The sequence below is a fragment of the Eschrichtius robustus genome, chromosome 16, assembly GCF_028021215.1.
Source record: "Eschrichtius robustus isolate mEscRob2 chromosome 16, mEscRob2.pri, whole genome shotgun sequence".
Lineage (NCBI taxonomy): Eukaryota > Metazoa > Chordata > Mammalia > Artiodactyla > Eschrichtiidae > Eschrichtius > Eschrichtius robustus.
In genome coordinates this window covers 71,837,647-71,981,825 of record NC_090839.1, presented here as the reverse complement: position 1 = coordinate 71,981,825, position 144,179 = coordinate 71,837,647, and the positions used below count along the sequence as shown (strand labels likewise).

At 44.4% G+C, this 144,179-nt stretch overlaps 1 protein-coding gene and 1 non-coding gene across 2 annotated transcripts; one reads left to right on the top strand and one right to left on the bottom strand.

The window, feature by feature from the left end:
- Window positions 1-50,186: 50,186 nt before the first annotated feature.
- On the bottom strand, window positions 50,187-140,446 carry HS3ST2 (heparan sulfate-glucosamine 3-sulfotransferase 2). The gene is made up of 2 exons (XM_068524307.1): window positions 139,962-140,446; window positions 50,187-50,805 (listed from the first exon to the last, which is right to left on the bottom strand). The coding sequence occupies exons 1-2, from the start codon at window positions 140,444-140,446 to the stop codon at window positions 50,187-50,189; spliced, it is 1,104 nt and encodes a 367-aa protein (XP_068380408.1).
- Window positions 71,168-71,240, top strand: TRNAE-CUC (transfer RNA glutamic acid (anticodon CUC)). The gene has a single exon. It is a non-coding gene; the product is annotated as a tRNA-Glu (tRNA).
- Window positions 140,447-144,179: the final 3,733 nt, after the last annotated feature.

Sequence of the window (144,179 nt, the reverse complement as noted above, 5' to 3'; positions counted from 1 at the left end):
CACCAAGGGCATAGACCTTTGAGGGTCCTGGCCTTATTTTTCCACCATGGGTAGGTCTAGGACTTTGGTCCTTTGTCCCCTTGTAACAGTTAAAATCTATAAAACTGTAAAAACCTCTTGGTCACTGAGGTTGGCAGATATTCTCAAGCCCTTAACAGTCTCAATGTCAATTTGTCACTCTGATTTTTAGCCCTCACTTCATATTTTGGCATCTGGGATTTCTGCTATTTCAATCCTAGCTCATTCACTAACTGAATCCTAGTCTATTCACTAACTGAAAAGATTTTTACATGCTTTGTGTCAGGGATTTTTTCAGGATGTCAGTTCATTAGATTACTAGAATTGCAAATCCTATGTTGTTTTATTTCATTTTTTCCTTAATAATATAAAATGAACATATTTGGTGTCAATAAATATTCATTTAAAACATAATTTTTATGAATGAAAGAATGTACCTATTTGCATATTTCTTTGTACATTTCCATAAGAGGTCTTTATTTCATTAAAAATATTTTTTACACAAATTTAAACATATGGGTTGATTTCTCTATTTTGAAAGTCAGCTTTTATTTTTTTTGTAGGGCAAATAGACAATTACATTCTTATTGTTGCTGCATCTTAATGATAACTTAAGATACTCCCTTGAACTTTTGTCCTAGATGTGGGTTTTTTGTTTCTTACATGTGCAGACATTTTTTTCCTCTCTTTGGCTAACTGTCTCAGACATCATTATCATTGTACATGCTTGCCAGTGCTATTTATAAATGCAAAAAAATCCAGAATGGTGTGTGTGTGTGTGTGTGTGTGTGTGTGTGTGTGTGTGTGTGAGAGAGAGAGAGAGAGAGTGTCACAGAGAGGGATAGAGAGAGAGAGAGACAGAGAGAGAAAGAGACAGAGAGAGAAAGACAAAGAGTGAGACATATATACACAGAGACAGACAGAGACAGAGAGAGAGACTGAAGACAATCACAGACGTATGTACTTACCTGCTATGCAGATGTCTTTATGAGAAAATGGGAAAATATATAGTCATTGGACTGCAGTTTTCTCCCTAGCGAGGTCCCAAAACACCACAGTACCTTAACCAGGCTGCAGCTATGATTGTTTTTGCATTTCTTGGAGCTGTCATGGGCTATCTATTGATTTCAGGGTTGCTAGTGACGGTGTGGAACAGAAGAAGCTTTGTGGCCAGACTGAGTCCAGGCTGGGAATCACATGACTAACCATTCTTGAGACATCGTTTGCTGAGATCATCAAAGTGAGTTTTATTTTTGATAAACTTTCTGTCTCCAGTCTTTCTGTGGCTACAGGTGAGGCACAGTTGGGAGAGCAGTCTGGACAGAGCTGGGGGCCCCTGAGAACCTGAATATTTAACAACAAAGAGGTTTCTTCCTGGGGTAGTGAGTGGGTCCTTGGATAAGTATTTGGACACAATACCCATATGAGGTGCAATCTTCCCTCAATGTCACCCAGACAATGGTCCCTTCAGGACTATCCCCTTGGGAATATGTACTATATGGGGCAGGCATGGGCTCTAGAGTCCTCTTTGTGCAGGGTTATGTAAAAAGTGCTTATGAAAAGAACCACACACCAAGCCCTAAGTCAGCAGATGTTTCACACACTGAAAATTCCCTTCAGTGTCCAAAGCCCAGTTTTTAGAATGTGTCTCAGCTCAGTTGGGATAAATAGAGAGTCTCTAGTTCTAGCTTCCCCCAGGCATCTGATGAGGCACCTTGGGGCTTCTGCTGTGTCCATAACTATTTTTTTTACTTGGGGGCATCTCTGGAATATCCTTCACTGGGTGGTCAGCTCCATGAATTATTCTAAAATTGATCAATCACAGCTCTGGTGTTTGAACAAGGGGAGGTTGGGGAAATGGAACTTTCCATCCTTGTCATTCGTCCATCCACCGGTCCATCCATCCATCCGTCTATCCATCCATCCATTTGAGTGCCCACACAGTGTCAGGCACTATGCTGGGTGCTGGGACACAGACCAAAAAAGACAGGCTTGGCTCCTGACAACAGAGTGCTCACACTCTGTCAGGTGGGATAGACAGAACATGAGAAATTATGGAATCAATTGCACCTGTGGCAGGTGCTGCACATGGGGTGCATTGAGTCCTTTGTAAGACTAGTCGCCAAACAGAGTTGTTTTCGGATTCCCACCACTTCTCTTCTTCACTACAACCCCCTGGTCCAAGCCACAATCATCTCCTACTTCTAAATGGATGTCTTGCTTCTGCACTTGCCCGCCTCAGTCCATTCTCTGCATGGCAGCCAAAGTGACCCTGGTAAGCATAATTTAGATCTTGTCACTCTTCTGCTTGAAACTCCCCAATGGCTCCCAAGACCCTCTCCTTCTGGCCCACCCAGTACCTCTTCGACCTCATCCCCAGCTCTTCTCCCCTCACTCACCCACCCAGCCCCACTGGCTTCACTGTAGCTCCTAGGACACCTACAGTCCCACTTCCGGGCTCTGTACTTGCCCTTTCCTCCACCTGGAATGTTCCTCTCCCAGATATTCACATGGTTCAATCCCTCCCCACCTTTGAGTCTTCATCCATATGTCACCTTCTCATCTCCCAATTTATTTTTTCCTTAGCACTTAACACTAACACATTGTGTTTTACTTATTTATCTTACTTTTTGTCCATCTCTCTGCTTCAGAATTCAGGTCCAGGAGAGCATTCATGTGTTTTGTTCTTAGCTGTATCTCCAGCACCTAGAACAGTGCCTGGCACATAGTAAGAGCTCATTAAAAGAAAAATGAAAGAATGAATCTTCAGTCTCCATCTCCTTGGGTGATTTTCCCTCATCAGGCCATAGTCTCTTCTATCTGTCATACTAGGGAAACTGAGAAAAAGAGAAAGTGTGGAGAGAAGTCCCATTCACCTGGCATGGCCTTTCCCTGCCCACTACTGGCATAGTGGAAAGCATAAGATATCTTTAAACTCAACTAATCCTAGCAGCTCTCTTTCTCCTTGAGGGAGGAGTATCTTGCTCTTGCTCCTGGGTCCTGCTTGGGGAGGAGTAAGAAGCTAGGTGAGGACAGTGACAGAGAAAAGGAACCTCAGTGTACATTTTTAGAGACCAATACAGGGCACTTTTGCAGACCAATTAGAGGCCCCATTTGATAGTGGTGAGTAGATGATGCCACCTTGCTGAGCTTTGGGTTTCTTCTGGGCAGGGCGGGGTCAGTTTCCAGGTCCCTCATGGAAGGGAAGGGGCCCCTCTAGCTGGCAACATCTCCAAGCAGAGAAGAGCAGCTCTTATCCATAGCTGGGGGAAGTCCAGCTGACTTGAGCCATGATGATGGCGCAGAGCCAAATTAGGGTCCAAACATGCACAGCATCCAACAACTAAATAGTTGAGAGCAGGACACATTAACCAAGCTAGTGCTCAAGCAGTCAGTTGAATAACCAGAAACCAAACCAGGGGCCAAGCAGTTCAGTCCAGAGTCCAGCTGGCCAACATCAAGAGGAAACTCCCCAAACAAGCTGAAAAGCCAGGGTTGTCATGAGGAGTGGATTGCAATGGCAGAGAATGGCCCAGGAATGGACCTAGGGACAATACCTAAGATCATTGGGTAGCTAGCCAACTCTTTCTGAATTCAGTTTCCGCTGTCCACTTAGACCTCTCTATCCACCCATGGGGGCCATATTTTTGCCATTCTTTCCTCTTCTGTCCTGTAGAGCCTGCATTTGCTGTCTTAAACCACCAGGTGGTGACCATGCTTCGAAAAGTCAAAACCTGAGGTTATCATTGGCAGCTGGGCGCTGTGACAGGTAAGCACATTGCATGCGTTATCTCATTTAAACTTCAACTCTGAGGAGTAAGTGCTATTATTATCTCTATTTTAGAGATGAAAAACGCTGAGGCTTAGCAAGTTTTAAGAGCTTTGTCTAAAGCCACCCATCCAAGGGAGCTCTATTAACACATTGCTTTCTGAGTAAGCTTGGGATTGGCAGAAACTGAACAAAAATCATTTTGAACAGTGACGCAGATGAACTCAGATGAACGCATACATTGGAAAAAGCCATTAATAGTATTTAGTGCTCACTGTGGAGCCCTTCTCAGGTGCCAGAATAAAGTTTTACAAACACGATTTAATTGAATCCTCAAATAACCCTATAGATCAGACCCTGTTTTTACTCTCACTGCATAGATGTGTGTGCTGAGGCTCAGAGAGGTTAAGTAAATTGCTGTGTAGGTGTGTCTGAGTAGGTGACAGCCCCAAGGCCAAGAGCAGAGATTGCTTATACTTCAAGTTTTTGAGTGGGAACTGGGGGCGGGGTCTAGGTCCCTGTTCTCTGGTGGGGAAGTCGGGTCTCAGGAAGGCAGAATCCCCAACCTCCTACAAGCAGGACACAGAAATTTTACCTCAAATTCCACCACCGGCCATGACTCAGGGACGTGACCCACTGTGGGGTGGGGCTTGGTTTTCTCATCTACAAAAGAAGGGCTTGGACTCTCTCTATATAAATGTTCCAAACTCAAATGCTTTGCAGTGCCAGGCAGGTGACAAAAACGAATGACCTGAGTCAGGCAGGGACTGTTGGGAAACTGGTGGACACATGCCCCATTTAAGGGGCTGTTAAAGCCAGTTGTTGCCACACAGGAATGTGAGTTGATTGTTGCGAGATCCCCTGATTTTCCAGGAGAATCTAGATTTTTATGTACAATCTCCTTTTAAAAATGTTGGCAATGAATTCAAAACTTAAAAAAAAAAACTGTGCCGATTAAAACACACACACACACTCAGACACACACACGCACACACTGAACTGGATTTGGCCGACAGCCCCTTGTTCACTGTGCTTGAAGATGCCTCCACTTCCTCCAGTTCTGACATCTTCTTGTTCCTTGAGCTTTAAGAGCGACGGTGCTGGACGAGTAGAATTGAGGAAGAAGAAATAGGAAGAGAACCGTATGGGAGGTTTCCATGGGGCTCCTTCCCCTCTCCGCCGGTCTCCTAGTCCAGCAGTTCTATTTTGGTCAGTTTCTGGATCATCTGGGAGCTTGGAGATTCTTACCAAGCCAGGGCTGTCCTAAGCCTGGGTCAAGCCTGGACCTCTGTACACCTGGGGAGCCCTCCAGATGATTCTGACACACACAAGAGTGGGACTGTTGCCCTGGATCAGTGGTTCTTGGCACTCACTGCGTGTGAGAATCACCTGGGGACCTTTTAGACCAAGCCCTGCCCAGGGTCAATTAAATCAGATGCTCTGAGTAGGGTGGCCTTGGTCTTTCAAACAGCCCCTAAAGGATTCTCATAGGCACCCAGGGCTGGGACCCACTGACCTGGATCAATGCTCCTGGTCAGTGCTTTTCACACTTTAATGTGCTGGAGGGTCACCTCCAGGATCTTGTTAAAATGCAGTTTCTGAATCAGGTCTGGGGCGGGAACTGAGATTCTGCATTTTAAATAAACTCCCAGATGTTGCTGCTGCTGTGGCTCTGGGGGACCACCCTTTGAGTGGCAAGGGTCTGGGATGGTGTGTTCCAAACTACCCCAACGGTAATCATCACTTGTTCTTATTAAATATATACATTCTGTGGAAATAAATGAAGACCACACAAATGAGAACAGGCAAAGGCTACTTATTTAGAGCTTGCTCTAGCAAAGAAGTCAGCCACCACCATCTGAGTTTTGGCAGAGACTCAAAGGCAGGTGGAGGAGAGGGAAAGCTTTATAGTGGAAAAAAGGGAAGGCGTCAGGTGTGCCTTGACTGGAGGCTATTGGCTTGGGGAAGCTGGAGGCGGGGCTTACTAGCACGGGGCATCCTGTGATTGGCTAGGGGAGCATATTTGGCTTTCTCTGGTTGGCCCCATGGCCTGGTCATTTTGGGCCAATGGTTACAGGGGTTGTTTAGTTTCCTGGGCTGGATGCTGCAGATAATGGGTCGGAGTTCTATTTTTATATATAGTCTGGCTGTTGTCCATTTGTATATTCAGTCTCTCAATTCCTGGCCCTTCCCTGGACTACCTCACTCAGAAGGTCTGGGTTGGGGCCCAGGAGTCTCCAGCTGATTCTTATCATCAGGAAATGGGGGCGATGAAAACCATGTAAATTAGAATCACCTGGGGACACAAGTTGACAGTAGCTACCCAAACCCTACCTCACAGAATCTCTGGGCTTGTGGTAAGGAAATCCATATCTTATCTATTCTTGAGTAACAAGCATCTCAAAACTTAGTGACTTAAAACAATAATGATTCATTATTTCTCATGTTCTGTGGATTGACTGGGACCTCCCCAATTCAAAGACCCTGGAGGCCAAGGACAAGTGTGCGAAATCCCCCAGTTCTAACATGTGTCCTTTAGGAAAGAAAGTTTGTAAGCACTAGGGAGTCATCAATGAATTAGGTTGAAGTGACCCCTAAACTGTATTTTGGCAAGTTTCAAATATCAAAATGTAGTGAGTCCAACGGGCTCCAAGAGGGAGTTTCTTTTTTTTACTATGATGTAGTTGACTACAGGTGTTTAATTTGCTGCACAAAGCCTGCTCTGGTGGGAGTGGTGTAAATGTTTGGAGTTTTTGAATGACAGAGGTGGTGAGAAGGTACATTTCAAATAAGTAGTGATAATAATAGCTAATGTCTATTTACTATGTGCCACACACCGTTCTAAACACTTTACATATTTAATCCTCTTTTGATATTCATGACAACCTTATGAGTTAGGCTCTATTTGGCACATAAGAAAACTGAGGAAAGAGTAATTAATTTGCCTGAAGTCATACAGTTATCAGGTGGAGGAGCCAGGATTTGAACCCAGGCAGTCTGACTGTACACTGTATACACTCAAATACACTGTATATATCGTACACACTCAAATAAGAGGAATTAGTGCCTTCTGAAACTCCAGGTGTAACCTCGTTCATCACATATTTTGTGGGTTATAGGAAAGAGGCTGCTATCCTATAAGCAGCCTGGCTTGGCTGGATTAGATAAGCAGTCATTGTCAGGCTAGAAAGGACTGGTTAGGGGTCACAGTCTCCCAAAAGAAATTAGCTCCTGTCGCTGTCCAATCGTCAGCCAGAAAGAGGTTGACCCCCTAACTCTCTTTCCCTTGCCCAGTGCCCTGGAATTGTCTGAACACACGTAGGGCCAGCTCGACAGCCTAGAGCTGGTAAGAATAAAACTACGGTGAAAACAGCCACATCAGTTGCTATGCCAACCTTTGCTGTACCCAAGGCTATTTTCCAGGGGATGTTGAGGTAGAAAAGGTTCTGGAGGCTAAGATGTGGGGTGGGGAGCTTTCAAATCTCCCTTGATGGATTTTGAGCCAAGTCTGCCTGAAATATCCTTCAGAGGCTTGCACCGCCTTTAGGATAAAGTCTCCTGCTTAACATGGCTGACACCTCTCCCCCGCCCTCTGGCTTCCTCTCTCTCCATTTTCTACTCCCAGGGCACTGAACAGATCTTGTTCTCCATTTCCTTGCTCTCCACCACCTCCAAGCCTTTCTACAGATTGTTTTCAGCTGGGACTCTGTTCCCTCCCTCTCTCCTCCTGCTTGAATCATCTTCCAGCTGCACTTTGTGTCACTGTGAGAACCTGAGAATATCAAGAACTGTGATGAGTCTGAGCTTTGCCTTCCTTGCAAGCTAACTTGTGAGCTTGGCCATGGCTTCATGACTGCCGGCAGAAGACGTGAGACACCTGGGCCAGAGAGAGAGGAGAGTTGATTACTCACAGCAATAGCAGAGTCCAGAGTATCATCGTTTTGCCTGGTTTTCTGAGCCCCAGTTCCCACAGGGTGATGGGAAGAGGGCCAAGTGCCACCTGTGCACCCAGTGGGCTGCATTATAGGAGAGGAACCTGGAGCTTAGGGAGCCTGAATCTTTTATACTGGGCAGTGTGCAAGTCTACCCATCGCTCCAGAGGGAGCTATTATCTCTATCTTCCAAGGCTGTTTGCTATAAAAATATCTTTGAAAAGCAAGCCTAGACAAAGGTGGTCAGGACCTCTGCTTTCAAGATGTGCAGAAACACATGAGATCTATGGAGAACTGTCTCCCAGTCACTCTGGTTTCCATGTCATTTCCCCTTGTCCTCCCAGTTAACTTCCTCTCAACTGGCCTTCTATTGAAGGGGACCTTCCTTTATTCCCCCCTCTTTTGGCCTATACCACATTCCTTTGTGGTAACTTCTCATAGAAATGGGCTTTTGTCTTTCAGAGCACTTGTCTCGGTCTGCAATTATATGCTCATTACTGAGATGATTTGGTTAACGCTTATTTCCCATTATGCTAAATGCTTCAATAAGGGCCAGACCTGTCTATTTTCACAACTGTATCTGTGTTGTCCAACATGATGCTTAGCACACAGTGGGAAGTGAATAAATGTTTATTGAATGAATGGGGCTACTGAAATAAAATAAAATCATGGAGGCCCAGAGAGATGAGGGGATCTGCCCAAGGTCCCACAGCTCGTTTCAGACAACAGGACTCAAACTTCCTGCTCACAACCCATTTCCTTTTCCTTCCAGGGACGCTTAATCAGATTCTGTTTCCACACAGTGGTGGGCTGCTCACTGGGTTGGGAGGAAGGAGGAATGACGTGGGCATGCGTGGAGTATCTGGTCCCTTTTGGCTGTAAGATTTCTCCTGGCTGTTCTTGCTCTGGGCTCCGTTGAGAGCTGGAGTTGGGTTAAGACTGTTAGAAGCCTAAGAGGTAGTTTAGTTGAGCGTTTCAGAGCTAAGACTATTGCAGAGATTGTAAAAACAGCCCCTAATTATTCCCCTCCCGTGTCCATGACCTTAGGTAGTCCCCTCTCACACTGACTCTGGGCTGGCCTTGTAACTTGCTCTGGCCAATGGGACATTGGCAAACATGATACCAGCAGAAGCTCAAAAAGCACTTGCTCATTGGGATCTTCGCCCTCTCGTCCATCTTGGGATCCCTGTGACCACCTCTACGTGAATAAGTCCAGGGTAGCCTGCTGCATGATGAGAAATGCACAGCCAAGTCATCCCCATCATCCCAGCTGGCTTGGATCCAACCACCAGACTTGTGGGTGAGACTGTCCTAGACCAGCTGACCCACAAGTCTGGGTCGACTTGTGGACCTGGTTGAGCTGCCAGCTGACCATAGAGATAGGCTGAGCTGGCCCAAACAGAAGTACCAGCCTGCCAAGTCACATAACCATGAGAAATAATGTGTGTGCTGTTTAAAGCCATTCAGTTTGGGGATAGTTTGTTATGTAGCAAAAACTAACTGATACAACTATGGTGTACATTTGTTTAGGTTGAAATCCCAGCCTCACCATTTAACTGTTTAACCTGCGAAATATTCCTTAATCTCCCTGTGCCTTAATTTCTTCACCTGTAAAATGAGGATAAAAATAGATCATGTAACTTAAAATGTTAAAGTATTTTTTAAAATTGGGGTATAGTTGTTTTACAATGTTATGTTAGTTTCTACTGTACAGCGAAGTGGAGTTTCCTGTGCTATACGGCAGGTTCTCATTAGTTATCTATTTTATATATATTAGTGTATATATGTTAATCCCAATCTCCCAAATCATCCCACTCCCGCTTACCCCCTTGGTGTCCATACGTTTGTTCTCTACATCTGTGTCTCTATTTCTGCCTTGCAAACCAGTTCATCTGTACCATTTTCTAGACTCCACAAATATGTGTTAATATACGATATATGTTTTTCTCTTTCTGACTTACTTCACTCTGTATGACAGTCTCTAGATCCATCCACGTCTCTACAAATGACCCAATTTCATTCCTTTTTATGGCTCAGTAATATTCCATTGTATATATGTACCACATCATCTCTATCCATTTGTCTGTCGATGGACATTTAGGTTGCTTCCATGACCTGGCTATTGTAAATAGTGCTGCAATGAACATTGGGGTGCATGTGTCTTTTTGAATTATGGTTTTCTCTGGGTATATGCTCAGTAGTGGGATTACTGGGTCATATGGTAATTCTATTTTTAGTTTTTTAAGGAACCTCCATACTGTTCTCCATAGTGGCCGTATCAACTTACATTCCCACAAACAGTGCAAGAAGGTTCCCTTTTCTCCATACCCTCGCCAGCATTTATTGTTAAATGTTAAAGTATTAAATGAATTAATATTAAAAAAAAATTTAGAATGGGGCCTGGTACACAGTGAGCGCGACACACAAGAGTAGCTATTTTATAATTATTAGATTATGGTTTCCACCACTCACCCCATATGTAATTAAAACGAAAACTTAAAAAAAAAAAGAATACATAAAAGGATGTCTACCAAGTTCGTTTCAGAACTATTGAACACTAATTGCCATCAACATTCCCCACCCCCTCTTTGGGTGTGTACCCCCTGAGCTTTTGCCCTAAGTGTATTCTAGTTTGGGGAAACCCCAGCTGAGAATCCCTGGGTGGAAGGATTCTCCCTCATCTGCAGGCAGACATTAAGAAAACTGGAGCAGGTTTCCTGCCTGTAGCAGCCGCTGTATTTCAGCAGCCTTCATCTGTATTCAAGCCAGGGAGTGACAGCACAGAAATTCAAATGCACATTTGAGACCCCATGAAGCCTGTTCTCCAGACCATGATCTGTAGGGAGGGCAGAGTCCTTCCCGCTGACCCGGGCCTCCGTCCTCCCTCCTCGGGGGCTGTGCTCATTAGAGGGAGAGGTCAGCTAATGGGGGTGCTCATCACGCTGGCCAGGACCCCGCGCATGCTCTGCATGCATAGCCTCATACGGCCCAAAGGGTTACAGAGACCAAGGCCTTTGCCCATTTCCCCAGCTGCAGAAAATGATGCAGGTCACTTTCTTTAACAAATTTCCACTGAACAGTATTAATAGAAAGAGATGGAGCCATCTCCTGACCCTTGTATTTTGTGATATCATGAAATCATCCCATGGCAGGGGGTGGTGTTGTGAGCAGTCGTCTCTCCTTGAGCCCTTCGGTTTATATCCGGCCCATTAATACTTACCCAACCCCCAAGGTCCTGAAACGCTTAACAGAACAAAATGTTAGCGTATAAGAGAAAAGATGCAGTGCTGAAAGAAGTACTATATACTGTTCCAGCATTTCTCAATCTCTTTTATTTTATACCGTTTTCCTCCTGGGCACACAGACCAGGGCATAGATAAGGGGAAAAGGGAGTGGCTCAGAACACAGGCTTTGAGGGCAAACAGATCTGTGTTTGGGTCCCAGCTGAGTTATGTACTGGCCGTGTGAGCTTGGGTGTGCCCTTCATCTCGCCACACCTCAGCTTCCCCAGCTGCACAGTGAGGGTGACATTAGTTCCTATAGGATAGAGTTGTTTGAGGATTAAGAGATAAGGTAGATTTCCTTTGACAAACTCCACATGCTTCTCTACCCTTAGATTCTGAAAATCTACTAGATGCAATCCCCCCCCCGCCCCCCACCTGATGGAACTACCTCATTCGATACAGGAAGACACGAGAAGACCCAAGATGGAAGCAGGTTGCACCAGGAATAGTGACAGAGTCGTTCTTGGAGTTCAGGTCCTCTGATCTCCAAGCCCTTGACTTGTCGCTCTATCTGCCCCTGCTATTAGGAACCTCTCCACATCAACATGGGGCCCGGCGTGCCACGCGTTGACTGCCCTGGGCTAGACACCCAGCCTGAGGGGTGGCTCTGTCCTTGCTGTCAGGAATTTGGTCTGGGACATTCAGTTTCAGCCGAAGTGATCAAACTGCATTTTGAGCGGTTGTCACGTTGAGTAGGGGTCACGTGAGGGAGGGGTGTGTGTCACGAGCAGGGGACAGTTGTGAAGCAAAAGGATTTATAATGTAGAGGAAAGAAAGTATAGATCATGAGGACACTGGTGGGAAGCATCAAGAGATGCAGACAGCTTGGGGAAAGGCAGATCTCAGGATGCAGCCGAGTGAGCCTGGTCAAGAGTGGACCTGGTGGGCAGGTGTTTATGGAACGCTGAAGGGGTGAAAAGAAATACTTGCAACTTCCTCAGGTTCTGCTCACCCCCTGCTTCCCAGCCTCACCAAGGCAGACCTGACTATGACTCCTGCTCCTGGATTTCTGGGAGACTTGCAACACTTAATGCCCCTCAGGGATTCTGCACAGACCTTCTCTCTCTGACTTTTCTGTAGGCTACACATGACCTCTTTGTGTGGCTTGGGCTTCTCACAGCATGGCGGCTGGGTTCTGAGAAGGGGCATCTCAAGTGTGAGCATTCACAAGATCCAAGCAGAAGCTGAAAGACTTCTTATGACCTAGGCTCGGAAGTCCCAGATCATCATTTTTGCTTCAATCTATTAGTCAAGCAAGTCACTAAGAGCATTCCAGATTCAAGAGCAAACCCCAACTCTCAATGGGAGAAGCGTCAAGGAATTTGTGCCCATCTTTAATCCATTATATAAGCCAATGCAAGCAAGTATGAAAATGACTCCCCAGCAGCCCAGCTGAGATGACACGGGTGCATGGATCCTGGGTTGGGGTTTTGCAGGATAGGTGGGGCTAAAAGGATGGGGAAAAAGGGGGACATTAAGGTGGGATCCAAAGGCTTCCCATTCCTCTAACCATCATCATCATCATCATTGTCATTGTCATCAGCTTGTTAATAAAGTTAGCTAATACTTACTTCTTCCTATGTGTTACGTGCTGTCCACACGGTCCAATGGGGTAGTGGCTATTATTGTCCCCGTTTCAAGGAGAAGAAACTGAGCCACAGAGACACTAAGCAACTAAGTCAAGATCATGCAGCATGTAAACAATAGAGCTGGGCTTGGAAAAAAGGAATCTAGTTCTAGAATCCATGCTTTGAGCCACTACCCTACACTACTTAACATTATGACCCAACTAGCCACTACTGAGCACCTACTATGTCCCCTGTTTTAAGTTCTTTGTTATCTTATTTAACACCAAATGGAAATGAGGAATGTGGCTGGAACTCTGGGGTTCCCAGAGTGGTTATAAGTCTCACTAATTGCACCCAATTCGGCCTCCCATGCCATTCATTTCCTATTGCCTGTGCCTGGGATTCGTCAACAAGGAGGGGGTGAGTGACCATGTCACAGTGTGAGTACTAACGACAGACAAGCCAAGTGAGACCCGTCACTCAGGCCACCAAGGTGAGACATAGCTCAGGGATTCCCAAAGCAGCCATGCGGACTGAGTGCTGGAACGATCCATGGTCTGATGGCTACAGCTCAACTGGATGGAGTAGTGTAGCTGTATCATCGTTGAAGGAATTCGAGTGTAGTGTATTATATGCATTTAATAAGAAAGGTCATATGTGCTTATACTGGTGGGAAGGGGTTGCCTCTTTTTGACCACCTCATGCACTGCTTCCATGGTTCATGTGAGTTAAGTCTTGCCCATAAGCAAAGATGTCAGTGTGCTCTTAGTTCCCCAAACTGGGGAGATCTGTTGTCAAAGAGACTAGCCTCATCCTCACTCTAGAGTTGAGAATGCCTCTAGACACGTGAGCTGACCTTGAGCCCGAGTGCTAATCCCTCAATACACCAACAACCCCTTGTTTACCTAGGTCCTTGTGCCAGGACACAGTGACCCATGAGGGTCTGTGACCCACCAGGCTCCACTTAGAGGTGGTGAGGAATTGATTCCAGAACCCTCAGAAACTGTCCCCAGGGCAAGCATGGTGGTCTCGTAAATGGAACAATGGCAACAGTTTCACGGTCCACAGAATCTATTAAAATAGAACCTTGCTGCTCCTTGTGTTAGAGGCAATGGTTGGTTTTACTTTCGTTAAAGGTTCTCCTAGGTACAAGCACTGACATCACAATGAAGCTAAAATACTTGATTCAGTTTGACAATTAAACCAAACGTATTTATACTTGACTTCATTCTTCAACTGATTCCTTGACAGGCTGGAGAGTGAAGCCGATGGTGGAGAGCAGGCATTCGTCGTGACATTTGTGTGCATTTCTGTGGTGGTCCTCAGCCGCCTGAATGAATTCTGGGTTAGGGAGGGGGTGGCAGAGGCGGGGAATTGAGAGTGTGGGCGGCAAGCAATTAGTTGAAAGGAGAGACTGTGGGGTCTGGGCTGGTTAGGGAAGGATGTAAAGCTAAGAAGAAGCTCACAGGCGAGGTAAAAGAGACAAGACCCTGGAGGTCTCAGTGTTATTGGAGCAGTGGAGAGGGTAAGAGATTACAGCTGGAGAATTTAGCATTTATGACACGGGGCACTTCTAGGAGATGCCGAGAAGTTCCAGGTACCGCTCAAGTTGATGCGGGGAGACATCAAAGTTGTAGAGCTCAAGAATGGGGGCTTTTTTTTGGACAGGCCATCTCATGGACACTGAAGTTACCCAAGCTGTCGGGGAGTGTCCAGGATGTCAGGGATGAGACCAGAGGTGGTCCGATGGCATGGCTTCTTTTTTGCTTGGGGCTGGAAGAGTTGGTGGGGAAGAAGCTCAGGATAATGTGGGGATGGGAAAGATCTAAAGGATAGATGATCCAAGCTGTTTGTACTCTGTATGGTGGCCGAGAATGGCAGGGCTGCCTGGTGGCATGAACTGCCTTCAAATTTCTGGATCAGGCTAATGCTTTTGCAGGAGCCCAAGAGGCTTTGACTGCTTCTGACTTTTGCTCAAGGTCTCCCATAGTTTGTGGGTCTTTTTTTTTTTTTTTAATAAATTTATTTATTTTATTTATTTATTTTTGGCTGCGTTGGGTCTTCGTTGCTGCGCACGGGCTTTCTCTGGTTGCGGCAAGCGGGGGCTACTCTCTTTGTTGTGGTGCGCAGGCTTCTCACTGAGGTGGCTTCTCTTGTTGTGGAGCATGGGCTCTAGGCGTGCAGGCTTCAGTAGTTGTAGCACACAGGCTCAGTAGTTGTGGCTCACGGGCTTAGTTGCTCCGCGGCATGTGGGATCTTCCCTGACCAGGGCTCGAACCCACGTCCCCTGCATTGGCAGGAGGATTCTTAACCACTGCGCCACCAGGGAAGCCCCCAGTTTGTGGGTCTTGACAAACAATTTGTTCCAGAAGCAAATGAGAGGGGGGGTAGGGAAGCCACCGTGGTGGACCCAGCTGTTACTTGGATGATAGATAATCACACATGTTCCCACAGCCTTTAGGGGAGAAAAAAGCCTTGCTGCTTCTTTCCCTCTGTGCAATTATTTATCCCTCCTCACGGCTACGCTTTTATGCTTCTATGGAAGTTTGGAATGAAGAAAGCCACCGATGGCCTCTGAACCCAGAGGAGGCTCCCTCCCGGAGGTAACTTCCATGGCTACCTTCTCCTTTAATGATCCTCCTTATCTCACTCCTTCCAGGGGCACCAGCTGTGTCCAAAACTGTACTCGTCTAACAGATGCTTCCCAAGCGGTAAGGGTCCTTTTGGACCTTTGACCACCTCCTAACCACCCACCATGTTCCCTTTGTAACCCTTGTGGGAAAATACTTATTTTAGATATTAACTAAGGATTCTCTGTCCTTCCTCGTCCATGAAGTTAGTGGCTTTTAGTGCTTCAGAGGAGGGATGGTACAGCAGAAAAGCTGGTGAGTGTGTGCCATTTGGGGAGAAGGGCTTGGAAACAGCTGAATGACTGACCAGTGTGAGTCTGCCATGGGAATGCACAGGTCTCAGCAAGGACTCTGCGTGGACGATGGAGAATGACCAAGGCAGGAGAGGAGAAGCGTGGCTTGGAGGATGCCGGCATGCATGGCGGACAGTGACCGAGGACCAGATTCACCCTCTGGCACTTGGCCCTTCTGCCCCCAGAATATAGGTGCCCCACCCATCCAGAGAACAAGTGAGGGGGGCTTCTTGAATTGCTGAGATTGTGTTTCCACCACCCAAAAGAAATGGGGCTTGGGATACCAATAAAGATCAGCTCTAGAACCATCCAGAAAGCTCAATTCCTGGCACCCCTATTTCGTGGCCTGAAATTCTTACTTCCGGGGGGCAGTGTGGCAAGAACCCTAATCTGTCATGTTTTAGTTTGAATTGCACGTGTACATGCCGTACTGATAGCAAATGTTAGAAATAAAACCACATTACATATATCCTGACAAAACTATAATTCAAAAAGATACATGCACCCCTATGTTCATAGCAGCACTATTCACAATAGCCAAGACATGGAAACAACCTTAACGTCCATCAACAGATGAATGGATAAAGAAGATGTGGTACATATATACAATGGAATACTACTCAGCCATAAAAAGAATGAAATAATTCCATTTACAGCAACATGGATACAACTAGAGATTATCATACTAAGTGAAGTAAGTCAGAAAGAGAAAGACAAATACCATATGATATCACTTACACGTGGAATCTAAAATGTGCACAAATGAACCTATCTATGAAACAGAAACAGAAACAGAATCACGGACATAGAGAACAGACTGGTGGTTGCCAAGGGGGAGGGGGTTGGGGGAGGGATGGAGTGGAAAGTTGGGGTGAGCAGATGTAAGCTATTATATACAGAGTGGATAAACAACAAGGTCCTGCTGTAGAGCACAAGGGACTATATTCCATATCCTATGATAAACCATAATGGAAAAGAATATTAAAAAAAGAGTGTATATATATGTGTATAACTGAATCACTTTGCTGTACAGCAGAAATTAACACAGCATTGTAAATCAACTATACTTCAATTAAAAAAATATTAGGGCTTCCCTGGTGGCGCAGTGGTTAAGAATCCACCTGCCAATGCAGGGGACACGGGTTCGAGCCCCGGTCCGGGAAGATCCCACATGCTGCGGAACAGCGAAAAGCCCGTGCACCACAGTTACTGAGCCTGCGCTCTAGAGCCTGCAAGCCACAACTACTGAAGCCTGCGCGCCTAGAGCCCATGTTCCGCAGCAAGAGAAGCCACCGCAATGAGAAGCCCGTGTACTGCAACGAAGAGTAGCCCCTGCTCGCCGCAACTAGAGAAAGCCCTCGTGCAGCAACGAAGACCCAACGCAGCCAAAAATAAATAAATAAATATATTTTAAAATATATATATATTAAAAGGGAAAAAAAAAGAGAAATAAAACCATGCTACCTCAAGGCAACGCTGCGGCTCTGAAAGAACTGGTGAGCAGAGGTGAGGTGGCTTCTGGAAGTCACTGCAGAGTTTAACAAGGATGCGACCTGTGGTGAGAATGGAGGAGGAGACGGGTTGCAGGAGTTGAAGGAAAGAAGAGCAGAGAGGGAGGCTTACGTGGAGAGATTTCTCTTAAAGGTGGAATTTCTGAGAGAACCAGCTATTTTACGGGAGAGGGCAGGGCCAGGCCATCAAGGCAGAGAAGCTTCTGGTATCAAACCAAACCAGCTTGCCTCTTAGTTCTCCCGAAGGTGAGCTGCTGCGTAGACCAGGCGGAGCCGTGTTAGGATCCTCTTAGGCACAGGGCTCTCAAGGCTGGAACTGGTGGTCAGGCCCTCGGCCTTGGGAGCACGGCCCTCATTAGCAGTCTCCGGTGCCCCCAGGCGTGGATTGGAATAGTTTAGACATAAATGCCTCGCTCCTGATTGACTTGTTTCCATTGAGTCCATCCCTAGTAGGGATCTGTTGGTAATTATCCGGCTCCACTTCAGCCCCTGGGGGCCTGTATTCCGCAGCGGTAATGAGTTTGAGCAGCCTCTCTGGCATAATAAACAGCACGGGAACGGGTGCAAGGGCACCGGCTTCCTCTCTCAATAGGGTAACTCGGGCTTCAAGGACAATCAAGAGACTCACGTTCACAGGCCGAGCTTTAATTGCTTTGGTAAAACTGCAGATGAGTAGCCGGCATTGAGGTCTCCCCCAGTCTCAGCTGGGAAGTGAGATTTTTTATTCGTTTTGCTGGTTTGGAAAGTAGGGGGCTCGGTCACAATAACAATAGCTATCATTCAGTGAGTATTTATTACTTGCCAGGCCCTGTGTTAAAAGCTTTCTATGCGTTACTTTGTTTAAAACTCACCACTATTTTATGAGCGAGGGACTATGATTGTTCCCATTTTACACATGCGGAAAGTGAGGCTCCCAAGAAGTCATGTGATTTGCCTGGTTGGTAAAGGACGGGTCTGGTTGTAAATCTGCGGCTGCTGGGCAGGAGGCAGGCGTCCTGGACCTGAAGAGCCGTGTGTCTTGTGCCCTTTGTCTCGTTTTTTGAACGCAGCAAAAGCAGTTCTTTTTTTTTTTTTTTTTTTTTTTAACATCTTTATTGGAGTATAATTGCTTTACAATGGTGTGTTAGTTTCTGCTTTATAACAAAGTGAATCAGCTATAAGTATACATACACCCCCATATCCCCTCCCTCTTGCATCTCCCTCCCACTCTCCCTAATCCCACCCCTCTAGGGGGACACAAAGCACCGAGCTGATCTCCCTGTGCTATGCGGCTGCTTCCCACTAGCTATCTGTTTTACATTTGGTAGTGTATATATGTCTATGCCACTCTCTCACTTCCTCCCACCTTACCCTTCCCCCTCCCCGTGTCCTCAGGTCCATTCTCTATGTCTGTGTCTTTATTCCTGTCTTGCCCCTAGGTTCTTCAGAGCCTTTTTTTTTTTTTTAGATTCCATATATATGTGTTAGCATATGGTGTTTGTTTTTCTCTTTCTGACTTACTTCACTCTGTATGACAGACTCTAGGTCCTTATACCTCACTACAAATAACTCAATTTCATTTCTTTGTATGGCTGAGTAATATTCCATCGTATGCCCTTTGCCTTCCAGCTTGATGAGGGATCATTATTTAAAGGAGACGGAGGCAAAGCAATATTTTTGTATATGAAATCTTTGTCACAGTTCCTCTTTTGTCTCTCAAAAGGAGGGATCTCCTAAAATCTCCTAAAATCTGCCTGTCAAACAATCTCCACGTTCATACGTTACTGTAGGACCCCAAAGCCCACAACTCCTCAATAGTAACAAGAGTTCCTAATAACTACACACACAATATCGAGGAAAGAAAGTGGCTTTTAAGACAAAATAGATAATATGATTTTTGAAAAGGAAAGGAAAGAAGCATTCATAGGCACCAATGATTGGAGAGATGTATATGACCGTCTGACTGGGTGATTTTCCCCTTATTTTTGTATTGTATAATCAATTTATTTTTAATTTAAAATAATCTCTGGGAAACAGTTAGTTGAAAAAACAACCATAAAAACTCTCTCCTTAAAACTCAGGATATAAACCATTTCAAAAAAAGTGGAAATGAAATGCAACATCTTTGATTTTAGGGGATAAGTTAAAGCTGAATTCAGGAAAAATAATTGTTTTAAATTCTTTAGTCATTAAACAAGTAAAAAGTGAAAACAAATGAAATGAGCATTGACCTCAAGAATGAGGAAGACAAGGTCAACAAGATAAACACAAGGAAAGCAGGAGAGAGGACTTAACAAAAAGAACGATCATAAATTGAACTAGAAATTCTAAGGCCAATAAACATTGATAGCTACATACAAAATCTGGCTCCTTAAAAAGACCAATGAAACAGACGAGCCTCTGGCAAATCTAAAAATATAAGCAAAGTTCAGAGTGGAAAAGGAATCAGAAGTGTGAAATTAGAGGATGTTTTAAAAGAATTATCAAAGGATATATTATAATACAGTGCAAATGAATTTGAAAATCTGGATGAAATGGATTCTTTTCAAGGAAAATAAAAATGAATAAAATTGACTAAAGAAATTAGTGGAAAATGTAAATAGACTAGTAGCCTTGAAAGAAATAGTAAAAGTTGTAAACAAACAAACAAAACCCCATTCCCCAAAAGATTCCGTGTTCAGACAATTTTATGGATGAGTTCTTTTAAACATACAAAGAACAAGTCATTTCCAGACTACTTGAATAGGTAGAGCAAATTTAAAGAGTTTCTCAAATTGTTTTATGAAGCTAGCATAACTGATAGCAAAATATGATAAAAACATCACAAAAAAGAATACTACCAAACTTCCTTATAAATATGGATGCAAAAATCCTAAATAAAATATCATCAAATCAATTCTAATCAAGTTGATTCTAACACTGTACTAAAAGTACGTTAAAGCATGACCCAATGAAACTTAGTTTTGTAATGCAAGGATGGTTTAATATTAGGAAAGTTATTAACACATCTGATTATATCAATAAGTACAAAGAGGGAAACCAAATGATCAACTCTGTAGATTTTGTAAAAAAATCTGATAATCTTTAATATTCACTTTTCTTAACAACTCTAGATAAAATTGGAATAAAGGTGCAGTTCCTTAATATGATGAACAATTTCTGTCTTGAAACAACATTTCATTAACTTAAAAGCAAAATACTAGAAATAATCCCATATTGTCAAGGGCAAAAAGAGATCCCTATTATGATTTCCATGTCACCAATATTTAACGCTGCCAGTTTTTCAGCAATGATTTTCAAAAATAATATCCAGTCAGGCATGTTCTGAGACATGTGGCCTCTTCTGGTTATGCTACAATTTGGTGTCTCTTCAAATCTAATTTAAAAAGTTAAACATTTGAATTATAAAAGTTGTATGTGCGTGTTGAAACAATTCAAACAACTGATACAATTCAAGCATCTAAAGTAAAATCAATCACCTTTTCTTCCCCTCTACAAACTAATATCCCTAATAGTCACTATTAAAAACTGGGGGGTGAGGGAGAGATGGATTGGGAGTTTGAGATTAGCAGATGCAAACTATTATATATAGAATGGATAAACAACAAGGTCCTACTGTATAGCACAGGGAACTATATTCAATATCCTATGATAAACCATAGTGGAAAAGAATATGAAAAAGAATGTATACATATATATGTGTGTGTGTGTGTGTGTGTGTGTGTATGTGTGTGTGTATAACTGAATCACTTTGCTGTACAGCAGAAATTAACACAACATTGTAAATCAACTATATTTCAATAAAATAAAAATTTTAAAATGTTGTATATCTTCCATATTTTCCTTTGCTTACATAAACATCTGGAAACATATGAGTACTTACACAGGTTTTCTTTAAAAAGTGGGGAATACAAAATTATTGCTCTTCAGCTTGCTTTTTTTTCAGTTATCTGTTTATCATGTATATTCTTCCAATTAATGCAAAATACATGATTAAAACTAATGTTCAGTTATTATAAAGTGGAGCGGCTGAGTGCTATGTGGAGAAGAGTAGAAAAGGAGGACAATTCACAGTAGCTTTCAGCCTCTCTGTCTATGCCCCAACAATTCAGCTCTGACCCTGAACTTGCATGCCCATTGAGCAAATAACATCCTTGCAGTTATTTGGAACCACCTTCCTCAGACAGTAGTTTAATGACGGTCTATTTGGTCCTTAAATAAGCCTCTTGAAGGGCTTCACTCATCCTCTACAAATGGCTCATCAGCATATTCCTTCCAGCCACATAGGAACCTCTCCTTGAGAGAAATTTTGGTGAATACAATGTTCAGCAACACTTGAGTCCTCCAGTTATGCTTTGATTGATGCCTCAGCTGAGTGTTTAGGTGTCTTGTCCCACAATCTAGCTCTAAATCTACTGTGGGTCAAGGGGTGGGGAAATGAGCACTCATACATAGTACGTGAAAATTTGGCACAATATTTGTAGGAGTAGGAAGGGAAGGAGAGGCTGGGCCAGGAGAGGGGAAGGCCCTGGGATGACGAGAAATCATTTTCAGTCACTAGACACCCCACAGTCCAGATTAGGGCTGTTTGTTTAGCATAGTGGGTTTTAAAAATTGAATTAGTTACCAGCATTTAAAAACTGGGTGATTTTATCTAAAAATACAGATTTCTAACTCCCTTTGAAAAAAGTAATCACAGGATTCTGACACTAGGCCTCACATCCCTATATTACAGCAATTGTCAGGAGCTGCCCTGGTCCTTCAGTTTACCTAGAGCTTCCAGGCTCAGATCTTGTACACAGCTGCCAAGTACAGCTGCACAGATTGTGCACTGCACAGTTTCAGAGGGTATCAGTCCCATAGACTAATATGAATGGTACCTGCTAGAATTGTGCAATGTGGTGGCCCTGCCTCTGTTTTTACTCGCATTTTGGTTCTCTGAATTGGAGATTTTTGACATAAATGGGCAATTTGCACAAAAGCCATATTTAAGAAAGTCAAGGATCACTTGCATCTCCATATATTAGCCATGCTTATTTTTGGCCTGTGGCCTTATAACTGAGTTCTGTTCTCTTTGTGATTTTTCACATTTTCCAATTTTTCTGCAATGAACATTATTCCTTCTTTAATCAGAGAATGGGGGGAAACAACAATAAATGTTACTTTAAGAAAAAAGTAAACAAGGTGCCTTGAGATTCTGGCAGGAAGGAGAGCAGAGACCAGCATTTATTTGCAAGTGAACGGCTGGAAGCAAGCAATGAGAGGATTTCTAATGAGGCCAGGAGTCCAGGGAATGTGCCAGAAGGGGCCTGTGATTACCACCTGAATCTAACAGTCTTCTTTAGAAATTACTAAGTGCACGGTGTCCTGGGAACACAGGGAGATGCAGAAACCAGCACAGGAGCAGGGTACATTGCCTTAGGAATGAGGATTAAGGTTTGCTTTCTTTTTTCTCTCTCTCGGTGAAAGGAAGTGAACATAGATTCCGAGCTTGGGAGAAGCTTGATTAATTGCCGAGTTGTGGCTAGTGAATAAAAGTTCAATTAGAACTGTGCTTGCTAATGAAATCCAAATGCTGGAGCCGGAAACTGGCAGAAGCAGCTCTGTTTTCTGAAAGCACAAACCAGGAAGCTGGAAAGGGTGGTGCTGGGGAGAGCAGACAGTTGCTCCCCTGGGCTGGAAGTACTGTGGGCGAGAGTGGTTTCACTGCAGCTTCGGCAGAAACAAGTTGCGTTCAAGTGCGTAAGATGTAAACGCTTTGGTACTTCAAAGTCCTCATCTGTAAAATGAGGATAATAATACCTTCCTCATAGAGTTATCGTAAGAATGAAATGGTGTGATTTATATAAAGTTAGTGTGCCTTCCTTTTTCTCAAGCTAATTCAATATGTCGAGCACTTACAGAGAAAGCACCTGCAGAAGGCAGGCCACTGCGTAGGTCCTGTGGGGGGCAGTAGGCAGACAGCACAATATAGTACCATGTTCTTTATGTATATAATCTCTTTTAACATCACCATGATCCCATGAGATGAGTATCTTTATAATAACTTCATTTTTAACTTTTCACTTGGAAATAATTTTAGATTCACAGAAAAGCTGAAAAAATAGTATAGAAAATTCCTCTGTATCCTTCATCCAGCTTCCCCTAATGTTAACATCTTACATAACTATAGTGCAAGTTTCAAAACCAGAAAATTAACATTAGTACAGTTCTGTTAAGTAAACTAAAGCCCTTACTCAGATTTCCCCTCATGTTACTCAGTGTTTCCCCTAGTGTCCTTTTTCTGTTCCAGGATCCCTCATTGCATTTAGTTGTTGTGTCTCTTTAATTACTAAGTTACTGATATTTTGAGGGTTTTTGGTTGTATGTATCTTCTTCTTTTTTTTTTTTGCCACGCTACAAGACTTGCAGGATCTTAGTTCCCCAACCAGAGATCAAACCTGGGCTCCACCAGTGAAAGCACCGAGTCCTAAGCACTGGACTGCCAGGAGCAAGGAGTGAGCATTTTGAGCTAAAGATGAGGAGTGAGGTAAAAGTCATTTGATGTGAGAAGGATCCACATAGCAAGTTTCATCTGAGATTAAATCAGTGTTTCTCAAATGCTCCTTATACCACTAGACATCAAGATTACCTGTAGTGACCATGCAGATCCCAGGGGACCAGGCCATATCTCCTAAATCAGCCTCTTTGGAGGTGGATCCCAGAAATCTGCATTGTAACTTGTTTCCCAGTGGTTTTATGCACATTAAAATTTGTAACCTAAAGGAGGGAATATATAGGGAGGAGAGGAAGGAAATAGAGTGTTAACCATTTACCTAAATCCAATTTGCCTGAAGTGGAGGGTTGCTATGCGCTGCCTTCCCTGTAGGAGAGTTATACATCCCTGTTCCTTGAGCTCAGACCGAGCAGTAAGATTTGCTTTTGTCAGTCAAATGTGAGCAGAAGTGACGTGTGTTACTCCTCTTAATGCTAGTACATGGTTTGCCACATCTCAGTAATATACCAAGTAGAAACTGTATTATTAGCCTGTATCCTGGAATAAAGATAACATGGAGCAGAGCTTCATTCAACCCAGGTTGGAAATGTGGAGTGAGCAAGAAACACCCTTTGCTTTGGTAAGCCACTGAGATTTGAGGGTTGCTACTGCAGCAGAACCTAACCCACTCTGATTTGTACCAGCTAATTTATCTAATACTACTTCACCTAGCTGCCTGTACATATAAATATCAGGATGTTTTCTTCAATTTGCTTAAGGAAATTTTTGGCTTAATTTTTAATTTCTTTGAAACATTCTCTAAATGTGTACTGTTTTATTCTCGTGAATGTCTTCTTATTTCTTCTGTCTGCTGAATAACCTCTCTTTATGTGTATGTTTCTCCCAACAAATATTTTCAGACCTGCAGCATTTTGTACAGGACTTACCAGATTCATCCCTTTTGATTGTTTTTGTCTCATTCTTGATTTTTCTTTTTCTGCGCTATGCATGCCTGAGTGTACTTCAGGAGCTAAACCAAATTAATATGTAGCCAGCATTCTCTCCTGTTTAAGAAGGCACGGGCATTTTGACAGCAAGGATGAAGACACGAGATAGATGGGTTGAGAATTATATTGAATTCCACTCTATTTTATTTTTCAAGATACTTAATTCATAAAGGAATTCTGGAATTATGAGACACATGATACACATAACATTACTACAAATGTGTGTATTACTAAATTATGAAACTTTGCAGAAAACGTCTCTAGAAAAACTGGCAAAAAGTCATCAAAGTGTTCGAACATCTATTCATTTAACAAATACTTATCAAGTGCCTCAAACCTACCAGGGAGGTACAGCAGGGAATGATGAGTGGCTGCCCCCATGGAGGGCTCATTAAGACTAGATGGTTAGAGGTAGGATTTAGGGCCAGTGGTATGACTGAGCAGTTTACTTAATCCTCTCTTTCTAGAGCCTCAGTTTCCCCATCTGTACGATGAGGATGATCATGACTCACATGATTGTATGAGAAATGGCTGAGCTCATGTATATAAAATGACACGGAGCTGGCTGACAGCAAATGCTTAAGGAGAGGTAGCCTTGCTGGCATTAGACAAATTGTCCTAGAGTGAGGTTACAGGGGTCATGAACAGAGGTTACTTTCTGGAGAAAAGTGTAACGGTGGAGAAAGAAAGCTGGTGGCAGGGTCAAGGGTCATTTGTTTAGCTCGGGACATTTAACTATGCTTACTGGCAGAGGGAGAGTGAAAAAATATTGATGACTCAAGAGAGATGGGACCATCTGTGCAACTAAGTCTTGGAAAACCCAGGCTGGTGTGGAATCCACGTTATAGGCAGACAAGTTAGATTCAACCCAAGCGGTGGAGCTGCTGCTTCTGAGGCAGCAATGAAGCTTAGAATGAAATCATGAAGACACCCAAGGATCCTGAGGGCCAGGCAGAAGTTGAGGGCTCTCAGACGAAGGGCCCCTGGGTCTCTCTGATGGGAGGACACTAATGTGGCAGCTAAAGGCGGTTGGGGGAAATGTTGGCTAAGTAAGGGCAGACCTCCTCGGGCAGCCCTCCCCAGCTCCCCTCCCCTTTCACTATCCTTCTATCCTGTATAATTGCCTGTTTAAATGTCTGTCTCTCCGCTAGACTGTAAGCAACTTGTGTCCCGCGGCCTCCAGCCCAGTTCCCTGCTCCTGGCACAGAGCAGAAATCAATAAATATCTGTGGAAAGACGCGCCGAACGAATGAATGAGGAAATGAGAGAATTCACCGGTGGCCCAAAAAAAAAAAAAACAGTGACCAACTCTACCTGCAGGTGGCGCTAGCTGAACAGGCAGAGGAGAGTGGGAAGGGCATTTAGGAGCCAACAGACCTGCAAGAAATAGCCTGAAATGTAGTGGGGACTGGGTTGGAGTGGGGGGTAGCGTGGTGTTACTGGTTCCCTACGTACGGCCGAAGGTTATTTCATCTTAGTTGCTGATAAACCACGTTACCCTTATGCAGCTGGCTTTTGAGGCCGAAGTAATTGCGTCAGAATGTGGGTGCTGCAGCGTCTTTCGGTGATTAAATTTAAAGACCATTGGCTTTGGAGTTGGGCTCTCCGAGTTTAAATCCAGGCTGTGAAATCCTGAGCAAATCACTTAACTTCCCCGGGCCTCGGTTTTCCCTCTGAGAAATGGGCATGATGATAATTGTGGCCACGCCCTCGTAGAGCTGCTACAGAGGCGGCAGGGGAAGCGAGGCGCACAGGGCTGCCTGGCACGGAGCAGGCAGCGGGGACCTAGTGGTGATCAGTGTGAGGGTTAGGGTTGGGCTTTGTGATCTGACTTAAAAGGGCTAGTGGGCATCTTGCTCCCGTCCTGCCCACTCGGGCGGCGTGGAGGCGGCTCTCCCGGCCCGGTGCACCTGCCTCGCAGCTCCTGCAGCCTCTCCCCAAGGCAGGGAGCGGGCAGCAGAGGTTCTGGGGCTTTCCAGCCAGTCTGGGGGCTCGAAAGGAGGCTCCAGGGCTTGTGGGTCCGTGGCTTCCGCTGCTTCCCTCCTCCTCCGCCTTGTGGCTCGCAAAGTGGCCCTTTAAATGGTTTATATAGAGGCATAAAAGCGCCGCGGGCGGCTGGGCCCCTCCCATGGCCTCCTAGCTGGTGGTAAATTGCCTCTCTTGGCAGAAGCGGCTGCTGGGAGCGCCAGCATCAATAGTAGCTGAGCCCTGGGTCTGGGGAAGCTAGCGCCGGTGCGCTGGGCCACGCAGCTCCGGCCTGATTGCTGGCCCTGCGGTGGGTTGGGGATTCTGGGGAGTGGGCCGAGGCCAAGATGTGCTCCGGACTGCTGGACTGGGCAGGCAGGGCCAAAGCCAGGCCACCTCAAGGCCTCCTTGTCCTACAGGAGGCTGGGCGCCCTGTATCCCAGGAATCCTGGGGTTGCTGGGAGTGTGCTGGGGTAGGGTTGGCAGAGATGGAACTTGGATCTTGGATCTAAGGGTGGCTGTAGCTAGAACCAGAAGCAGCCCCCATTATCCCCTTTGGCTTGAGGGCTAGGCAGGGGCTGGTGTCAAGTTAGGAGCCTGTCATAATACCATAGTGGTTGCCAGCATCCACTCTGGACTCAAGAAGCTTAGGTGTGTGATTCAAGCTTTGCCTCTCACCATGACTTCGGGTAAATTGCATATTTGGGTCTCAGTTTTCTCATCTGCAAAATGGAATTATTAAAGTAGCTTCGTCAAGTTGATGTGCTCTTACAGGTGTGGCATACACAGTTCACTCTCAGTCTGCTCTGGTCTGCATGCTGTGTCCCCCGCACCCCCCAACGCCCCCACCCCCCCGAATCATATGTTGAAACTTATAATGCCCAAAGTGATGGTATTAGGAGGTGAACTCTGGGGAGGTGATTAGGTCATAAGGGTGGAACCCTCATGAATGGGATTAGTGCCTTTATAAAAGAGACCCCAGAGAGCTCTCTCATCCCTTCTGCGGTGTGAGGACACAGCAAGAAGAGGGCTGTCTATGAACCAGGAAGCTGGGCCCCAGCAGACACCAAATCTGCTGGGTGCCTTGATCTTAAGCTTCCCAGCCTCCAGAACTGTGAGGAATAAATTTCTATTGTTTATAAGCCACCCAGTTTATGGTATTTTTGTTACAGCAGCTAAAGGGACTAAGACAGTCCTACAGCCATGCAGGCATAACTAATCAATCATAGCAGTCTCACCTGCTAAGCCTAGATAGCCACAACTGTTGCTCCAAGTGCTGCCTAATCAATTAAGGTTGGTGCTCAGGATGAAACCTACAGACCGTCACTGGCCTTGGGCCTTGCCAGACCAAGGACTACAAGCTCCATCACAATTATACCTCTTTGCTTCACTTAAGAATGAATAACCCTGCAATTATTGCACATAAGCACGTTCCAACTTTCATTGCACTAGAGAAGTTTGCATCAGCCAATATGTTATAAATAAATGTGCATATCTTCTCAGCCATTATTTAGAGGAAGATAATGTATCTGGAGACATTTTATGTGTAGACTCTAATGAACTAAACATCATCAGATATTTACTTAAAACAAACAGAAACTTTGGCATATCATTTGCCTGTTAGGACCTATTTTGATGCTGTAATAGCTCATAGGTCTTGAGAATCAGAAGGGATAATGTATGTAAAGTACTTGGCACAGTACCTAGAACAAAGGCATTTGTTCCATAAAAGTTAGCCCTCGCTAATACTAAGACATCAGTGACTGCAGCACGTGGGGTATGAATACACATTGTTTACCTACGATTAGGTTCTGCTACACAAACAGAAACTACTCTGCCTGATGCCATGCCCACACTCAGCCCCTTCCCTTCCCTTCCCAGGCCCACCTTCCCACTCCCGCAGGCTTCTCCTGAGAGCACCTCTAATAAATGACTTTCACGTGAATCCTTGTTCTGAGGCCTGCTTCTGGGACACCCAATCCAGGACAACCACCATGACTGGCTGATATCGGGACCAGTCAGATTCCAAGCCAGTTCACAGCAAGGATGTGAGCAAGAACTCAACAGCACCCTTGTCCCTGCTGGGCACGCTCTCATCAATAGTAGCTAACACTTGTGCCAGACACTACGTCAGCTGCTTGATATATATTAACTCAATACTCACAGTAACTCTGTGAGATAGATACTCTTATTTGCGTTTCCAGACGAAGAAGCAGAGAACCAGAGAGATCAAGGGACTTGCACAAGGTCCCACAGCTAATAAGTAGCAGAGCCTGAATTCAAACCTAGGCAATTTGGCCCTTAGAGTTTGGGTCTTAACAGTACACTCTGTAGCCTGTCACTACAAGGCACCTGGGAGAATTCAGTAACTGAACAGCAGGAGTTATTAATATAAGAAACAGATCAGCTGGGAAGTGAATTAGCCATGGCTTATTAAAAAAATTTGCTTGGAAATCAACCAAAATGTCTATGAGAAGAAATTTTGAATAAGGTCAGGCAAAAAATAAAATAAAATTGAGAGTTTTTGAAAAGAATACAATGAGTTTGTGTATAATGTTTTTCTGAGGCCTTGCTGGCCCTTGATTGGGGTCATCTCTGACCTCTGGACATCCTGGCTCTGTGATCCTGTAACCTAAATCAGAAATAGTTCCCATTAGGGCCTCCTGCCTAAAGGTCTAGGTGACAGGTGAGTGGGCGAGGATGTGCACATGTAACACCAGCCATACACACACACCTGGAGGTGTTATCTTTTGAAAACTAAAGAGGACTGTGCTGTTTCCATGAGACCTCTGTTGTCTGCATTCCTCCTCACAGAGGCTGGGGTCATCTCATTTAGGTGATGGTCAAGAAGGATGGTGTTGTGGGGATCACACGGAGCTTGAGCTAAGGTGAGGGAGACAGGCATAGAATATAAGGCAGGGAACTGGAATGTTCATGATGGTGTCTTCATTCACACTTTGGTGCTGGGATGACTGAAATGCTGGCCAGCACCCCCTTCTCTCTGACTCTCTGTTTCTTTCTTTTCATGTGACCTCTCTTCATGACAGCTTGGGCTTCCTCATAGCATGGCAATTTCAGGGTAATCTGACTTCTTACATGGTAGCAGGCTTCCACCCAAGAGTACAAGCAGAGACTGTGCAGCCTCTTAAGGGCTATGCCTTGAACTGGCACAGCATCACTTCTGCCAAATTCCTTTGTTCAAGCCAGTCATAGGGGCCAGTTCAGATTTAAGGTAGGGGAAAAAGACCCCAGCCTTCAACTGGAGGAGTGGCAAAGAATTTACTCTGCCACATCTATGGTGTAAAAAAGACATAAAGTTTTATCGTTAAGCTACTGGACTGTTGGGACTGTTTGTTACAGCAGCTGGCCTATACTGACTAATAGACTCTGTCATAAATCAGGTGTAGGGGCTCATTCACATCTTCCCTCAAAAAGGAGTCCCTTCTACAAAGACCATCTAGTACATGAAGCAAAACTGAGAGAAAATGGAAGACACTGTACAAGGAATAATCTCTAGTTCTTGTAAAGACCTTTATTTTCTGATTTTCCAACTCTTTTTGCATTAAAGGAAAATATGTTCAAGGGAGAGATATATGGACTCATATTTGGTTTAAAGATAGCTTTTATTAGGGAAAAAAGGCTTGTAGTCAAAATGATCTATAGCCAAAATGGACTGTCCTGGAAGCAATAAGTTTCCCATCACGTGGAGGCAGTTGAGCAGAGGCTGGTGTCACCGGGATGCTGGATGAGGAATCCAGCTGTCAACACTTCCACTCCCGAGACTAGTTTTACTCAAACCCAGTGAGAACCCTGTTTGGTGGAATCCTTCCCATCCCAAGAGACCACCTGGTTAGAAATCTAAGCTCTAGCTCATCATGAGCAGACAACTAGGGAATGTGAACATTCATCTTTCCAGAAAGTTCAAATGCCAGGTAATAAGAAATTGCTCCTTGGCTTTGGATAGGAATAACGCTGGTCTGCAGCATGGTGGCTTTGTTCTTTGGAGGCGTCTCTGAAACCTGAGAGAGAATGATGTGGGAAACAAGCTGCAGGATGGGGTCAACCCATGAGGGGTCCTGCCCAGCTCTATCCTGAGCTTCCAAAGACTCTTCCACCTACCTTCTCCCTGGACCACCTCCCACCCTCCGGCACCAACAAGCTGATCCAGCAGGGAGCTGGTGGGCGAGTGAATATCTTCAAGGCTTAGTTAAAACAGGCCATCAACACTCGGAGAGTACAGGTGTGCTCCTGAAAGGACAGACTGTCTGGGTGGACAGAACATGTAGTCAGAGTTTCTTAAATGCTAGTGTTTGGATAATATTGTGGATAATTTGCATTTTATCCCTTTTCCTTCTTTCCCTGCAGGCAGGTGGCAGGCTTGGTGTTTGGTTGCCTCGGGGGAGGAATGTGTCAGAGCTGAAGGTAGAATTATCCCCGAGATTTCTGTCATTGTTGTGAAAACCTAAACATGTTAGGGATGGGTTTGTGGGAGGAGGCGGAGTGGCTTGGGAGGCTCAGGAAAGAGAGAGAGAGGGGCTTCCCTCAGACTAAGAAAAAGATATCCCCTGGGCTGGGCTATGAGAGAGTGGCCAGTGGGCCCCTGGAGCAGTGGGAAGACAGAATGACCCAGGGAGAAACGGGTACATGGTATGTCAAGGACATAAGACCAAAGAGATTTGGGCTCCCAGCCTCACCAGAGACCCCTGTGTCCCACGCCTGGAGAGGAAGCAGTAGAGAGAATTCCGAGCTGAAAGCACCACACAGATGGAAAGATAGAGCTCTCAGGGGTGACTGATGACTGCAGATCCTGTGCCCCCGGCCTTGGCACTGCGTCCGACCCCAGATCCTTGACAGCACAGCCTGGGTTGAGCTGAAGGAGGGCTGAAGAACGGAGGTGGAGGTCCCTCCTCGCACCATGAGCTCTGAACAGGGAATGAGGCTGGTTACTGAGGCTAGAGAGATGTGACCATTCTTATACCCCTGACTTTTGATTCACACTGACTTTTGATTCGTATCCCCTCTATATTTATTATTGGGGGGTAGAGAACTGAGTGAGTGACGGAGGAAATGATTGAGGAAATGATGCCGGTGTTTCCGGTTGACTCAGGGGGCAGCTGAGTCTGTGCTTGGTTTCCAGGGTGTCCTGGAGGAGTTCTAGAGCGATTGCCTCCCCTGGGCTTCTGTATTCACAGTTAAGGAAGTAATCTATGCCTAATGATGCCGTAAGCACCATCACACCTTCTTTTGTGTAAATAATGTCTGATAGAATGAGGTGTGAGCCTGCCGTTGCAAAGAACACTTAGCTGTTAAATGCTTTCCTTTCCACTCCATTGACTTTCCCTATTTATAGCTATTCAAGCAAAGCGTTCATGTCGTATTAATTTCCTGCCAGCTGCTGTTTCCTCATCTTAGTTCTGAAGGGAAACCCATAGGGACCTCCCCAGGACCACCCACTCCCCACGGCACTGGCCTCTGCTTGGGTCAGGAGTCAAGAGAGAAAATGCAGGGTGAGGTCTCTTCTCTCTTCCTCTCTGGACTTGGCCCTGGAGCTTCTTTGCCAACTGAGACAGTAACAGTGCCTTGACCTGGGTTTACCTGGGAGGAGGGTATTACAGAACCTGGGGTGGGAGGAAGATTTTTGTCTTGCAGAGAGGACGTAGGGTATGGGAGTAACAACTGATGTAAAGACTCCGGTGACTTCTAAGGAGGATGGTGACAGACTAATACTGACACTAATATTAACAGTAATAGTAACGCTGGTCATTAATCTTTATTGAGTTGTTTGCTATGTACTGAGCACCGTACTGAGAACTGATATGCATTATCCATTTAACCCCAACCCCACGAGGTAGGTCTTGAGTAGGCAGTACTGATCACAGGGGAATCTGCTTATAGGAGGAGATAAGATATTGTGGCTGGTGAGTAGAAGTAAAATGAATTATGTGAGTGCATTTGGGAGAAACCATAGAGGTCAGCTAAGTCCTGTCTGGACAAAGACAAAGAAATAAGGCATGTGAAACAGTGGGATGTTTTTTGTTCTTTGACCCCAAGAGTGATTTTAACCAAGTAGAGTTTAGGTCTCAGCCAAGACTGAATCCACATAGGCACCCCTTTTGGTTGCCCAGCTAATAGGATTCACACGTTAGGATAATAGCATTATAATGGGAAAAATGCAAATGAAATAAATAGTAATTAGGGAAGGAGCTGTGTGTGGCCCAGTTAGGACCACCTTGGGGGAAGGTAGACAGTAGTTGAGGGCAGGAGGGAAACATTTGCGTTATGTACGAAAGTTACTTTGAGAGAACTAGGCATGGCACGTACCTCTGGTTTCTCCCCCAGGCTTTGGTGAAAAGGGACTGGATAGTAAATCATGCACTTGTTTGTCCACATTGACTTTCTTTTCCACCACTGGCATAGCTGCCTGGAGAAACATTTTCCTGGGAGACGGTGAAAGGCCATCCTCCTGGTGACCCACGGCTCTGTACTTGGATTTGGACACTGGGGCCGTGGCTCACCTGGGATCTGAGAAGGACAGCATAGAGTCAGTCCTTGCCTCTGTAGGGCAGGTAGGCTCAGGGCCGCCACCAGACAGTGATTTTGACAATCCGCTGCTTAGATTTTTCTTCCTGTTCTTAGTACCAGAGGGTTAGTCATGTCCCAAAGAGTCAGGGGAATAGACTAAGGGTCAGCGGTTCTTGCTATTGATGTTGCTGTATAGATGAGGAAATTGAGGTTCAGAAAGGCTAATACAAGTGGTAGAACCCAAATGTTTCTGACTCGAGTCGAAGCATATCATTCCTTCTAGCCTCTTATCCACCTTCTCAAAAGCAAAGAGACTGAAGAAGGACAAACAAGGTATAGTGGATTCACTACCAAAAATGGTCACCATCCTTCCCTTCTCTGAATCCTTTTCCCTTGCAAGATGACTCTGAAGTTCCTCCTATCAAAAGGCAGCGTTTATGTCCCCACTCTGGAACTGGGCTGGCCTTGTTACTCACTGTGGAAGTGATGGTGTGTCAGGTCTGAGCCCAGGCCTCAGGGGCTCCTGTGGGCTTCCATTCATCTCTTGGAAGCCTGCCATTGCCATGTGAAGTAGCCCAGGCTAGCCTGCTGGAGGATGAGAAGCCCCATGGAGTAGAGTTGAGGACCCCAGCTGACTGCAGACACATTAGATCACACGTGAGATGTTGGCCCAGATCAGCAGAACGGCTCAGCCAACCCAGGGATTCAGGAGCAACAGTAAATGTTTATTGTTGTACACGCCTGAAGTTTTGTGGTTGTCTGTTACCCGGCCCTATTGTGGCAATAGATGTTTAATACAGGAAGCTATGGAGACTCCACCCTGGAACTATGCACAATAGAAAGTTGGGCAGCAGGATGGTGAAGCAGATTCGGCGGGTCACGAGGACTCTAGAAATCTGAAACCCTCTGAGGATTCTGCACTCAGTGATGGAGGAAAAAAAAAAAAGATATTACCTAATACCGCCCTCAGAGCCATTGCCCTTGGAGAAAGAAAAAGGAAACCAACATTCCATGCCAGGTGGTTTAGATGCACTGTTCCATTTCCTCCTCACACCATTTCACAACAGAGGGAGGGGAAGGGACCTGCTCGCGGTCACACAGCTAAGAAGTGGCAGAGTAGGGATTCTCATCCAGATCTGATGAACTCAGAGACCACCTTCTTTTTCATTGACTCCATGTTTTCCATCTAGTCACTGGGTAAGCATTTATTATGCTGGGCCCTGTGCTAAGCTTGGGATTTCCTAGTCAAATGGTAGACAACCTCTGTCCCCAGAGAATTATGGTGCTTTGGGAGCTATGAGACGAGTCCATTCGGAGGGCAATTCCCTCTCAGTAGAGAATTGCTGGGTCACAGGGCTCTGGATTCAGGAATGATTAATGGATGATGGTTTCCAATAATGTGATGTCTTTGACTCACCACCTTATTCCTCATCCTGACATGGACTTGGGATTTGGGCCCTGGTTATGGATTTTAGGCAGGACTGAATTCAGGGCTACTGTTCCACTGGGTTCTGGGTTCAGCCGTGCTCTAAAATGGGTTATGGAGAAGGGTTATACTTGGGTTAGACTTGGGCTTGTGTCTGAATTGCCCTGGGAATTGTTGGGTCCTCACCTGGCTTTGATTTTGGCTAGAATTGGGGCTAAGTTAGTGCCCCATTAGGCTCTGTACTTGGCTTTAGACATGGGGTTCTTGGCTGAGCTGGGATCTGAAATGGATAAGGCAGGTGGGCTCAGGGCCACCCCCAGGTAGTGACACCCTGGCCAGCCCCTCTCTGATTGTTCTTTCCTTCCCTTGCTCAACCATACTTAGAAGAAGGCCATGCTTCCTCCTCACCCAGGAGTAGACACATAAAAGCATGCTTTACGTGGTTCCTCAATCTATTTGCCACTTCCCCAAACAACTATACCACTTCCCTGACACTTGCTATTGGTGAGTCCTGTGTTAATCTGAGTCCTAGAGTCTGGAACAGGAGAACTCTAAGGACAGATTCTGACTGCAAAGTGCCAAGGCGGTCCTTTCCAAGAGCCTGTGGCCACTGGGTTGAAGGAGCCGGGTACTTCCCATGGTCACCTTCTGGATGGGCTGGGGCTACCAGGCCAAGTGCTGGGGGGTTCCGTTTGTGCAAAGCAAGATGAGCAAACCCGGGGACTTAGGATATTTTCTTGGATGGGTTTGTTTTGGTGGGTTTCCCAGTCAGAAAAGTTGGTAGCTGCCCTCTTTCTGCAGGACCCAGGCTTTCTACCCATGCTCAGTAAAAAGTCACAGGTCCAGAAACAGGTTTAACAGAAGGAAGGGTCAAGATTCTGGGCTGGAGAAGACAGCACAAACAAAGATGGGGCCACAGCTGGAAGCCACATTGAGAGAAGATAGAAGAGCAAGGAGATGGGAAATTTTAATAATCACATTACAAAATTAAACACCAGGCCCCAGCAGTTGTCGCTTTCCATCCGCTGAGATTCACAACACTTGACATCCAATTATAATTGTGGGTTCCTATAAAACAGCCCGTTAACTGCAACTATAAATTATTATTGCTTATGTGGAGTAGGCTGCTGGCTTAGTAGCTGATACTGAGGATTATGGAAATTATTAACAATCAACAATGTCTCTTGGAGTCTTCTTGCTCTGGGGAAGATGGACGGACCCTGGAGGCATGAAGACAGCTGCCGAGGAGTTTGGAATGACAAGTTCTAGCACAAAGTACAGCTGCCTTTGTCTTTGATGGAGGGAGGGCTTCTCTCTCTACTGCTCCTCACATTTCCATCTGGTCACCTTCCGTAGAAAGGAGCCTATGTGTCTGCGCCTGCGGACCTGGGATGTACAGACATGTATACACCTACCCCCCCCATCCCCACAGCGTCCCCCGCCAGTACCCAGATACACATATTGTGTAACTCCTGCCAACAGCGCCTTCCTCGGAAGGAAACACCAACATACACCATGGATCCAAGGAAATACTTAAAAATTCTGAAAGAGCTTATTGCATTCTCTATCAGCCCCTGACTGGGCATCTTCGCCCCTCTGCCTTCCTCCCTCTCCGGCAGCACTGCTTCCTGTGAGGGGCAGGCCAGCCACGGAGCCCTGGGGGAGCAGCCTGGCCTTGCCCACAGGGCAGACGGGGCGTGCTCAGCCCTGATGGAGTTTTCTGTCAGTCTGTCTGCATCCATTTCCTATCTTCCAGGGACTCCCTAGAACTTCTTGTCTATTCTCTCTTTTCCAGGGTTACTACGATTTTTACCACTTCAGTGGTATTTTGGGAGGGAATAGAGAGATAAACATGTAGGCTAAATTCACCCTCTGGAAACCAGAAGTTGTCCATTGCATTTTAAAAATTTGATAAGTTTTTTTTTTTAAAGCAACAAAAAGAATACGTAATATTAGTGACTGTTTTGCCAGACATTTGACATCTATCATCACATTGACCTTCTCGAGAATTCTATGAGGTGAGGATTACCATTAACAGCCCTTTTTACAGATGAAGAAACTAAGGCGCAGAGACGTCGAGCTCACGTAGCTAGTAAACGGAAGAGCCAAATCTGAACCTGGGTCATCTAAATCCAAAGCCTGTCCTTTTAACCTAACTTATGCCTTCTTTTGGTTAAATATAGTATTTCTTAATTACTGTCTTTTTATAAAATGTAATGCCTTTTAGAATCACAAGAAAATATGAAATAAGAATAATTATAAAAAGCTTTCACTTTTCTTGGCTTACATCTAAGCATAATCTTTATTTAAACTCCCGAATCTTCTCTTAGTTTTTTCTCCACCCCCCCCCCCCCCCCCCCGCCCCGCGTAATTTTTTTCTCCTTCCGCATCTTTATAGAGGGAGATCTTCTTGTCCATTCCTGGCTTTAAAAAAAAAATAGGTTCCGTCAGAGAACCCATGGGTCCTTGTTCCATCTATTTGTCTCAGACAAAGGGGAGATTTGGAAGCTTGTATTTTTGTAGTTTTGTTTTGCTGGATTGCAGTTTTGGTTGCCTGTGATGAGTAGGAAGTGAATTTCCGGGAGAGTCAGCATTGCAGGAGAGAAGTTTCCTGATGGGCAAAGCAGTTTCCTTTCTGAGTTTATTTCCTCAGCAGAAGTTAGCAGGGCACTGCCCTCTCCTCTAAGTGCCCTAATTAGGAGCTCACTGCAGAAATGCCTAGAGTGGCTTGGCGTGTTGCAGGGGGACTCGCCAGGGCCAACACCTCCCCAGGCCTGTGTCCTGCGCTGTCCCCATTGCTCTGAGCTGGGGTTCTTTGTGGAAATCCCACATTAGGCTTGTTGATTGGCAAGATTCCTGTTTCTCAGGTCTGACCGCCCCCAACCCACCTGTTTTTACTTATTTGTCTGTGATCATTTCAACTGGGATTTCTGAAGGAGAGGTGTTAAAAGCATGTGCTTAACTAATTATAATAAAAATGCAAATTTTAAATTTTCTTTTGCACATGAAAAGGAACTGAAAGGATAAATACCCAGAGGTATATCTGGGCAGTGGAATTTTGGATGATTTTTATTTTTTTCTTTGAGATTTTTCTGATCTCAACTGGGAATCTATTATTTTTACTTGATTTTTAATCTTTTAATTTCAAAATTTCAAGCATATAAAAAATAACAACAGACATTCGTGCACCCACCATAGAAGTTTAACAAATGTTAACATTCGTCCTACTTGTTGTAGATCTTTTTTTTTTTTTTACATCTATTCCTTTTATAATCAAAGGCTTCACTTTAACAATCAGAGAAAGTTAACTCAGGGACTCTCTAAAGTTTTTCTGGAAATAACTTTTTTCTTGACGCTGGAACAGGCAGCCAGCACTGTCAACAGGAAGCCTGGTACCTGGCTGTCCAGGGACCCAAAGAAGATTCTGGGGCACTGCTACCATTGCCAGAGCCCCCAGGAGGGCAGTTGGGGGTGCAGACACAGCTTTGATGCCTGGAAGCTTTCTCCAAATTCCAGAGTCTAGTGACATCCATCCCTGCCTTACCGAGAGCGTGACCGCTCCAGGTGGGGTCTGCAGACTAATATCCCTTGGCAGGTGTTTATGTTTTTTATTTTTTGTTTTGGGGAGGAGAAAAAAATCCTTAGTACTCTCTCTCTCTCTTTCTTAGCAGTTTTATTGAGATATAATTGTATACCAAAAAACCCTGCACTTGTTTAATTTATACAATTTGATGAGATTGAACATATGCATATACCCGTGATACCATCTCCACAATCAAGGTAATAAACATATCCATCATCACCTTCAAAAGTTTCCTTGTGTCTCTTTGTGATTTATTATTATATTATTGTGGTATAGACACTTACCATGAGATTTACCCTTTTAACAAAATGTGAAGTGCACAGTACCAGAGTCTTTACTGTATGCACTGTTGTACAGCACATCTCCAGAACTTGTTCATCTTGTGTAACTGAAACTTCATACCTGATGAGCAATAATGCCCTATTTCTCCCTTCTCCACTGGCAGTTTTTTAGAAATGCAGAAATGCACTGTTCTTCTCACACATTCAGGTACATAGGAATCACCTGGGGATCGTGTTAAATGTGGATTCTGACCCAGCAGGTCTGGAGTGGGGCCTGAGAGGCTGCATTTCTACGAGCTCACAGGGGATGTTGATGATTCTGGTCTGCAGAACTCACTCTTGGTAGCAGAGCCTCCAAGGACTTGGCGTGGTCCCCAGGTTGAAGGAGGCCACCCTGGTTATACATGGCCGGAATCTGTTCTCGTTGGTCACAGCCAATGTTGTATGGGTTTTTAAATCTTTTGAATATCACCCTGTTCCTGAAGAAAACATTTGACCACAAGAATGCCTTAGATTTTGCTCTCAGTTTTCAGTGCCCCAATTATTACAAATGATTATCATTAACTCTTTGAATAGAATCCATCAAGGTAAATGCAAAGTGTAATCTATTCTAGCTAGAAAACAAAGATAAATTTCTGTGTCTCAGATCCATTGTCCATTTTTAGCATATCCCAAAGTGAGATGAATGCCTCATTGTTGGTATGTGAGAGAATTTTAGGTATCACATTGATAATTTTTAAAGACTTTAAAAATGTTTAAAAATATTCTTTCCACCTGAATTCTTTTTTTTTTTTAGTTGAAGTATAGTTGGTTTACAATGTTGTGCTAGTCTCAGGTGTACAGCAAAGTGATTCAGTTTTGTGTATATATATATACTCTTTTTCAGATTATTTTCCCTTATAGGTTATTATAAAGTATTGAGTGTAGTTCCCTGTCCTATACAGTAGATCCTTGTTGGTTATCTATTTTATATATAGTGGTGTATATATGTTAATCGCAAACTCCTGATTTATCCCTCCCCCCTTTCCCCTTTGGTAACCATAACTTTGTTTTCTATGTTGGTGGGTCTATTTCTGTTTTGTAAATAAGTTCATTTGTATCATTTTTTTTTAGATTCCACATGTAAGCGATATCATATGATATTTGTCTTTCTCTGTCTGGCTTACTTCACTTAGTATGATAATCTCTAGGTCCATCCATTCACTGAATTCTGAACCAACTGAGAAAAAGGATAAAAGCACAAGGCAGATGGGAGATTACCATGACATTCTTATTATGACAAAGGCAAGGCTGAAACCTGGCTTTATTAGCTAGCATCAAGGGACCTTACTAACGCCCTCGCCTCCTTGCTGGCATCCTGGGAATCCCACTTCAGGGAAAGTGAGTTTGAGGAACAGACCCACCTACCCAGATGACTACTTGATGCCAATCTGTGGGGAGAGGGAAGAAGAAAGAGATAAAAACTAGGATTTTGATAAATTAGCTACACCCACCCAATCAAGAAATATGGACCAGTGACTACGCCCAACAACCAGGTAAATTCTCACCCCTCTGGGAAGAGGAGAAAGGATAGACGAGAATCTAAGGGTGTTTTGTGAAAATCCCTTCTCTTTGCAACCAGAGAAATGGGGGAAAAACATCCCCTCATAGCAATAGTTGTGCTTTTGTATTTTAATTAATCAGGGTTAGTGGAGCTGATTCTCCATGTGTGATAGAAACAAAAGGTTTCCTTTTAAAATAAATTTACGTGAACAAAAAGGAGATGATTAAAAGAAAAAGATTAAGGTAATAATAGTACAGGTAATATGTGGATATATGAAAATTTGTAAAGCTGATGCTCAAATGTCTAATGTTTGGGAAACACTGGTCCAATTAATATTCCCTGAAATCTCAATGCCACATTTCATATTCACAAACTGCAGATCAGGGTCGGTCTCTCATCCTAATGTTCTCCTAAGGCAGCTTTAGCTCAGTTATTTGACCATTGATCATGGTTTGATTGTTTCATTCAATAGAGAGTGGTTAGAACGAATAAACCAATACCCTTGATATATTATCAGCTTTGATTTCATATATATATATACATCATTTTTGGGTCAAGTCATATGATCTTAATAGTATTGATCCCAGGCTTTTAATTCCCTCTCCCCTCTCCCTCCCTCTCTCTCTCTCTCTCTCATTTTTTCTAAATTCACTGTGAGAATAGGAGTAGGTAGAATAGAAAATTCTTTTTTTTTAATGGCATAAAATAAGACTGTGTCCTTCAATAATTTGATGCAGTTTCTAAGTGAACTAGAAGCATGTCCTACTGCCACAGGAAACAAGGAGACCAGTATACTTTCATGCCTTGGATGTCAAGGTTACATTCACTGGTTCCAGGAGACAATAGAAAACAGCCAAACCTGTTGGCTAAATGGTGCCAGGTAGAACGAGCTAAATGTGAATTATGTCAAAAAGAAAACCTGCATTTGGCAAAAAAAATTTTGACATCCAAATGGGAAACATTAAATTATCCTACTCAAAAGGTTCATTCACTTGGTTACCTGGGCGCCATTTTGCTGCCAAATTTTCCCAACATGTTAATTGCTGTACACTTGTACACTCAAAATTGAAAGCAGTTTCCAAATATGTTTATATGAGGGGTGACAGCTCTCCCCACTAAAAAAGTCCCTTAGAGAAAATGGAGTCTTATATCTGAGTCCTTAAAATGTATCTAATTTAAAGGGCATTCTCTAAATAACTTTATTTTGAACTATGAGGACACCATGAGGACTCACTTATCCTAAATGCTAACTTAGGATATTCATATAGATCACTGGATGGACTTGGTAACAGAAAAGGCAGAGAAATTTAACACTAATTCAGTCGTTATTCCTTGAGATGTGAACTCACAGTGCAAGTTTGGACATAAACAAGCCATTGGAAGGTCATCTTAAATGAGATGTTAAGTGATTATGTTGATGGGATCATGACTTCATGTGTCCTGGGAATGGATACATGGAACTGGAAGACTGCCGTGGTAGAGAACTGTTAGATTAACTCAAACAAGGCCCTGATGCCAAAGATTAATGAGAAGAATTTAAATAATATCATTTCATGAAATGCAAGATGAGGAACAAAGCAGTATCTTAAATCCTTATAATTGTCCAGATAATGTGATTTTAAATTCATCTGAGGATCTACAATAAACGAGACACTACAAGTAGATAACTATTCCCTTTAAATTTCTAAAAGTTTATATTAGGTCGAACCATATGAGATTGCCATTTTTGCAGGTTAAAACAGCTGAATGTTGGCAATTTCACATGGTTCAACTTCATAAACTCAAGTTGGCAATACACACAAAAAGATATTATTGTGAAAATGATGGGTCACCCTAGCTGTGGGGTCACCTTATATGCAGGTGTGTACACTTCAAGGTGAAAGTGGAACATTGGAATTTTCTAACTGTGGAATCTTCAAGGTTAGGGTCATGACGATATTTAGTAGATTTATTGAATTTTTCATTAATGGAGGACCATTTGGGGAGACAAACTGTTGGCTTCGTCAGTAGTTACTCCAATAACCCTCCTCTTTTTAGAATAATCAAGATTTTAGTTGTTTTCATTATAAATTATCATTTTTGTTCACTATTTGCCCAGTTTCTTTATTAGAAGGTCTACTTTCACATGAAGTCATGGTATACTTATTTCATGTGCTCACTAGTGACATCAGTGGTGAATCATTTGCCTACAACTAATGCCAAAATCAGGTGGCTGATGCTCTAGGAAGGATAAGATCACAATTATTCCTTCTCAGAATTCTCCAGGCTTTATTTATCCCTCTATCCATTGGGACCAGCCATCATTTGCAATTCTGCACAATATCACCTTGATCCCCCATAGAATCCCCTTAATAGACTCATCAATCTTACTATTTTGTGTTTATCATCACTTTATGTAAGAAAGACAAATAAGTGGATATTCCAGGAGTTCCTGTAAAAGGAATTATCAAGGATACATTATGTTGACCTCCAGCTCTCATGTAAAGATCGCCCTCAGGAAACTGATTCTCTCTCCTTTGGGCTCACATTAGGTCGTAGGAAGCACATCACCCATCAGTTGTCCTCTTTGCCTTGACTCTTTGGAAACTCAGAGCCACGCTTGAGTTCAATCAACGTGGAACATTTATCACATACATTTCTTTTTTTTTAATGAGATAATATGAATATTTATATTGATAAAAGGCATAATCCACATATAGGTACAAATATTGTAAATCAAACAACATAGCATTCGAAGTTGAAGTGCGAGGGGCCCCTTGAGGCATCTGTTTATCCACCTGAATTCGTGCTTCAGCTCTCCAGTGCTGGGCAATGGGAGGTGGGGTGAGAGGAAGAGATTACGTATGTCTCCCATAGAAGGCATCCAAGCTGACTAGTGGCCCATCTTACCCTGGAAAAAGAGTGGGCATCCATTTCTGCCCTTCATATTGGGTAAGCAGGTGTGGGGTACACTCTGAATTTGTGGAAAAACTGAGAGTAGCCCTTGAACTGGGATGTGGTGTAGATGGGCTCAGCGTCCAATCTAGTGACCAGAATTTAGCCCAGTGCCCTTAATCCTTGTTCCCAGTTGCCCCAACCTAGAAAAACACATTCCTGGGCATTTCAGGCTGGCATATAACACTCTTCTCCGAAGGATGAATTCCTCCTCATCCTTTAAGACATGGCTCCATTGTCACTTCCTCCAGGAAAGTTCCCATTCTCTTCCCTGTGCCCCTCATCACCAAGTTTCAGTTTATTACATTATAGAGTAATTGTTTGTTTATGTGACTCTCATTCTCATTAGTCTGGGAGCTCTGTGAGGGGAACAGGAACAAAGGTTCACACAATTGTGTATCCTCCGTGTCTGGCTAGTCAGCCTAAATTGTTCAGTAAATATATGCAGAATGAATGAAATCCCATTGATTCCTATTTTTTTGTATTTCATCTAGTAGTTTCTTCACCAAATTTGAGGACCAGACCTCATAACTTCCTTCTCATTCCTGGGAGATGTAATGTCATTGCACCTGCAGTGTCTAATAAACAAGCTGAGCTTTATGCAATAGGTGGTGAGATTTGTTATAAGTGGAAGGAGCTCCCCATCCTTTTTCATGAAGTCCTTTCTGATTGTGTTATGTTTCCTCCTTTACACCGCCCTCCACCCTGCATTCGCTCCAATTATTGCCCTGGGCTTATTTGCTCACATCTCTCTTGTGGGAGTTACTCCAGGACAGTGTCCATACTGCACCAATCAAGGGTGTGGCCTTGACACATATACAAAATGGAATATTACTCAGCCATAAAAAGAAATGATATTGAGTTATTTGTAGTGAGGTGGATGGACCTAGAGGCTGTCATGCATAGTGAAGTAAGTTAGAAAGAGAAAAACAAATACTGTATGCTAACACATATACATGGAACCTAAAAATATGGTACTGATGAACCTAGAGGCAGAGCAGGAATAAAGACGCAGACGTAGAGAATGGACTTGAGGACATAGGGAGGGGGAAGGGAAAGCTGGGACTAATTGAGAGAGTGGCATGGACATATATACACTACCAAATGTAAAATAGATAGCTAGTGGGAAGCAGCTGCATCGCTCGAGGGGATCAACTCGGTGCTTTGTGACCACCTAGAGGGGTGGGATAGGGAGGGCGGGAGGGAGACGCAAGAGGGAGGAGATATGGGGATATATGTATACATATAGTTGATTCACCTTGTTATACAGCAGAAACTAACACACCATTGTAAAGCAATTATACTCCAATAAAGATGTTTAAAAAAAAGGGCCAGGGTGTGACCTTGAGAGGAACGCCTGGTCTGGATCCTGGCTCTACTACTTGTGTGAACTTGACTTTCTCCACTTTTTTCAGCCTCAGTTTCCTCACCTCAAAAATAGGGGTAATATCAGTTGCCACTTTTGAATGTGATTCTCAACTCTTCACATGGATTAACTTGTCTAATCCTCATAAAGCCACTATGATGTTGGTACTGTAATTAGCACCCCTGTTTTACAGATGAGGAAACTGAGGCACAGAGAGCATAAAATAACTGGCCCAGGATCCCAGAGCAAGAGAGCAGTGAGTTAGAGTCAGAACTCAGGCAGCCCATGTTTGTAACCACCACACCCATCTGCCCTGTGTTCACTGGACTTTTTGAAATAGGACTTGCTTTGTAGGGTTGATAAGATATGGAAAGCCCAGCAGCCGACACAGAAAAAACATTCAACAAAGGTTATCTGTTGTGACCTCCATACTCTCCTTTTGCAAACACTCAGTACATGTTGACTAGTTTTGAGTGTTAATAAGTGTGTATGAGGATATAGGAAAGAGACTGACACACACATACAAGAAGACACAAACCCACACATAAGCATGCATCCTCAGACACATGCGTGCACAGACCAGAGGGACTGAATGTGGAGTGTGGGGAGTCACTACGCATCACGACACCAGTAGGGATGGGGGAGCGCCCCAAAGACAGGGCAGGAAGCTGGGAGAATAGAAAGCATCCCGGATGTCTCAGTGCTACTTTCAGGTGCTTTCAGGGCCAGGGAATCTCAGTGAATGCGAGGAATGGCCGTCAGGACTGCCACGCGTGATGGTGCAGTCTGTGCCCTACACAAAGATGTCAGCTGGGCGTGGCAGGGGGCGTGGAGGCTGATGTCCAGCCTGCACTCTGTTTGCTATAGTGTGTCCCCCAAGGCTGTGTGCATCCCAAAGGGGCACCCTTTCTGTTTATCCGCCAAGAGGGAGTGCCCTTTCCTAACTCTCACAATGGTGCTGTATAGGCTAATAATGGCAGTAAAGACCCCAAGAGACCTAAGAGATCCCAGGAAAAGGTAGAGTTTATGGACAGCACCCTTTCTTGGGGTTAAGCAGTGGGGTTATGCGTTCGGGGTACAGAGCCCCAGTAGTTCATTCATTTACTCAAATAATAATTAAGTACCTACTGTACGCTGGGCACTGTGCTGAGGAAGATGGACATGGTATCTCCTTTCCTGGAGCTTACAGACCCAGGGGGGAGAAAGATATCAACCAGTAAACTCACATATAATGCCAGATAGTGGTAAGTGCCATAATGGAAGGAAAACAGAATCACAAGACTGAGAACGACAGGGGGAAGGGAAGACAACTCTAGGTAGATATTGGAGCTGAGAACTGGACGATGAGAAGGAGCCAGCCATGCTACCTCGAGGATCAGCTCTTTAGGAAGAATAAGCTGCTTTTGGAGTTCAGGGTAAGATCAGAGTCGTAGGTACGGCAAACGGTCAGAACCAAAGAAAACCTAGGACAAGACTGGACCCAGGGTCTAGGCCAGTAGGAGCAGAACACTGGGACAAGTTTGGCCTGGGGGCAATAAGGACACCAGGGAATTTACCACCCAAACTGGGGCCCTGCTGAGTATGGAAGGGGCAGTTGTCAATAATTTCTCTAGGACATCAGATATACACTGGATCTGTCCTGGGAAAACCAGGGTGAATGATCACGCTACCCTGGGCGTAATGGGTATTGAGTTTATTTGGCCAAAATCGTTGCAACTCATCAGTTTAGACTCAGCCACTTGCTCCTGGTTTGTGAGAGTGACTTAATTCCTAGGCACATTGGAAGAGATAGGATGGAGGAAACTGCTATGAGCTTGGTTCTATTGGAGATGCGGTAGATCTAAGCTGACAGGAGTGGTAGATTCCATGGCCAGGAACCAAATAAGTGAAAATAAAGGGAATACAAGTGAGCACCTACTATGTGTCAGGCACGTGCTTTCTCACCTAAGACTCACAACAAACCCCTTATCATAGGTACAATTTCTGTCCCAGTTTACTAATGATAAAACTAGCTCTAAGAAGTTGACGATCTGACCAAGATCATATAGGTAGGAAAGAGCAGAGGTAGGATTCAAACTCAGACCTACTGGGCTCCCAATGATATATTGTCTTTAGACAGAGGCAGGGAAAGCAAGGCTGACACAGGTGTAGGCACATTCGGATAGGCTCAGAGAAACACACTTACAGAGCGACACTCAGACGCAAGAGATCCAGACGCAGCTGGAAGCTTTGATGCGTGGATAAGGTTCTGTGCCCCGTACAGCTAGGTGTCCCCCAATATCTGCTCTCCCCTGCTTCTATAGAATACCCCAGTTTTAGCCGAACCCTGTGCCACCAAAATGACAGATTATATTTCCCTACTTCCCTCGCATCTAAGAGTTCTACCCAAGATGATGTGAGCAAAAATAGTACCACTATCCTCGCACAAGCCTAGGGGGCACTGTTCACAATGTGAGGAATATGTGAGTAAAAAGGATGTTGCAACCTTGACTGGAAGAGGTTTGTTCTGCCCATTCTCCCTTTTGCTCCCAGGAGACTGAATATTTGAAAGGAAAACGGCCAGACCATATATGACAACAGAACTCTGACCCATACTCCTGCAGCAACTGGCCTGGAATGGTCAGGACCTGCTCAATGACTGCCAGCTGTCCTACTTTTATGTCCCTGCTTCTAACTGAGGACCCACCAGAGAAAGTCAAGTATGCCCACAAAACAATCACATAGGATGCCCGCTTCTAGTTAGCCCACCTCCAGCTTCGCGGAGCCAATAACCACCTTCAGGGCACACCTGAAGAGTCAGGACGCTCTGTGTGTTCTCTTTTGGGCGATCTCTACTGATTTCTACACTCCATTCCTGCTGGTGAGTATGGAATGAGCCGTCGTGAATTGTGAGCTCCAGGGTGGAAGGAACCTGAGTCTCCGGTAGTTTGGAATCACCGTGCACCCTGGACTGTTAGTGAGAGAGAAAAACGCTTCACACATACACACACTCAGGTCCAGAGGAGACTTTTTTTTCCCAGATTGAATAGTCAGACCTCATCTATTTAAACCATACTAATTTGGAACTTGTGCAAGTTTGCCCTTGGGCAGCCTGGGCGAAAGGGTACTTTTGCACTGGATTAAAACTCAGAGGTTGCTGAGCAGACTCATGTATACACCTGACTTCACTCGTTTAAACTAGGATTTTTAAGGTACTTTAGCATCTTTCATTTGCATATGATGATTGATATGCTAATTACAATAATAGACTCTGACCTATTCATTAATACTTAGAGGCTACTTAGTCTGGGAGGTCTGTGAATGCTTATAATGCGAAGGAATAAAGCTGCATTTGTGCACACAAAATTCAGAATTTTCATCAATTCTAACCGGATTCTCCCTGATCAGGATAAACAAGCAAATTTCACTGACTCTTTCTTGGGTATTTCCTTTGTGTCCCAATGTAATTCTGTCACCCTCTGGATACAACCTTGGCCACCGCGTGGCCCAGGATCACAGGACACCAAATACTTTTGGATGGGGAATTTATAAGGGCAATTCATTAATGTCCACGTACAACTCATCACCAGAGATTCAGGGCTCAGCTTCTGGGTGGTAGCAGCTCCCATTGGCCTCTGTGTCCCTTCTCCATGCCCATGGGGAATGCACAGAGGGGGCAGACTCCCAGAACTGGATTCTTGGTACAATGTTCTCAGTCATTTGATCTCCTAAGATGCTTGGGGTGGAAAGATGGGTTAAGACACAGAGCCAATATCTTATGTTTGTAAGTCTTGTAAGTCAGACTTATTTTCAGGAAGCTTCCATGATGCCTGACAGAGCAGACAAAGGCAAAGTGGCCCCTGGAGGTTCAGCAATCCTTCCCAGCTACCTGTGGGTCCTATGGAGCTATCTGGGAAGCGTCCCAGAAGTGCAGTTCCATGGGACATTCCTGTCCCTGCCACCAGACCTCCAACATCCATCCACACACTCACACATTCATCCATCAAACACTTGCTGTGTGCCTACTACATGTCAGCAAGATTCAACCTTGACTCTTAGGGAGTTCACGGTCTATGGTCAAGACAGGCATTTACACAAATGATACTCTAGTGTGATAAAAGCTGGAACTGAGATGCATACAAACTACCAAGTGCAGAAGAGTGAGCAGATAACTCAGCTTGGTTGGGGAAGACTTCACAAATATCAAGCCGGCGACAATTGACTGAAGTCTTACGGGAGCAGGGGTTTCCATTAGCTGGAGACACATGGGGGGAAGCATTCCAAGCAAGGCATGGAGACAGAAAAGGATCAAGAAAAGACACGTAGGTCTGTAAGGCTGGGTGAGGGAGGAGAAGTGCATGATCCCCAAACTGACATTGGGGTTGTTTTGGGCACCATGCTGGAGGATTCGGACTTTATTCTGAGGCCACGGTACACACTCAAAGCAGGGCTGTGAACGCAAATGCCTACAGGGTCAGGCAGATGATGAGGGGGGCCAGGTGGGAACTGAAAAACCGAGAAGTGCAGGTCCCATCCAAAGGTGACAGCCATTGTCGCCGTGCTGGAGCACAGGCTCAGTGTGGCCAAGTCTCTATGTCATACTGGCTGAAGTAAGTCAGACAGAGAAAGACAGATATCATATGACATCGCTTATATGTGGAATCTAAAAAAATAGTACAAATGAACTTTTTTACAAAACAGGAATAGAGTCACAGATGTAGAAAACAAACTTATGGTTAGCGGGAGGAGGGGAGGAGGGATAAATTGGGAGATTGGGATTGACATATACACACTACTATATATAAAATAAATTAACTAATAAGGACCTACTGTATAGCCCAGGGAACTCTACTCAATACTCTGTAATGACCTATATGGGAAAAGAATGTAAAAAAGAGTGGCTATATGTATACGTATAACTGATTCACTTTACTGTACAGCAGAAACTAACACAACAATGTAAATCAACTATACTCTAATAAAAATTTTTAAAATGGAAGCTGGAAGTCCATATTTTTATATGAACACTCCCAAGTTTTAAATGTTGGAAATTATTTCAAAACATCATGCTGGCCAAGCAAAAACATGTCTGATGTCCTATCAGCCTCTAGTTTGGCTTCACTTCAGATGTAAAGCTTAAACAGAGAGCTGACACCGTCAGACTATGTTTCAGAAAGAGGATGTCCCCACTGACCTCCCCAGCCTTTGCCAGCAAGGACCTCTTCTTCTCCCTCCTCCACCCCCTTGCTTCTTCCCTCACTGCCCTCCCAGACCATCCCCAGTGCAGCCCCATCTTGCTTGGAGGAGCTGGATGAATGCGCCGTGCTCCAGGCCTGACTTACAGAGAAAGCCCAGCCACGAGAACACGAGAGAGCCGTATTTATTTCACATGGACAAGCGTGATTCTGTCGCATGCTGAACATGAAAGCTCGCGTGAGGAAAGTACCCGTAACAGCAGAATTATGTGCTTTTGTCCACAGGGAGCAGGGAGAGTCACAGAGTGGTTTTCAAAGACAGTTCAAGCAGCGTTGAGACCACAGGCTTTGAAATCACTGGTTTATTTCATCAGCGAAGGGTCTGTCTCCTAGGAGTGGCCAGGGGGACACTTCCAGCTCTGTAATCTCGCCACGAGCTGCTAAGGTCAGGAGGACGAGGCTGGTCCCCCATCCGTCACCCAGGGTGGCTCGGAGACTTAAGCTGAGAGGGGAGGTACATGCCACTCGAAATTAACAAACCCACCCCGGGGTGGACGGTGACAGGGACAGACTGCTGTGTTCATAGCAACAGACCATCGTCCCTTATAATATGTATCGTAATTGGAAGATGCACTCCCACTCTTCCTGAAGCAATTTCCCAAGGCCTCTTAAGGGCTGAAGGGAAACAATTCAGAATTGACCGGACATGCCAGAAGCCGGTCAGCTTTGCATGGACAGACTGGGAGGGCTAGTGGCAGGGACCCCTCTGGTCTCTTGGCCTTAGCTGGGCTCCCCGGTTCCAGGATGATGAAATCTGAGATGGGAACAGGGGTTGGAGCCTGGGTTCCCTGGGGGCAGAGGGTCAAGGGCTCTCAGGGCAAACCTCGCGGAAGAGACAAGTGGAAGAGCCCTTGCATCTCGCTGGCTCATTCCCACCTGAAGTCCTGCCCAACAGTTTCATAAAATTTAATATTATAAGGTCTATAAAATTCCCGGAGCTGGTCTATCACTTCCGGATCGATCTGTACATGAGTTCTGCCTTTCGATTTGCCCAGGCATCGAGGCAGGAGGCTCGATTCTGTTTTTTTCAAGCAAGGGAATCCTTTGGTCTTGTTGAAGTAGAAGTGCTTGTCCGTGATGAGCCTCTTAATGCCCAGGAAGTCCTGGACCCGCCCCATCTCGCCGGCTGGGTCAGTGATGAGCCGCTCGCCGCTGACGAAGTGGATCTGGGCCAGCGGGAAGTAGCGCAGCCAGCTCTCCAGGTGCAGCGCGTACATGCCTATGCGGATGGCGTTCCAGGACACATCCACCAGGCCCAGCGTGCGGTTGCGGAAGGAGAGGCCCTCGAAGGTAGGGATGTCCGGCTTCTTGGAGAGCGTCTGCGTGTAATCGGAGATGGCGCGGGTCACGGGGTTCCGCACGACCACTATCAGCTTGGTGTCTCGGGACATGTTGAAGATCCGGCGAGGGGCCTCTTGAGTGACGAAGTAGCTGGGGGTCTTCTCCAGTGTGATCTGGCTCTCGAGGGTCCGGGGCATCAGGCTCCTGCGGGGCAGAAACGCACATGATCAGCCAGGGCTCTGCTGGGGGCTTGGAGGAGATCACTTCCCTCCACCCAGCTCCCTAGTGAAGCACCCGCCCCTCACCAACGGGACATTTGAGGCTCACCTGCTCTCATCTGATGAAGAACCCACTTTAACTCTCGTTGACTTTTTTTTTTAGGTCTTTAACAGTTTGCTTTAAGACAAGAACCAACCTAAATGTCCATCAGTGTGAAATAAATAAATGATGGAATAGCCAATTAATAGAGTTAGGTAGATCTGCGTGTACTGTTATGGAATGATTTCCAAGATTTAGTGCTTAAATGAAGAAAAGCAAGATACAACTTGTTTATCTCAGGAAAGATACCAAGAAACCAATAAAAGTAATTGCTTCTGGGGAGGGGACTTGAGTGGGAGCAGAGCAAGGGGGTCAGGGATAAATGAGAATTACTTTTTATTGTGCAATCTTTTACGCTGCTTGAAATTTTTATTGTGTTTGTTACATATTCAAAAAATACAAAGGAAGCCACCGAATATTGTTCTAGCAAAAGATACTTCTCTAAATATATTAAGAAAATCTTTTGGGGGGAGGAAGGGCATGCTTTGTAGGAATAACATGTGTTTTAGAAATGAGTTCTGATGTCTTTTCCTCCTTGGTATAAGACTGAAGAAACACAGAACTGCAGGCTAGTTGGGACCTCAGTCAGAAGCCCTAATGCAACCTCTTGCTCCCTTACTTTTTTAGTTTCCTGGTTCTGCTTAAGGTTTAAGGGAGGATGGTGGGAAACGCTAATGTCTCTTTCTCAGGTGTGTCTCTTTCAGGCCCTTGTGAAGGGGAACACCTCTGGCTCCCAGTCACTACATTTTTCTTAAATAAAATTAAAATTTTGTTTTTATTTTTGGCTGCGTTTGGTCTTCGTTGCTGGGCGCCGGCTTTGTCTAGTTGCGGTGCGCGGGCTTCTCGTTGCGGTGGCTTCTCTTGTTGCGGAGCACGGGCTCTAGGTGCACGGGCTTCAGTAGTTGTGGCTCGCGGGCTCTAGAGCGCAGGCTCAGTAGCTGTGGCGCGCGGGCTTAGTTGCTCCACGGCATGTGGGATCTTCCCGAACCAGGGATCAAACCCGCGTCCCCTGCATTGGCAGGTGGATTCTTAGCCACTGCGCCACCCGGGAAGTCTGCTACTTCTCTCTGAAGGTTGTGTTTTACCCTTAACTAGTTTTTCTTAATCCTGGCTGTTCATTAGATCACCCAAGAAAGTTAAGAAAAAAACCCCCACAAATGTCTGAGCCCCATCCTAGAGCAACTTATTACAAATATTTGGGGGTGGGTTCCTTTGTGAAGCTACTCAGATGATTCCAATGTGAAGGTAGGGGTGAGAACCACCAACACAGCCTCCTTCCCCCACTCTTAACACTATGGCTTCCCAACACCCACAGAATGCATCTTCACAGTCCTCTGGAATAGAGGCGCCTGGTACCTGGTCTTCTTCGTCCCAGCCCCTATCGTCATCTCTCTTCAGTAACCTGGCCTTACAGTTCTTTGACCAAATATCTCCTTTTTCTCTTCCTTTTAGCAACTCTTTCTCGTGGCCATACCTTAGGTCTTGTCCTTGGCATTGCCCTAATTCTGAAAAGGTTCACACTGAAATTCCACTCTAGGACTATGTTGTGGGTTGAATGATGATCCTCCAAAAGATACCTCCACCCGGAACCTATGAATGTGACCTTATTTGGAAAAAGAGTCTTGGCAGATGGAAGTTAAGTTAAGGATCTCAAGATGAGGTCATCCTGGATTAGGGTTCCTTGTCAGGAACATCCTTAGGAAAGAAGAGGAGGAGAGAAGAGATACACAGAGAAGGAGGCAATGTGATGATGAAGACAGGGCACGCAGTGACACGTCTACAAGCCAAGAAATGACAAGCGTTGTTGGCAGCCTCCAGAAGCCAGGAGAGAAGCATGGATCAGATTCTTGCTCAGAGCCTCCAGGAGGAACCAACCCTGCTGACAATTTGGTTTCAGAATTCTGGCCTTCAAAACTGTGAAGGAATAAATCTCCATTGTTTTAAGACATCCATTTTGTGGTCATTTGTCATGGCGGCCACAGGAAACAAACACAGAGTACAATCTTCTTTCCTTCTGCCTTTACCACGGTTTCAAATTCATTGTATTGATCCCCGATCTTCAGACTCATCTGTGATATTCTTGATTTCACTTTCTTCTAAACCTACTGTGGACCCAGTGAACAATCATTTCAATAGCATCATCTTCACATCTAACCCTAACCCTAACCCTAAGCACCATCGCCATCATCATCATCATTGATTTCTTTGTAATACTTGCTCTTCCAATCTCTAATAATGCATCTTGCCGACTTTTCGTCTTTTCTAACTCTGTCTTTGGGTTGCCAAACAGCAGTAGAGGAAATTGCTGATCCTGACAAAGGATTGCTTCTCCTTTATATATTTATTAATTCTAGCTTAAATTGAGCCCTCAACACTGCTCAATAATCTTTTATTTTTGTCTTTACGGCACCCCCATCACTCCTCATAGTAAGTGTTCCAAACTCTCACCATAAACTCTCAACCATACTCAACCACCCTAACACACAACTAGTCTCCCACTACTCTAGAAAAGGATAAGCTTCCACACCTCCACTCCTTCAGTCTTCCTCTCCTTCACCTTGAAAGTGACTATTATCCATCTTGAACCCCTCCCACTAATCTCAGAAGACAAGGTAGGCAAGGGCTCACCTGCCCACCTGTGCTGTCAGATCCCTTCCCCTACTGCCTTCCCGGCAAATCTACCCATTATCCCCTTGAATCTTCAGATTCTCTTTGCAGCTGATAAGCTGATACGACTGATATTTTGCTTCTAGGCCCAGAGTTTATAATGCACCCTTATGGGTTGAAACTTCTAAAGTATTTATTACTACTGAGAAGGCCATTTTTTAAGTTGGATATCATTCTTGGCAAATAATCACAGGTGTACTTGAATAGAATTCTTTGGCTGGATTTTCTTAGACATCTGCCTGTAATATTTTACGACCTTGGCATACGTTGTAATGAGGTTTTGGCCTTTATGACAAGAGTAGATGAAACTACATATATGTGACAGTGCATTTAAACTTAAGGACTTTCCAAACTTCATGGGGGTTATTGATATCAACACACAAAAAGTTGACCTGATAAGCCATTAAACAGATTTCTTCACAATATCCTTTTTTAAAAAATGTTTATTTATTATTTATGTATGTATTTTATTTATTTTTGGCCGCATCGGGTCTTAGTTGCAGCACGCGGGATCTTCATTGAGGCATGCGGGATCTTTTGTTGCAGTGTACGGGCTCTTTGTTGTGGTGCGCAGGCTTCTCTCTAGTCGTGGCACGCGGGTTTCTCTCTAGTTGTGGTGCACAGGGCGCATGGGCTCTGTAGTTGTGGCACGCAGGCTTAGTTGCCCCGTGGCATGTGGGATCTTAGTTCCCTGACCAGGGGTTGAACCCAAGTGCCCTGAATTGTAAGGCAGATTCTTTACCACCGGACCAGCAAGGAAGTCCCTCTTTTTTTTTAGAAAGGAATGTGTTGGATTTGAGGCTGATGCTTTTTTTTTTCTTTTACTTTTGGCTGTGTTGGGTCTTCGTTTCTGTGCGAGGGCTTTCTCTAGTTGTGGCAAGCGGGGGCCACTCTTCATCGCGGTGCGCGGGCTTCTCACTATCGCAGCCTCTCTTGTTGCGGAGCATAGGCTCCAGACGCACAGGCTCAGTAGTTGTGGCTCACGGGCTTAGTTGCTCCGTGGCACGTGGGATCTTCCCAGACCAGGGCTTGAACCCGTGTCCCCTGCATTAGCAGGCAGATTCTCAACCACTGCGCCACCGGGGAAGCCCGGAAGTCCCTCTTTGCAATATCCTTTAATACGCTAAAGAACATCCAAGAGAGGAATTGAAGGTGCAGCATTTCCAAAGCTTATCTGGCCAAGGAGCTGTGAACTTTTGCTAGGAGCACCAATTGACACCTCTTTCTGTTACCAGTTTGGGAAATTCTGACCAATTCCAGTGATCGTCAGAGTGTCACATCTTTCCCCCAGCTGTGAACTGAAGTGAAGTTCCACCCTTCTAATTCCTAATTGGCATATCAGCTACAAAATCAAATTACAAATACTAAGAAAGATACAAACACCAGACTGTAAATAACATCACACCAAGGTCATCGCGTCGTGAGTCAAACGTGTACTGCAAATTTTCTCTATCCCACCAAAGGACACCCCTATATATTTATTTCTCATTAGGTCACTGGAATAGAGTACAGGAGGCCTGTGAGATGATAATGTACAAGGAGACCATATGGACACACACCTCCCTGCTCTGTGGTGGGAAGGGGGCATTAGGCTTTTCCTTAAGGCTCATTTTTCCTCCTCATGTCATTGTTCAAATTTTGCTGATTTGTTTCCAGCTGCTAACAAACAGCTGAACTTTTCTCTCACCCTGTAACCCTTTTAAGCTTCAGCGTCCTTTCTTTTCTGTGTAGCTCTGCAAAAATTACTGAAAGAATGGTCTAACACTCATCCTTTGGACTTACCTCCCATCTGTTATTTTAACCTGCTCAGCAACAATTTCCACCACATCTGGTAACAGCTCCCAGATTTTTTTAAGGAACCACCACTCCTGCTTTAGATAAAATCTTAGCGGGCCAAGGGGAGAGTGCATGACTGAAGTTAGGCTAATTAGTGCCAATTGTGTCAGAAAGCAAAAATGTATCATAAAGACTGAAAGTGGACTGAATCTTCCAACCAGACACAGAGCATGGAATAGCCTCCCTATCGATTTCTTTTACCAAATCCCTTCAGCTCTCTGGGTTCTTGCCCTTTCTGAGACCTGGTTTTCCCACTTTCCTCTGTATTCTGTGAGTTACTGCACATCCTTCTAATTTGTTGGTTTGTTTGTTTCTGGACTACTTTAAATTAGTCAGAGTCCGTTTCTGTTGTTTGCAACCCAAGAACTCCAACGTGTCTTACGCAACTTGGCTTCCTCTCTGTGGAAGCTACACTCACCCCTACTTGATTATGAACTCCATGAGGGAGGGCAGGTGCACCTTATTTGCATCTACATCTGCAAAGTCTACCACAGCCGTGGCACAAGTAAAGTCTCCATCAGTATTTCGGAGGTTACATGAAGCCAACAACTTAATCCAGTTACGCAACAAAGCCCTCATCCCTTGTCACATTCTCAACTCTCTCCAAACCACTGGGAACCTTCCCAGGAGTCTATCTCCCACTTCTCTTATTCTACATGCTCTTCCTGGATGACCTCATTCCTTCCCCAGCCATTAGCACCGCCCAGGAGCTGTTGACTCCTCACGAGCCTGTAGCTGCAGCTCCAGCTTTCCCACACTCTGGCCTGGAACGTCCAACTGTCTGTGGACTTGACACCTCACCTCAACAACTGAACTCCCCATTTTCCTTCCAAGCTTACTTCTCTCTTTTGCCTGTTTGTGTAGGTGATATCACTGTGAATCCACTCACAAAGCAGAAAAAACGTCAGAGTCATTCTTGACTCCTTCTCACATCTAATGTCTGTCGTTCTTGTAAGTTCTCAAGTTTCCCCCTCCCCCTCCCCCAGCACTCATACACCTCAGGCTCTCTGTTCCTCTGACAACAGATTTCTCTCTGACCTCCATGCTTCTACTCTCTTCTCCCTTTCAATTTATTCTGCAGTCTGTGTCCACCAGGGAACTGCTTCTCAAGCAAATCCAATCTTGTCAACCATCAGTTATTCTTTTGAAGAAAGCCCACATTCCTTGACCTGGTACTCAAGGCTGCTGCCTACCTTTCCAGAATTTATCTCTTGCCACCTCCTGGCAATCTGATGCTTATATTATGCCGAACACAAAATCCACTCCCCAAACACATCCTGCTCTTACGTATGTTTTGCACTTGCTGAGTTTTTTTTTTTATTTTTTAAGACTCTTGGTCATCTCTCTTGTCTCTTTCACCCTGGTAAATGTCTACTCATGTTTCCAAGTCCAAAGGAATAGTCATATCCTCTGTGAACCCTTTCTTGTAATTTCTTGGCACTTCCTGCATCCAACTACTAAGACCTCACCCCATTGTGTAGAACTTACTAGGTATGCATCCATTTATTTCAACAGATCATCAGCATCTTGGGTGTGTTTCTCATTCTTTTTTGCCTTCCTAGCACAATACCTAGCATGACATAGGCGCTCAATAAATTGATCAAAGATCCAGTGTCAAAGGTAGGTGCCTATTCAGAGGTTACCTCTAGTCCTCAGAAGTTACCAGTGTTTGCTTTATGAAGCTTGGCCTTTTCTTGGCATTCTGGCCTTGGGCAGAGGAAGGTTCCAGCAGATAGTCCTGGGGCGAGGGGATCGCTGTGCCATTTTAAAAATTTCATCATGGCCACACGTGCTCAGGTTCACAGGCTGAGGGGAATCCAAGCTCTGCTTCAATCAAAACCTCCCAATATACGAAGGTAAAATGAGATTGAAAGGAACACATCTTGTACCATTTCTGTTTTGCCATCTGCACTCTGTCCTTTGCCCAAGGCTGCCTCCAATGTTGAAAGAGGACAGGGCTGTGGTCATCTGTAGTGTGGCTGGGAAAGGAGGAGTTGGGGAAGTCAAGCTGGACTCTGGGACCACCTGGAGGGCTTTGGAAATATGTAAATAACCCCACAGCAGACTAATTAAATAAGAATCTCTGGGTGGGCACGGAGGCCTTGGTACCTGCGACTTTAAAGCTCCTCAGATGATCCCGGTGGGCCCCCCAGGGCTAAGAACCACGGTTGAGGACTCCATGTTCCTTTAGGCACGTAGCCTTCAATATGGTAGCTCAGGAGTATCACCTGGGGGTGCGCCTTAAAGAGTCCCAGTACATTCAGCTTCAGCAGGTTTGGGGTGCAGCCCAGTAGCCTACATTTCTAACAAGCCCCCTGCCCCAGGACTCATGATCAGAAACGCTTGGGAAGCACAGCCTTAATAAAACGCACCCTCATAAGTAACATGATAGTGCTCATTACTACCTAAGATGTTATATATTTATTTGATGATGTCTCTGCCCACCCCTGCCCCCAACCATAGACTGGAAGTTCCAGAAGAAGAGTGTTGGTGTCTGTCTTGTTCATGGCTGTGCTCTCAGCACCTAGGAGATGGCTGGCACTTAGTAGGGGCGTAGTCAATATTTGCTGAAGAGAAAAAATAGAAAGGCAAGGTTTTTGTTCCCAAGTCTGGGAACAACGAGGAAGAAGCATATTTGTGTGTGCCGGTGGAGATGTGTGCACGAAAGTCCGTATTTTATCTTCTCCCTAATGGAAAAATCACAGACTTCTGCAGCCCTTACCGAAAAAGACACACACACACAAAATCCAAACACTCACTTGTCAGCTTGAGGCTCTCGGGAAATGGCATTTTCTGACCCACCCAGTGGGACAGAGGCAGTTCCTGTGGCTCCACTGTCCACAGAGGGATGTCCTGTGTGGGGCCTCTGAGCAGGGCCGGCACACCCCTGATTATCACTGAGAGGGTTCTCTGGAAGATTTCATTTCCTGCTAAATCTGTACACTCTGTGTATGTGTTCTAAAAGGTCTGGCTGCCTGGGGGACTTCAGTGATTTATTAGGTCCTAGCTGCGCAACCAGGCTCCTTGAAAAAAAAATCATTGCAGTCTCCAGAGGGATAATTAGGAGCGGAAGAGGGGGGAAAAGACTTTCTTGCAAGAAACTGGTTCTTAAAACTAAACCTAGAGGGGTGGGATAGGGAGGGTGGGAGGGAGACGCAAGAGGGAGGAGATATGGGGACATATGTATATGTATAACTGATTCACTTTGTTATACAGCAGAAACTAACACACCATTGTAAAGCAATTGTACTCCAATAAAGATGTTAAAACAAAACAAAACAAAACAAAACTAAACCTGCTAAACCTGCTCACCTGCTACATGCTGGCTGCGCGCAGGCACAGCACCTGTGAGGGTAGAAATGAGGCCCCTCTAGCATCTTGGCAACTCCTCCTTCCAAGTCCACAGCCCCAGATCCTTACATTGATGTGACCCAGGAGGAAACCGCTGAGTCCCAGCCTGAACCCCATCAATAATTCTTCACTGCTCACAGGATAGAGGCCTAAACAGGATTTATGTGGCTCATCTTGATCTGGCCCACAGCCGCCCTGGGCTCTGGCCAGACTGGACTATTCAGGGTTCTCCCACGAAACTGCATTTTTCATGCTAAGGGACCTCTGACATGTTTTGCCCTCTGGGGGAAGGCTCTGTAGCCTATCAGGCAGAACTTCTTCATCTCTCAGCTCTTAGCTCATCATCACCTCCACCAGGGAGCCTTCCCTGACTGTGCCCTTATTATTTCCCCCTTCCCAGGAGTTAGGCAATTTGTTACCCTTGTGACTCCATGGTAGTCACTACAGACACATCCCATTTTTTTACACATTATCTGCATCTGTCATCACCCTAGAGTGTTAGGTCACGGAAGGCAGCGATCACCACTGGCACATCTCTATCAACAAGGCCTGTCCTGTGCTTGGTACGCATTCATGTATTCTTTGGACAAGGATTTATTGAGCACCTGCTGTATGCCAGGATACAAAGACAGGCATGGTGTAGTCTCTGTCCTCAAGGAGTTAACAGTCTTGTAAACCCCAGGGGTAAGGGGATTCCCTTTTCTCAGTGTGAGGGGCTGCACTGAACTTGGCTTCCCACTAGGGCTGGTGGCTTCCTCCTCTGCCAGGAGGGGCCATGCCTGAACCCAGTCTCTGACAGTCATCAAGGCCCCCAGGGGCTGGGCAGCTGGCTTTCCCAGATAACTTCTGTACACAGCTGGCACCTCAGCCCAGCTTGCCTGGTAGCCTAGTAGTTTGATTGTCCCCCCAGCTGACAAGGCTGTTCTCACCCCTGCCCTATAAGAAGGGAAGTTGATGTAGGTGTCGGGGCAGAGTCCCTTCCCTGGAGCGTAAACCCACAGCTGGTCCAGGCTCTGGTATGTCCCCCAGGGTGATGGTGAGAAGACAGAGTAACCCCTTGCCTCCCTCTTCTACTGCAAGTTTCCCCAGTGACGCTTATTCATTTTTTTTTTTAAGATTTATTATTTATTTATTTATTTTATTTTTGGCTGTGTCGGGTCTTAGTTGCGGCACGCGAGATCTTCATTGAGGCATGCGGGATCTTATGTTATGGCGCGTGGGCTCTTCGTTGCATTGCTCGAGTTTCTCTCTAGTTGTGGCATGCGGGTTTTCTCTTCTCTTGTTGTGGCATGCAGGCTCTGTAGTTTGCGGCACGCGGGCTCTCTAGTTGAGAGGCGCGAGTTCAGTAGTTGCGGTGCACGGGCTTAGTTGCCCTGCAGCCTATGGGATCGTAGTTCCCTGACCAGGGGTCGAACCCGCGTCCCCTGTACTGTAAGGTGGATTCTTTACCACTGGACCACCAGGGAAGTCCCCCCAGTGACACCTATTCTTTCACCCATACTTTGTGCATTATGGAATTTGTCTTGAGTCCTGCCATGTGACCGATGGAGACAAGAAAGGGATCCTCCTTGCCTGATATATCCTAGAGATGTTCGGAGGGCAGTGGGCTACTTTAGCAGCTGGTTGTGAGCATGGGATTTGGAATCAAAGAGACCTGAGTTTGAGTTCTGCCACTTGCTAATCAGAAGAAATGGGCACACAGCTTACTTCACTTCGCATAATGTCCCGTGGGTTCATCCACGTTGTCACAAATGGCAGGCGTTCCTTCCTTTTTTATGGCTGAGTGAAATAAGCCAAGCACAGAAAGACAGATATCTACATGATTTCACTTACAGGTGGAATCTGTATGTCGAACTCATATAACCAGAGAGTAGAATGGTGGTTGCCAGGGGCTGGGGTAGGGGGTGAGGAAATGGGGAGACGTTGGAAAAAGGGTACGAACTTTTAGTTATAAGATGGATAAGTTCTGGGGATCTAATGCATAGCCTGGTGACTACAGTTAACAATACTGTGTTGTATACTTGAAATCTGTTACGAGGGTAGGTCTAAAGTGTTCTCACCACACACATACAAAAATGGTAACTAGGTGAGGTGATAGATATGTTAATTAACCTGACTGTGAAAATCATTTCACAATGTAAACGTATATTAAATCATTATGGTGCATACACACAGCATACATCAGCCATACACATAGTCTGCTACAGACTGAATGTTTGTGTTCCCACCATCCCCACCCCAAATTCATACGCTGATGCCCTAACTCCCAGTGTGATGGTATTTGGAGGTGGGGCCTGTGGGAGTAATTAGGACATGAGCGTGGAGGCCTTAGTGCCCTTATAAGAAGAGACATGGGAGAGATGATCTCTCCCTCTCTGCCACATAAGGACACAGTAAGAAGGCATCCGTCTATAAACTAGGAAGTGAGTCCTCACTGGGAACCAAATTGGCTGGCACCTTGATCTTGGACTTCCAACCTCCAGGCTGTGAGAAATAGCTTTCTGTCATTTAAGCTCTGTGGTCTATGGCATTTTTGTTATAGCAGCCGGAGCTGATTGAGATGGGGTCATTGATGCCTTCGATGTAAACAAGCTCACAGCTAACATTTCTTGCGCAGTGACCGAGGGCCAGATGCGGTTCTCAGCTCTGTGTATGAACCACCTCCCTCAGCCTTCACATTAACTCCACGAGGCCGGCACTCTCACTATTCCTGTTTATGGGCTGAGGAATCTGGGACACAGGGAACTAAAGTCAGTCATCAAAGCGATGCAGCAAGTTGCAAAATCTGGATTCAAGCAAGTGTGACTCTAGCACTAGAAGAAAACATGAGAATATAAAATTAATCTTGGCATGAGGACAGCCTTTCTAAGCATGAGACAAAACTCATGGAGGAAAAGACTGAAAAGTTAGATACATAAAAAATAGAAGTCTCTGGGATGGAAAAATACCATAAATAAAATAAAGGGAAAATAACTCTCTGGAAAAATATTTGCAGCATATAAGATAGGGAAACAAAGGATGATTTCATATATTTTTAATATCTATATATGTGTTTATATATTTTATGTATTTTTTCAAAGTTCTTGCAAATTAATAAGAAAAAGAGCCAGCTGCTAGAATAAAGGAACGCAGGCTGTGAAAAGTTAATAGCAAAAGAGCTACCTATGGGAAATAAATACATGAAAAGATATTCCATCTCTCTTAAAATTAAAGAAATGCAAATTAAAACTAAGATGAGATCATATTGTTCACCTATAAGACTGGAAAATATACTTTAAACAATTATAACAGTTATTGCTGGCAAGAGTGTGTAGAACTAAGTACTTGCCAATATTGGAGGGAGTGTAAATCAATGCATCTTTAGGAGGACAATTAGATATTACCTACCCAAATGTAAAATGCACATACCCTTTAACCCAGCAATTCCACTTCTGGAAATTTAGTTGTGCAAGTGTGTAAAGACCTGTGTGCAAGAACGTTTGTTGCAGCATTTGTGGCAGAGATGGGGAGGTGTCCACCAAAGATCCCTGCCCCTCACTCCATAGTGTAGCTCTGTCTCTAGAGGGCGGTGGCCCAGCCATGGACTACATTTCCCAGCACCCCCTGCATCCAGGTGGGGCCCTGTGGCTGGTTCTATGTGTGTTACCTCCAGACCCAGGTGCTTACAAAGTAGGTGTGTCCTTTTCATTTTCTTTTCCATCTACTAGCTAAATGCAGAGAACTCTGAGGCCCTAGAAGGTCCAAAAGGTAGAAGGGGCACAAAGACCCCTTATAACTGGGAAAACAACCCCCTTGGACTACCGTGAGCAAGACATACACTTATCTCTTGGCGTTTGTTTGTTACAGCAGCTGGCATTGACCTAGTGACTGAAACACTGTTCGTAGCAGAAAGAGACCAGAACAACCTACATGTCTATTGTAAGAAGCTGGTTAAATAAAGCCAGACAATAGCTTATTTTGTGGCTGTTAAAAAAATAAGCTGGTTCTATAGATATTGACACAGAAAGGAGTCCAAGATGTATTCTTAAGTGAAAAAAAAAGCAAGATGCAGAACAGCGAGTTCAATATGCACCTATTTACATACAAAATATACACACAGATGCCAGTATGGATATGCATATACCATCTCTAAAAAGATACACAGTAAACTGTTAGCAGTGATCACCTTGGGGGACCTGGATGGCCCGTGGTATATAATGGACTTTTTTTTCACCTTTATCTTTCTGCACTCATTGGATTTCTTTTCCTTTGCCATGAGCATGCATTCTTTGTAGTTAAAAAAACTAGCTAATAAAAAGCTATGTTAAAAAAATCTCCATTGATATTGTTTAGGGAGAAGATAGCCTGCATGGAAACAGTTTTGAGGAGTGAGGGGGAGGAAATGTGTCTGGAGGAGATGGGGTGTGGGTGAGAAGCAAAGATATGGAAGGCCAGGAATCCACAGCTCTGCTCTCCAGAATCTTGGCTCGGAAAGGAGGAAGGGCGACCGTGGGTGTGTTGAATGAATGGATTTTGCTGCTGCACGTACAGTTCTGATAAGTTTCCAGGCAACTGGACCTCAGTTTCTCAGGTGCCATCAGGCTAGTCTGGCCTGACCATGGGGACACTAGCAGGGCACCTTCTGTGGGTAACTCTGGGTCTCTCACCTTCTCTCACTGTCTGGGCTTAGCTCCTTCCCCACACTAAGCCTACGCTCCCTTTTCCCTGGGAGTGGGTCCCTTAAGTCAGCCCTTCTCACACTTGGAGGCACATTTGTATCACCTGGGGGTCTTGTGGAAAGGCAGATTCTGATGCTATAAGTCTAGGGAGGGGGCCGAGATTCTGCATTTCTAACAGGCTCTGCAGTGAGGCTGACAGGCTGGTCCATGGCCCACAGGTTGAGTAGCCAGGTCCTGGCCAGCCTGGCATGAATTGCATAGTCAGTGACTGTTTATGCACTAAATGGAATTGGCTAATGGATATTGGATGACGGACTGTAGATGATGTGAATTCAGAAAACCCAGATTGGAGGCCCAGCTGTTCCATTTCCTGGCCTTGTGACTTTCATAGCAGTTTCCTCAGCGCAGCAGGTGGATGGTGATAAGGTGGGCTTCCCCTGGCTGCTGTGAGGTCTAAGCTGGATGAACACATGAGGGGCCCATGTAAACCATAAAGCACTGTACCCAGCCATCAATGGATTCCTCTTTCTCTACTTAATTTTCCCCCTTTCATTGAAGTCTTTTCTTTTTTGTTGTTCTTTCATTTATTCAGTTATTTTTAAAAATTGAGATATAAAAGACATAATATTATATTAGTTTCAGGTGTACAATGTAATGATTCAACATACATATATATTGTGAAATCATCACCATTATAAGTCTAGTGAACACCATCACCACACAGACTTACACACAGTTACCTTTTTTCCTCACGATGAGAACTTGTTAGAGCTACTCTCTTAGCAACTTCCAAATATGCTATAGAGTTTTATTAACTATAGTTACTGTGCCATAGTGTTTGTCTTTCTCATGTTCAAAAGGCCAGTCATCTGTCCCTTCATGCTCTCCTGCTACAGCCCTATATAGCTCCTTTTCTTCCCAAAGTTCATGAAATAAAGCTCAGTGGTTCTCCTTTCTCACCTCACATTCATCCTCAACTTGTCACATCTGCCTCCTTCCTCCTCACCCCCTAAAGCAGCTCTCTCTGAGCAAACCCATAAATGCCGGTGCCATTTTGTCCTGGCCTTGTTTTAACTTTCTGTGGCATCGGAGGCATTAGCCCACTCCCTACTTTTTTATTTATTTATTTATTTATTTATGGCTGTGTTGGGTCCTCGTTTCTGTGCGAGGGCTTTCTCTAGTTGCGGCGAGAGGGGGCCACTCTTCATCGCGGTGCGCAGGCCTCTCACTATCACGGCCTCTCTTGTTGTGGAGCGCAGGCTCAGTAATTGTGGCTCGCGGGCCCAGCTGCTCCGCGGCACGTGGGATCTTCCCAGACCAGGGCTCGAACCCGTGTCCCCTGCATTGGCAGGCAGATTCTCAACCACTGCGCCACCAGGGAAGCCCCACTCCCGACTTCTTCAGGAATGTGTTCTTTCTTGGCTTTGAGAACACAAGGTCTTGGTTTCCTTCTTACCCCTCTTACCAGTCCTTCTCCATACGTATTTCAGTTATTTTTCCCGCACTTACCACTTATATCTTTATGTCTCACTTAATGGCCCCACCATCCACCAGTTGCCCCAGCAACACTCACATCTAATCTATAACCAAATCCAGCTGGTAACCTCTCACCCAGTCTCTTCTGACATTGGTCCCTGCCAGCTTAGGACCCACCACAGCATCCTCGTTCATGGTCGGAGCTGCAAGGAGCGGCTCAGCATCTTTCTCTAGGTAGACTCCGCTTGCCAGCATCCATTCTGGGCCAGCTTGCTCCACCAAGTGGCCCCAAGGCTACCAGGGGTGGTACCAAGGGGTGGCTTAGGGGGCCTTCATCCTCCTTGCAGTCTCCTGAAGTCAATCTAAGTGAAAACAGATGGAGGGGAAGAAGGGAAAGTGCTGCTGGAGAATGTCTGAAACTGGCAGGATGGCTCCATTACAAATACCTTATTCTTGACACAAAGGGGGCCTCAGCACAGCCAGCAAATTCCACCATGTTCCTCTGGCCAACTCGCTCTCCCATTCTGCACAATGACTATCTCAGACCTTTTTTCCATTCTCTGCAAATGATCAAAGCCAGCCCTTTTCTGTCCCTCTCAGCAGATGAGCTCGCACCATGGAGAACAGGAAACTGTTAGCATGAAACATCTTCATTATCCTGCTGCCAAACACATAAATTTTTCCACACTGACCAGCCGAGGACGGAGATCGTCAACCCAGTGGCCTTCTGATGCTAGTCCCCCAGACCTGCGCGTCTCCACCTCCACCTCCACCTCCCAGTGTTCCCTGCCTGCAGTGTCCACGGAGGCCCACCTTCCACCTGTGCCTGGATCCATGCTAAGGACCTGTCAGTCCCCACCAGATCTGAATGCATCCCAGGTATCTGCAAATACCCCAGCCAAAGACTGGATGAATCAGTGAGTTCATCTTATTTTTTAACACCAAGCTTTACAATTTCACACTCCAGAGTCCCTGTGGGTACTAAATTTTGCAGGGTTGAGCTACACAAGCCTGCCCCCGCTTCCTGCAGCATAACAGTGCCCCCTAGTGGGAGGTGATGCAACTGCAGCTGTTGGCGGCAACACCTCCTGCCTGGTCCTCCACAATTCCGTTGCTTCCCTGGGAGACGTTAGCCACCATCAGGAGTTCTTTCCCTTTTGTCTCCCGAAGAGGCAGGTGTATCAGAATACACGAAGCCCAGTGGTTGCAAGGGTGAGCAGGGGATGGCCTTTCTGGTCACGCAGGGAGTAAGGAGAGCAGTGCTGTTGAGCAAAGCACTGGGGAGTCAGCTGCTCAGATATCATCCGGGCCAAGCTGCATGTATGGTTACTGAGTCAACAGCACTTCTACAGGGTCCAGGTCTCACCCAAACTGTGCAAATCTGGATTCTTGTCCAGGCTGTGGTGTAGAATGGTCCAGCTCTGCACTTCGGTTCTGGAAGGCATCCAGGACACCTTGCAAGATGAGATAGCAGACACTCTCAAATCCTTCAGTCCTACCCGTTCCTGCCTCCAGGGCTTTTCTGCTCCTTCTGCCTAGAACACTCTCCCCTGACTCTTCCATGGCTCAGTCCTTCTCATCCTCAGGTCTCTGTTCAAATGTCACCACTCTCAAATGTCACTCTCTAAACCCCATGGTTTATTTCCCTCCTCGCGCTGAGCACAACCTGTAATTCTTTTGCATATTTGTTTGTTTATCTATTGCCTTTCCCCCAGTGAGTCTGCAAACCCCATCAGGAAGGGATGCTGTCTTTCTTGCTGAGTGTGGAGTCTCAGTCCTTGTCACTGGGCCACACCACCACAGGCAGTCAAAAAAGCATATGACTCATGCTTGTCAAATGAATAACAGGGGAAGAATCAAAGCCTAAAGGCAAGAAGACCTGGGCGCCTTGAGAAAATGCAGCAGCCTGAGCTCTTTAGAAAGGGTTTCCCAAAGTGCAGTCACATATAATCTCTGGTGTGCAAGTGATTCATGGATGAAAATTACATTTTTTAAAACAATTTTGTGTTTATTTTAATGTATTTTAGAAAAATAGAACTAGAAGATCATCTATATTTAACAGATTTTACTGCTTAGGATGAGGCTTGAATATGCAGTGACCATAGAAAATGTGACTTGATCTAAAGACAAATACTAAGTAAATAGTACAAATGGTACATGAATATGGAAAAAAGGTGATCCTTATAATGACTCAAGTTTGGGAACCTCTGGCTCAAAACAATGTTAGTTTGGCCAAAGGAAATCCAAGCCAGAGTAATGTAGACATAGACTCATTCAACAGATAATTATTAAGTACCTACTGTTTGCCAGCCATTGCTGGTGCTGAGGCCATGGCTCTAAGTAAACCAGATGTAGCACTTGCCCTCATGGAGCTTCTGGTCTGGTGGAGGACATAATGAACAAAAAATAAGCAAATATATAGTTACAATTTGGGGTGGAAGAAAAGAAGAGCAAGTGTAACGAGGGAATTGAGGGGTCGAAGAAACCCCAGAGTGGACATTTGAGCAGAAGTTCAGGAGATGAGCACTGGCTTGGATGAAAAGACCATACGATGAAATGAGAAAAACAATAGGATAAGACAAAAACAGGTATGGATGAGGTAAGACGGTACTGTAGAGAATCTAAAAATGCCCTAGCAAACTACACTGACAGAAATCAAGAGTAGAACTAGCAACATAGAAAATAAAAATCAGAACAAACTTGAGCCTGATCTTGGGCTTCTCAAGTAAAGGTCCACAAGATTGAACTGTTGGGAGAGAAGATGACATGGAAGACAGAGTAGTCATAGGCAATGAATAGTTTGCGATGTTACTGAAGAGGAAACCTGAAACAAATTGGACAGAGCTATAGGCAAAGATTTCATTAAATAGACACTTCCAGAGATAAAAGATGGCCATGTGGGCAGATCAAAAGGCCAGCTTAGTCCCAACAAAATAAAACTTACATCAGTGAACCCATCCATCCATCCATCCATCCATCCATCCATCCATCCATCCATCCATCATCTATCTATACAAACATGCGTCGGTCAAACATTTAACATTATACGTAAAATGCAAACGTTTTATAAGTATTATATATACCCAGGATGGATAAAGCAAACAAAACAGTTTTTCTACAAATTCAAGCCAGACAAGGACTTTGTAGCAGCAGTAAATGCTAGAAAACACAAATCATCATTCATAGAGTTTTGCAGGAAAAAAAATTGTTACTTCCAATACCTAGTAGTTAGACAATTTGCCTGTGAAGGCAAAAGAAAAGCACTATAAGATAAGCTTGAAAAGCCTTCCACCTCATTCTTCGAAAAGTTTTCTGAAGATAAAAGCGGTGACCTGAGTGATGGTGTGAAGGAACTTGGGAAAGGGAAGTTGAATATAAAAGGAGAGTGACTGGAATTGAACACAGCACAGAGTGTAAAGAATTAATACATTTAGCTCTTAATATCAATAGTTTTCTTTAAAAATTAGCTGTAAAAAGTAATCATTTATACCCCAATACAGTTGAAAAAATTAATAATTTCATCAATCAAATTCAAAATCCCAGGTTAAATTAACACAGACTGAGAAATTGGTAATAGAGGAAGAGGGGGAGGGAAGGGGCAGAGGGAAAGCACAGGAGATCCTTTACCAGAAGGTCCCTCCTGCTTATTTGCTCTATTAGAGAAAAATACAATGAAGCATTAAAAACGGGACATACATCTTTCAAAACACTGGAAAATAGAAAAGCAAAGTAAATGCAGCTCATATAACAAAAGAGACAGGAAAGGAAAGCAAGGAAAAAATAGCCAAAATTGTAGAGCAAGATGACAGAAGTGCAGAAGTAGGATTGATTGTGTTAATATTAAAAATCACTGGAAATAGGCTAAACCCCATAATTTTAAAAAATGACAACAATAAAGATTTCTCATTCTCACATAAAACCTAGTCAGTCATATTTGTGTTTATAAGACCACCCAGAACACAGGGATGGAAACATTTTATATGAAAATGGAGGGGTTCAGATGCAGCAGGAAAATGCCAGTCTAAAGAAAGCTAGAGTCACATTATTAACACCAGAAAAAGTAGAATCCAACGCAAAAGACATTAAATGAGACAAAGGGCATCATTTAATATTGATAAAGGGCCCAATTCATGGTAGTGCGTTCATATAACGTGGGGGAATCACAGTGTTCATCTCTCTTCCTTCTCTGGTCACCACTAAGTTGATAATGAATGGATAAAAGGTATAAAGTCAAAATATCAAGAGAATGGGTGAAGAGTTGGTGGCAGACAAGGAAGAGAGACTTACTTTTGGAAGAAGGGAGGCTGACTCACGAGGGGTATTGGTCTTGGAAAAGAAAGCTGAAACTTAAGTGGCTGCAGAGAGAAGGGGGTGTCACTATTGAGAAGAAAGTGGAATCTTCCAACAGCTCTGGAATTGGAGGCACCAGGGACCCTGGTGGGGTGAGAGGGCAGAAGCACAGTCAGTGTTAGAGGTCTCTAGAACGAGCAGCTGGACCTACAGAGCTTCCCCCAGCCCTACAGCCAGGCTGGAGCCACTTTCCTAGTAGGGCAGAGATGGGGAGATTATCTTGTGGTGCTATTAAAACAGGCAGACCCCAGACACTGGCCAAGGTGAAGAGGGGGGCGAGACACCTGCCAGAATGCTGGCAGGCAGCTTGTCTACCTCAAGCTGACAAGTGAAAGATCCCTCTTGAGAGAAACTGACCAGTCAAGATTTCAAGTAATATCTACCAAAGCACAATTTATTAAGAGAAAAGCTGCCACATCCCATTGAGATCCATATCATTACATGTAATACAGAATCATAACTCAGTGCAGAAATAGGTCAAAAGGAAAAATGATCCTCTCAACTGATTCTGAAAAGGCACTTAGTAAATTCAACATCCATCACTAATTAAGAAAAAAATTACCTTAAGAAACCAGGAAAGCTGCATCTTTAACATGAAAAAGAATATCCATCTCAAACCCACAGGGACTTGTATATTGAAGGATGAAATAGTATCAATAGCTAACTTAAAAAAAGAAGTTTTTATTGAAGTATAGTTGATTTACAGTGTTGTGTTAATTTCTGCAAAGTGACTCAGTTATACACACATACATATATGTATTCTTTTTCATATTCTTTTCCATTATGACTTATCACAGTATATTGAATATAGTTCCCTGTGCTATGCAATAGGTCCTTGCTGCTTATCCATCCTATATACAATAGTTTGCATCTGCTAATCCCAAACTCCCAATCCTTCCCTCCCCCATCCTCTTCCCCCTTGGCAACCACAAGTCTGTTCTCTTCAATAGCTTGTTTTTATTGAGAGCCACGTGGCAGGCATGGTTCTAAGTATTTTCATATCTATTATCTCATTTAAATCTCACCACAATATCACTAGGTAGGTATTTGTATTAACCTTGTTATTCACATAAGGAAATTTGGTGCAGAGAAATAATCTGCCAAAGACCCAAGGTACTAATTGGTGAAGCCAGGATGTAAACCCAAGGGTTTTGATTCTGGTTGTATGTGCTGTAACCTCCAGGCTATGAGTCTCGTTAAAGTCAGGCAAAACAAAGATGCCTGCTAACACAATTGATATTTAAGATTGTTCCATATTTTATAGACAGTTCAATTAAAACTTTAATAAATGGAGAGATGGGAAATTGTAATATTAGAAAGACATCCATACTTCTCAAATTAATCTATAAATCAAATGTAATACCAATCCAAGTCCCAAGAGGATTTTAAAAATTGAATTTGACATTACAATTATAAAGTTTCTTTTGGATGAATAAATTAAAAATAAGAGCCAATGCATTGTGTTAGAAGGAAGAATCATGGGGAGGAAGCTACAGTGTCACACAATATATATTATAAAGCTATAGTAATTAAAACTGTGTGGTTCTGGCTCAGAAACAGGCAAATGTATTTATAGAACCGAATACAAAATCAGAAATAAGCACAGCTACATAAAAAACACATGATAAAGGTAGTATTTCAAGTCAGTTGGGAAATTATGCATTATTGGGACTTTGTTGGGACAATTAGGTGATTAAGCTGGGAAAAATGTAGTCAGATTTCCTCATTTACATCTACACCAATATCAATTCAAGATGAATGAAACATTTCAATGTTAAAAAGAAAACAATGGAGTAAGAGATTAAAATATCAGTAAATATGTATATATTCTTGAGAACTGGGAAGGCTTTATAACCATGATATCAAAGAAGAAAGAAAGAAAAAAGTTAAAAGTTAAAGTTTTGGGGAATTCCCTGGTGGTCCAGTGGTTAGGACTCAGTGCTCTCACTGCTGGGGCCCCAGGTTCGATCCCTGGTTGGGGAACTATTATCCCACAAGCCACAAGGTGAGGCCAAAAAAAAAAAGTTAAAGTTTTGGAAGACAAAAAAAGTAACCATAAGGGAAAATAAAATGCAAAAAAGCAAATGGTGTTCCAAATATGATAGACAAATATTTAGTATCTTTACTAGAGTTTTTATAAATCAATAAGAAAGACACCCCAACAGAAAACTGAGGAAAAGACATAAATGATTCCTGAAAGAAGATATAAAACTGGTAAAATATTAAAATTCATTAGGTATCAAAGAAATACAAATTCAATCCAAATAAGATAGCATTTTGACCTATCACAAAGTTATTATTTAGTGTTATCCATGGTGCATAGAAATATGCACTCTCATACAATGCTAGGTTTGCAAATAAGTTTAAAGTAGTAGATGCAGACTATTACATATAGAATGGATAACCAACAAGGTCCTACTGTATAACACAGGGAACTATATTCAATGTCCTGGGATAAACCATTATGGAAAAGAATATAAAAAAGAATGTATATATGTGTATAACTGAGTCACTTTGCTGTACAGCAGAAATTAACACAACATTGTAAATCAACTACACTTCAAAAAATAATTTAAAGGAAGGTTCTCGTTAGAATTTAGCCTGTTGAAATGTTAAGATATTTGTATAAAGATGTGTTATAAGGGTGCTCAACACAATATTCTTTATTTAAAGTGGTGAACTAATAGAAACAACCTAAATACGCACAATACCATAATGATTAAATGACGGTATGTATATGCATTTTGAGAAATGCTATGCTGTGATTATAAATAACTTTTCAGAAAATGTTTAATACACGGGAAGATGCTGGTATTAAACTGGTAGGTTGAAAAAAAGAAGTTAGAAAATACCATATTACACATGTTAACTGGTCTTCTGTGTGTGTGTGTGTGTGTTTGGATAGCAAAAGCGAGGACATAGTTACCCCTGGATATTCTGGTTTCCTCTACTTCTCCCAACTATGTATAAAAATATACAACCTGCTGTTCTTGATGACTTTTCCTGAAAGATGTGTAGATAGAACAGACTGTTCTTCATTTGATATTTATACAAAACCCTTCCCAGTTTTGCTCCCAAAGCATTTATAAATTCTAAATGGGAAACTTCAGTACAGAGATATGGTCCATTTCAGCCAAACAACTTATAACCGCAACTTCAAAGAAAAAAATGAGGTGTACATGCATAGTTATATTGGATGCTACGTAAGAGCATGGTAGAGTGGGCCTCTGGGAAGGGAAACCAGGAGACTAAGGGCTGGGAGGAAACTCCATTTTCATTACACATCCTTTGTATATCCTTTGACTTTTTTTGTCAAGTGCATTTTCTCTTCAAATGAAGAATGCAGAAGGGGAAAAAATACAGGCATTGGAGCCAGACATGTGTAAGTTTGAGTCTCTGTTTTGCCACTTATTTGTGTACAGCCTTGGGCAAGTAACTATCTTCTCTCTGAGCCTCAGTTTCCCCAATAAAGGGTAGAAAATAAACTTTACTCTGCAGGATTGTGGAAAGGATTGGAGGTGATGCATGGAAATTTCCCCGTGTGTTGGCTGGTGCATAGTAGGCACTTGTTAGCTGTGGTTATTATGATTAATCTTGTACCTGCCTGAGACTGTAGGCAGAGCTGAAGCAGAATGTAATTATCCATTGTTGGAACAAAGCCAGGATACCTGAATCTTGCAAAACATGCTGTTGAATGTTCAATCAAGATATGTAAGTACACACAGCCGCAGAACATACCCAGTGCTTTCCCCCAGGGTTCAGGAAGTAAAATGCATTTTACCACAACACATCTGCTCATTTTTTAAAATTCCACAACTAATTAACCAGAATCCTCATCAGCCATCTCCATGAGGATTAACTAAACATGTCAGCAAACCCTGGCCCTTTTCTGTTAAACACAGGCAACTTCTTCTCCCCACCAGTGGTTCCAGCAAGATGCTGACTGCAGGGGGATTTGAACTGCAAAGTCTAACCTTCACTTAAACCACTGTAAGGCATTTCTCATGCAGTAGGTCAGTTTGATAGCTCCTCAACATTAGGAAGGCACATATCTTAGTGGTTAAACCTACAGTCCCTGGAGTTGGTCTGAGATGGCTTTTAATTCTGCTTGATCACCTCTTAACTGACAAATCATGGGTGAGTTATTTAACCTCTGTAAACCTCAGTTTTTTCCATCTGTTAAATGGGGCCAATTATGGTGCTTACCTCATAGGATTCTTGTAGTAATTAAGGGTGAAGATGGAAGAGCATTAAAGGTATTTTGCACAATGTCTGGTGCTAGGCAAGGCCTCAAAAAATGATAACAAAACAAAGATATATGTGCTTTTGCATTAGAAGATTCCCGGGAAGGATCATGTCCTCATGCAGGCAATGGGGAAGTCACTTACCGCAGAAAGATGTATGTAGCTGAGCTCTCTTTAAGGAGCCCTGTAATGACCAGAAAAAGCAGTCACAAAGAACATGTACATTGTCCTCTGTGTTAAGTTTATAAATAATTTGCTTATCAAATATCCTAAAAAGGAAAATGTGAGGAAAACTGTTTAAAAGTATGATTGCATTATGGTCAAAAACATTTCATTGGTTTTCAAAGAAAAAAAAAAAAAAGCTATGCTCCTTTAAGAAGAAAATCCTTTTAGAAAACCCCAAAGTCTGGTTATTACTGTGATTATCTAATAGTATCTCTCATATGTCAACATTTTTCAAGGGGTGGGCTGTCATGTAAATGTAACTAATTATTATTTAATTCCAATCACTTATGTGAAAAGTAATTTTCTGATTAGCAAGGCGGTCAAAGGAGAGATGTCAGAATTTTTTTTTTCCTTTCTGATTGTACAAGATTGTCATGGAGGAGACGTGGATTTGTCCTTATTATATCAAGAATCTTGACATGGAAGAAGGTAGTCACCATTTAAATGCTATATCTTGAATCAAACCTAAGAATAGCCATTGCGGCGGTCCCACCCCCTGAGCCCAGAATGTAGCCCGCGTTTCCGCAGAGCTGGAACTCCTGGCTCGGGGCCTCTTCCCTCAGCCGTCACTGAACTGCCCCAGAGCCCAAGGGGAGGGCGGCCTCACTGAGGCTGCCGGCTCTGGACGGGCCTCAGCAGCCGAAGCCGCAACAGTCCTGGGGACCGTGGGCCAGCCGTGTGGGTGACAGGCTCTTGGTGCTCCAGCCAGGCATCAGGGCTGTGCCTCTGAGGTGGGAGAGCCAAGTTCAGGACACTGGTCCACAAGAGACCTGCCAGCTCCATGTAATATCAAACGGCGAAAATCTCCCAGAGATCTCCATCTCAATGCCAAGACCCAGCTCCACTCAACGACCAGCAAGCTAAAGTGCTGGACACTCTATGCCAAACAACTAGCAAGACAGGAACACAACCCCACCCATTAGCAGAGAGGCTGCCTAAAATCATAAAAAGGCCGCAGACACCCCAAAACACACCACCAGACATGGACCTGGCCACCAGAAAGACAAGATCCAGCCTCATCCACCAGAACACAGGCACTAGTCCCCTTCACCAGGAAGCCTACACAACCCACTGAACCAAACTTAGCCACTGGGGACAGACACCAAAAACAACAGGAACTATGAACCTGCAGCCTGTGAAAAAGAGACCTCAAACACAGTAAGTTAAGCAAAATGAGAGGACAGAGAAACACACAGCAGATGAAGCAGCAAGGCAAAAACCCACCAGACCTAACAAATGAAGAGGAAATAGGCTGTCTACCTGAAAAAGAATTCAGAATAATGATAGTAAAGATGATTCAAAATCTTGGAAATAGAATGGAGAAAATAAAAGAAACGTTTAACAAGGACCTAGAAGAACTAAAGAGCAAACAAACAGTGATGAACAATGCAATAAATGAAATTAAAAATTCTCTAGAAGGGATCAAGAGCAGAATAACTGAGGCAGAAGAACGGATAAGTAACCTGGAAAATAAAATAGTGGAAATAACTACTGCAGAGCAGAATAAAGAAAAAAGAATGAAAAGCATTGAGGACAGTCTCAGAGACCTCGGGGACAACATTAAACGCACCAACATTCAAATTATAGGAGTCCCAGAAGAAGAAGAGAAAAAGAAAGGGACTGAGAAAATATTTGAAGAGATTACAGTTGAAAACTTCCCTAATATGGGAAAGGAAATAGTCAGTCAAGTCCAGGAAGTACAGAGAGTCCCATACAGGATAAATCCAAGGAGAAACACGCCAAGACACATATTAATCAAACTATCAAAAATTAAACACAAAGAAAAAAAAATAAAAGCAGCAAGGGAAAAACAACATATAACACACAAGGGAATCCCCATAAGGTTAACGGCTGATCTTTCAGCAGAAACTCTGCAAGCCAGAAGGGAGTGGCAGGACATATTTAAAGTGATGAAGGAGAAAAATCTACAACCAAGATTACTCTACTCAGCAAGGATCTCATTCAGGTTTGATGGAGAAATTAAAAGCTTTACAGACAAGCAAAAGCTAAGAGAATTCAACACCACCAAACCAGCTTTACAACAAATGCTAAAGGAACTTCTCTAGGCAGGAAACCCAAGAGAAGGAAAAGACCTACAATAATAAACCCAAAACAATTAAGAAAATGGTAATAGGAACATACATATCGATAATTACCTTAAATGTAAATGGATTAAATGCTCCAACCAAAAGAGTTAGACTGGCTGAATGGTTACAAAAACAAGACCTGTATATATGCTGTCTACAAGAGACCCACTTCAGACCTAGGGACACATACAGACTGAAAGTGAGGGGATGGAAAAACATAGTCCATGCAAATGGAAATCAAAAGGAAGCTGGAGTAGCAATTCTCATATCAGACAAAATAGACTTGAAAACAAAGACTATTACAAGAGACAAAGAAGGACACTACATAATGATCAAGGGATCAATCGAAGAAGAAGCTATAACAATTGTAAATATTTATGCACCCAACATAGGAGCACCTCGATACATAAGGCAAATACTAGCAGCCATAAAAGGGGAAATCGACAGTGACACAATCATAGTAGGGGACTTTAACACCCCACTTTCACCAATGGACAGATCATCCAAAATGATAATAAATAAGGAAACACAAGCTTTAAATGATACATTAAACAAGATGGACTTAATTGATATTTATAGGACATTCCATCCAAAAACAACACAAAACAATTTCTTCTCAAGTGCTCATGGAACATTCTCCAGGATAGATCATATCTTGGGTCACAAATCAAGCCTTGGTAAATTTAAGAAAATTGAAATCATATCAAGTATCTTTTCTGACCACAACGCTATGAGACTAGATATCAATTACAGGAAAAAATCTGTAAAAAATACAAACACATGGAGGCTAAACAATACACTACTTAATAACCAAGAGATCACTGAAGAAATCAAAGAGGAAATAAAAAAATACCTAGAAACAAATGACAATGAAAACACAATGACCCAAAACCTATGGGATGCCGCAAAAGCAGCTCTAAGAGGGAAGTTTATAGCAATACAATCCTACCTTAAGAAACAAGAAACATCTCAAAGAAACAACCTAACCTTACACCTAAAGCAACTAGAGAAAGAAGAACAGAAAAACCCCAAAGTTAGCAGAAGGAAAGAACTCATAAAGATCAGATCAGAAATAAATGAAAAAGAAATGAAGGAAACAATAGCAAAGATCAATAAAACTAAAAGCTGGTTTTTTGAGAAGATAAACAAAATTGATAAACCGTTAGCCAGACTCATCAAGAAAAAAAGGTAGAAGACTCAAATCAATAGAATTAGAAATGAAAAAGGAGAAGTAACAACTGACACTGCAGAAATACAAAGGATCATGAGAGATTACTACAAGCAACTGTATACCAATAAAATGGACAACCTGGAAGAAATGGACAAATTCTTAGAAATGCACAACCTTCCGAGACTGAACCAGGAAGAAGTAGAAAATATGAACAGACTCATCACTAGCACTGAAGATGAAACTGTCATTAAAAATCTTCCAACAAACAAAAGCCCAGGACCAGATGGCTTCACAGGCGAATTCTATCAAACATTTAGAGAAGAGTTAACACCTATCCTTCTCAAACTGTTCCAAAATATAGCAGAGGGAGGAACACTCCCAAACTCATTCTACGAGGCCACCATCACTCTGATACCAAAACCAGACAAAGATATCACAAAGAAAGAAAACTACAGGCCAATATCACTGATGAACATAAATGCAAAAATCCTCAACAAAATACTAGGAAACAGAATCCAACAGCACATTAAAAGGATCATACACCATGATCAAGTGGGGTTTATCCTAGGAATGCAATGATTCTTCAATATACACAAATCAATCAATGTGATACACCATATTAACAAATTGAAGGAGAAAAACTATATGATCATCTCAATAGATGCAGAGAAAGCTTTTGACAAAATTCAACACCCATTTATGATAAAAACCCTCCAGAAAGTGGGCATAGAGGGAACTTTCCTCAACATAATAAAGGCCATATATGACAAATCCACAGCCAACATCGTCCTCAATGGTGAAAAACTGAAACCATTTCCACTAAGATCAGGAACAAGACAAGGTTGCCCACTCTCACCACTATTATTCAACATCGTTTTGGAAGTTTTAGCCACAGCAATCAGAGAAGAAAAAGAAATAAAAGGAATCCAAATCGGAAAAGAAGAAGTAAAGCTGTCACTGTTTGCAGATGACATGATACTATACATAGAGAATCCTAAAGATGCTACCAGAAAACTACTAGATCTAATCAATGAATTTGGTAAAGTAGCAGGATACAAAATTAATGCACAGAAATCTCTTGCATTCCTATACACTAATCATGAAAAATCTGAAAGAGAAATTAAGGAAACACTCCCATTTACCATTGCAACAAAAAGAATAAAATATCTAGGAATAAACCTACCTAAGGAGACAAAAGACCTGTATGCAGAAAATTATAAGACACTGATGAAAGAAATTAAAGATGATACAAATAGATGGAGAGATATACCATGTTCTTGGATTGGAAGAATCAACATTGTGAAAATGACTCTACTACCCAAAGCAATCTACAGATTCAATGCAATCCCTATCAAACTACCAATGGCATTTTTCAGAGAACTAGAACAAAAAATGTCACAATTTGTATGGAAACGCAAAAGACCCCAAATAGCCAAAGCAATCTTGAGAAAGAAAAACGGAGCTGGAGGAATCAGGCTCCCTGACTTCGACTATACTACAAAGCTACAGTAATCAAGACAGTATGGTACTGGTACAAAAACAGAAATATAGATCACTGGAACAGGATAGAAAGCCCAGAGATAAACCCACAAACATATGGTCACCTTATCTTTGATAAAGGAGGCAAGAATATACAGTGGAGAAAAGACAGCCTCTTCAATAAGTGGTGCTGGGAAAACTGGACAGCTACATGTAAAAGAATGAAATTAGAACACTCCCTGAAACCATACACAAAAATGAACTCAAAATGGATTAAAGACCTAAATGTAAGGCCAGACACCGTCAAACTCTTAGAGGAAAACATAGGCAGAACACTCTATGACATAAATCACAGCAAGATCCTTTTTGACCCACCTCCTAGAGAAATGGAAATAAAAACAAAAATAAACAAATGGGACCTAATGAAACTTAAAAGCTTTTGCACAGCAAAGGAAACCATAAACAAAACGGAAAGACAACTCTCAGAATGGGAGAAAATATTTGCAAATGAAGCAACTGACAAAGGATCAATCTCCAAAATATACAAGCAGCTCACGCAGCTCAATATCAAAAAACAAACAACCCAATCCAAAAATGGGCAGAAGACCTAAATAGACATTTCTCCAAAGAAGATATACAGATTGCCAACAAACACATGAAAGAATGCTCAACATCACTAATCATTAGAGAAATGCAAATCAAAACTACAATGAGATATCATCTCACACCGGTCAGAATGGCCATCATCCAAAAATCTACAAACAATAAATGCTGGAGAGGGTGTGGAGAAATGGGAACCCTCTCGCGCTGTTGGTGGGAATGTAAATTGATACAGCCACTATGGAGAACAGTATGGAGGTTCCTTAAAAAACTAAAATTAGAACTACCATACGACCCAGCAATCCCACTACTGGGTATATACCCTGAGAAAACCATAATTCAAAAAGAGTCATGTACCAAAATGTTCATTGCAACTCTATGTACAGTAGCCAGGACATAGAAGCAACCTAAGTGTCCATCAACAGATGAATGGATAAAGAAGATGTGGCACATATATACAATGGAATATTACTCAGCCATAAAAAGAAACGAAACTGAGTTATTTGTAGTGAGGTGGATGGACCTAGAGTCTGTCATACAGAGTGAAGTAAGTCAGAAAGAGAAAAACAACTACCGTATGCTAACACATATATATGGACTCTAAAAAGAAAAAAAGAAAAGGTCATGAAGAACCTAGGGGCAAGACAGGAATAAAGATGCAGACCTACCAGAGAATGGCCTTGAGGATACGGGGAGGGGGGAGGGTTAGCTGTGACAAAGTGAGAGAGTGGCATGGCCATATATACACTACCAAACGTAAAAGAGATAGCTAGTGGGAAGCAGCCGCATAGCACAGGGAGATCAGCTCGGTGCTTTGTGACCACCTAGAGGGGTGGGATAGGGAGGGTGGGAGGGAGGGACATGCAAGAGGAAAGAAATATGGGGACATATGTATATGTATAGCTGATTCACTTTGTTATAAAGTAGAAACTAACACACCATTGTAAAGCAATTATACTCCAATAAAGATGTTAAAAAGAAAAAAAAAGAACAGCCATTGCTCCAAAGGCAGCTCTTTAGTCTGTTTTATTTTTTTTTTTAAAGAAATATTTTTGTCAAAATTCCATTATGTCCCAGAAAAAGGTTATAGGTAATACCCCAAATCTCAGGTCTTATCCCACTTCCTAGTTGTAAAAACCTGCTGAATGTGTCAAGCATAACCCACAAGGAAATGATTTCAGTGCAGTGAAAGCTCCAGCCTGAGTTCTGATCCAGTCTCCACCGCTTACACTGAACAAGTCACTTCAACTCTGAGTCACTTTCTACACATATGAAAGGGAGAAAGTGACACATTTCTACAATGGAGAACTTCAACTATAACACTAATGTTAAGTGTCAACTAGACTGGGCTAAGAGATGCCCAGAGAGCTGGTAAAACATGATTTCTTGGTGTGTCTGGGAGCGTGTTTCTGGAGGAGATTAGCATTTGAATCAGTAGACTCAGCAAAGAGAGTGGCCCTCTCTTTACTCCCAGCGTACGAGGGCATCATCCCATCCATTGAGGGCCCAGGTGGAACAAAAAGACAAGGAAGGGTGAATTCAGTCTCTTCCGGAGCTGGACGCCCATCTTTTCCTGCCCTTGGACTTGGGGCTTCTGGTTCTCAGACCTTCGGCCTCAGGCTGGAATTTACACCATCGGCTCCCCTGGTTCTTAGGCCTTCAGACTTGGACTGAATTCCACCACCTCTTCTGTCCTCCAGCTTGCAAACAGCAGATGGTGGGACTTCTCAGACTCTGTAACCACGTGAGACAATTCCTATAATAAATCTCCTTTTATATATAATCTATATATGTCTTATTGATTCTGTTTCTCTGGAGAACCCTGGCTGATACAGTCTCTCCCAGAGCTCCTGTGAGGGCTAAATAAAGTGTCTATAACGTGGTAGCACAGTTCCCCGCACGTGATCAGTGGAAGGCTTTGAGGGAGCAAGGTCACCGGCTGCAGGGCTGGGACGAGCGAGCGGAAGACTGAACACAGAATGAAAGGTCTGAGATGACCACTGGGGGATGGAGAGAGGGGGCCTCAAGGCTCACACACAAGTCGCTCAGAAGTGCTCGGGGCTCTGACGAAGTGTAGGATCCATAATTCAACAGTAGCATCAAGGCCATAGCAACGTCTTTCAAATGTGAGGTGTAATCCAGCGAAGGAGAGTGGAGCAAATGTCTCCTTGGCTTCTCGAGTCTGTTTTTTTGATTTTGCTTTTTTAAAAAAAATCTATGAAGCAGAGGTCACTTTCTGGGCAGTATAAAAGTGCCTGCATCAGGTCCACGACCTAAAGTTGTACAAATTGTCTCCTGCCCCAGGGTGTTCCAGCCGAGGGAGAAATGGGGTAGAATCCAGTCGCCATCAGGTTTACTAAGTTTCTCCCATGAAGCTGGTTTACTGGGAGTGATGACTTTGTCTATTTTGCAGGAGGCTGGTGGTGACCCTGGGCTTCATACAAGGAGTCCCCTTTACCAAGGTTTGGGGCAAATGTGGCTCCTCAAAGGCGGGCCATCCAGGCCCCACGTCCAAGGGAGTGATGTGAACCTACCCTTAACTTGCAGCTCCCCTCGCCAAGTTGTATTTTCCCAGACAGGTTTTCCGCATTAGTATCAGAGGGAGAGAGAGAGAAGAGCTATATTTCAGTTTGTTTATTGCTCTAAAGCATCTGTTACTTTGCTATGTTTTGCAGGGAAACTTGGCATCTCATACTCATAAACTGGGCTGCTTTGGGTTTAGTTGTGTAAATAACTCAAGCTATAAGCTGGGATCCGTGGTGGTCTGGAAAGATTTTCGGCAGAGAAGCAAGTGAACCTCCAGGGTTACTTTACTTAGAATATAGTCATGTGTTAACTGCACCCCTGTAACTGATGCAAATGTAGCTCTCGGTCTTGGGTGTGAGGGAGCCTGGAGCCCCACACGAGAGAACGGCTGATTTCTGATGACCTGACCCTGGGAGAGAGCCAGGCTGGGCCAGAGGTAGTCTATTGAAATCTCTGAGTGCCCTGCTTTTGGCAACCAGACGGTACTGACCCCAAGACTGTAGGCCAGACCTCCCGCTTGGTGTTGTACCCAAGACCTCATTTCTTCCAGATACACCATGGTTAGGTCAGTGCTGTTCTTCTAGGGAAGGGTCCCCACTATATCCCCAGTAGAGGATCATCTCTGGTAAAAATCTAGAACAAAATGGAATCTACAGGGACATACAATGAGGCCACTCTGGTAGGAAGTGACATTTGAGGGCAAGAGCCCCAAGTTCAAATGTTCTGCTCTTTCTGGGGTTTTCTTGGCTTCGCTCAATTCCCTCTTCAGAGACTGTGGACTGGGTTGGCCTCTGAAGGATTCTCCTGTATTTGAGGTTTAGGAAAACAAGGGTGGGAAGGCTTTCTTCCTCCAAGCTACCTCTCACAGATCCTTAAGTTAAAGAGGCAAAAATGGGGGAAGCCGGTTGGTACTGTGGTTGTGTGTTTTCATATAAGAGTGAAGAACACGATGGTCTAGGTCTGAAGATGTATCTGGCAAAAAGGAATGACAATCAAGGTAGATGTCTAGATGGAATCAGATCCTGCCTAATTTTTCACAGGGGATAAAGCTGACAGTAGATATTTTTCCCCTCCATTTTACAGATGGAAAAACTGAGGTTAGGGAAGTTGCCCGAGGTCATCCAGATAGAAAGTGGCGGAGGTTTGAACTCAGCTCTGTCTGACCCAGCACCCGCCCTGGAGGGTGAAACTGCAGGACCTGGCGTCCAGGGAGGAGACACAAGATATGAAGCCCCTTCTATTACAGAGTCCTGGGCCAACGGGCCAGGGAGACTCCTGCCAACACTTGTATCATCTCCGAGAAGCATCATGAATGAAGCTTCTGCATTTCCTTCTATCTTGGCAGGAGCTCCAATTTGGAGTCAGATGAACCTGGATTTGAAGCTCAGCTCAACCTTTTACTAGTATGTTCTCAGGCAAGGAACTCCTCTGTTCCTCAGGTTTGTTATCTATAAAACGGAGACAATAATAGTAATACTTCAGAGGATTGTTGTTGCAAGGATTAAATGAGATAATACGAGATAGATCGCATGAAGCCCTTAGAATGGTCCCTGACATGTAATAAGCACTTTGTAAGTGTTAGATGTCAGAATTAATTAATTACATGGTGATATTTGGGCCAAGCAAGGCTCAGCTTCTTTCCTGACCCTGTGTTTCTCCCTTTTCCTCTGTCTCTGTGACTTGCCTAGAAATGGAGCCCTTATCCCACCTGGGGCAGGTCCTGCCTGTTCTGGTTTCAGGAGACAGGTCTGGAAACCACCCTCTGGCTTTTCTCAAAAGAGGGTGAGGCAGACCCAGAACCTCTCTGTGGCTGGCTGGTGGGGCGCCCCAACTTTTCGTGCAGGCTGGCCCAAAGTCAGGTTCAGGGGGTGGTGGGAACTTGCGGAATGCCTACTTTTGGTCTTGTGTTCAAGATGCATTCTTCAATCTAGCTTCACCAGGAATACAAGCAGATATTATATTTTCATTTCCACCTACATCTATTTTTTAAATTTGGTTTAGAGTCAGGAAGTGAAGAGGAGTGTGATTAATTGCTAACCTCAAACCTCAACAGAAGGGAAGTATACAGTTCAACTACCATCTAATATATTATCCTTAAGCCAAAAAAGGAAAAACCCAGTTAAGTGGCTATTCCAGCCATTCCAGTGACTTCTCAAGACAGCTCACTTCATTTCTTTTTTTTTTTTTTTTTTTTTGATTGTGCTAATTGTGATGCCTTGAACTTCGCATCCATCATCCACAGCACAGGCAGGCCTTCCATCAACGGCTCTTCTATGGAACAGCTTTTCAAATACTTCTATCTTAGAACTCTCTGGTCCTGGCAAAACTGCTCCTTTTCCTTCAACTCTTGCCCGTTGGACCAGGTTTTTTTTGTTTCCTCTGGCCTCTCCGATGTATCTGGCTCCCTCTTAAAGGGTATGAAAAATCCTCTGCATTGCTGGGCTGATGATCTGGGCAGCACTTGCCTGACACAATGAGCCTGGAGAGCATTCCCTGGGCTTCTTCTGTCACTTCCTCTCCTCCTGTGACTCTCAGAGAAGGAGGCACAAATGGTCAATATGTTTGGAAATTGGCATCTGTTTGCAGTTTATAATATTCTGCAAGTGCTATAAAGTGATCTGAATTTGCCCCAAATGGAGCATACGGTTGGCAGGATTGTTGCTATGATCTGGGAATCTTAATGTAGCTGAGTTCACCTCCCTTACTGATCCCCAAGACTTTCCTTGGAAATCCCACATATGCTATTTTTTAAGTGAAGTGAGAAATAAAGATTTTCCTATGAAAGTTCTCAATTATAAAATTTTGGTGAGTGTTTTTAAACAACATCAACAGCCGCTAAAAACATGATTAGGTCCAAATCAAATGTGTTCCCTGATGCTACAGCCTACTGGCTGCCAGTTTGCAACCTGTGTGCCTTAGGCCACTGGCATGTTCTTGCTTTTACCAGATGTTAATTAAAGACCAATTAAATGCCAAGAACTTGAGGTGATGTGGGGAGAAGAGAAGCAAGCAAAGGACCCACAGTTCTTGCTATTGCAGGTCTTGCAAATAAGTAAATTAAGGCAAGAACCTAAGGCATCAGTTTCTGAGATGCTGTGAAGTGTCTTCTCCAGCTTCCCAAGGTCACTGGAACCTTCCTGGTGAGCAGTGAGGATTCTGCCGTGGAAGTCAGCTGCCCCTATGTAAACCTTTGTTTCTACTCCTGTGGGCTTCCTGCAAGCTCTGCTTCCTTTCAACTTGGCTTGATTTGATACTTTCCATTCTGACATGGCTGGACATGCATTCTGGTACCCTCTTTAGAGCATGGAGGGGGCTGGTAACTGAGGGACACAGAGGAAAGGGGTAGAGATAGTGCAAGAGCAGTGCCTGAGAGCAGCCCTTAGAGCCTGCGGTTTTCATGTGGATCCCGCCGTATCCCCTCCTGACAGCACTGATGTCTGTACTGCCCACCAAGAGGTAGAGCATCAGGGAAGGAAGGGAACCAGAACTGCACTGAGCACCTGTTAATGCCACGAAATAATCAGGAGCACTCACGTTTGCCCCTCCACAGCCCCACAAGGGACATGCTTCATTATTCCTATTTTGCAGATAAGTAAAGTGAATGTAGATGAGGTAAATTCTTTCCCAAGATCACAGAATTAGTAGACGGCAGAGCTAGGATTTGAACAGAGGTCTATCCCTTGGTTGCAAGTGACAGAAACTCAGCTCAAACAATAAGAGAATTTATTGCCGCACACACTTTGGAACTCCAGTGATTCATCTAGTCTCAGGTGCATCCAGATCTAGGGGCTCAAATGTGTCACTGGGGCTCTCTGTCTCCATCACTTGGCTCTGCTGTCCTTGGTATGCTGGCTTCGTGTTGCAGACCGTTCCTTCCATGTGACTGGCAAAGATGTCCATTGGCACAGTTTGAGGTCCCAGAGAAAGAGAGACTTATTTCTACCGGAGTCCATATATCATATCTTAGGGAAGTTTTGACTGGCTCAGTCTGAGTCACATGCCATCCCTGAACAAATCACAATGGCCAAGGGATAGAGTTCCCTGGTTGGCCAGCCTAGGTCATGTGCCCACCTCAGTGGACCAGGTGCAGTCTATATACTCCTCATCCAGGACCACATGGCACAAAGGAGGTTCCCCAAGGTGAAATCAAGGTCTAGTACCAGCCAAAGAGGGGAATGGACGCTGGGGGAGCAAAACCAATAGATGTTGTCCACACTTTCTGGTATCAAAACGTTTCCCACACCTTTATGGGAAAGAAGATAAATCAAGATAGGATAGGAGACTTAGTAAATTTGAGCCTTCCCTCATTCATTTGATTACTCTTTAATATCTAGGTTGGCAGAATGTCCTTAAATAGTTTTGGGCTCTATGCCGTCTGGAGCTTTGTGGGGCTGGGGTGTTCTTCGTTCTCTCTCACTCTGACCCATCCAGCCCACGGCTGGCCATCAGGGGCTCTCTCCCAGACCAATGGCCCCTGCCTCCTGCCTGGGATGCTTGGCCATGGAAGATCCCCAGGCGTTGGTGGCAGAGGAAGAAAGTGGCTGCCTTACCCACGCTGGGAGCCCAGGGAAAGATTTCAGACTCAAACATATTTGCAGAAAGGATTCGGCAGTGGAGTTGCTACCACCAGATTAATTTACACTCCAGTGGCCCCCAGAGAGGCTGACAGACTGATGGATGGTGATGCCTGCTGGCCTGCCACCGCGTTAATGCTGCCACAAGCTCAGCTCATTAGCTCCGAGTTCCTCTCCTTCCTCGCCACACCTTGGACACAGTTAATCTCATGTAAAATGGGGCCATGTGTACTCAATGGCAGATCCCTGGGGTGGATACCCAGCTGGGCTACCAACACTACAGAGGGTGCTCAAGCCGCCCCTACCCCCCACCTCCATCCACCATCTGCCTTCATCCTTCCAAGGACAGGGTGCCTGGGTGCGCAGGGCGCCTGGCAAGAACATGCTTCACACGAGGAGCTCAATTACCTGCCCGTGGGGAGCTCAGTAACAGCTCCGAGGATAGAACCCTCCATGCCACAGTCCCACCCTGCAGGGGATTCGGCACAGGAAGGATCTAAGTCTATGAGACGCTGAACCTCTTGGCGGATTCTGTTGGAATCCACAGAAATAATCAGTCAAACTGGTTATTTGCTCAGAAAGCAGAGCCCGAGTGTGTAGCCAGAGGCCAGGTAACCTGCATAGACGGTCCTGGCACTGGCTGATGAAGGCTGGTGCTCAGCTCGTGAAAACAAAGCACACAGTGTCTGACCGAATTTTTCACATATTCCCCCCAAAGACCGGGGCAGGAATATATAGATAGGGCTTTGGGTAAATGCCAGGAGACCTTCCGCACCCTCCCCCTTCCTTCTGTGACTTCATCACCCACCACTTCCCCCCTCCTCACTCCAGTCCAGCTTCACTGGCTGTTTTGCAGTTGAACATGCCAGCCACACTCCCACCTCAGGGCCTTTGCACATGCTGTTCTCTGCATGGAAAGCTCTTCCCTCAGAGCTCTACGCCTCCCTCACCTTTTTCAAGTCTGTACTCAATGCGCCTTCTGGAGGAAGACATCCCTGACCACCCTACTTAAAGTTGCAACACCCCTCCCCCAGCACTCCTTGCCCTCATGTCTTGATTTATTTTTCTCTGCCTCACTTACCATTTCCTAATATACTCTATAGTCTACTTATTTCTGTTGTTTGGATCATGTTATGCCCCTGCTTAATATCTTTCAGCGGTTCTCCATGTCTTACAGGTCTCCCATAAGGGTGGGTGATATGGTTGGTCCTTGGGCTCAGCATTTATTAACATTGAATCATAGACCTAAAAGTTTAACCTTTCCACTCTCTCCTGCTTAGTCAAGGACAAAGTCTCAGTCGGTGTTAGCGTGTCTCTAACATGTTATTCTCCATTTTTAACAAAGAGAGATCAGTTCTCAGGCTCTGAGCTTTCAGCAGGCGACGGTGTCTAATCAGAATTGAAGAATATCATTTTGTGTTTGTTGTATTTATTTCTTTGACAAAAGATACCAGTTTTTCATTTACCAGTGATAAAAAGTTTACTTTCTAAATAATTTAAATAGAAAGCCCAAGTACCTGATACGAAGAAAATCATGAAGGGGCTACACGAATGACACAAGTTTAAGAAATTGTTATGTATACAACAGATTCAAAATATCCTTCAACGGTGCACTCAGCCTTTCACGACCTGGCACTTGGTGCAGTCTCTTAGATACTCTCCTCATGCACCTTGACTCTGGAAATACAGGAGGATTTACGATTCCCCTGGCATTTTCTGCAGTTTCACACATCTGTGCCCAGAATGGGCATCCCAGCATTATCTTCTGGGTGAAACCCTGCTCATGCATCAGAAGTCAGAGTCACCATCACCCCCTCTGAGAAGCCCCTTGCAATCTCTCTATGCAAGATGGAATTCATCCTTTGCTTCTCTCTGCTGCCTGTCTACCGTGTTTATACCTGTATTGTTGCACGAATTACACGGCACTTGTTTAGACAACGGTCCCTTGAGAGCAGAGACTGCCCTATGCTTCTTGTATCTACTGTGTGGAGTGGCTCGCACACATCAGATGCTCAACAACTGTTGAGTGAAACACTGTATCTCATGGACACTGCAGGACAATCTGATTGCCTGGCACTCTGGGGTCAGGGATGAGTCTAGAATGAAATCCAAGCTGATCCTGGCCTGCACCCTCCTCAGGGTAAGTCAGGACCTTAGGGCTCCCTCAGATTCCTCTCCTCTATCCAAGTGAGACTCTCCCAGCCCAGCACAAAGGGACATGCATCCTCCCCTGTACACTGAGTCACCTGGCCAACTGGGTATGTCAGAAGGACCTCCATTTCCCTGCCCACTTAGAACCACGTGGAAAGTCTTCAGCTAGAATAACACTCCTGGTCTCTCTCGCTACCCTGCAGTCGCTCCTCACATTGCCTTGATTAGCTGGTGAGTTTGGAAGAAGTAACAAACCATGCTGTGGTCAGCAACCCTCTCAGAGCCCTGCCAGAAGCAGCTATCCCCCAGAAAGGGCAGTGCCCACTACTCTGGTCCATCGACGCTGAGGGACAGCGCTGGGGGATGCCCAAAGTCCCAGCTCTGCTGTGACCAGGTGTGAGTCTAACTCAGCAGGGCCATCGGCAGGCTCTCTGGACCACATTCTCAGCCACCTTCATCAGTGACAGAGCTGACCTTTTGATCGCCATTTGTCTGACTCTTGACTCAACTGGTTCTGAACTTGGGAAGGGAAGAGAGGAATGCAATCTCACGTGTTGCCCTCCTCCCTGCCCCAACTTTCAACAGGGTATAAAGTCTTGGAAGTCTATAGAAGCCAGAAGTCACAGGCTCAGGCAGAGGACCTGGGCTTGAGTTGTCAGGGAATCTATAGTCAGGACCCAACTGGGGGTGCTCTTGGAAGACTAAGTGCCCCACAGAGGCTGTATTTTACCCCCAACATACACCTACACTCATACCAAGGCCCCAGAGTCCAAGTCCCTTCAAAGGGATCTGATTTGTGTGAGAACCCCACCACGGCAAGAACCCACCCTTCTGGGTTCACTCATCCCCCTTTTCTGCTTTCATCCTCTGAGCCCACAATTCCAACCACTCATGGCCACGTCCTCCTCCCTGTCTTTGGCATCCAGGTGTAGCCAATTAAGGGCATGGGCCCCAGGGTCAGACAGACAGGCTAGGGCTTGATCATCATTCTTTCCACTTACCACTGGCTGGGCCAGTACAGTGACGGCATCTCCTGGGGTCTCAGTTTGCCCTTATTTAAATAGTGATAACGATAATACGACCTGCAGGGTACATGCTCAGTATGGTGCCTGGCACATAGCAAATGCTCTGTCAATGTTGGCTGCTGTTATGATGGTCCCACTAGGGCATGTTTCTGCAGCCTTGGCCTCCGACACCCTTTCTTGTTCGCGTCTGGTATTGACCTTCCTACTTAAGCCACAGGTAAGAGTCCTGCCCACTGCATCCACCCAGCCCTAGGGGAGCCACACAGGGGGATGTAGCCCATGTTGCCTCCCCACAGGGTACAAGGATCAGGCAGGTCCCAGATTGTCCAGATACAGGCAAAGTTCTGGGGTGTAAACCCTGGTGAGTGTCTTCTGAGTGCCTGAGGGACTCAGAACACTAGTCCCCTTTAGTTCTAGTGGCTAAGGATGTAGGACCCAGAGACCTGAGGAGAACCAGGAGAGCTGTCATTAGTCCGCTGTTTCAGCTTCCTGGGGCCTGTGGGTCCCAGCGCTCATCCCGACTGCGACAGGTTCCAGCCCCAGCAGCTGCCTCTGCCAGTTCTCAGCAGTGATGTTCACAGTGAATAATGCCGTTTCCCAGACAGCATATGGCTTTGGCAGAGTTTGGTATTCAAAAGGCACAAACTCACGGTCGCATGGGCCCACTGCCCAAGCTACTCTGGCCAAGTCAGGCCACGCAGGGCAGCAGGGGTTGGGGGACTTGAATGAGTATCACCGTGAACCAGGCTTGAGGGGAGCAGGGTACCAGCCCCGCTGGAAGGCTGGCTGGTGCATCCACCAAGGAACAAATTCCCCGCAAGTCCAAGAATGTGGAAACTAGAAGTAAGGGAGGAATACTCCCTTTCTAGATTCTCCACTTGTTAGAAGTCAAGGGAGTAGTTTTCCAAGTAGGCTTACAGTCATGGCAGGATGTATTGTTTGCAAAAATGGTAACAACTCCCCTTCCTGTATGAACCCCCTTTGGTAGAGCCCTCCCACAATGACTTTAAACTTGGCCACATGACTTCCTTTGGCCAATAGGATAGCAGCAAATGTGAAACATGCAGAAACTTGAAAATCGCTGGTGCATCAAGGCTTGCCCTCTTGCTGCTCCTGGAACCCTGTGGCCACCACTGAGAGCTCCCAGGCTCACCTGCTGGAGGATGGGAGACTGTGTGGAGATGGGGGTCCCATCATCTCAGGCATCGTGGACCAAGACACTGTCTACCAGGCAGCCCGGCCACTAGCTGGCCACAGATGCATGAGGGAGTCCAGTCAACTTCAGGTGAGCCTGGCCCAGACCAGAACTGTTCAGGTGAGCTCAGGCCAAACTGCCAAACTGCAGAGTTGTTGAGCTTAATAAATGGCTGTTAAGTCACGACGTTTTGGAGTACTTTGTTACGCAACAAAAGCAAACGGAAACACGTGGATTTTGTGTTGTCAGAGATCGCCAGAGTAGACACAACTTAATCCAGCTAGACTCTGACATATCTGTTTAGAACATCTCAGGATGGCAATTTATAGAAATTTAAAGAACAAAGGGAGTGATTATGAATTCTAAGTGACCTGTATCAGAAAGAAAAAGCCATCTCCCAATGCTCCCTCCCTTCCCAGTCGAGTTTATCTGTCCCCCAAAAGTTTTAGTCGGGTGTAAGTTGAAATAAGGGAAAATGGTCCAAGAAACTTGCCGTTAAAGTAAGATAAGACTTAATGGACATTTAAATGCCTACCATGTGCCAGGCTTTGAACTTGGTGTTTTAAACATTCTCGGTTTCATCTGCCGCCGCTTAACCTACGAGATGGATTCTGCTTCCACAGGTTCTGAAGCCCAGGCTCAGAAAAGAGGCGTTGTTTTCCCCGGGAGTGGAGGAGCCAGGGTTTGAAATCTGCTCTGCTAATTCAGACTTCAGGTGTTTTCATGTTACCACAGGATCCCTATTCCAGCGAGCTCCTGTTGACAGCTACTTATGTGCCAGGTCCTTTTCTGAGTGCTTTACATAAATAATTTAATCCTCAACTCTAACCCAAGGGGGTAGGAACCGTTGTTACCATCACAGAACAGATGAGGAAACTGAGGCATGGACAGCTTAAGAAATGTGTGCATGGTCACACATCTGATGAGTGGTCGATTTGACACCAGGCCTTCTGCCTCAAGGGCTCATTTTAGCCAGATTGTTCAGTATTCGTGGCTGAAAGTCTGGAAGTCATTATACAACTACCTCCTTCTCATTTTGCTGTTTAGAAACCAATACTAGGGCCCCAGGCAGGGAAGCAGATTGCCTGACAAGCCCATGTTTTGGATTCTTTGGGATGAAGTTTGGGAGAATCTTATATTCTGGGGTCCAGAGCTGCCCCCTTCTCTGTCCTCAACAGAGCAGCCCACCACCTAGTGGAGGGTGCTAGAGTTGCCAGTTTAGGCACTTCCATGGATCAGACAGGTAACTGGTGAACGCAATGGGCTGGGTGGGGCTGGTGGGGAATCCTTGGCTACACACTTCATCGAAAGAGGAAATTATTTCTTTCCAGCTGATTGTTAGCAGGCAGGAATATGGGTCCACTGTTGCCCAATTTTCCCATTTTTCAAGGCAAGCCAGAAATTTAATTTTTTCATGTGTTTTTATTTTTAAGTTGGCATCCAATAAAAATTTTTTTTCTCAAAATACCACGTGAGCCAAACAAAACTTCTTTGAGCCAAATATTGCCCAAGAGCAGCATTTGCTATATTTGGTAGAGGAGATAAAAGTCGGGGTAAATGACAATAAAAATCAGAATGAATTTAAGGGGGAATTTATCTCCTAGAAAATAAGTCTGGAATAATCATCTTTAGGGTCGATAAGAGAAGTGAAGGGTGGATTATTAAATAGTCTTTCACTTGGGTTTATCTCCAGGGCTGCCATTTGACATCCTAATACTCAGTTGACAAATCACAAGACTGTCCCATTTCTGTGTAGAGAGCAGATTTACAAGCCAAATTCTGAAATTTTCATCTCAGAGAGTCTGCTGTGCTACTGGCTCTTCGGGTATCTACAACAGTCTACAGATCTCGTTTCCATCAGCAATAAACACACAGTCTGGAGAAGAATAGGCACCATCTGTAATCGTTCTACTGGCACCCAGCAAAATGTTTATATGCCTGGTCAGTTCCCACAGGGCTATTCCAGGATTGTTTGTACCTCCCAGGTGAGCCTACCCTGGCTCTGAAAATGAATCCTTTTCCCTGCCAACATCAGAGTCTGAGCTCCACAGGTTTCTAGCCCATGAGGTGTTGCTGATAGAGGCTGCTCTCAATGTAGGAGACCTGCTGGCTTCCTTGGGAGACTTTGCCTCCAAATCCCAGGCCCCTGTGGGTGGAAGGATATTGGACCAAGTTCATTCATTCATCAAATGTTTATTGAGCACCTACTATGTGTGAGGCACTGTTCCAGAGTCCAAAGGTAGACTGAACAAAAGAGACAAAAACCCCTGCCTTCATGGAGATTGTGTTGTGGGGAGATGTACAATAAACAAGATGAATAAGCAAAATAGATAGCATATTAGAGAACATAAGTGCATATTAGAGAACATAAGTGCTAAGGAGAAAAAAACAAAGCAGGGACAGGGATGATGAAAAGTAAGGGGGTTAAAATTTTACAAAGAGTGTCTGGGGAAGGCTTTACTCAGAAGAGGTGTTTGGGCAGAGTTTTATAGCAAGTAAGGGAGGGGGCACGAGGCTCTTGGAGGAGAAAGCATTCCAGGTGGTACAAACACAGGTGCACGACCCCCGAGGTGGCACTGTGCCTGGTGTATGCTAGGGAGAGTGAGGAGGCCGCGCTGCTGGAACAGAATAGCAGGACAGGAGGTCAGAGGGACAAAGCACAAAAGGCTGGGGTGTGGGACATGGGAGGTCATAGAAGGACTTCGACGTTTATTCTGAATGAAATGAGAAGCAGAGGAGTAATCTAATCCATTTATGTTTTAGCAGATCCCACAGGCTGCAGTGCTGGAGACGGACAGAAGAAAGCCAAGGGCAGAAGCAAGAATCAGTTAGGAGGCTATTGACAGTCATTCACAAAAGAGATGATGGTGGCTTGGCGAGAGAGGGTAAGAAGTGGGCAGACTATTTGGTCAAATCCCCAAATTCTTGATTATTACTGCCACCACAAGCTTATTGGGCATTGCTGGTGGGCTTCGCTGGGGCCCATGGATCCCCTGAAATTGTCTGCAAAATGCTGTTTTGTGTATTGTATATATATGGGAGGGTCAGTACATGACGGTACATCCCAGGGATTATAAACTGCCCTCTGCAGTCAAATGGCCTGAGCTCAAATTCCACGTGAGCGCCTTACTCTCTCTGTAACCCTACACAAGCTTTTAAACCTTAGTATACTCACCTGTAAACTCAGGGATATTAATAACTGTGCCTACCTTATGTGTTTTAAGAATTGAAGACTATATTTGTAAAACACTTCATAGTAAATATCCAATATACGTTAGCTATTTTTATCCAATTTTTTCAAGGTGTCAGTAACCCAAATAAGGTTGAGACTCTAAGCCTTTGCCTTCAACCTGAGCTGGACCACATCTGGTATAAAAGGGCTCCTTTTGTTCCCCTGGCTTAAATTTTACAAAGGTTGAAGATCTTGAGGTTTTAGCTTAGGCCTGCTCTGTAATCTTGAATCAGGAAACCGAGTCTTGGGTAGGCTGAGTAATTTGCAATAACCTGCCCAAGACTGCAGAGCTAGAAAATGGCAGGGCTGGGTTTGAACCCACAGCTGTCTGATGTTACCCCGTATCTTTACAATACCATGCTGCTTCCCGAATGTGATGGAAGACCTTCTCCTCAAAGATTTGTCCAGCAAGGCTGATGAGGGACGTCTCTAACAGAAGGCAAAGTCAGAATCAGCCCTGCCTCGGAGGGCTAGTTTTACGGAGACCCCCCTTCTCCAGCTTCACTGGGCTTCCCTCTGCTCTTCCAACAACATAAATCGCAGCGGCAGGTCTCGCTGTTGAATACCTGTCAGGAAAATGCTAATTTCATTGTAGGTCCCACCGCTGTTCAGATGATCACAAACAGTTCCATCAAAAGTCCTCAGGGGACAGCATTTATAAGTGATTCCCCCTGTAGACTGTACCAGTGGAGCCTCCTAAAACTGCTGCTTCATTAATGGGCCATCTTCATATTTGTTAATGTCTAATTACTGACACTAATGGACTCATGTATTTTAAAAATGAAATTATGGGTTTTATTCAATTAGGAAAAGCACCAGATAAACTGCTGAATAAATCTAGCAAGGGACACAAAGGACTGCTAGCTAAACAGGCACCCCCCAGCTCAGGAGACCTCAGAATGCTGCAGCAGCAAAAGTAACTCCAAAAAGAAACAAATCAATGCCTGGGATTATAAAATGGAGCGCAGTTGTGGATGAATTCATCTTTAGATTAACAACAGTCCTGGGTACGGCCCACCCTCAGAACTGGATCTGAAACTTAACTGCTGCTGACTTTAAAATATTTCCTGACTTTGCATTCTCTGGCTGATTTACATGGAAATAACATATCGGATAAGTAAAAAGGAAAAAACGAAGATCCTGTATAATCCCACCATGTACAAATAAACATTATTAACAGTGTGTTGTATATTCTTCAGACTTTTTATGTTTCTATTTATATGATTTTGTGCGTGTATTTTCAAAAACTAAACAGAATCACACTAAATGAACGTGATGTTCTGTAACTTTCTACAACTTGTTAATATACCATGGATAATATTCCATGTTAATAGTTTACACTATGTACTTCATCGCTTTAAACAGTTGTATAGTATTCCATACCAATCTCTTATATTGGATATTTGTTTGTTTGCATTTTAAAATATTCAAACAAAGCTATATTAAACATCCTTGAAGTTAAATATACATCTACCCCATATTTTCTTGAATTTGTTTTCTAAAAAGCAGAGTTTCTGAATGTGACTGAGTCTAAGGCTTTCCAACAAACAGTCAAATTTCCTTCCAGAACAGTTATACCAATTGACATTCATAATACCACTACAAGAGGGTATTTTCACATTTTCCAATTTCGTAAGTGAAAAAATGCTGCCATTATTTTACTTCATTTTTTTCATGACTACTGAGTTGAGCACTTTTCTTTCATTTGTAGATTGTCCATTTGAATTTCTGCTTCACACATTGCTTTTTCACGCTCATTGCCCAATTTGTTATTAGGGTGTCTGTCTCTTTCTTATCTATATGTTATAAATCTTTACAAGTTAAGGATAGTTAATGCTTGACTGTCTGTGTTGCATATACCATTATCCATTTTTAATTTCCGCTTCACCTGTATAATTTTTTGGTGTAAAAATGCTTTTACATTTTTATGTAGTCCAATTTCTTAGTCTTTTCCTATATGTTTTCTGTCTTGGTGTCATGCTTAGAAAATTTTAACCATTCTATAGCTATAAAGTGGTTTTATTTTTAACAAGCATGATGAGACATTTTGATATATGTGAGGGAAGAATTATTTTCCAAATGGCTACCCAGTTGTCCCAATACCATTTCTTAAATAAGTCTTTCCCACTGATTCAAGTGTCACATTATCATATAACAAACTCAAATATTATATGAATTTTCTATTCTACTCCACTGAACTTTCTTATAGCGGTACTATACTTTTAATTATTATAAACTTACATTATGTTTTAATATAATCATATTCTCCAAATTCAAAATCTTCTCCAGTGTTCTCACTGATCTCCAGATGAACCTTAAAAGTCAAGATTTTTCTTTTCATTGGTGTTTCCATTTAAGTGAATGAAAGGAATAGATTAATTTGAGGAGAGTTGACATCCAGGTACATGCCATGCCCTCCACTCATTCAGGTCTTTGTTTACATTATCTAGTAAAGTTTTATAGTTCATACACAGTCTTTCTAGGCATTTATTTAAGTATTTAGCATTTTATTTCTGTCATAAACAGCCCTCCTCCCTGTGTATTGTGTGTAACAATACACAATATTCTTAACTGATTATCGTGTGTGTGTGTGTGTGTGTGTGTGTGTGTATGTGTGTAGGTATCTTTCCCTCTGCCAAGCTCTGCTAAACTCTCTTATTAGTTCCTAAACTGTCAGTTGATTCTCTGGTTTTGTGGGCAGACAATATCATCATCTGCTAATCAAGAAAAAGGGTGACTTCTTTTCAGAATCTGTGTCTAGTTTCACCTTTTTCTTGTCTTGTTGCATTGGCTATACCTTCCAGAACAATACTAAATAACTGCAGTCATAATGGTGTTGTTCTGGGCTTTAAATGCCACTGAAACATAATGTAGGAAGCTAGTCAGATAAATGAAAAGACTATCCACTAGTCCTAATTTAGTATTTTGTTTTCAGAAATGACCACTGACTTCTAGCAATGCCTAATTTAAAAGCCATCCAACTGATTGTGAATTTTTCCTTCCTTTTACCCACTATATGCTTTACTCGTATTATTAAGCACCCTAATAACAAGCCATTCCTAGCATTCTTGGAAGAAATTCTACTTGGCTACAGTAAATACCTCCTCACCAATTCTCTAGACATATATTTCTTTGTGTTAATTTAGCTAAATATTATTTGCTCCTTTATCATTCAGGTTTTCTGCATCTGTGTTCAGAATTTGGTATCAGGGAAATCCAGTTGCTTGCTAGTAAAATAAACAGGGAAGTATGTTTTTTATATGTCTGGAATAGCAAATTATCAAGTTCCTTGAAGATTTGATTGAATTCATACAGGGACTAGCATACATGGTCTAGCAGCTTTTGGGGGGACATTATTTTCAAATACGTTCATGGTTGTTACTATGCTTTCAGTTTTTCTACATCTTCTTGAGTCAATTTTTTTCCCATAGAAAACCATCTGCTTAAATGAGGTTTTCCCTTTTAATAAGTGAAATACATATATCTTAAAATCTGCTGTTTTGTCTTTCTAATATTGTGCATTCAAGTTTTCTTCCCGCCCCCCCCCCTTGATTTACCTATCCAGAGATCTATTTTGCATTTTTAAAGAAGCAGCACTTGGGTTTATTTATCAATTAAAGTGTCTTGAGGGCCATGCTCCTAGCAGAAGTTGTAAATGTGTGATTTGTAGGTACTCAGTCATATGTACCCAGGGCTGTCTGCTCAGTCTACATCTCCCTTTCTGCAAGCGACCCCTTCACTCGCAGGAGTGGCCCCTGCAGCCTGTTTGTACTGAGTAGCCTAGCCTCCTAATCTGGACCGGAGCAGCTGTAGACACTTGGCTGAAGCTACAGCAGTCAAGCAATCTTGCGAACTTGGAACTGAGAATCAGATATACTAGTTAATATTTGCCATTTGCTCAAATAGGTAATTACTGCCTTGGTTCCTGGCTACAGTTCTTCATGATGTCCTGCCATATTTCCTATACTTGGTTCCATGAAATATCCCTGTAACTTTATAATAAACCCCCCTTTTCTGCTTTACCTAATTTGAATAAGTTTCTGCTATTTTCAACCAGATGATACTTGATTCAGACGGTCGCGGAGGGTCAGACATCCATCACATCACCACCTCCAGAAACAGAGAAACTGCATGTTGGTCATGTTGGTGTGGCCTTGACTGAAGGGACGGTGTGGATCAGATGACTTTCAGTCCCTCTATATTCTTACTTTTTAAGTTTATATGTTACCTTGAGACTTCAATTGCTACCCAACTTACCAATAGAATGTTTGTCCAATACATTTGCAGTTACTGTGCTGTTGAGAGTTTGTCTAAGCTACTCCATGGTACTGCTGCCTTGGCATCCATTCTGTTTGGTCAAGTGGGCTGTGGAGGCTTTAAGCTGACACTAACCCCCGCACGTAAGCACATGCCCTAGGTAACAGCCCACAGAGTCACAAGCAAATGTAACTTCCTGATATGACTTCCCCAGCAGCCCCGCACTCCTCCCAAGGTCTTCCCCTTGTGTGCCCCTTAGATAAGACCCCCATGGAGCTTTCCAAAATCCTACTCTTTCTGGTTCAAACTGACCAATCTGGCCTTAGCCCGGGAACCCCAAAGCACTCCACACACAGACCCTAATAAAGGCATATTTCCCAGGTCCTAGCTCTCTTTCGGCCTGCCCCCTGCCTTGACTTCCCTGTGTGGCCCTGCGAGATATGCCATGTACTTGAGAGAGATGCCATGTACTTCCTCCAGGACTGGTGAGTAATTAACTTCTCTATTTCAGTTTCTCTTGTGGTCTTTTGTTAAACCTCCTCACCATCCAACACCCTGTGTTCCACTTAGCAAATGTTAATTTAACAAAGTCTTAAAACCTGGTCACATGAGCGCCATGATTAGGGGCTTTCAGATGGAGTGAGGAACCCTGCCAAACTCAACAGAGGAAGGAACAGTGGAGTGCTGTCATGGGTGCTGGGAGCTACAGAGGATGAGAGGAAAGGGTGGTGGGTATTTGCCATTGAGCATCTTGGATGGCCTGGAGAACTATGGATTGTACTAAAATAGCCAGAATCTTTGCCTCACTGATGGGACTTTCGGCACTCCCCTGTGTGTGAGCCTTGTGAGTAAAGGACACTTGCTGGATCAGAGGTGTTGTAGCAGGAGATGATGGTCTTAAGGGCGTGGGTCCTTCAGAAGGGTCCTGGCCTGGGAGGTCAGAAAATTTTGAGTGCTTCTCAGAGGAAGAGGGCCATTGAGTCAGGGGACCTGTGTGCGGAATGACACCAGTGAGTGAGATGGCTGTTTTCATAAACACCATGAGAATAAGAACAACTTTATGGCCCTAAGGTGGAGACAAACTAGCAATCACATCTACTGATGTAACATCCCAGAAGGCAGGATTCAGGAGGCACAGCATTCTCAAACACGTACCATGAATCTGCTCATTTGGGGGCACTAGTGGGGTTACCAGGAATCCCAGAAGAACTTATATAAGGTCCTGGGCAACTTGTAGTGCTTCACTTGCAGCACAGCACAACTGGGAAGACATTGTGTAGTTGGTGGAATAATGGTCCCAGAGATACAAGGGCCTAACCCCTGGCACCTGTAAATGTGACCTCATTTAGAAAAGCAGTCTTTGCAAATGTGATAAAGTTAAGGACCTTAAGCTGGGGAGATTTTTGTGAATTATCAGGGTGGGCCCTAAATTAAATCACAGGTATTCTTTGTAAGAGGGAAGCAGAGGAAGATCTGACACGCACAGAGGAGCAGGTGGTGTGAAGACAGAGCAGAGAGAGATTTAAAGATTGGAGTGATGTGGCCACTAGCCAAGGAATGCTGGCAGCCACCAGAAGCTGGAAGAGGCCAGGACCAGATCCTCCCCAAGAGCTTCTAGAAGGAGCACGGTCCTGCCAACACCTTGATTTTGGCCCACTGCTACTGATTTTGGACGCTGGCCTCCACTATGTGAGAGAATAAACTCTCATTGTTTTAAGTCACGGTCTTTGTGGTAATTTGTTACGGCAGCCTTAAGAAACTAATACACTGTACTTGTGGCTTCCCCGAGAGCACCCATGGCCAGTGTGTCTATTCACAGAATGTCCACGAGAGAGGACATTCACAAGAATGTTCTGGGTCAGGAGGCAGAGAGCCACTCGTGAGTGCCAAGCAGAGCTCCGGTGGCAAGCGGGCAAGATCTCAGGGCAAGAAAAACCATTTGCAGGAGCTGGTGGACCCATGACTATTAAGAGGTTGGAAGGAGTCTTTGAGTTGCAAACAGAAACCAAAACAAAAAGGGTTTGAATGGAGAGAGAATTTTTGCCACAAAATGGAAGCACGCAGACCCCACTGGATCCGGGGGTTCAGATGATGTCCCCAGAGCTCGGCCTCTCTCTGCCCCTCCCAGTCCCAACTCCCTCACTGCTTTATCCACATGCCAGGGGCAGGCATCCTATCAGCCCAGTAACTTCAGTAGAAAAATGAAGTTGCCCTGATGACTCTGGCAGGAAAGTCCTGCCGCAGACACTATGGTTCAGCTCGTACCGTGAACCAATCACCACAGCCAAGGGGGCTGGGCATTCAAGGAGGTGTGAGACTCGGAAGTGGATGTAGGGGCAGAGATGCAAACAGTGCCCTTGTGGTTGACAAAGCTGAATGGCAGTGCAGAGATCTTGGGATTCCAGTGGTGGGCATGGGTGGTTAGTACATTGCAGAAGGCTTGACAACACACCTTCATCTTGAGGACCAAAGGGCCCTCTGCTCCAAGTGAGTTGTTACCTGTCAAGTTCAAGTTGATGGCAGTAGGAAGCTTGTGCCAGGGAATTCTTAGGATATGCTGGCCTTGGCAGGTATGTTGCATTTTTTATTGGGCTACCCACACACGCTATTTCTTTTGCCCCACTGCATCTTTAAAGGCATCCCAGGACACCAAAATCACCATTATCTGCTTTCTCTGCTCTTCCTACCAGGCTGATGGGGAAAGTAACAAAACCTAACTAAATGGGGATGCTGTAAATTCAAAAGCAAGCACTGTCATTTTAGCCAGCGCCATTTAAAAAATTGTACTCAAGTATTTCCTTAGCATCCACTATTTTCCAAGCTGTGCCAGTGCAGAGGATGTTAGCATTGAACAAAACGAACCTGTTTCCTGCTCTCATGGGCTGCCTCCTCCATCCCCGTAGGGGATGTTCCAAACCTTTACTCTTTTCCTCTCGGCTGTCAACCTTGCTCAGCTCCTTTGGAAAGATGAAAGCCAGCAGGCATAGCTTGCTACCCAGCCTGAGTCTGGGAACATCAGAGACACGTGAGATGACTGGTTCCCCAGCCAGCTTCCTGAGAACGGACTCTGATGCATGCCGGGAGAAGTAGAAGCCACAGAAGGTGTCTGAGCAATCTGAGTCCAAAATGATCCAACGGTCAATGCTGCCAGAGCCAGGCAGGTAACAGAGATGTGGGAGATGGGAAGAGTGTAAGACAAGTGATGCTAAACAGCTGGGACTGCAAGAATAACAGGTGCCTGGTTAGTTTGCCTTTAAAACACTGTGGGAGGGGCTTCCCTGGTGGTGCAGTTGAGAGTCCACAGGTTGAGAGTCCGCCTGCCAATGCAAGGGACACGGGTTCGAGCCCTGGTCTGGGAAGATCCCACATGCCGCGGAGCAACTAGGCCCTTGAGCCACAACTACTGAGCCTGCGCGTCTGGAGCCCGTGCTCCGTAACAAAAGAGGCCACGATAGTGAGAGGCCCGCGCACTGCGATGAAGAGTGGCCCATGCTTGCCGCAACTAGAAGAGAAAGCCCTCGCACAGAAACGAAGACCCAACAAAGCCATAAATAAATAAATAAATAATTTTTTAAAAAAAGATAACATACGTATATTTAAAAAAAAAAAAAAAAGACTGCCAGTGGGAATTTTGAAGGGAGGTACAGACTTCCTTTAAGTTGGGCTAAGAAGCCAACTCTGACAGGGGAGGACCACTCTGGCCCAGCAAGGAAGTCTTTGAGACAGGAGAGCGGGCACAGCCCAGAAAGGCTGTCAGGAGGCCTGACAGTTGGAGTAGCGACCATGCCACTGAGTAGTAAATTACTGACTCAATTACATTTTCAGCAAAGAATCACAGAATAGGTACTAAATTCAGTTATCCAGCCTTCTGCAAATTGTGAGTTCCGACTATCTTTCCCCAAATATCCCCTTTGTGCCAAGAATTATTAGAGGCCGTTTGCATTGTTTGCAAACACGAACAAGAATGTGTACCGTGAGTGTGGCAAAATACTTCGTGCTAGTCTCGAGTGTGGAGGCATGGGTCTTTCCTGAGCGTGGGTAACATTTGACTGGGATCATTGGGTGGGGAGGCAAGATCAAAAAACAAGGACAGAGTGGTTTTATCATATTTCCGGTCAGCAAGATTTTAGGTTTTCTTTATTGCATATATAATATGTATATATTATATCATATAGCACTTTGCAATATATCCAATGAATTCATGTACATTATCACAGAGACGCCCAGCAAGGGAGGCATTTCCCTCATTTTGCAATGCAGAAACAGGCTCAAAGAGGGGAAGGGACTTGTCTAAGGTCATACAGTACAAAGCAGGGACTTGAACCCAGGCTGTCTGACTATACCTTTAAAGGTATAAATTGACTAAATTGACTACCTCCCCAGAATAGCTCACTCCCCCTCAAACAGAAGAAATTGATTCCAAAATAGGTCTTCCTAGAATTATATTTGTAATAATATAGTAATCTACTTATCCCACACTTCATAATTTGAGAACATAGAGAATTCTGTTGTCTCAGCGGGTGAATTTTCTGGTTTAAAAACAAGTACAATCCACATCACAAACGCATGTGCTTACACATCCTCCTTGACAGCCCACGAGCTGCTCAAGAGGGCCTCAGCACGTTATTCTTTTACCTTTTGTGTCTAGCACTGCACCTGGCACGCTGTAGATGTCAGGAAATGTTTGTAAAATGAATGAATGAACAACAACGGAAAAAGCTATCCTACTTAAGAATCCCTCACATCTCTCCTTCAGCTCCCCTCCGATGCACCGAGTGGCTTATTAATTATGGATGGAAATGGAAGCTCTGAAACAGAAGCTGATGTGGGTATAAGCACACCCTGTGTTTGCATAATCATAAGTAGATTATTAAAAATAGATAAGGCAGCCATAATTGAGCTCCAGCCCACCAGAAATCTTAGAGGAAGCAGATGGAGTATTTGGGCATTTTCTGTGCTTTAATCTAAACCAGCAGAAAAAAAAAAAAATTGATTAGAAGATTGTCTTTCACATTCCATTATTGATGTCCGGGCTATCATTAGCAAATGGGTCGCTGTAAGAGCTTTCCCCAGCACAGAATCAGAGACATGGGGCTTTTATTTAGAGGGAGTTAAAGTTTTCTCTGTTTGTCAAGCTCTTTTGAGAGTTTGGGCTTCTGGCCAAAGTTGTAAGTGAATTTTTCCCCAAACACATTTTCCTTTCATTTTGAAGTGGGGCTGGAAAGGAAATGATATTAATGCATTTTCCACTGTTTATGCTTAAAAATCATCTCAAATACTCATCAAGGGGCTCCAGTGGAAATAACAAGAAGGCTTTCTTAAAGGGAAATCATGCAAAGGCTTGAAGAAAGAAAATGGTGGTTGGATAACACACGTGCGGAAAGACGCAAGAAATGTCTTGTGAAACAGAGTACATATTGGCTCATGTGAAAAATTACAACTGTGGAAACCCAAGTTAACAAGTAAATAAATGTAAATAATCACGGAGGAGCATTTCTCGAGTGCTTATATCATTGCCAAGTGGTCATATCGACTCATTTCATCCTCTTGACCATGAGGCAAATGTTATCATTTCCACTTTACAGAAGAGAAAATTCATGCTCGAGGTCAAAGAGGTATTAAAGGACAAAGGTCAAATCTGAACGCAGCCCTGTCTGATCCATGTCACAGGCCATCCACCTTCGTTGTACAGATCTGAGTCATTAAAATTAATGTTATTTTTGTCACTATATTCAGGAAATCTCACATAAAGTCATGCGTATGAGAGCTAACTGAATTTTTATTATATAAACAGGTGTCATTCAGCCTCCCTGAGCCTCACTTTCTTTCCTCACTTATAAAATGGGGGTGACAGTAATATATACCTGTGGAGTTGTTGAAAGGGTTAAATGATGCAGTGCATAAAACCCCTAGGGCAGGGCCTCATGTATATTAGCATTGAATAAAGTGTTGTTATTGAGACTCTGTAGCAACAGTTGAAATGTTTCTATTCTTACATTTGAATGACACCCCCAGGCATCAGCTGAGAGCGGGGGGGGGGGGGGGGGGGGGGGGGGGGGGGGCCGGGGGGGGGGGGACGACGACGACCTTCAGAAATGACCCAGCCCTGCTCCCTCATGTAAAGGCCCAGAGGAGAGACATGACATGCCCAAGGCAGAGAAAAATCAGGATTGCTGCTTCCTGGGGCACTTTAAGGTCACTACCGATGACACATCAGCTACCAAATGGAAGCAGACATGGAGCTCTCCTTCTCTTCCAGAGCCTAACCCACCTGCCCCAGAATGGACTTCCTACCACTCTTTACCACCAGAAGTGCTCAAAACCTACGAGGTAAGAGATGGGGAAAGCTTTGCTTTCTTAGTGAAGGTATATGTTTTGGGGCTATAGGCATGGAGGCAGGAAAGAAGAATAATCCTACATTAGCAATAGGATTTCTATTTCTGGGGAATGACACAGGATGGAGGATTTACATACTTAAACATGCAAAAATAAGCTGAAGAAACTGCATCAGGACTAGCAGTTTAGGGAAAGCAATTACAGATTGCAGAAAGAAACACTGAGCAGACTACACCTCCAGAAGCCTGCCGTGTGATATCAGCCTGTAAGCCACCTTCACGCAATTAGTAAAAGATGCCCCATCTGATACTTCCATCTGTTGGGAAACTGTAAAATTTACACAAATCTATAATGTCTATGATGTGACTTGGGCCCCTTTAAATGTGGCATGGCTGTGTAGTGCACGACCTGCCCAACTGTACATTGCATCCCTGCTGGACCAATTCACTACTTACCACTCTGAGGAAGGAGAGTGGTTTCACAGAATTAAGTGGAGAAGGTTTCTACAGTGGACATCTATTGTTTGTGTCACTGCCATCCCTTCATCCTTTTTATAGTAATAGTACCCCAATATTTCTTTTTTTAGGATTTGGATGGGGTAGATTCCAAACCCTGCTTGAGAAGTAGGACTATGACCTGTGCCGAAACTGGGCGGAATATCCCATCGCCTAGATGTGACGAGTGGTTCAAAGATGAGCATGTGATCCAATTGGAGCCAACGAGTCTACAACCAGACTTTTCCCGGGAATGCTGGGAAAGAAGAAAATATTCTTTCTGGTGTATTTGGAGTTGTGAGGATATGAGGGCTGAAGCTGTGGTGGGCATCATGCCACTGTAGGGGGCCTGAGAATGAAGTCAATACACAGAACGGAGAAAAGAGAGAGACTTGATGCGTTGTTTCTGATACCCCTGTACCCAGCCGGACCTAATGACCCCTGCACTTTTCAGTTATATCAGATAAAAAGTTCTTTTTTGCTCAAGCCAGCCTAGGTTTGTTTTAAGGTCACTTGCACACAAAAGAGTCCTGAGCCTCATAACCCCCACTGATTTTGAGAGGTCTGGACATCTGGAATGTTCAAAACCTGTGATGTTGGCCTGGTCAATTGTGGAGAAGGCACAGCCCGGGGCTGGGACTGTCCGTGGCCTCACCTTCCTTCTCTGCCTCCCAGGAAGCTCAATCCAGCAACTTGCAAAATCTTCCAGCTCAGGATCCATGTGAGGGAAAATTATTAGGAGAATCTACTGCCCTCTACTTGGGAGGAAATGCCAGAGCTGGATGCAACTCTCATCAATTAAAAATGATAAAAAGGAAAAGTATGAAGCCTGAAAACTGCATCATAAAATGGACAGAGCACAATTATACTTTTGAAAATGGTTTACTGAAGGAAATAGAAGTAAATTCCTATAGCATTTGCTTCGGGCTTTCAATAAAATTAAAGAAAATGCAGACATCATGAAACAAAAACATAGATGAGATGAAAAGAAAAAGGGATGAAAATGATTCTGGTTTAGAGGCAGAAAGAAATTAAACCGTTTAAAAATGCATTTGATAAATGTCTATTGACAGATGAATGGATAAAGAAGATGTGGTACATATATACAATGGAATATTACTCAGCCATAAAAAAGAATGAAATAATGCCATTTGCAGCAACATGGATGGACCTACAGGTTATCATACTAAGTGAAGTAAGTCAGACAGAGAAAGACAAATATCATATGATATCACTTATATGTAGAAACTAAAAAAATGATGAAGGTGAACTTGTACAGAACAAGAAACAAACTCACAGACTTAGAGGGCGGGCTTGTGGTTGCCAAGGGGCGAAGGTGGGGAGGAGGGATGAATTGGGAGGTTGGGATTGGCATGTGCACACTACTATATGTAAAATAGATAATCAACAAGGACCTACTGTATAGCACAGGGAACTATACTCAATACTCTTTAATAACCTATATGGGAAAAGAATCTGAAAAAGAATAGGTATATGAATATGTATACCTAAATCACTTTGCTATACACCTGAAACTAACACCACATTGTGAATCAACTATACTCCAATATAAAATTAAAAATTTTTTAAATGCATTTGATACAGTAACAGCTGAATGAACAATGCAGAAAAGCAACTTAGTGACAACATGGCAAGTGTGAAAAAGTTCCCCAGGATTCAGAGGAAGAGAACAGAGGTGAAAATTGTGGAAGATGGGAGATATTAAAGACAGGCAGTGTGATGCAGCAGCAAGAAAACTTGTATCTGTGAACAAGACTCCAAAACAAATGTAACAGAAGCAATGCTCGATATGAGAAAAAAAGTTTCTTGAATGAAAGAAAAACCAAATCTGTGTTTCAAAAGAATGCAAAAATCATATCAGGAAAAAAAATTCATAAAAGACACCAAAACCTAGATGTGTATTCTGGTAAAGTTCTAACTTCAAGGAAAAGAACTACAAATATTCAGGGGAAAAGCTAACCTATAAAGGATGAGTCAGCCTTGCCTCAGACTTCACCTCTACAGCATCAAACAGAAGACAATGTCGAGTTTGGGGGGTTCTGGAAGCCTGCAACCCCAGGTCTCTAAACACACAGCCAAGCTGCTGTCCCCATGTGCCACAAAAAGGAGGCTATTCTCAGCTATTGAAGGCTCAGAAGGTTCAATGGCCATATTCTATTGCAATAATGTTCCAGCCAACCACTGGCTGATTCAAAATACAATTGTGAGACCATGCGTGTCTGAGTTTATAAACTGAAAAGTTGGATGAAATGGATGTTTTTCTAGGAAAAGATAAATTACCAAAATTGACTCAAGAAGAGTCAAGCTGCTTAGACCAATAAAGGTGCTAGGCTTCTTGCTCGACCAGACAGGCAGCCTTGGAGGATGCCCTGTCTCAGTGGATTTTGATTTGCTTTGGCTGCTAGCCCCAGGGAGATGCCTTCCATGGAGCTTTGCAGCACATGGCAGCCTTCCAGTTTTGGAGGGAACCCAGCCACCACATGGACTTCTGCTTTAGGGATCTCCGCCTGCCCGTGGCCCTCTTCCTTCCTCTCAGGATGGGGAAAGTGAGGCTGCCTTCCAAGGCACCTTCAGACCAGCCTTATCTGTAACCGATCTAGCAGAAAATCCTTGAAGTTTCTACCAAACAGGTGAAGCTATTCTTAATATCTAAAACCAATGCATTGGGATTAACAGATACAGACTAGTATATATAAAACAGATAAACAAAAAGGACCTACTGTATAGCACAGGGAACTATATTCAATATCTTGTAATAACCTATAATGGAAAAGAATTTGAAAAAGAATAGATATGTATATGTATAACTGAATCATGTTGCTGTACACCTGAAACACTGTAAATCAACTATACTTCAATAAAAAATAAAAATTATAAAAAGATAAAACAAATGCAGATTTTCCTCCTATTGTGTTGATCCTTGTCATGGGCATGAGGGGGAAGGGGAGGAAGACTTAGATGCCCATCCTCTTCAGAAGTCTCTAATCCTGAAATGCAAATCAAAACTACAATGAGATATCATCTCACACCGGTCAGAATGGCCATCATCCAGAAATCTACAAACAATAAATGCTGGAGAGGGTGTGGAGAAAAGGGAACCCTCTTGCACTGTTGGTGGGAATGTAAATTGATACAGCCACTATGGAGAACAGTATGGAGGTTCCTTAAAAAACTAAAAATAGAACTACCATATGACCCAGCAATCCCACTACTGGGCATATATCCTGAGAAAACCATAATTCAAAGAGTCATGTACCAAAATGTTCATTGCTGCTCTATTTACAATAGCCAGGATATGGAAGCAACCTGTGTCCATCAACAGATGAATGGATAAAGAAGATGTGGCACATATATACAATGGAATATTACTCAGCCATAAAAAGAAACGAAATTGAGTTATTTGTAGTGAGGTGGATGGACCTAGAGTCTGTCATACAGAGTGAAGTAAGTCAGAAAGAGAAAAACAACTACCGTATGCTAACACATATATATGGACTCTAAGAAAAAAAAAAAAAAGGTCATGAAGAACCTAGGGGCAAGACGGGAATAAAGACACAGACCTACTAGAGAATGGACTTGAGGATATGGGGAGGGGGAAGGGTAAGCTGTGACAAAGTGAGAGAGTGGCACGGACATATATACACTACCAAACATAAAAGAGATAGCTAGTGGGAAGCAGCCGCATAGCACAGGGAGATCAGCTCGGTGCTTTGTGACCACCTAGAGGGGTGGGATAGGGAGGGTGGGAGGGAGGGAGACGCAAGAGGGAAGAGATATGGGAACATATGTGTATGTATAACTGATTCACTCTGTTATAAAGCAGAAACTAACACACCCTTGTAAAGCAATTATACTCCAATAAAGATGTTAAAAAAAAAAAAGAAGTCTCTAATCCTCTCTTTTACCCATTCATGGACTCCTGAAATAGCAGTGGTAGAAATGTTACCAAATCTTTCCTCTTCCCTGTGGAAGAAGCCATTTAGAATCCTGTAAATAGTACAATCAACCACATGGATGAGTTTCAAAACATTATGTGGATGGAAAGAAGCCAGACACACATGAATAAATGCTGCATGACACACTGTATAATTCCACCTCTATGAAGTTCAAGAACAGGCAAAATGAACGTTTGATGATAGAAGACAGAATAGCAGATGACCTCTGTGGGGGTAGTGATTGCCTGGAAAGGGGCACAAGGGGACTTTCTGAGGTGATGGAATGTTCTAGATCTTGATCTAGGTAGTGGTTACACGGGTGTATACAGATGTAAAAATTGATCAAGCTGTACCCTTCAGATTTGTGCATTTCACTGTATGTAAATTATACAGCAATCAAAAAAAAAAAAAAATCCTTCCAAGTGGATGAGGAAGGTGAGCTGGTAGAAAACGGGACTGCATATTCAGTAGGTAAAAATGTTTCTATAATTTTTTTTAACTTTTTATTTTACATTGGAGTATAATTGATTAACAATGCTGTGTTAGTTTCAGGTGTACAGCAAAGTGATTCAGTTATACATACACATTTCTTTTGTGCAGATGAGTTAGAACCTGATTCTTTTCTCAGTTTGAGAACCAAGACTACATAAAAACATCCTAAGGGATGTGGGGATTTTATAAAGGACCAAAAGGAACACTTTTCATCTTTTCTGAAAAAGTGCAGAATGAATTAAGATCCTTGAGGATACGAGTCACCATTGAACGCACGTAGTCGTCGGGCCTGGAGAGTCTAGCCTGGAATGATGAGAGAAAAGGCGAGCTTTTCTGCAGCAGAATACAAGCATTAATAACCAGCTGGAGAAAATTCTTCAGACCAATTGAATGTGACAGACAGGGGAAGGGCCAGGCCTTGTGAGGCAGAGAGTCATTAAGGGCTTCAGGAGGCAAGAAAGAGGATCATATGAAGCTTGAGGGAGGAATCTTTGGGGCTTAAGGTGGTGCCCCCATTCCCCAGGAAGTAAGAATCCAAGCTGATCTGCTGGGCTGCCCTTTGCCAGAGGAAATGCCTGGAGACCAGAGCCAGCAAGGAGATTACAAAGCTTAGCTGGGAGGAACCATTTATGGGCTTGCCCCATAAAACACGCTTCTCTCATTTGCCATCATATCTGCCATTTATTACCTATAATGCTGCATTAAAAACCTCCCCCCAAACTCAGAGGTTTCAAATAACAGTCACTTATTTCTGTTCCTGTGTCTACAGGTAGACTGGAAGTCCACGGTTTCTCAACCTCAGCACGGCTAATATTTTAGGCCACATAATTCTTTGTCATGGGGGCTGTCCTGTACATTTGTAGGATGTTTAGCAGTATCCCTGGCCTCTACCCACTAGGTGCCCATAGTGTCTTCCTCTTAGTCATGACAACCAAAAATGTCTCCAGGCATTGCCAAATGTTCCCTGGTGGGCAAAATCACTTTCAGCTGAGAACCACTGGTCCAGGCTGAGCTTGGGCTGGGCTCACCTGGGCTTGGGCCTAAGCTTCTGGTTGAGGCCAGGCCTGTTCCACGTGTCTCCCATCCTTCTAGGACCAGGTGGTGGTTATAGAAGCACAAGGGAGCAAGCCCAATGACACAAGCACATTCAAACCTTTGGTCATGTTACATCAGCTAACATCCCTTTGAGCAAAGCATGTCACATGGCCAAGCCCAACACTGATGGAGGGGAGACAAGAGTGATTATTTATGGAATAATAGTCCAAACTATCCCAGCCATCAACACCACCATTGGCTGAAAATTATATTAGTCTAATAAGTTCTTTACCTTTTATCTTACGTTATCCTAGGGGAGACCCAGGAATGTAATACAACAAGTGGGGAGTGGAAAATTCCCATGAATCAGGGGAATATGGATTATACCCTCCTTCAGGTGGATGGGTTTTCATCTTTATTCTAAAATACATGTGTAATAATGGTCCCACTCCAAAGAATAGACAGCTGGGCTGCAATGGAGAAAAAAATAACTTTGACTTGGAATTGGAAGACCTGAGTTCTAGTCCTTATTTTGCCACTTAGTAGCAGTTTGATTTGGGGCAAGTCCTTTGACTCCACCGAGACTTTGGTTTCCTCGTCTATAAAATGGGGCTACAACAGTTTCTACCCAGTAGGGTCGATGTAAGGGTTAAATTACATAACGTACATAAAATGCATGTGGTTGACAGTCTCTAAGATGACTCCATCAATCCCTTCCCTCCCTTTACACACATGCTTCTCCTCTCATAAGTGATGGGGTCTAATTCCTTTCTGCCCTTGAATCTAGACCAGCTTCAGTGACTTGCCTGACTAACAGAAGCCAGCAAAAGTGAAATTCTGGAACTTCTGAAGCTAAGTCATAAGAAGTCCCGCAGCTTCTGCCTGGACCTCTTGGAACACTGGCTCTTGAGATGCTTCTTCTCAGAACCCAGCTGCCATGCTCCTAGAAGCCCAAGCCAGGTGGAGAGGCCACACATCATCACTCTGGTTGACAACACCAGCTGAGCTCACAGCCAACAGCCAGCATCAACTGCCAGCTATGTAAGCGAGCCACCTTGGACATTCATTCCAGTAGAACCTTCAGATGATAACAGGCCCAGCTGACATTTGACCGCAACTGCATGAGAGATGCTGTGTAAGAACTGCTCTGATAAGCCCGGTCATTGCATGGAACCATGAGAGATAGTAATAAATTATTGGTTTAAGTGACTAAGTTGTGGGGTTGTTTGTTACACATGCCATGGTAAGGTATTATTTAAGAGCTATATCACACATATACATCTAAGAGAAGCATCACAACCATTCAGCCCTGGCATAGTTATTATGGTGAACCACTTGTGGTTTATGACACTGAGTAGTCTCTTATTCTGATAATGTAGCATCCACTCTTTGCTTTGAAGGAACCACTGGCTTGGGAAGGGGGTTCCCATATGGTGTTGCCAGTTTTAGCAAATAAAATACAGGATATCCAGTTAAATTTGAATTTCAGATAAACAATAAATAATTTTTTAGTTTAAGTATGTCTCCTGAAATAGTTGGGATTTACTTACACTAAAAAAAAATTCTGTGTTTACCTGATATCTAAATTTAACTGGGTATCCTGTATTTTATTTTATGGGAGCAACATTACTCCCATACCCAGCCCTGAAAGTGGAGATGACTACACTAAGCTGACAATGCATTGTATTGCCCTAGCCTTGGTTATCACTTCAGGATGGCTATATTACTCAATCCAGGACAAAGAGAGAGGGACTTCAGGGTTTGTGTGGGAACTATTTGAGGAAACCCTGTCTCTTTTGCTGAAATGGGTGCTGTGGTGATGGGAAGCCTGGAACTGCCAGAACCCGAGGATAGAAATAACCCAGGAGAAGCAGGTCCAAAAGATAGAGCATAATGGCCTTGTTTGTGCCCTGGATCAAGCCTTTCCTGAAGCTACTTCCAGGCAGAAATGTTAAGAGCCAGTGCATATTATTTGCCACATTCCCTTTCCACTACTGTGGTGAACTTGGAAGCCCATGTTGAGATGAGGTCTCCATGAGCTGGGTCCCTCAGTGACCACAAGGAGAAGAGGTCCCCTGCTGACACTTGAAGGACATGTAGCATAAACAAGAAACAAACCTTTGCTCTGCTAATCTTAATGATGTGTTGGGGATGTTTGTTATGCAGCATGACCTAGCCTATTCAGTCTGTCTAAATCGAGTTAGAATGAGAACTAGACAATAAAATGGATGGTATTCCCACATACTGAAGTTGAGCTGTAACATGTCCATACAGCAAACATTTTAGTAAAAGGTTTTTTCCCCCTCTTAATTTATGGTCTTAGTATCTGAGTGGGCTGGCTTATTTTAAAGAGACAGAGGACCCAATTATTTCAAAGAGGTAAATGTATATGTCTGTGAGCTCCTGCTGGCTGGCAGTGGTGAAATAACATGAGTGGGGGAGTGATAACTGCCAGCAAGTGAGAGTATCTCTGCTAAACCTGCTATTTAGGGCTCGTTGCTTGCTTCACGACCCTCTGGGTGTTTAAATACACCATGCTGAAGATCATTCCCGTTTCCTAGATGAGAAAAACAAGGCATAGAGGGGTAAGAAAAACCCACACAAATCACAGTGAGTCAGCTGCATTGTCCAAAACCTGCTGGATTTAAAATGTTCAAAATGTGAACGCTTTTAAAGACTTTCAGGTTGAATACAAGATTTTAGAAAGCAGCTGGATAATTTTATAGCGTGTATAACCTGCTGCTAAGATGAATGCAATCAATCTAAAGGCCTCAGAAAATCATCGCAGTCCACAGTAGAGTGTCAGGGTTTCTCGACTCTGTGGCAGGCGTGGGGATAATCATCCAGCCTCGCGTTAAGTTATGGTCTCTCTAACAGACAGCAGAGAACAAAAGGGAGAGAGAAATCAGCTTGAACACACAGAGTCCTTCTCCCCAAGACCAGCAGGGAGGAGGGTGAGTGAGAAGTCACAGAGTCCTCAAGCCTGAAACAGGGCCGGGAAGTGGGATGGCAGAGGCATGTGTGAAAGCAGAGACTTCCTTTCTAAAGGTGCTCAAAGGAGAATATTTCACAACCACACACAGAAGCAATCTGGATGCTTTAAAACAATGCTGTGCAGAAGCTCTGTTTTAGCTACACCTAAAGCCACCATCTTCTGCTCCAGTCTATGTGAACATCAGTCCCTTTCTGTTCAAAAAAATCTTCCTGGAACACCTATGATATGTTGGAGACTATAGCAAATATAATCAAGGAGAGGATGCTAGGATTTACTGAATATCTACTACAGGTACTGTACTGGGGACAATGGTTCATATTTCCTCATTTAGTCTTGGTAAAAATCCTCAAAGGTCTTTGCGCTCCTGTTTTCCAAATGAGGAAACTGAGGCCCAGAAAGATAACATGACCTTGCCCAAGGTCACACAGTCAGTGGAAGAGGCTCATCTGACCCGCAAATCCATCCTCTTTCAACGACATCTTGCTGCGGCCATGTAACAACAAATAAGACATAACTCCTGCAATTAAAGAGCTTATCAGTGAGTTGGAAGGAAAGGACACATATTAAAATAATAATTACAGGATTCTAGAAAACACACAAGGCTGGCCTGATCGGGCAAGAATTCAAGGAGAAAATGAGACTCCCAACTGAACAAATGTTTCTTTCTTATTTATTCTTCTGAACACCATGTGTTGAGAGTTAATCATACTCCCTGCTCTGTGTCATCATCATTGGTCTGTGACAGCCCCTTTCTTATGTATTTATTAATTAATGTACACACTTTTCTCTTCATTCCCCTCTCCCACAGGCAATCCACCCTCATATGTTTATTGGATATCTTTCTGCTTGAGTATGTTCTTGTGAAATGTATATTGTTTGGCATGTAGGTTTTAAAAAATTTACATAAATGGTATTACGCTGAATATCTCGTTCCTTTTCCTGCTTTGTTCACTCGGCGCTCTACTTTTAAGGTCTATCTGTGTTGCTTCGTGTTCATCTATCTGCTGATGCTGAGGGCTGCAGAAGACTCCACCTGTGTATCCCCACCCCTGTTCACCGACTTTCCTGGGGATGGAGGCTGTGTCCAGCTCCCCACCTCTATAACTACACTGCAGTATCTTTCCCTGTACATGTCTTTTTACGGAAATTTGTGAGGATGTCTTTGGGCTATCTGCCCAGGAGTGGAACTCTGGAGTTTTTGATATGTTTAATTTGACAGTCATGTCAGATTGCTGTACAGAATTACAGCAGTCTGCCTTCCCATCAGCAGTGCCCGAGAGTTCTCACACCCTCTTATCTACTCTGACACATAGCATTTTTCTAATTTTTTTGCTAGTTTAATAGGTGTGAAATGATATCTCAAATTGTTTTAATTTTAATATCTCCAATTACAAATGAGTTCATATAAAGCATACAGGTTTTTTTTTTTTAAACTGCCTACTATGTGCTTGGCACTGTGGGTGATGTGGAACAAGTAGGTGACTTGGTCCAGGATCTTACTAAGATTACATGAGGGTACAAAGTAAGACCAAGCATATAACAAGGGAGGCATTAAAGGTGGGAAGACAAAAGGGTTTGCAATGAGATTGGGAACATCACTGTCCAATGCCGATAATACGTGAACAAGTGCTGACTGGGCCTCTTGGCTCAACGCAGCAACCAAGCTGAAGGACCAGTTTACACCTGACCACCCTGAAATGAAATCAGACAATAAACATCTTTTGTTAAAGAGAAGAAAACTCAATTTGAGAAGACTGGAGGGGGCTTCCCTGGTGGTCCAGTGGTTAAGACTTCACCTTCTAGTTCAGGGGGTACAGGTTTGATCCCTAGTCAGAGAGCTAAGATCCCACATGCCTCGGGGCCAAAAACCCAAAACATAAAACAGAAGCAATATTGTAACAGGTTCAATACAGACTTTAAAAATGGTCCACATCAAAAAAAAAAAAAAAAAAGACTGGAACTTTACCAAAAGTTGAATTTGCTTTATCAAAAAGCCTTACCTTCAACCTCCTACTAAGTTGCTGATCGTATTGCTAAGCAAATACAGCCATAATTAAAAAGACATCATATGGCCCTGTAGCAAAGTAGCCTGAGTTAACATGGACTCTCCTATCAATAGAAATTCTAGATAAAATATTACAGTAAAAATACATAGTTGAGTTCACAAAAAAGAAAGGGAAATCCCTGAATGGCAAACATGAAGAGAACTTTGATAGTTAGAATGATGCCACAGTGGCCCATAGAGATAACAGACCATATATAGGCCTTAGTCGATGGAGTTGTTATGCCCTCAGAAGGACTGAAGGTGTGACCCTAAGCTCATGGGAGGTGGTTACCTGGAATCAAGACCCCTGTATAGAGCTGTGAAACTTGCAAGGGTTGTCATCTTTGGGAAGGAAGACTAGAGAAATTTGTCCCACTGGCCCAGGGGAACTGTAAGGAACTTTGTCTTTATTCAGGGTTCTGGGAGGAAAAACTAAGTCTTGAAAAACTGAAACCTTGAGCTTGTGTTGAGCACGGTGTAGGAGTCCCAAAGCAAGAAATTAACACAAAAGTCTGTCCCAGTGCAGCAGAAGCAAATGCAAAGCCACTCAGTAGAAATACTTCCAAACCAGGACACATGGTACTCACATGGCAGAAACAATCCCCACTAAGATGAGCTTGAAACTTAAAAATTAAAAAACACTCCAGGAAATAATCCATCATAATGGAGAGTAAGATGATATGACAAAAAGGGAATGAGTTGAGTGTTCCCAAGAACTTGAGATAATAAAGCCATTTAAAAGAAACTATGAAATAAACATGTTTAACATAATTAAAGAGATAAAAAAAAACCCAGAAACATGAATGAAAGAATAGCCCATTATGGGGGAAAAACCAGGCAAATCCTAGTTTTGGTAAAAGTTCTAACCTTTCCAAAGTGAGCCTTTCTCTTGTTAAAAACAAATACTCTCCAACAAATGAAAAAATACAAAGGAAATGTTCTATAGTTTGACACTGAGAGATTAAAGAAGGCAAACAGGGGAGAATATTAAGAGATGAGAGAAATGCATTAGAAGGTACAACACGTGTCTAACAGGAGGACCTAGGAGGAAGAAGGGAGAATAGAGAATGGAAAAGAAAATACTCAGAGATGACAGCTGAGAATTTCCCAGAATTGATAGAAAGCATTAATCTTCAGATTTAGGAAACAGAGTATGTTCGGATCAAAATAAAACAAATCCGTACTTTAGATACATTGTAGTGAAATTACAGAACATCAAAGAGATAGTGAAAAGCAACCAGAGATAAAAGACATATTTGCCTATAAAGGAATCACAACTTGATTCAGAGCAGATTTATCAACAATGATACGAAAGTTCAGAAGATGCTGGAACTATATCTTGCAGGATCTGAGGGAGAATAACTGCCAACCTAGAATTCTGTACTGAGTTAACTATTAATCAAGAGTGAAGGCAAATAGAGACATTTTCAGAAAAAAAAAGATATCGACAGAATTTAGAGTAAAAACTACTGAAGGGCATACTTGAGTAGATAGCAAGTGAACGTAGAAGGAGGAAGTGGATGAAAGATGCAATGGTGACCAAAGGAATTAGGAAACCTCTGGATAGATCTACAGAGAAGTTTCCTGTTTTTAAAAAAGGAGGTAATAATGATAATAGGATGTGGGCTGGTCAAAACAAGGTGTAACTAAAATCCTAGACAAAAACACGGTAGATGGGGGCCGGTGATAGGGATTTGTATGCTGAGGTTCTTGTATTTTGGGGGAAGAAGGTAAAATATTGACAGGTTGTAGACTATGAAGTTAAAATTATAAGGATAGCCCCTGAAAGAACCTGAGTATTACAGATAATGTCCAAAGTAGTCGAAGGAGAGGAGTCAGTGTGGCTTGTGAGCTGGCTTACGGTGTGGAGCAGTGGAAGAAATGTAAGACGTGCCTCGGTAGGACACTTGTCACACACTCCAGAACCACCGATGTCTCTCCTAATAGCATGAGGCAGGTCATGAAGGGAATGATACCTGCGCCATTCTCTCTGGCCTTGCAGGTGGACAAAATCGCTGCTCCCTCCCAGGGCAGCCAGAAGCTCGTTTTCACCTCTTATATGCACTCTGGCACCATCAAAGATTTCCTATTTTGTGAGCTCCTTTGGGTAACTGCAAAAGCAGGCGACATCTCTGAAATAATAAAGTTTCTTTGCCAAGCAAAGAATATGCAGACTGAGCGAAAGGTGACCTCCCCGACATGAGTACAAAGGAAATGATGTGGTGTGAATGCAACTTAAGGAGTCTTGGGGAAATGTTGTGCTCCTTGACACCAGGCCACTCTCACTGGGCAAAGCAACCCACAGAATCTCTGATTTCACTTGCTTCCACTTACGTTTGTAAGTCAGGTGCCCATCGCCATCAAAACCAAAAGTCATAATTGATTTGATGTCAAAGATGACATGCGCACTGCACCACAATCTCAGCTTCTTGTACCAGCTAAACTCTGGTGGCAGCATCGTTGAAACTTCCTTTTGAGTAAAGTTAAAGGCTACTTTTTGTCTTATTCTGCACAACTTTTGAGCATTTTTTTTCTAGAAAATGACCATTTATTTCACATTAAAAAGCTGAGGTAAAAAGATGCTTTTTGCCAGCATCCCATTCATAGTGCATGGACTTGAAGGCAGCCAATTTCCATTGCAATAAGATGAATTCTGCAAAATGTTGCAGGTACATATTTATAAATTTGAGGGGAATGGGAATATAGTTTTCATCATGTTCTTGGAGACATTTATGAGCAAAATGAAGTTAGAAGCACCTAAGACGTTAATTCTAACTAGCAGGAGGGATAGGTATGGGGCATATTGGAATCTTTGGGTGAAAGGGGACAAAACTGTGTGTTATCTAAAAAAAAAAAAAAAAGCATATAATATGCTACCTTGAGTTGGACAAAAAAGAGTGGAGTGGCTTCTACCCTGGAAAGAAAATTTCACATAACTTGTAGAAGTTACCCATGCAAAAGCTTTTGTGCCAAGAAGAAAACAACATTGAGAAATACTGCTCTAAGGTATGATTTAACTTATCAAATGTGATTGACAGGCCGTTCACAATTACAACTATTCTAAAGCTATAGGCAGAAAGGAACATTGTACCTCTCCTCCTTCGTTACTTACAATTTTGTTCTTTTCAAGAGCTCCTTCCAGATTTCCTGAGAAGCTTTTCATTCTCTTGTGAGTCAGCAGTGCAATGTGGTTTCAGTGGGCGCCTGTGAGTGAGGCTGAGTCCTGCCCTGCTCAGGTGCTACAAACCCTCGTTGATTCATTCAACAAACAGGTATCAATGTTATTAGGTGCCAGGCACCGTTCCAGGCACAGAGGAGACGGCCAGGGACAAGGTTGGGCTTCCTTTTGCAGTAATGCACAGATGTTCGAGGACATTCAGTGTAGTGAGGGAGTGTGTTACACAGGGTTGCTAAGGGCAATGTAGGGATGCACAACTGTGATCATCACAGTTTAGTGCAGTTCACAGATGGGGTGACAGTGCCGGCTGGCGCTGAGCAGGGAAGTGTGGGCTGGGCGTTCACGGTTGGGCAGTGATGGGCAGCATCGGGCGGGGCTGGGCAGCGCTGGGACCCTGTGGTAAAAACAGTAGATCAGCATTACCATACCTGAGTCCCGGGGTAATGAGACCAAGGCAGGATCTTATAGGAAGAAAAAGCATCCCCCGGACTCTTTCCGAGGCTGCAAATGGCAGTAGGGCACACACCCTAGCACAGGGGTCCCCAACTCCCCGGGCTGCGGACCGGCACTGGAGGGAAGCAGGAGGTGAGTGGCAGGTGGGCGAGCGAAGCTTCATCTGCCGCTCCCCGCCGCTCCCCATCGCTCGCATTACCACCTGAACCATCCCCAGCCCCCCAATCCGTGGAAAAATTGTCTTCCACGTAATTGGTCTCTGGTGCCAAAAAGGTAGGGGACCGCTGCCCTAGCAGACCCTGTACCACCCACCCTGCCACCTGGAACGAGGAAGAACTGGATTTGCAGTGGTCGCCTGCCTGCATACGCCGTTGTCCTTTCAACAAATTGTCTCCTCTCTCAATCCCATTCTTGCACTTCTCAATGACCCCTGCCCTTTCATAAATGCAGCTCCAGGAGCCTCCACTGCTGGGTTTCAGCAGCCGTGACGCCTAATCGATAGCTTTTCATAACGATTTTCTCCCCAGCGAGGACTCTGGCCCAAACTATTCAGCTACGACACACCTGGATTGAACTAAACAAAGATGTCAAAGCAACCAAAGAGGCAATTTGTTATTTATGCTTTTTAAGGACTCATTCTGAAGCTGCTGTAAGATATAGGAGCCTCCACCAACTGTCAAAAAAGCCTCTTTGATCCAACATTGCAGAGGATATTGAATCTGAAGGGTGGTGCTTGGTGGGTCTGCTGGGAACACCTTCCAAAGGAATCCAACACGGATCATTCAAAACCCCAGGCTATGGAATGTTGCACCCTGAGTCCCAACTGCATGATGGATTTTTGCTCAAAGAGATTCTAGAGCGAGACAAAGGAGCTTTAAGTCCATTTGCTCCAAATTCATTCAGATACAACCCCCAGAATCCTGGCCATATACTTGCGCTATTGTTTACTTTCTATTTCTCCTTAAAATCCACTCACTTTTTTTTGCTTACATAAACATATATTTTTTTAGTTTTAAAAAAATTTTGTTAGAACCATAAATGGAACACCGTATCTCTTGCCACAAATGGTAGGTAACCGTAAAAATAAGTACAGAGAGGAAAAAAAAATTAAACTCTAACTAGGTAGCGTTGCAGTGTTAGCTATGAACACCAAGCAGACCTTCTCCTTGACTCAACTGGAATGAGGAATGGGTATTGAAAAGGGCATGTTTTCACCATGAACTTTGATGTGTGTAACATGAGTATACATCATCCCAAATCACCTCAAGGATCACCCCAAACCACCTAGTTATGACACATTCCCCACTCAGGTTACACAAACCTAGTCTAACTCCCTGATTCTACAAATGAAAACACTGACACTAAGGGTACACAAGTCATCCACCCAAGAGCAAAGGCAAGTTGATGAACTTGTGGGAACTAGAACATGGGTTTCCTAACCCAAGACCAGAGCTCTTCTGACACCACTGTTGGACTAAGCTTTCCTTCCTTCAAGGCTCAGGACCTCCGAGCATCACAAGCTTCCCCTGGTAGAACCATGCTGGAGACATTAGTCTAGGAAGGCTCAGCTATCTCCCAGCCACCCGAGGTCAGCTCTGACTGGACACAGTGGAGCACAGAGCCCTGGGAATGGCTGGCTGCCCTGGCGCTGGGCCTCAGGGACCCTCCTGGAGGAGATGGCATGGTCTGAAGGATTCCGAGCAAACAAAGGCCTGATAGGCACCTTTTAACAGGAGACTAAGATGGGACTGAGAGACTAAGATGGGACCCTCTGTCTAGACCAAGCTCAATCTAAAAAACTGGAGGACTTGAAAGTCACGGCTGAGCTATCACTACTGAGCAGCAAAGTAGGTCCCTGGTCCTTGGGAGATCTCTGTGTCTGCTTCCAGAGAAAGCAGTTTGGAAGAGTAAGCAGCTGGAGACCTTGACTTCTTTTTGAGCTCATGGGCAAGAAAGAGTGCACGATATGTTATGTGACAGATACATTCTGTGCCCTGTTTCACTTCCCTTAGCCCACCTTGGACTTCAGCGGCAGTTATGATGGACAGTTCCTGTGAACGCTGACAGCATCCCTGCTCACTTTCCCCTCACCCAGGGCAGTCCAGAAAGAAGCACAGGGAGGGACACACCCCTTGGAGAAACTCTTAGCCAATGGCTCTCATCTGGAGAGACAATTCTGAGGCACTTTCTAGATGATTCCTTAGAATTCCTTGGATTCCCCAGCACAATTGAGTCCAGGTCACCACCGTGCCAACCAGCTATTCGTAATTGACTTTCCCCCCTTCCCCTTGTCCCTCTATCCACTATCCTTCCTGCTTCCAGGAATCATCTCCAAAATAGGTCAACTGTCTACTCCTGTAGAGAAAAGAGAAAAGATCACCAGATGTATGGAAGAATAAAGTACTGTAGCTCATAAATCAGTGCGAGAAATACGAGTAAACGTAAAGCAGGACAGTCGCTACAAGGAACAAAAGTAATATTAGAAAGAGCTGCATTCTCAGCAAGACTCAGAAAACACTACATCCATTCAACTGTAGAGAGGGAATAATCTGAAGTCAATAAGGGTTGCATGGAAAAGAAGAACTGATTGGTAAAGTAAAAGCCAAAAATGGAGATGGGACTCCACATTTCAAACTACATATCAGTGAATAAAACAACTCAGGAGACACTTATAGAATTCAGAGGCAAAAGAAAAAAGTGATAGAGAGAAGAGAAAAGAATTTTAGAGGACAAATCTGTAAAGTTTATTAAGAATTTAATGGAAAATCCAGATGAATGCTATTGATCAGAGTAGAAGTGCTAGTAAGTAGCAAGGTAAACTCATGAACCACATCTAAACATATCCTGATTCAATGTTTTAACTTAAACAGTAGAGAAAAATCACAAAGCATCCAGGCAGGGAAAAAAACAACCACACAAAATGAAACAGTTTGTCTGCAGAGGAAAAAGATGAATCCAGCTGACATCAAACTTCTCTTCTGTCTCACACACACACACACACACACACACGCCACAGGACAGTAGAACGCTGTTTTCAGAAGGGTTTTTGTTTTCTTTTTTAAAGGCTTTGCCCTAAAAATTTTAATTCAGCCAAATTATTGTTCATGTGTGAGAAAAACAGAAAGATATGCTTAAACCTACCAAAGGGCTCAAATTAAAACAGTAACTTAAAAAAGAAAGTTATTGATGAAAGTTCTCCAACTGGTTGAGAGATAAATAAAAACAAACAACTAAAGAAAGGTATAAATTAATGGAGGAAGGAAGGTGAATACCGGCACCAGTAAACACAGACTTACGCTGTGAATACAGTAATGAAGCTTATGGACAATATCAAATGTAATATTTGAAATGAGATACATTATATGAGATGATTTAATAATAATTACTTGGAAATAAAGCCCTCAGCAACAGCAGCTGCCACTTACCATTCCGTTCTCACCCTCCGTGGCCCCTGGGGATGTCTCTTTCTACAGTTCGCAGGTAAGCTTTTTGTTTTTAGCTGTTACGCTTGAACTCTTTTATCAGTTATCTACGCTTTACCTAGCACTTCTGTGATTCATCAGCAGACAGAGTTTGGGGGAAATGATACCCACATGAGTTCAGGATGTCATGTTAAAAATTATTTTTAAAATCATGAGAAAAAGTATCTTTAAGATGCACTAAGTGGGGCTTCGCTGGTGGCGCAGTGGTTGAGAATCTGCCTGCCAATGCAGGGGTCACGGGTTCGAGCCCTGGTCTGGGAAGATCCCACATGCCGCGGAACAACTGGGCCCGTGAGCCACAACTACTGAGCCTGCGCGTCTGGAGCCTGTGCTCCACAGCAAGAGAGGCCACGACAATGAGAGGCCCGCGCACCGCGATGAAAAGTGGCCCCCACTTGCCGCAACTGGAGAAAGCCCTTGCACAGAAACGAAGACCCAACACAGCCAAAAATAAAATTAATTAATTTTAAAAAAAAAAGATGCACTAAGTGTTTTATGAGGATTAAATACGAATTCGATTTTATCTAGTTCTTTTTCAGCATTATAAAGATGCTTGAGCCCTTCGCAGATTTTTTTAAAACCTGGCTCTACTCTTTTTCTCATTCCTAATTTTGCGTGTTTGTGCTCTTTTTTGTTCTTGATTGAATACCACAGATGTTTGTCTATTTTATTGATTTTTTTCAGAGAATCAGTTCTTGGGTTTTTTGTTTAAACCAATGTTACTGTTTTCCTAGATTCATTTCCTGTTTTTATTCTTTCCCAATGATTTCTTCCTTGTTTCCTTACATTTGTGTTATCATTCTTCCAACTTTTGGGGTGGAGTCCTTAGTCAATTCATCTTCTTCATTTAATAAAGAAGCGTGGCTGCTGTGGAGTAGAGTTTTGACTACATCTGACTAGCTTCAGTAAGTATTGTACACATTAGCATTGTTTTCCACATATTGCACAATTACAATCTTGAAATTCTTCACTTACCTGAGTAATTGAGAGGTGCAGTTTTAACTCCCAAGGTTATCTTTTTGTGATGTATAAGACACAGCAATAGAAACATGTTATTTAGTAACATGGAGGGACAGACGGAGAGGGAGCCAAAGGAATCAACATCGGGTGCCTTCACGAAGTGGACATCAGAACGTGGGGAGACAGGCAGTAGGCTGCTGTTTTTGTGATGAGCCTCATGATATCATTTAACTGTTTAGACGAGGCAGACATATGACTTTGACAAACATTAAAACCAGAAAAGCAAGTGGAATAAAATACTAGGCAACCATAACATAGCCAGTTGGGGCAGGGGAGGTTGGGAGTCACGACATTCTAAGTTATTCTTTGTTAAGGCTTTGTTTGGTCAGATATAAAGGTAACTATCAAGCACAGAATTAGCTTGTATAACTTCCAGCCCAGTAGCGGGAAGAAAAGGAGGAATAAAGAAAGCTCCAACAATTCAAATAGCAGAGAGTCAGGGGAAGAGGAAAAAAGAAACAATGAAAATGAACAAAATAAATGATAGAAAAAAGTCCAGATACGTCAATAATCAGAACACATATAAAGATGTAAACTTTCTTATTGAAAGATGATTGTCAGACTAGATAAAAACATGGAAGCCAGCCAAATTTTATTGCCCCACCAGAAACGTATCTGAAATAATATGACACTGCAAGTGTGACGTCAACCCAGAGTAAGCGTCATCAATCACTACACGTCCTCTTTTAAAAAGAAAAGAAATATATCCAACAGGAAAAACAATTAACAAAAAAATTCAGGAAGTAAATACAAATCAATAATAAACATTTTATAATAGCTATCAAATTTTTCAAATTAAAAAGAGATTGTTTCCACGTCTTATATTGGCAAAGATCAAATAGACTGTTAATAGTGTTAACAAGGTTGTGGGGAAGAGCCCTTTTAGGCTCTGCTAATGGAGAATAAATGCCTCACCTATATTGCAATAGGGGTAGAGGAAAGTTAGCAATTTGTATCAGAAACGTTTCTTTCTTTTAGTATGTTTATCTTCAAACCCCAAATTCCTCTGCAAGAGATATATCTTGGGGGGTGGGGAATGGACAGATTTTTGCTGCTATCCTTTTTCTTACTAAATAATAAAATGTGGGGACAATCTAAATGTCCATCAATAGATTTGGTTAAATAGCTTACGGTACATCTACACAAGTAAATGTTATAAAAAGCATTTTAAATGATTCTGCAGATGCATACTTATTGTCATGGAAAGATATCCAGGTCAAATTGTTAAAGCAATTGGTAAATGTGGTAAAAAGCAAAATCCTAAGTGGCTACAACCAGAAGTCCAATTCTGGGTGATTTTTAAATTATTTTATCAGTTTCCTAAGTTTTCCACAATGTACAACTTTTATTTTAATTTTTCAAAGAATGTACTCAAAAAATAAAAATAAAAGGTGTGTAGTGAAAAGTCTCTCTCCTACCCCTGTCTCCATCCACCTAATTTCACCCCCAGGAAACTGCCATTACTAGTTTCTGTGTATTCTTTCAGAATCTGTTGTGCACAAATAAGAAAATTTAAATATATATTATTCCTTTCCCCCTTTTACACAAAAGATAATATATGTTTTTCACCTTGCTATTTTTTAACTGAATAATAATGTATCTTGAGAACTTTCCATATTCGTTCCATTTTTCTTTCTTTATCTGCTATGCTGAATTCTACCATGTGGACATATCTTTCTTTGTTTGCTTACTTATTTACTTATAGATGAATTATAATCAGCAAAATTAAAGCATTTATATGTTGGGGACAATGATCTGAGTAGCAGATGCCAGATGTCTTGATGTGTGGTATGATCATCATATTTGAAATAGGTTAGTAGGAACAACGAGAGCTGACCATGGAAAAGTCCAAATAGACCAATAATCATGGGAAAAAGGTAATGTTAGGAAATACAAACCATCTTTTCCTCAGGGGCCAGCACAGAGTAAGAGATGTCGGAGGGGTGGACACCTCAGACACGTCTGGTGCACGTACCCCTTGCTTCACTGTGCTTTATGTGCGGACCGCCCGTCTCTATCCCTCCCCATCACTGTGTCCATTTACTTCCTGGTCACGCCACACCTTGTGACCTCCCTCTCCAGCAGTACAGGAGCCTGAGTTATTGCAGCTCCTTCCATGAATTCAATTAAAACCCACAGGCTGGCAACACTCACATTTTTGCCTCCAGCCCAGGTGACTTCAGCATAACCACCCAAGTTGTGTCTTCATCACCTAGTGAAAAGAAATCCATTCAAACTAACCCAAGGGAAAACTGGGGTTTGTGAAAGGATGCTGGGGTGGGTGCCTTGTGGATATAAAGTGCAGGCAGTACAGTCAGACTTTAATGGCCTCTCCCTATTGTACACGGGGTCTCTGTGTCTAATTTCAGATGCCACGGAAAGAAAGAACACGATTGGTGGCCCATCCGTAGTGGTGGCTGAGGAGTGAAGTCTTGTGGGGCTCTGGGAAGCATGGGTTCTTCACCAAGTACTGGGAGGAGGGAGCTGTGGGCATCTCCAGTCCAGGGTGGGTGCTCTTCCCAGGGCAGAAGAGGGGGTGCTCTGGCAGGAGAAGGTGCATTGGGGAGCTTTTTGTCCCTGCTGAGTTGGCTCGGGATGGAGGGAGTGGAGAGCAGGGGATGCTTCTGTCTCCGTCCTTAGGCTGTCTGGTGCTCAGGTAGTCAGACCTGCTGTTGGTAGATTGTGAATTGGTTTGTTTTGGGGGGGAAATCCTTGGATACCTCTTCCTCTGTGGTTTGTGATCCATTTTTCCCCATCGCACATGCCCCGCCAACTCTCTCCAGGACCTCAGCCAAATCTTCTTATCCACCACCAGGCACTCTGATTATGAGATGCATTTTCCACTGCTGCCTCCTCCATGTCCTGACCTCAGACCTTTTGGTGGAGGCCTGGCTGGACATCTGCATTGGCCACCAAGCCCCCGGCCACAATGGAAACCCAACCTTTGCGTCAGACCCCAGCATCGTTCGGAAATATGGGTGTGGGATGGGGAAGATTTAAAGGCTACCCACATTCTTGATTCTAACTCATAACAAAGATGGAAGGTAGGCTTGTGAACTCCAAAAACATGGGAGCTGGTTCGTTTTGATCATTAAGAACTAGGGATATAGGATGGCCCTTCAGCAGCTGAGTTCTACAATCATGGATATTTTTAAAATAAAGCTTTACTTTTAAATTTTATCTTTAAAAGTATTACACAGGAAAATAGACTTTTATTAGTGTTAAGCACTATGAATTTTAACACATGTATAGATTCATGTGGTCACCACCACAGTCAGGACACAGAAGGGTTTCATTCCCCACTGCGCACCCACCGCAAATTCCCTTGTCTGCCTCTTTATATTCACACCATCCCCCTGCCTTAAACCCTGGCAAACACTGATTTCTTCTCCATCATTTTAGTTTTGCCTGTTTGAGAGTGTCATGTAAATGGAACCATACAGTATGTAACCTTTCTTTCACTCGGCATAATGCCTTAGAGCTTCATCCAAGTCACAGCTTTTTTGTTTGTTTGCTTTTTTTAAGGAACAGTAAATAAAGATTTTACATAGGCCACTTAGGTTGGAATTGTCAAGAAACTTTGGGTAGCCCTCAGGTAATTGGTCTTATCAAACACAGAGTCCAGAAAAAAAATGATACAAAATCATTCCAGAGAAAAAGATCTAAAAATACTGCATAGCTGGATCTTTTCCTTCAGTTCTTCACGTCTGTATTCGCTTTTCCCATGATGCCCCATCAATTTGCAATTTAAATTGAAATCACAGCTTTTTAAACCACCCAGACTTTGTAATGTCAGCCAGTCCCTCCCAAGCTGTTGATGGACCATGACAACCAAGTATGATAAAATAATACAGTGACATCAAAGCAAGAGGGATCCAGGTGGGTAGGTCAGCATTTCCCAAAGTGTGAGATATGTACCACTACTGGTTAAAAAAATATTTGGGTGGCACATAGACATGCCTTTAAATGCCACCTAATCACATCATTACAAAATAATCATCTTTCCTTTTTCATTCTATTCAAATCTTCTGATTACATCATGGAGAAAGTCTTAGGCGCTATAATGTTAACGCCTCCCTAACAGATTTTGATCTCTCTCTTTAACAGAAAAACAGAGGCTGCCTCAGGCAGAATGTGGCACAGGCAACAGTATTGGGCTGGAGTCTAATTGCATTGTTTGGTTTTTACTGCATTGGTTTCTATGACCACTTTCTGTTTCTGGCAAGTGATGATTCTCATTTAAGATAGTGATATAAAGTTTCATGTTTAAGTAAATAGGTTAAAGCAAAAATTATGAGTGGACTTTAACACCATGTAAAGGTTATAAAAGTTTTGTAGATGGCACCCAAACGACTGAAGATTGGGAAACAGTGTGTCAGATTTTAGATAGAACTTTGCTGACTCTTATGATGGGAGAAGCTTGTTGACAGATTACCCCAGAGGCAAGACAAACCTGGATGATTGCCTAGCTCTTCCACCAATGGTTCACACACACAGACTCTCAATACTCATCATTCAACCAACCCAGTGGAGCTCTCTCCACATCAAAGCTCTGTTTGGCTTTAAAGGGAATTGTGTCAGAAATGACACAGTTCGTCCTCCTGAGGGGTGGCTGCCTTCTCTTCTCCATCATACCCTTCTCCCTCCAGTCTCCTCTGCACCACCGTCCCAATGTTCTCCTGTCGTTCTGCAGGTGCCAACTAGGCTGGAGAGAGGTCCACCCCTGCCAATCCCTTAGCCTCGCCTTGCAACCAAGACCTCACTCTCCAGGTTGGACTTCTATCTGCACCAAACCACCTAATCAGAGAGGCTCTCACCTCCTGTGCAAGCTAGGTCATCTCTAAAACATGAATCTCTGAGCCATCACTGCTCCAAACTGCTTCTCCAGGGGATAGGAGCTCTCTGCAGCTGGGTCACCACCCCCAGCTCCCGGTGCCATAATCAGAGCAGCTCAGAGCTCTCCATCCTTCTACACACTTCCCTGGGCACCAGCCACCTGGACAGGGTAGAAGTGCTCAGAGGTTCGTGTTTTAGAGATGACCTTGCTTGCACAGTTGACATTTGAATCATGTCCAAGTTTGAGTACCTATAAAAAAATAGCTTTGAAATAAGTACCTCTCAGAGTCTTTGTGCCTATTTCCTCCTTGTCATCCTTGGTAGGAGAGAACAATCGAATTAAGTCAAATTCTTTCCCTCCTGACAAAATGACGGTCAGACAGAGATTTGGCCAAGTTGCCCAAGAATTTCTGGTTAACGGAGATGTTCGTGCTAGAGAAAATATGAGAAAGAGGCCTTAAAGTAGTAGGGATTTTGCCACCACAGAGCTTTGCAGTGACTTAACTCATTTCTCACAGAATTAATAATTCAGATCCCACACTGTTTCAGCCAGAAGTGGCCATAAACTGCAGAGAGTTTAACCAGCCACTTCTAAAAATGGGGATTGATCCTGGGAAATGCTACCTCCACTTTAAGCCATCTCACTTGAGCAAAATGAAAGCTGTTGGATGATTTCATACCTTCATTAAAACCATCAAAGCAGAAATGCACTGCAAAGAGGCTGCCAAGGCAGAGAATATTTCCCCATGCTCCAGCAGCTTTGGAGAAGGTGGGGAGATTCAGATCCTGATTATCTTGCGGGAAGGCATTATGGTGTTCAACGTAAGCCCCCTAAATCTAGCAATGCCATCAAGGCAGCTCCCTTGCCAGGCATGTTTATGAGGCTGGAACAAGAATGAGAAGCTGGGTGATACACTGAGTGACACGTGCCTTTTCTGGGTTGGAGCAAAGCTAATTCAATCTTCAAAAATCTCAAGAGGTTACCTAAGAACACTGCATTTATAAAAAGGGCCTCAAACACTTCCAGAAAGAGGGACTCTGCCATCTCTCACCAATCTGGGGGGGGACCCTGCAGCCTCCAAGCTACAGTAGAACGTGACGGTCCTTTCTTTGGTTAGTTCAAGGATACCTACAGGTAGATGCTTGGCCCGTCAAACCAGGGGCTGTCTTGGGAAGTATGTTAGGTTCAGACCCCAGCCTGCTGTCACTTGGAAGGGACTGAAAGACAGTAAGCCCTTAAGAGGTGTCATCATCACACCAGCATCTTCCCTGACTCCCCTCTCCTACCTAGTCCCTATGAATCCATCAGCAAAACCTGCAACTGTACCTTCAGAAGGTACCCAGCACCTGCCCACCTCTCACACCTCCACCGTTACCACTGCAAAAGCCTCCTAATCAGTTTCCCTGCTTCTGTCAAGCAGTCCAAGAGATCCTTTTAAAATATAAGTCAGATCATATGACTCCTTAGCTCCAAACCATCCAATATATCTCCCCACTAGCTCAGAGTAGAAGCCAAAATTCTTGCAATGTTTTGGAGACCATTTTGGCAGTATGTATCTCGAGCCTTTAAAAAAGTTCTTCACTGTGACATAGTAATTTCACTTCTAGGACTCTATGCTAAAGAAAGAATTAGAGATCTAGGCAATGGAGAGTTACTTAAATAGAAAAAAAAAAATTGGGGGTCAGCAACTAAATGTCCAAGAAGAGGGGAATGGGTAAGCCCTCCATGGGACCACGGGATAGAATGAGACCCAGACACTGAAATCAAGGTTTGGAAATATTTAATGGTGTGGGAACATCTTAATGATGGAATATCGGGCAGAGAATGCAGGACTGAAAATTGTGCTTTATGTGTCTACACTACGGTCTTAATTTTGTTTGAAACAAACAAAAGCCCCAATTCTGCCGCTCCCCAGCCAGGTGGCTTTGGTCAAATCTTTGAGTCTCTGAGAAGACCAGTTTCTCCAACTCTAAAAGTGAGAGGGGAACATTTTGGCTCTCTCAGTTTTCACTGGTGCATGACACAGCATATACTTTTTAAAAAAGTAATAAACAAATCATACAAAAATATTCTTGCAATGCCCTGCATGGATCTGAATGGGGGCCTGGCCACCTCTCTGAATTTACTTCCCCTTGCTGGGTGCCATAATCAGAGCAGCCTTGCTGTGGCCACTCCAGCCGTTTTGCCCCTAGAGTTCCCTCAGTCACACCGGAGACCCTGCTGTCCTCAGAGCCTCTGCATTTCTTTTCCCTCTGCCTAGAGTGCTCTTCGCTCAGATCACACATGCTTTGCTCCTTCACCTCCTTCAGGTCTTTACTCCAACGTCACCTTCTCTGTAAGGCCTTCCGGAAAACACCCCGTCTAGAATCGCAGTGCCCCCCGCCCTGCCCACCGAGCTCTCTCCACCCTCCTTCCCTACACTTTCCCACAGCACTTGTCACCATCGGACATAGATATAATGTACTTACTTCTTTATTGACCATCTCCTTCCCACCCCATAGAAAGTAAGCACCACAGGGGCAGGGAATTTTGTCTGCTTATTTTTTCAACCGCTCTCTCCCCGGGGACTATAGCAGTACCTGGCATGGAGCAGATGCTCACTAAATATCTGTTGAAGGGGAGGCTGAGTCACCGGCACCGCACCCTGCGCTCTCTCACCCAGCCTCCCGAGACCCACGTGTGAAAAGCCTAACGAAAGGCTGGGGCCAGTCTGTAGCCTTGGAGCAGACTTACCAATTCCTAGTCGTCCTGTACACCTAAGCGTAGTCACTCAACAACTATTTATTGAGCACCTACTGTGTGCCAGGCACCACTCTGAGCTCAGGGGACACGACCATGCACAAGACAGACAAGATCCCTGATGTCCCGGAGTTTTCTGTCTGGTGGGGGAGACGGTGAGTAAAAAGAAAAATGAACAAGATCATTTCAAATTGCAATAAGAAGTAAAAAGTAAATAAACCAAGGAGGAGACAAGAGATAGAGGGCAATGAGGAAGGTGAGTCAGCTTAGACTGGGTAGCTAAGGAAGGCGTCTTCGAGGTGACATTTGAGCTGGAACCTGCACGATGAGAAGCAGCCAGATCTAGGGACGCTCTGGGGGAAGAGTGATTCAGGCGGAGGAAACAGACACTGCAAATGTCGTAAAGCTTAGGCATCAGCTCCCCGGAAATTCTCTCTGACCCACCCTGAGTGGGGGCCCCTCCTGTGACCCCATATGCCAGGAGCATTTTCTCTCTCAGCATATCTTGCTATTGGATTTGTCTGCTCCTTCAGTTCTTTAAAGGAGAGTTCTTTTGTATCTTAATTTTTCTAGGACTTAACACAGTGCCTGGCATACAGTAGGTAGTCAATAAATGCATGCAGAACTAAAGTGATTTGAAAAAACTTTTTTTTGATTTGACTGTAATCAGAAGTGAAATTGTGCAATGAATGTATTTAGAAACAGCATCCCTATAGGGCCACCCCTTTCACCCGCCTCCTGCAAAAATCCCATCTGCCCATTGAGACCCAAATAACACACTATCTCCTCCAGAAAGCCTTCCAAAATTCCCCCAATTGGATTTTGTCTCCCCCAACGCTACGATAGCTCTGCTTGCATCTCTGTTATGGTTTCTATCATCAGCTCTGACTTGCGTAAAAACTTCCCATGAACATTTCATAACCCATCAAACTGGGAGGAACCCAGGAGCAGGACCTGTGTCTTATTCACCTTCAGGTTCTTAGCACTTAGCTCAATAAAGGAATGACGAGAAAATCAACGACCGATAATGACAGCCAACACTTGTTGGACACCTTCCACATGCTAGAAATTTTCTGAGCACTTTTACATGATATCACTCGTTCAGTCCTACATGTAGGCAAGAGGGTTGGTCCCCATGTGCAGATAGAACTGGGGCACTTGTTGGTGGACCGACACTCTGTGGTAAAACCAAGATTCCAACTCGTTCATTCTGATTCAAGAGCCCGAGCTTTTAATCACTGTGCTGAAACGGTCTTCTGATCTCCATTTTGAATTCATCTCATCCATGAACTCAGGGCTGCCCTCCTTCCCTCTTTCAGGTGCTCCCTGAGGCACTGCTTCAATGCCAGCTCTTTTTTCCACCAGGCCTAGGGTGGATCTGGGATTCCATTACCCGCAGTGAGCACCAAAGACCCGGGGGCCCTGAGTGAGCAGGAAGCCTCCGCCTCATCAGGGTCGATGACTATTTACCCACCTGAAGGCAAGCTTGGGGAGCCCTGCTATCACAGACACGCTCTAAATGGGTTCTGTTGACAACATATGGTAAGTCCCAAGGACAATTTTCCCCATCGGAGCTCCTTTTATGCAGCTAAAAAGTATTTACAAAGACATAACATTGTTTTCCCCTCTTTATACAGTGAGATCAAACTCTCTGAGAAAGCAAGAGTGACACCCTGCCCTGCTGTTATGTTTAAGCCTCACATCAGGCATCGCAGAGGGGGAAAAAAAAGGACTCTGCATCCTGAGATTTCAAAAAGACATCCTCTCTCACATGAGCCTCAAAATTTAAAAAACAAAAAACAGAATAAAGCTTTGAGCCCCTTTCACGTAAGTTGCCAAGTCCCTAGTGGAAACAACTTTACTTTTGACTTTTGTAACACTGATGCCTGCAGGTATGTAACGACCTATGGAGATACGATATTCATGGGGGGGACCGCTGATTCTCCACCAGCAAAAGCAGTGATGAAACCAACAGTAAACTTGTGGGTTGTTTTTTTTTTCTTTTAAATACCTGCTATACCCTTTATTCAGGGAATCCTGTTCTTCTGAAGGCTAGACTACTTTGTAAATATTGTAAGCAGCAATACTTTTCTGAATGCTCATATTTGTTCTGAGTTTTCCTTTGGCTTGTCTCTTCCAATCATTAACACATCAAAGGAATCTGAACGCTAGACACATCACTGTATTTACTTACACTGGATTTTCTGCAGACTAGTAGTGTTTCCAATGATGTTGGCGCATAGCTCATCTCAGTGATTTTAGATACTACATTAGACCTACTGGTGAGGAAATTTATTATCTTTTCCACTTCACTTTCATTCCTTCTGATTACATTAAGGAGAAATGTTTCACATTGATATTAGTATTTCTTTAACTGCTCTTCTTAGTATCCCCTAACGTCCTCTTTTAAACAAACATAGAGCAGGCTACAGGCTTGGAACATTCTAGCCACTTTCAGTAGCAAAAACTCAATAGCACTGTTTGTTTTCAATCTACTTATTTTTACAATTACTTTCTAATTATGGCAAGTGATGCTGGTTTTCCATTTAAGGTGGTTTTCAAATAAAGTTTTTTTTTTTTTAAATATGTATTTTGACTACATCTGCATAATGGGTGTTAGCTTTACAAATGCACAGCACATCTCTAGAAGGATACACAAAAACGGATCCCGTGACTGCTTCTGGGAAGAGGAACTGCGTGGTGGAGAGACAGAGTGGGAAGGAGCAGAATGGTTTTCATTGAATATCCTTTGTCACTCTTGAAGTCTGCACTATGGGAACATATTATCTATTCTAAAATGTACACACTGAAGAAAAATCAACCCAGTTCTTTATAAAAATTATAATTTTTAAATGTTAACGTAAACATACAAATTATTAAGAAAATAATAGTAGAGGTCATGCCAGGTTTTGGCGACTATGAGGCGGTACAAAAATGACTGAAGCCTGGAAAATGCTACCCTCCGAAGACGTGGGCGTGACGCTGCCTCTCAGAGAACAGCAGTGAGAGGTCCTTGGGCCTCCACCCAGAGCAGACACCCTGGTTTTCTTACTCGTGGGAGCCGGTGGCCACGAGCACTGAGATGGAACCACGATTAACGCCGCTGATTTCAAAGCTTGGGAAGCCACTCCCAGTGGACTTGTGTCCGGGAAATCATGTGATGCTCAAGCCCCAGGTAACCCAACAAGTCCATCTGGCCCAAGTTCCTTGGAAGCACACGCTCAGTAGTAACCCCTTGCCCCTCTCCCTCTAGGCCGTTATCCTCTGAGGAAGCCCCGTGAGTGCAGCATCGGACCAACAGCCCAGCTGTGGAGCTTGACAGGCAGCAATTACCTCTGAAACGCTAAGTTATTTCCATCACTGTGGCTTTCACCCACCTCATCCAGCTGCCCATGGACTACAAAACCCTCCAGCCCATCCGTGCAGCCCACTAGGAGAGCAAAGTGGCAGCACAGCCGGTCTACAGCAGCTTGGCACTGATTCCAGCAAATGGTAGGCGTTTGACAAATAAATGGATTAACCCACCCTGGGGTTAGCTCTGGAGGGGAGACACGGTCCCACAGGTTTAGGTAGACTGCGTGACCTTGCAGACGCCCTCCAGCCTGACTCACAGCCAGCGAGCTTACCTACCCGCCCCACACCCACGGCTGAGCCCTCGCTCACAGAGAGGGCGTGCCCTCCAAGGGCACTCATTTCGGGGCACTGCCATCAATCCGGCGCTGTGTGCTTCCGCCCCCACCCCGCCCACTTGCTCACTCAATCATTCAGGAATGATGCGTGGAGGTCTAACCAACGAGAAGAAAACCATTCTACAGTCCTGCACGCCAGATGCATGGAACAGAAGCCAGCACTGCAGGTAACAGCACCTGTTGGGCATCAAGCATGCCCTGAACCTGTTAGGGACTCTTGGGATATGACTCCAAATATCTGGGCAGAACAGCAGCCCGTGAAGAACATGACCACCAGAGCATCTTGTTGTCTCCTGGTGGTTGTCAACCCACACTTCCCCTCATTTCAGGATAGAAAATGGCATGGGTAACAATCAAAAATCTAAAATGGGTACAGCTCCTTCACCAATCAGAAGAGACCCCTGCTGGCTGCAGAGACAAGCAGGGTCTTAGGGGCTCCCTGCTGGGCCGGGCATTTGCCACCTAGTTGCTGGCCCTTTGTAAGGTCCCATGAGTTTCCAGAGCAGAGGGCATCTCTGGGGGAGAGAGTTTCCATCCAATATGGAAGCATCATATCTCAAGGACTTAAGACCCCATCAATCATTGGACACATCCTAATTTCAGAGATGTTAAAAGGTGAAAAAGAAAATGTGCTTCTTAGAATCTATGTAATATTTTAACATCCAAAACAGCTGTAACAATGTGTGCCGGTTGAATAGCACAGGGGCTGGTCCAGGTCTTTCCCCCCTAAATAGCCACATACCAAAGGCCATGGGGAAAGCCCAGTCTTCATTCCAAGCTCTTCCACTGTCCCACCCAGCTCTAGGGGGAAGCAAAGCCAGTTCTTCAAAAAGCCTCCTTGAGCGATGACAGTCCTTCTTGCCCATCCTGAATGTTCCTCGGTGCCTGACAAGAACTGTACACGTGCTGGAACTAACTACTATATCTCCAGCTGCTGCGAGGCTGACAGAGACCTACAAGGTAGACAGAGGATTTATGGACTCAGCGGATCCATTTAATCAGCGTGTGTGACATCCTCCTGGACAGAAGCAGGAAAACTCCTTATGATGACGTGTCTGCACAGACACTGGAATTGTGTGTGCGGGTGCCCACGTGTGAGCTGTGCGTGCACACACATCTGTGCACACGGCAAGCACGGGTCCATCTGTGCCATGTGTCCATCAGTTTGTTAAAGGTGGTAAAGCCTTCCACGTTCATTACTTACCCTGCCTTCTGCCTTTGGTTTTATTTCTTCTTAAAGTTTGCCTTTCTAGAGTTTGGCTTCGCTCTTGAAATTTGATTTCTTGATTGAAATGAGCTGGATCGGGTGATAGACCTTATTCTGTGCTTTTAATTCTCTTTCTCACTTAGACTATTGCCTCTCGGGCAAATGCTGTGTCTTCTTTGCCTTACGCCACCCGCAGAACACCACTGCCACTGAACAAATAAATAACCAGACTTGTGGAGCCTAAAATTTACAGGACAGGCTCAACTATCACAATTTTGACATCAGAGCACAGAGTCAATTATCACATATTAACTTGCTCTTGTTGGCATTTCAATGCATTTAGAGAAGATTCACTTCCTCTTCACACTGCCACCCCCACCCCCAGTCACTGAAAACTAGCAAAATGGAGAACACTTTACACAAAATTCAGCTTCCCTAAGACTTTAAAAACTACTGGACAATGCACAACTTACGTCTCTTTACGAAAGATGAAGGCCCTGAATATTCTGTCTCATAATCAACCTTTGATGCATCCCGAATATAATCTTAGATTGGGAGAAGCATTTTCACATACAGTGTCAGATATCATTCTCATTTTAAAGGTGAGCACACCGACACCCAGAAAAGAGAAGTGACTTTTTACCAATGCAGGAGGAAGGAGAGAAGGAAGGGAGGGAGGGGAAAAAAGGACAATTAAAGCAGAGCTGAAAGTAGAACTTAAGGCCAGGACCCTTCTGTATGTGGAGCAAATTGGGAGAGGGGAAGCTAGCCAGGTGCAGAGGTGGGGTAAGCTTCAGTGATGGGTTCTCCTAGGGTGGCCTGAACTGGGCTAGTTCCAAGAGAGGTTTCAGGCTGGGGGTAAGGAAGGTGCAGATTCTGTCTCCTGGTCTCTGGCCAATGGTGCCTCTCTGGCTGTTTCATTCTGCCTTCAGGCACCGTTTGTCACCTCCTGGTTTATCTCCACTTACTCACAGAAAGAAGTCTCTCCTTTTGATTTGTCCATTGTCTACCTTATTGGGGCCTCCAGACCTGGGAGGTTATCCCCAGGGGCTTCAAGGTGGGCAGATCATAATGAGATCCACTGCCTGCAACTCTACAACTCTACCTTTGGAAAACACAGTCCCCTACAATAGGTGCAAGGGCTCTTTGGTCATCTCTACCCAGTGGACACTGGCTTTATGGTGGCAAGCTGTGTAGAACACTGGTTAGAGTACTTGGCTGGAAATGCACACACGCACGAGCTCACACACACACACACACACACACACACAGCGTGTATGTGTAAATCTTGGTGGGACAGTGCATGCCAATGACTTTTGGGCCTAAATTTCACCAGCTTGCTTTGGGTCCCATTCCAGATGCTCTCTTTTTGGGTTGCAGTTTTCACATCTGTGAAATGATAAGGGCAACAGGCAGAGAGAGAAGCATCTTACCACCTGCCGCCCTAAGTCATGGAATTCAGGAATAAAGTGAGAGCATGGGTTTTAAAGAAAACCATCTATCCCCATCACTTCTGCAACTAATGCATATTACTTGAGTGATAATAAAGAGTAAAACACATACAGAGAAATGTTCTGGAAATTATGGACACAGCATCCAAATGGGGCAGTATTACCTTATGCAGAAATGACCATCCACACACGAAACCCTGGGCTCTGGGGGTGTGGATTTGCAACCCAAATAAGCACAAATCACAGCCCCTCCTGATGCTAGAGGCTCCTAGCCTTCCTGGGGAAGTGATGGGGATGGGGCTGTTAGTACCAGACCTGCAGGCTAAATGTTCTTTCAGAAATATAAGGGGGGAAAGGGACGGTAAGACAGACCCTGGGAAGTGGGGGGTAGTAGAGAGAGAAGTGGAGCTGTCAGCATGCTTGCTGTTAAATAAAACCTACCAAGACTCAGCTGAGAATTTTAGCAGAATCCAAATGTGCTATAAAAAAAAAAAAAAAAAAGGCACGGCTCCCATCTCTAAGGTTCACAGCTAAGCTGGCTTAGAATCACACATGCCAAGGTTAAAAATAAAAAGCAGCCATCCCTGAATGACACAGGCTCCGAGAAGGAAGCCTGAGGTATGGTGTTCGGTGGCAGAGCACAGAAGAGCGAGTGCAGGGGCTGGGTGCAGGGAATAGGCGTTTAGTGGAGGGCTCAATAAAAGCCAATGCTCAGAATTTTGCTGTTTTGCACTTAAAAGGCACTTCACTTTGGCAAAGGGTTTCATAATGATCTTTAGATTTTCCATCGAGGAAACCCTGCCGTGCATTAGAGTATGGCCATGGCTGACCCACATCGCGCTCTGCTGTTAGATGTGTTTGCCTCTCCCACCCCACAGTCTGGCTCAGACGCTGTCCTCGAATACTTCGTACACCCAGATGGGATGCCTGGGGATCACAGCTTGGAAAGCACCAGACCTGCCATTCTGTGCCACCCTCCCTATTCCATAGAACCAACATAACGGTGCCGGGGCCACCCATAGACCAGCTGTGCCCTGCGGCACTCCACTGGAGAGGGACTGCGTGTCTGCTTCCTGAGGAAGGGGCATGTCCCACCCCTGGTCCCATAAGCCATGACCACTGCAGGCCAGGGCTCCCTGGCAAAGGGGACAAGATGGTCCTCTTGCCCCAATTCTTACAAATCCAGGGTCCTTATTATGAGCCCAGTGGGGTCCTCCTTCTAATGAAGTTGTCCTTTATCCAATATGCTTATGACTTTCTACTCCCTAGAGGGTTTACTTTAATTAAAATTTTAAAGAATAGCCTCAGCTACTGTGTCAGCTACCATGTTACCCCTCGCCAGTTCCATTACTAGGCAGACATTTCTAGCAAGTCTTCAAGGGGTCAGGCAAATGGTGAGAAATTTGTGACCCAGGTTTTATGGGGACCACATACATGACACCACCCCCAGGGATGCCCTGCTCAGCCCACACATGGGCCAGTCCTACACTTCAGCACCATACAGGGCTTGGGAGGGAAATGGGCATTGAACAGTGGAGGCTACTACCTTCCAGAAGCTTCAGGCTATTCCCAGACACCACCAGCTTGGGTGACTGTCATCCCTGGCCGTGCAGTGGGGGAGTGGACAGTCTGCCTATGACTGGTTGCCCCTATGACCCTAGCCAGCCTTCATCTGAGGTGCCTACAAGTATTCCAAACTCCACACCCTGGCTGCTGGTTTAGAAGCATCGCCCAGTGCAAAGTGTCTCTTTGACACTTTTAGAGCGGTTAGAAAGGCCTTGAGAGGCACACAGGGCAGGGACTTTTCCTGCTCCCTGTGATGGACCAGAAAATCAAGGCTCAATGAATTTTAGGAATTTGCTCAAGCTAAGTGACGGAGCCAAGACTCACATCCAGGGTCCTTTCCGCTATTCAGAAACACTAAATAATTCAGGGTCACAGTGACCGGGAATCTCAGGCCAGATACAGCAGCAAATACCTGGAGCTCAGAATGAGACTCCAGAAGGGACCTTTGTCATGCCGACACCTCAGGGGATGCCCTCTCATTCGGCCTGAACTCCGGGGACCTCGCCCAAGCGCAGAGCCCTGCCGCGAGGGGGCCCTCTTCGGACTTTCCCTTCTCTGGGTCCGTCAAATGCCAGGAAAGATCTGGCGAGACTCAGGAGGGGGCTGTGTTCAGGCAGCACCTGTCCTGGCTGCCCCTTCCCTGGGCACTCGGCTTTACCCCAGACGCTGGACACGGAGCCAGCCCTCCAGCTCGCCCCGAGGTCAGGCCAGAGATCTCCCTTTCCAGCGCCAGCGCCAACAGTCCAGCGCCAACTGTCCTTCGCCGTTCAACAAACCGGGGCCCGACTGCACAATCACTGGGAAGTTCTGGATAAATCCTTCTGCTAGAGTTCCCCCACCCCCTCACGTGTCAACCGGAACCCACTCAGCGAGCCGGGTTAAGGGGAAGCGAAAGCGCAGGAGATGGCTCAGAGGACGGAGCCGATTGGAGCCGGGGCGCGCTGAGTGGGGCTCCCCTCCTTACCTGTACCAGTCCAGCCCGCGGCCGTAGTTCCTGTCGAAGAAGTGGGGCTCGGTGCCCAAGGCCCGCACATCCGGGTGCACGCGGATAAACTCCAGCACGGCGCGGGTGCCCCCTTTCTTCACGCCCACAATGAGGGCTTGGGGCAGCCGCTTGGTACCCAGCTTTGGCGAGCCGGAGTGGTTGGAACCGGAGAGGCGAGGGGCGGGCGCGGCAGCGGCGGGCGCGCTGGGAGCGCTGGGCTCGCTGGGCGTCGGGCCCGGGAGATCGCAGGGCCGGGACTTCTGGAGAAGTTTCTGGCCGCCCGCGCTGGGGCCGCGGAGGCAGCGAGGCGCGCCGAGGAGGCGGCTCTGGCCGAGGTCGTCGCAGCAGCACAGGAGGCTGTAACACAGGTAAGTGCAGGAGAGCGAGAGCGTGAAGGCGAAGAGCAGCCTGCGCGCCCTCCGCGGCTGAGGTGGCCCCGCACGGCCCAGGACCCTATAGGCCATGGCTCCATGGGCCCGCGCCGGGGGTCATGGTTTCCGAGGGGGCGCCGGCGGCGGAGCGGCTGGGGCCCTGCGGCCGCCTAGAGGGCTCGAGCGGCGCGGCCCGGGCCACGGGGGTCGGGCATAGGGGGCGCCGTCTTCTCCGGGCGCTGCCGGCCCGGGCGCGCACCATGCCCGGGGATCCCGGAGGCGGCGTCTCCTCGGGGAACGGGCGGCGGCGCCTCCGACATCCCCGCGTCCTGGGTTCCGGGGCTCCGGGCAGCGGGGCGGCTCCCGGCGCTCCTCGGTTCTCACGTGCGCCGGGTTAGAAGCGCGCCCAGCGCCCGAAGCCCCATCCCGGATCCTCGCGCCGCGGCGCCCCGAACGCTCGGCGGCGGCGCGGCTGTGCGGGCGGGCGGGCCGGACGGTGGCGCTGGCCGCCGGCCGCGTTCCGGCTCCTCGAGAAATGCGGGGCCGAGCGCGCTGCCGGCTCTATTTAAGGAGTCGCCTGACGTCAGCCGCGCGGGTCCCCCGAGCCCGCGCCCCGCCCGGGGACCCGGCCAGCCCCTTGGCCCCCACTCTCTATCCCTCCCAGGGACACACCACCCCGGGCCCTCCCCACGTAGGCAGCTCCCTAAGGAGCCCAGGCCAGCTTGGGATGGTGAGGGGAAGGTGTCGAGGCATTTGCTCCTCCGGGAGGCTGGATACCCCGGCCACCAGGGCCTCCCGACACCCAGGGGTTCGAGACTGCGCCAACATCCAGACCCAGACAGAGACCCGGGCACAGACGCAAGCACCCTGCACTGATAACAGGTCCCACCACACTGACACATGCACGCACGCACAAACACAGGTACACGCGTACCTGAGCGGGACACACCCCCAGACCCCACATGGGGAGGGGAGAGAGAAATCTAACCTGGGCGCAGAAACATCCACAGGGACACTCCCTCTTCCGCCCACCGCCGTTTCACCCAACGGACACTCAGAGCCCGGAATCGGACATCGTGCGGTGTGCGCACGCAGGCGCGGGACTGGGACACACGCTCTGGACGGGATGGGTGGAGGAGCCGAGCGTGAGTGAGATTCCGTGACTATCCGTGGAGCTCCTTGGACCCCCGCGCGCTGACTCACACCCAGGCGGCTCGCTCTCACGCCCACGAAGCGTGCATCCCCACCCACTGTCACTCCACCTCTCCCTGGGCCTGGCGGAAGAGCGAGCCCCAAAGGAGCGGGCTCCCTGAGGACGGGTCCCTCTCAGCCGCCGCCCCCTAGCGGTGGGCTGCTCCCCGGGGAGCTGACCAGGGTCCCACAGCGTCCCTAAGGTCCAGGACTTCTGCACGCAGTGGCACGGGGAGGAGGAAACAGAGGGCGCGGAGGACTTATCCAGGAGCAGCAGTTCCTCCTCGAATGACTCCTAAGTGACTGCCCACAGGACAATTCTCAGTGACCGTGCCCAGAACAGGCTTGAGTGACCAACCCCAGTACTGCTCTGCGCGACCACACTAGCGGATCAGAACTGTTCATCAGACAGGCCTAAATGACCATGGCCAAGAATGCAGCTGGGCTGTCACTCCACAGTGCCATGTCATCCTGTCCGGGTGTTCACCAAGTGAGTACCCTCGTGAAATGTCTGAGTGACCACCACCCTCACTGCACCCCTCTCTCTCCCCAAACTGAGCATCCTTTTTCAGGGTCCTTCGGGGAATAATCTGGTCAGGCTCTGTGGACTTTAGCCCAAGCTAAGGGAATATTCTGTCCCCAAACCAGACCCATCCCTAGAAACCTTAGGCCAATCCCTCTCCTACAGATGATAATAACTAGGAAGTTTGTTTCAAGCACTGGGCATGTGTTAGCTCATTTAATATTCACCACAACCTATGGGATTGTTACCATTATCCTCACATCACGTCGTTTCCTTAATCCTAACATTTATTGAGTGCTTGTTTTGTGCCAGTAACATGCAAATCACTTGGCATTCACTACCTCATTTATCTTCAGCGACAGGTACTATTACAATTCCTAATTTACAGACAATGAGATTAAGGCTTAATGAACACATACTCAGTAATTGGATGAGCTGGGATGAAACCCAGGCAGTCGGACTCCAAGATTCAAGCTCTTAGTTAGAGTGCTTTGCAGTTTCCTAACTTCCTTTGACCATTCCTCACATAATTCCATCCTAGATCTGAACTAATTTGTCTACATCACTTCTGAAGTCTGACACCTGGGACTGAATGAGGAATTCCCCAGTGTAGACTGAAAAGCTCAACAGACTGAAAACTTCAACAGGACTCTCCCCTCCCTTCCGTAAACTCTGTTTCTAGTAATGCCTCCCATGACTCCATCATCTTTTTCTTGTAGCTACATCACACTGCTGACAGCTCAAGCTTCAGCCAGATAACGTCTCTAAGTGTTTCTTACAAGTGCTGCTGATTAAGGCACATCTACCCCATACTGTGCTTGTACAGTGGGCTTTTTTGGACCCAACATGTAGGTCCTTACACATCTGACCTGATTAAATTGTATCTTATCTCATCATCTCACTCCTCCATTAAAAAAAAAAATGTCTACTTGAATCTTGAATCATGACATAGCTTTCATTTATTCAAAAAGAAAAAGTAGAAAGAAGGAATGCCAACAGCTTTACCCTAGATTCCAGGTTTACCTTGGGCAAATGGGTTGACAGCTCTGAGCCTCAGTTTTCTCAGCTGTACAATGGGGAGTTATGACAAACTTAAACCTCTTGGGGTTCTGATGTTGCGTAATTCTGATTCCATTATTCAAGACATGAACCGTTCTATTGGCGTCATCCCATCTCTGTGTTTGATTACAATTTAATTAATTCCTCACTCAAATTCTTAATAAAAATGTCAAAACAAATATGTTGAAAGAAGTTCTAATATGTATTCTCAACAGTCTTCCACATTGTGAACCTGCTATTTCTACACTTCACTGTTAAAGTTACAAGGTTAAATGTGGATTAATCCACTCTGACAAGTGCTTTTTTCTTTAGGGAAAAAAACGTGAATAGGGTTATTTCTCATAATTCTGTGCTTGGCTCAACTTTAAAATTAGTTTCGTCTTTGAAATTCATAAACTCTGAAACTTCTGGATATTCAGATACATCAGAGCCAGGCAGATCTACCTCTTCAAATTTCCAACCAGAGTAATGACCGTGACTGAGATAAAATTTTTCAGGGAGTGAGACGGTGGACATGCCTGCACATCATCCCTGCCCCTATTTTTTCCAGGAATGCCAGGATTTTCCTTTCGGGGGGTTCTGGTAGGATTACGTCGGGTTGTGTGGTTTGTCAAATAACACTCAGTTAAACAAGACATATGTTTACTTTTCTAACACATGAAAGAAGACACAGATGATTCACTGCTGATGAGCTCCACAGTGTTAAGGACCCAGGCGCTACCATGTGTTTCCTCCATCCCCAAATCACCATGTAAGTCCAAGATGACTTATTCATCTCCAGCTATCCTGTCCACATTCTGGACACAGGTAAGGAAGAAAGGACAGACAATCATGACATATCCCTTTGAGGACGTTTCCTGGAAGTGACCTGCATCACTTCCACTTGTATTCAGTTGGTCTGAACATTGTCACCTGGCTTTCTGGCTTCAAGAGATCCTTTGAAATGTAGTCTTGATTCCGGGTGGCTATATTCCTGGTTAATATGTGGGTGTTCTGTTACCCAGAAAGAACTTGACAAAAACTTATGGAGGGCAATTCATAATCTCTACCGTT

What these genes read in the sequence shown, in the direction of transcription:
- HS3ST2 (XM_068524307.1), bottom strand. Translation starts at nt 140,446, where the DNA reads ATGGCCTATAGGGTCCTGGGCCGTGCGGGGCCACCTCAGCCGCGGAGG. An exon ending in CGCGGGCTGGACTGGTACAG is followed by an intron (nt 50,806 to 139,961) that starts GTAAGGAGGGGA and finishes TCTGCCCCGCAG; the next exon opens with GAGCCTGATGCCCCGGACCC.